Source organism: Falco peregrinus, chromosome 3 (genome assembly GCF_023634155.1).
Source record: "Falco peregrinus isolate bFalPer1 chromosome 3, bFalPer1.pri, whole genome shotgun sequence".
Classification (NCBI taxonomy): Eukaryota; Metazoa; Chordata; class Aves; order Falconiformes; family Falconidae; genus Falco; species Falco peregrinus.
In genome coordinates, this window is record NC_073723.1 from 24,975,993 (window position 1) to 25,120,171 (window position 144,179).

Sequence of the window (144,179 nt, forward strand, 5' to 3'; positions counted from 1 at the left end):
TTTCTTAGTGTCTATGAAGAAAATAATTTTAGCCTACTACTTTATATACATATATAGCCGAATTGTAATGGCCAGTTTGCAAACCACAAGGACTATAGTTCTAAAACACTTCCATTTAAATACTCTGCAGCGGTGCTTGTCTGCTAGTCAAAAGAACTGCTTCCTTTTTGACACTATTTCTTATAACTAGGAATGAAAATATTTTGTGATCTCAGAAATTGATGCTTCATTGAAAATGTTTGCAAATTTTCTTTCTCTGAATCAAAACTGTTGTGTTTTTAAAAATAATTTTTATGAAATCACATCTATCATGCTGGGATACACTTGAAAACTGATTGTGGTAAGCCAGAAAATTAATATGACAATCTAAGTCTTAAGTTACTTTACCCTTAAATCTTTCATAAATATATTTTTACAATCTGCCATATAAGTAAATAATTGGGAAAACAAGTAAGGAAAATTCAGATACAGTCCATGGGACCTGAAAGGGTCTCAATATCAGCCATTTCATTTGATTATTTAATGATTCGTGGATTATTTGAAACAGCCCATTTATTCTCAATTATCCAATCATATAAGAAAAAATAATAATGGGGGGAAATATGGAATGTTTGAAGTGTTCAGTACAGAACATGTACTGTAAATATAGCAAGGAAGTCTTTGCTTAAGTGAATCATATTGATAAATCAATGACCATTGCCAGGAAGTGGTCACCTTTTATATAAAAAACAGACAAACAAACAACAAAAAAAACACCTATGAGAGCTAATGAAAGTTTCCAGCCTCATCATAAAAGCTGAACATCAGAAGATCTATACAGAGACTTAAATTTTATGAACCTGGGCTTTTTCAAAGATAAGTTATTTTCTACAAAGAACTGACATCTGTAATAAGAAATAAACTACGTAGGTTCTTTTGTCATGATTTAAAGCCGCAGATATTTCTGCAGACAGAAGAATAAAAGCTAAAATAACATTATCTCAGTGTTATTCTTGGAACTTAAAACAAAAGGAAAAATGCCAAACTGAAATGACGCTATCTGTAAATACAAAAAGTGTCATAATTCTGCAAGAAAATGCACAGAAAATCTGCCCTTTAACTCAAGAAAAATGTCATGATATTTGCAGGTTGGAGAAAATAACCTCTTTGACAAGAGCTATTTGACACATTGCTAAAACATGCAGTTTTAATGTTACTTCCAGTGCCATTTCGGTCTCAAGCCATTATTAAACTATGGACTGTGCAAGCTATAGCACTGACTTTTGGGGAACAATGATTCAGTGATGATAATGATGGCAGAAACAGCACAATCACACTTACCTTCAGACCAGCAGTTGCCTGGTGCTAGCCTTTAAAGGGTTCATGTGTCTTCCAAAATCTTCAGTGGGGATCTTTTATCCTTATGTGACATGAAATAAATCTTTAGGAAAAATTCCTTTGGCCTGAAAGAAGAAGTTTTCATGAGAAAATTGTAAGTGTTTGGGGAAGAGTTATACCTCTACTGTGATAAAAATACTACAACTCCTCTTGCAGTTAATGGATAGAATACACATACGGATAGCTCTTCTGTACCTATGTCCAATTGTTCACCTCTTTTTCAATCCACAGTTATTTATGTGCCAGCAGAAACCATTCTGTCATACTTACAAATGCTACTCTTATATGATGCAACATTCATTAGATTTGACTTAAGTCTGAAAAGGGGTTGTTTTCAAGAACTACAAAATACTTGAGCTACTCATATATGTGAGAAGTACAGAAGTATTAGAATTTAAGAAAACCTAATAATAATAATAAAAAGATAATGTCCTGCCCTTAGGACAGAGTTGTACTTGTACCACTCCTGAAAGTCATTTAGCAATTTGCTTTCAAAGAACGCCACAGCTGGGGGCTCCACAACCTCTCTCTGCATTCATTCTACTGCTTCACTGTCCTCACCATCAGAAATATTTCTCCCATCCCTACAATGTTTGTCCATTTCACCCTATTGTAGTCACCAAGAATATGCAGATTATTCCCTGTTTGCAGAAACTTTGTACGTACTTGAAGACCATATTATCTCCTCTCTTTCATATATCTACATATATATACACATGCACAATTCATTCTATTTTTCCTCATAGGCCTCATTTTCGCTACGTTTGAACTTTCTTGTTATGTCCGTTACACTTTTTCTAACTGGTTCATGTCTTTCTTGAGCTGGTGTGCCCAGAATTGCAGACTTCTCTTGCTGGAATCTCACAGCTCCCAAGCATCACTGAAACATTATTCACGGGATTTGTTGGCATTACTGCTGTTTATACAATGTGTATGGCAATGGCGACAGAAGATTGACCCTGTTTCATTTTGTGCTACATTTCAACACTTTCCTGCAGACCTATACATATGGTATATTATCTCCCTGTATTGGTGTAACTAATCATTCTAAATATGCTACCCTGCAATTATCTTTATTGACTAGCATCTTTCTCATCTCTGGAGCATTTATTCAGGATTATTTAAAATCTTGGGGTTTTTTTTCGGTTTTTTTTTTCTTTTTTCTGTATCTGTAGGCCTTCCAAGTGTTTTTTAATTGGCAGTAAATACCAGTAAATTTTAATTGGCATGCTTATGCTGTGTCCTGTGCTATAAATCAAATATTGAACAGGGCTAGATCCAAGACAGACCCTTACAGAACTCTGTTCAACATATCCTTTCCTTCTGGAGCTGTGAAGATATACTTTTATAGACCCATAGCTGAGAAGAAGATTTAAAAAAGAGAGTACATACTAATCATCTGAGTAATCTGCCTCAGAGACATGTGACATATTGAAAGAGTGAGGGAAATTTGAATTAGGGCACACTTTGCTCCCAAAGGACAGTGCAAATTACAAGATGTAGCAAGGCTACATTATACCTACCTACAGGCTACACCAAAATGCCAGATACAGTTAATACAGTGTGTCATAAACATACCGAATGTTATTCTCCTTAAAACAAACAATTCATAAATCATTCCTCTGTCATTGCACATTCTTACTGCCTACAAGCTCCAAAAGCAAAACTCTGTACTTGTCAATTCTGTTTTTTGGTTAGCATTCAGGAAGCAAGAACTTCAGTGCATGAGCCTGGACGAAGTTGGATTAAATCATGGTACCATACCCACAGGAACAGTAGAGACATGGGCTGACCACTTGAAAAGGAAAGACTGCGACTCAGATGTAGTGGCCTAGAACAAGGTGCCAGACAGACATCCTTTCCAGACAAAGTATTGCTTGAGTGTGCAGCAGGTGCAAAATTATTTCAGATCAAAATGACAGTGTTCTGCTGGCAGCTCTGCTGTGGTAATATGCTAATAATAATACAAAAATATAAAGAGAAGAAGGAGTAACTCTGGGGTAGAAAAGAAAAATATATTCATCTGGCAGGCAGCGATGGCAAAGATGGAGAAGGAAGAAGAGGTGGTTGGTTATAAACAGAAGCATACTAGGTGCAAAAAGTGCGGCCAAGGATCAGATATGTCTATGCAGGTTAGAAAAGCGAGAGCAACAGAGTTGAGTATCATAAATATCTTAGCCGTATCAATGTTTAATAATTTAGAAATGATGGATATTGCAAAAAATTAGTCATATTATTGCAATTTTTCTATAAAAACCACATTGACATTAGTATTACTAACTGAATTTAATAGAAGCAGAAACATTTTATTTTTCAGAATTAGGTGTGGTCTTCACTGCAACCATCTCTTTCAAACAAGAAACTCCTCTTCAGGAGTTCTAGAAATAGAGGAGACTGCACCGTAGTAACACCTCCCAGATACATCAGAAATAATCACAAAGTGTTTTGCTGTCTGAGTATTACTCTCTCCTTATTAACTCATGTGTCTCGACTGGAGCAAAGCAATATATGCAGCAATTTCCATGGGACTGAAGGAGGAATCACACACTATTAATTTCATCTTCTAAAGATTATCAGTAGATCAAATACACCTAAATATACTGCTACTGACTATAAATTCAAAGATTCAGGTTGAAAACAGCTCCTAACTGAGAATTTAGCAGTCACCAATAAAGTTAGTCTAATAAAAAATCAGCATGCTACCTTTGATGATCATAGGGGTTTAAAAACTTAGACCTCATTTGAAGACTTGGTATGAGCCTCAGACAGGTCTGATACAGCCTCACCAAAAACAGTGCTACAATTCTGCTTAAACAGTACCAACATTTTATGAAGTCTGCTTTGCTCCTCTGGAGGTGATATTGTAGCTTCATATATTCTGTTAAGAATACTCAACATTAAGAACTTAGTGGATTTAGGACACATTAAGTTCATTTAAAAAATAGCAGGTTGGAAGCAACTTCATGAGGTCTTCCGCTGTTCTCCCCATCAACTGCTCAAAAAGGGCAAACTCAGGGTTGACATATATCCTAATACTGTATGCCTGCTATACTAACTTGATTGAAAATGAGTAGCAGACTATTGTCCCTGAGAATCTATGGTATTCCTAAGACTAAGTTCTATACTAGGATTAGTTTAAATACAAAATTTCCCCAAGTGAGATAAAGAGTAATCTTAACTACATTTCCTTACCCTCCAAAAATAAAATTAAAAAATAATATATGTATTTCTGTGAATAATTAATCAAATTGGTTTTAATGTTATCCAGAGTCATTCTCTTTCTCCCCCTTTTTATTTTATAAACTTATTCCTGGACAATCTGAACACAGATAGCTTGTGACCTGCCTATGTACCACTTCTGTCATTGCTTTTCTCAAGGTTAATTTTTCATCTGCACTACTCATTTCAGTAAAGAAAAAGAGGATAGGAGGGAAGAAATAAATAATTATATGCATAAGCTATACAGAGCTCATTTAAATAGGAAAAAAAAAAACCAAAACAACCAAAAAAGCTCCAAATGAGAAAAGATAGAATGTAGGCATTTCATCAAAAAGAGGAATTAAGCTGGCTAGAACTAGTAGAAAGGCTGAAAAAGTCAGATCCTGATATGCAGCTGTGTGCAACTTCCTTAAAGAAATATCTTATTTTATTACTTTTTCATTAACTGACCCTCATAAACGAACGAAGTTGTTATTTTCACAGAATCATAGAATCAGTCAGGTTGGAAAAGACCTTTAAGATCATTAACTCAGGACTGCCAAGTCCATCATTAAACCATGTCCCTAAACACCTCCAGGGATAGTGATTCCACCACCTCCCTGGGCAGCCTGTTCCAATACTTCAACACCCTTTCAGCGAATACTTTCTTTCCTAATATCCAATCTAAACATCCCCTGACATAACTTGAGACCACTTCATCTTGTCCTGTTGCTTGTTATCTGGGATAGTTATCATGTGGCGTTCAGAATGATCTGCTCCTTCACCTTCCCCAGACCTGAGGTCAGGCTGACAGGCCTGTAGTTCCCCAGACTCTCCTTCCTGCCCTTCCTGTAGATGGTTGTCACATTGGCTAACCTCCAGTCAACTGCGACCTATGCAGTTTGCCAGGACTGTTGATGAATGATGGAGAGCAGCTTGGCGAGCTCCTCCACCAGGTCTCTCCGTACTCTAAGGAAAGAGAGAAAAAATGTCAAAATAATAACATTCTCACATTTTCATATGAAAACCCTGTGCTTGGTTTCCATGAATCCAAGGGAGTTCACTTCAAAGACCTAATAATGAATTTACCATGCTTCTGCATTAACACAAGGTACTCAAAACTATAGGAAAGTAAGCAGGGATAAAATTAATACCGGAGAAGCCTCAGAAAAAAAGGTTGATACATTCCAAATCTTCCAAAACACTAAAATAAGTCCCATTGTCGCTTGCCAGCTAAATGCCAAAAGTACTCAACCATTTGTAATTGAACTATCAGCATCACTGAAATGATCATCTTTTAAAAAGGTAAGCAGTATTCCAAGAAAAGTTTCTGCAAGATTTTATACTCAGAAAGGATATTTTTAAAGAATGTCTCATCTACGCCAAGTTGTCCATATCTGACAGCTATGTAGACCCTCTTGGGCAGGCTTACTTCATCCCTCTTATCTCTTTCCTGCCTGCAGGCTCCTTCAAAAGAAGAAAGCAGAGGGGCCCATTGAACTCATACTGGCTTGTTTAACAGCAAGAAAAACACAATGAATCTATTCCAACAAGAAATGTATCTCTTGAGATTGTTGTCTTGAAGTGTGCATAATCTGTGGGAATTGTGTGGGAAATGGTCAAGCCCTACAACTCCTTTTCAACAACTTTCTAAAAGCTTTTTATACTTTTAGATCTAAATGTTTTTCTATACCACACTGTGTTTCTGCTGTGTGATGTACTCAACCTGCTTCTAAAGTAGCTTTTTGGCAGGGTAAATGTCCATAAACTGCTGACAGCAGACAGTTGCCTGAGAGCAGCACATAGTACTGACACCCTGAGAAACACTTGCTTTTAAAAATTTCTGCTTTTCTAAAATGCATGTACATATTTGAATTGCTTTGAAACCTACTGAGTGCAGGGGAAACTGGTTACTGTGTTATCCAAATTTAGGTTTAGCCACAATTACACTTTGTAGAAAGATAAAACTCTATAAAGAACAGAAAAACTCAGCATTTCAAGTCTTTTGTCTTCTTATCTAAAATCTGCAATTTATATTGCCCGCCAAATAATAATCAGTAACTTTGCTTTTGGAAGCTATCGTTGGCTATGTTGGCTACTACTACTTTTGGGAAACCACTGCTTGAGATGTTGTTAAAGGAAGAATTTAAATCTAGAGTATGAAGTGCCAGTCACGTACCAAAAAGAATCAACAAAACTTTGATTTAGTGCAGCAGCCTAACAGGCACTGTAAGCCTACACTGTAGATCCAACATTTTTAAAAATACCTGGCCTGTTATAGGGCCTGGGATATAGGGCTCATTTCAATTGCCCACATGTAGCATCTAGTGCCATTTGAGTTAGCTGGGATATCTTGCCTGTCTCCAACTTTCTCTCCATAGGGGTGCTGATGTCTTAAGTTGTGTGTCATTTTATTCAGTCCTTTGAAAATGTCACAGATAATCCAAGGTGTCTCCTATAACTTAGGGAGACTATGTTTCTGGAACCTCTAGGTCAATACACTCAACACTATTCAGTTGATCAACCAGCAGGGTCCTGTTTTCAGGTGAACCCAGCTCCAGGGTCCACCATCCTTCAACAGTAACTCTAGGCTCTATTTTAACTTTCCAGTGACTACAGTAAAAGCTTAGACATCTAGCCCATGTGTATACTCAGTCTTCTCACAGTAGCTCTATGTGTAAGAAACGACCTTCAAGAGTTGTGCAGCAGCAAATACTCTCTCAGAGGACTTTCAGTCTCTGACAGTATCTGCATACTTTTGTCTACAAGAAGATGTGTTTTCGATGCATTCCAAAATTCCAAGCTCCTAAACTAACTATAAAGATAAAAACAACCATAAACTTCTTATCAGTACCTCATTTTGTCCTGACTTTAAAGTATTCTCTGTTTTCATTCAGCTGGTAAACTTCAGAGTCAAGTGAAACATCAAGAAAGTTTTCACCGCTCTCAGCAGTGATTCTTGACATTTTATTTTATTTTTCAAAGAACACCGTCTCATAAAAACCCACTACATCATATATGTCTTTTTTTTCCTTTTTCTTGTTTTAAATCTGAATTCAGCACATGGCAATACAAGACATCGCTAATTAGATTAATTCTGAGTAAGGAAGATGTCTATTACTGCTTTAATTGATTTTTATTTTTTTTTAAGTAGTCCAAACAGCTGAAATTATAAAAATGTCATGAACACCTTGTATATAGCAATTTTTCAGAGAACTGTAAGATTCAGTGGAACATGACAAGTATACAAGCATGGAATTTTAACTTCAGGATGTTTTGACTCTAAGACTATTATTCAAATGTATTATATAAAAATGGTATGGAATTCGGTTTATATATAATAAAAATTGTAGAAGTCCCCAGTCACAGCTATTCTTGCATACAAAGTCACAATTTTGAAGTTAAAATCTGTGTACTTCTTGATAATACACATTATTCTTAAAAAATCAAAATCAAAACCAAAACCCCACAAAACTTGCAAAACCAGCCCCCTTTAAATTAGTAGTTGCTACTGCTTTTTAACCCTGTGTCTGAATTAAAATAGCAAATATTCCTGACTTTGATACAGTTGTAGGGGTTTTTTCCACATTGACAATTTGTCAGATACATCAGCATGAACTTCTCCCACCAGAAGCACTTAGGCCTCTTAGTCTCTAGCAATGCATTCTTACTGATTTAATGAATGTTTGTTGTGACTTCGGTATTAATTGATAGATATTAAAAGAATAAAAAGTGTGTTGATTTATTTCTGCGTTTATCATGATAATGTTATGAGTATTCATTTTATTTCAAATAAATAGTGACTTGAAGAAATTTAAAAGCTTTGGTGTTAACTCTCTTTAAAAAAAAATCCCAGTAATAAATAAAAAGCTAAAATTATTAAAGGTTTCAACTTTGAACTAACCTACTGTGGTGGTTCATCACACACAGACACACAAACACACAGACAGACAGACACACACCCTCCTTAGTCAACCTGGTTTCACATTGTAACATTTGGGCATTGTTACACCCAAAAGCTCATTATGACCAAAAAGAGAACACACCTTAATATATTGAGTCAAGAGTTTAACATTTGACTGATAAGTTCTTCACAGGCTAAACAAAATGCAAAGAACAGTTATTATTTTTCCAGTGACGATGACGCATCAATTAGCGAATTATTTTTTTAAAACATAAATTAACAGTTAGTAACAATAGTAGTTAAATTATTAATCATAAACCTACTCCTATCCACCCCTTTTATTATAGTGACTTTTCCAGTGCCCCTCTGGGCCCAAGGCTGAAGTTGTCGTTGCTGAAGAAAGGGCTGCAATGAATTACTAACATTCAGAGTTCTTTGCTGGAATGAGTATGATATCAAAGAGATGGGGAAGCTTCTTCCTTCATCAGTCTTGGGACTACTTGGAATTGTTTTCTTACAGTTTTATAAAGCCTATTCAGCCACTCTTTCATATAGACCCATGTGTTATTTACACAATGACTGCTTAGCTTTGTTTTACCTTTACCATACACAGTTGAACAACGTTGCAGAACAGGCACTGACCTGTGCCAAAGTGCCATTGAAGAATCAAAGCTAAGCTGACCTTTTTTTGAACACTAGGAATTTTTACAGTTATGGCTGTTCCACTTATAATTTCCAGTTACAACATTTATGTGCAAGATTTTTCAAATTCAGCAGTTTTGGATGAAAGAAAAGAGAGAGAAGGAATGGAGAAACTTTATTTAGTAGTCGACTTTGGTAGCCCTTTAGAGAAGCATCCTACATAACAGCAGTCTGAACCTGAGTCTGCATTTCCTTAGTCAATGCCATGAGACCCGACAAATTTAAGAACATCACCTCTCCATTCTCCTCTATAAAATATTAGGACAATCTTTTTATTTATTTCTTTCAAATTTGGTTCAAATTTGATTAATGACAGAACTAATTGCAGCTCATGAATAGTACACCACCACAGGAACAAAATATGTTATTTTAAATTAAATATTACAAATGTTTCCTCATTTAATTTCAAAATCAATGTATCAGACCAACAGATGGGACTCCCAACACAGGTAAGGGTACTTCTAAAGTGGGTGGGTTTTTACAGTGATTCTGCAAATGCACATTACCTAGGTGACTGTAACATGCTAGGAGTGATGAAGCTTAGGAAATTTATCACAGCACATATAATCGTTCCACATTATATTCCTGTACTGCTTCCTTCCTAAAACTAAGTTTCTATTGCCATAATGAAACATTTCTATTAAAGTTTTACAATTAAATTACTATCACTAATCACCCTGATATAAAAGCAGAAGTAAAACCAGTTTTAAATATTAATATCACTGTCTTTTCTTTTTAAAGTATTAAAATAACATTAGCATATAACTCATTTTCAGAATGAATACTTTATTTCTTTGATAATATTTCCTTTATATTGTCCTCTTCTCTAGGAAAATTAGGTATTTCCTAAACTGCAAGGGCAGTCTTCTGAATTTAATTACCAAAAAAAAATGAGCGTAGTAGTAAATTCAGACAAGAAATTAAAGGAAATATCAGTTCCTACAGAAGGTAATAACATAACTTTAAAGTTAGTGTCTTTTAACAATGGTCCAACATTACTTTGAAAACTTATGTTTATTTTAGTGATGATTTAGCACTCAGTAACTTTGCTAAGCTATAAGTGTGTAATCTGATGATATAACTAAATAATTAATATTTTCTTCCTTACTCAGATGTAAGATGGAACAACATTTCTGCAGCACAAAATGCTCAGGTGGCTTAAAAAGTAAACCTGTTTTTATCTTGATTACAGAGAAAGGCAAAACATCCACAGTATTTTCCAAATTGAGCACATTCCTTTTTATGTGACACCATTTAATATACGCTTGGTCTGCCACAGTGAACATTAACAGTACTTGGAAGGAAGGAATTCAAATAGCTGTTATTACAACACATAAAATGCACAGAAAATAGAGAATATTAAAGTGCTGTTTCACCTGGTATGAAACCCCAATGAAAGCATTCACCTATCTGGTTTCTTAAGTATTCTACCTTATTAAAATCACAATAAAACTTTAAAGAATCTGGATTCTTCTGTATCTTTCCTTAGGTATTGCTACTCAATTTTGGACTATCTTTTGAAATATTCACAACATTTGAAAACCATAAGGAAAAAGCAGGACAGCTTTTAGACACCATTTCTGAGGGCATAATCTTTGTGTCTAGTGCATTATAAGACCATATTAAGATATTTTTGAAATCAAATATGATTACATTCAAAGTATAGTAGAAGACATATAAGCATGTGTCATTTGAAAATTTATTTAATGACCTCATAATAATGAAAAAAATATTGTTAAATACCTGACATATGAAAATGCTTACTGTTCCTACATTAAGCATATCATTTTAATCTTTTTCAAAAGTTGAAAAAAAAACAGCGAGCTGAAAATTGCTCTTAATCTTATATGAAACTTCTTAGCCTGTACTCTGTAAAAGTAGAGGGAAGACTAAGAAATAAAGTGACTAAGGAAGGCACTAATACCCCCAAAAGATATTTGATCAGTACTTATTCAGACACTTAGAAAAAACACTGCTTGCAAGCTAACTTAAATAATAAATATACCATTACTGGTTCTTCTACCACTTCTTGTGGGGTGTGTGTATATATATATATATATACACACACATATAAAAGAGGATTATAAGAAATATGGAGACAGACTTTTTGCAAGGGCCTGTAGTGACAGAATAAGGGACAACTGTTTTACAATGAAAAAGGGTAGATTTGCATTGGAAAAAAGGAAGCCATTTTTAACCATGTAGGTGATGAGACACTGGAATAGGTTTCCCACAGAAGCTGTGCATCCCCCAGCCCTAGAAGTGTTCAAGGTCAGTTTGGGTGGGTCTTAGAGCAACCTGATCTTTTGAAAGATGCCTGTGGCCACCACAGCAGGGGTGTTGGACTAGATGATCTTTAAAGGTCCCTTCCAACCCAAACCATTCTGTGATTCTATGGTTCTATGAGTCTATGATTCTATAGTCCCCCTCTGTAATTTTCAGTTCTCTTTCAGAAATTGTCATCATACTTGTTTAGACCAGTATTTCCAAAGTAATCCAAGGATTTTCTACATGTTGAAACAGATTTTTTTAAAATCCATATTATTATAATTACATTTCACTGTTTTTCCAATAACAAGTAACAACTGTATGATTAAGCCCTTCAACAATCCTTGAGGGAAAAAAAGAAAAATAGAAAATCTATTTTTATTTTTATTTTTTTAATAATAGTAATAGAAAGAAACATGGGAGACTGTACAATTTATTTGATTTGGTTTAGATTTTATAGAGATTACTGGATGACGTTAATTTAGGAAGATAGCAGTATGCTTTCTACATTCAATAAATATCATTTCCTTATGTATAACAATGAAGAATTACAGCATCTTAACATTCTGTTTGATTTTTCTCTGCATCTTTAGAAATGTTATATATACTAGCACTATTTTTTCCCCTTTAGTCTTTACCACTGTTACCTGTTCATTTTTCTCTGAAGTTCTTGTTTCTATTACTATTAAAAGAGAACCATGAAACAAGTATTTTCAAAGGAAATTCCAAATCATAATAAAAGGGGTTTATCAATAAATATCAATAGTTACATAAGTAGAATCATCACAGAATCATAGAATGGTTTGGGTTGGCAGGCACCATGAAGATCATATAGTTCCAAACACCCTGTCATGGTCCACTAGACCAGGTTGCTCAAAGCCCCATCCAACCTGGCCTTCAACACTTCCAGGGATGGCGAATCCACAACTTCTCTAGGAAACTTCTTCCAGTGTTTCACCACCTTCATAGTAAAGATTTTTGTCTTTATCTAATCTAATCTAATCCTATCTAATCTAAACCTATCCCGTTTCAATTTAAAGACACTCCCCCTTGTCCTATCACTACATGCCCTTGTAAAAAGTCCCTCTGCATCTTTCTTGTAGGACACCTTTAGGTACTGGAAAGCTGCTATAAGGTCTTCCCAGAGCCTTCTCTTCTTCAGGCTGAACACCCCAATTCTCTCAGCCTGTCTTTATAGGAGAGGTGCTCCAGCCCTCTGATCATCTTCATGGTCCTTCTATGGACTCGCTCCAATAGGTCCATCTCCCTCTGATACTGGGGGCTCCGGAGCTGAATGCAGTAGATGTTCTTATAGCTTTTAAGCTCATTTCTATGAAGATGAAAGACTTAGCTCCCAGTCTTCAGTCTCCTATTTGGTGAGAGGAAACACAGAAACCTGGTGTATGTAATTAATGTAAATTAATATATAGTAATAATCATAGCATGTGTATTTACTACTACATTTCTTTGCCACTCAAATCCATAGATAAGATATTTAAGTTCATTTTCCCTGTAACACACTTTCTTCACCTCCAGCCATAGTGCAGAAATGTAAATACACCTCTTGAACAGTTCAGCACAAGTCACCAAATGATACTTAGAGTAGGAGAGAAAACACAAACCTTAAAGTCTGTTGTTACTTCTTTAAGTGTCTTTGATGAGTTACTAAGACAAATCAGGTGCTACTCCAGAGCACTATGCAGCTGAACACAGGCAATCATAATCCTGACCTGGGGTTCTGTAGTTGTGGAGAACAGATACTGTTGAGCTTCTCTATTATATAGAAAAAAACCCATATTTACACTGGACCATATACATTCAGCTTAAGTTAAACATGAATTTTTGAGAGGATGGACTTTAGAAACTGTTGGGTTGGTACAGATTCAAAGCTGCATTTCAAATTTCAAATGTTCTGTATGTAAACGAAATACAGCAGGGAATCACATAGTTTAAAAAAAAAAAGGGGGAAAAGAAAAATAAAAAGAAACAAAGTAAAGAAAGAGGGCATTATAGGAATTCCAATATGACCAAAAGTAGCTAAATACATTCAGAAAACTCATCTCAGCCTTTATAGCTTCAGTGCAAGAACAAAAGATCACTGTAATGACTGGCTCATGTCTTACAGTACTAGGCAGATCAGGGACTAAGTTTCCTAGTTGACGCTGTCCTGAAAGTGACTGAATGCAGTACAACCAGATATTAAAAACTACATCTAACAAACTCTTCTCCTGCCATAACTGCTTCTTCTCCAAGGATCTGTTCTGCCTCAACACCGTTTAGTGATCAATTCCCTTGCACCTTAAGCCTTAATCTAGAATTTATATTCCTGCTCCAACCACCAGAATTAATATAGTTAATTTGGGAGCACACCCCTGCTACTGGACACCCCTGTAAAATACAAAAAAAGACCTAAAAAACTTTGTGGATCTGTTACTAGTCTTAAAAAAACCACCCAAAACAACGAAAAAAAATGTAAAAAAACACAGAACAAAAAAAATCCAAAACCCTCTTCAAATCAAATGTGCTTAAAATTAGCTTTTAATTAAATTTAATTAAAAACCTTAAAATTAGCTTAATTTGATGGATATGTGAATCTTGGAAAGCTATGGAGATTACCAATTCCTATATACCACAGATAAAGATGAGCAATATGACTAAATAATAACACGTGGCATGGTAATACCATGCATAAACTGGATTATCTCTATTCCTAGTTACAGGACTTTTAATGAAGAATAATTTAACTGAAATCAATGTAAACCAAATCCATTTTGACACTAATTTGCAATAAGAATTGGTAATATTTTATGATTATTATCCAATACCTATTTTTTGTAAAGAAATGTAACTCTAACGTTCCTAGCTCATTTTATTGGTAAATGTTTTTTTTTCAAAACAGAAAGGTTACATAAACACTATACATAATACTCTTTGTCTTTTTTTTTTTTTTTTTTCTTGTGACTTGCTACCCACAAATGAAGAGGAAAGATTTAATATTTTATATACACAGTGCACTTTCCACTCCGGTAGGGCAGGAAACATAATTATGAAGACATATTTAAATATTTAATTTAGCTGAAAGTAAAAATCAGAATATAATTAAGTAACCTGGAAAAAATCATGCCCCAACACCCACTTTATTGGCTCAGAGATACACTGCCTTGCCACGCAGAAACTGCATAGCCCTCTGTGTCCATCCCTTTTCTTGTGCCAGATCCGCCCAACTAATTCAGTGGAGCTAATCCAGAACATAAAGGGATAAACCCTCAGAGAATGCAATGTGTAAAAATGTTGGATATACCCCTCAGCAACTAAACTAGTGGCTTCTCACTGACTGTGGAGCTCTTTCTGCTAAACTTAAGATACACTCTCACAAGTACTGTGCCTTGTCCTTTCCCTTCTGCTGATAGGAGGCAACACATTTTCTGAGTTTAGGATAGTTCAGAAGGTGCACTCCAACAACTGATAAGCATCCTTCATCAGTCTATGAAATTATTTGGTGTTATAAATTACTCCCATGCTTTCTTTACCCAGAAGCTTTGATCAGAAGTTTGCTGAAACAGCCTGAATTTAATGCAAGTGATCTTTGAGGAGGCAGTGCTCTTTGTTTTCATAAAATCATGACACATCAGTAGAGTGGAAGAAAAGACAAAGAATTTCACATAAAAAACCTTAACACTGTGAAATAAGTGAGTATTTCAGGAGGTAAAGAGGTATGGGTAGGAGGGATGAAAAATGAGTTAACAGTAAGTGTGACTCAGATGCACAGCGATCTGTATTTGGCCCCAAATACAAGGCGTTTTAGTTTCCCTTAGATAAGAAGATGACAAATCTGTTTTTTTTAATATGTCCTTCTATTGCACATGGTCATATGTGATGCTGCTGGCTTACACCATACTCTGCACACAATTCAAAGTTGCAAGCATACCATTGTATTTTGAGCTTGATAACATATTTCAATACTTGCAGATAGACATCTCAGAAGACTAGACAAGATGCTAAACTCTACCCAAAAAGGGCACTGGCCACTGATATCTTTGTCATGAAATCTTTTCAATTCAGTACAGTATAGTTCCAAATATCCCCAGCAAATAACTTCTGAATAAGATGCTTCTAAAAAAAATCACAGAATCACTGTGGTAAGGGAAAATTTATAGTCCCCAAAAGACTGGTAATCTTCTTTGGTTTCATATCTTATCAAATTTGCCTGGGAGTTCTGGGATGTTAAGCAAAAAAAACCAAAAACAAACAAACAAACAAACAAACAAACAAAAAACCAGTTACACTCTTAAGCAAAGGAACATATGACATTAAAAAAATAGAATGTTCTTGCTAAGAACATTGTCTTGCTGGTAAAAAAAAAAAAATAATGTATAATCTTACCTCACTCTTGATCAAGAAATATAGCTTCTGTCCAAAATAAACAAGTAGTAGATAAAATGTTCTCTCCAACTACCTTACCACTTCAGGATGAAAAGGGGAAAAGAAGTCTTTATTAGGTCTTATATCACTTTAAGTTGTAATTTAAGCACAAATTATTTGCTTTATTTTTTGAAAAGGAGGGATAATACCAACTGATCAGAACATCAACAGAAATGTATCCTTAGCACATACTCTACCTAATCACTTTTAATATATTTTTTTTTTATCTAGAATTTAAACAGCAAGTTAAAGAATACTAAATATGATTGCTTAGGACTTGCAGAGCTTTACAGACACCCCAGCTCCCACTTTCTGGTACGATCTACCAAGGACACACATGCCTTGAGACACTAAGCATGGCAGCCTGGCTGAGATTCTTCCTAAATAATTACTGAAACATCTGGGATTATACTGAATCACTGGCTATATATAAAACTCTAGAGAGCATTAAAATATGGGCATTATTTAATAAAATTATAGTTGAATACAAAGCCCTCATCCCACCCAGAATTACAGGTTTTGTAACTACAAGCTACAAGTACTATAAAGGAAGTTCTGGAACTGGAATATTATTTTTCTAATAGACAAAGCACTACTATGCTATCCAACTGACATCACTTTCCTCATAATGAAAATCAAGAGCTTCTATACATTTTAACTTATTTTGGGGAAAGAAACGAATGACGTTTTAATTGTGTTCATGTTACGTATCACAGTTACATGACTGGGAACCTCTGTGAGATCTATAGTTGATAACATATAACATCATAGTGCAGATAATTTTCTGGTTTGATTAGCCAAGAAAAGCCTCAGGAGCAACATTTATTACTGTAAAGTGTATGCTATGCAAAGTCTCTAGGGTGAGTTAATATCTTCTTTTCAGACAATAAGTAGAACAAGAAAAATATCCTAATTTAAATGCGTACAGCATTTCAGACTGAAAAATAAACAGTGACATTCAAGACTTTCAAGGCACTGTTATAGTTGGATAGCATCTCAGTAACATCACATACAACAAATGGAGAAGGGCAGAATTACATGTAAGGAAATTCAGGAAAACAAATAATAGGAAAGAAAGCATTTAAATTATTATAGTACTTTCTGACATGTTTTCTTTTAGAAAGTAAAAAAAAAAGGGGGTGAGGGAACATGTCAGTTTCTTCTTCTCTGCTGCTTCACCTATGGTTAATGTGAATAGTGTGGATCTTAAAGACATTATTATTCAGCTGTGCTGGAGGTTTATTGATGGGTTATGTGGCATTGTGTGTGTGTCCCTGCTCCCTTGTAATAACAAGTTTCAAAATAAGGTCTTAATAATCTTTCATGTTTTTCAAATTTTAGTGCCTTAGGATAACACCACAGAGGCATTAGATTTAAACCATTTTAATGCACAGTGTATGTTTTGCAACTGACCATTTCTTTTTCTGAGGTTAAGAATTTCCAGGAAAAGCATGTTTTAAACAAGTTTTGTCTTGCAGATTGAAAGCTGCCTTAGCATTGTGCTAAAGAAAAATTACTATATGATGACACTAAGATTTTTTTTCTAAGTCATACTCTACCTTGCAGCAGGATGTATGTTCTGAAGTGATAGTCCTGAAAGCATTCACTTTCCTCAGAGGAAAAGACATGTTTATAAGAAATCTTTCTATAGGTAATATTTCTTTTTATTTTTTAAACAAAGAACAAAGGCTAGAACTTAATTCTGGAAGCTAAACCACAAGAAAATTATGAGGAATCTTCTATCATGAATGCAGTTCTAACCTCAGTATCTGAAAGTCCATAATGCACAATAGCTATAAGACAAGCACAGCTTTTTAGCAAGAAAATAACTATACATATTTATTTTGAAGTTGGGCACATCCTTAATTTTCATACTGAAATAAATGGACATTTGTATAATATAATATAATATAATATAATACAATACAATACAATATAATACAATACAATACAATACAATACAATACAATATAATATAATATAATATAATATAATATAATATAATATAATATAATATAATATAATATAATATAATATAATATAATATAATATAATATGATATAATGTAATAAATATAATATAATAAATATAATATAATAAATATAATATAATATAATAAATATAATAAATATAATATAATATAATATAATATAATATAATAATATAATATAATATAATATAATATAATATAATTTAATGTAATACAACGTAATATAATATAGTATAATATAACATAATATAGTATAATATAATTAATAGAATGTAATTAATAGAATAGAATAGAACAGAATAGAATATGATATGATATAATATAATATAATAATATAATATAATATAATATAATATAATATAATATAATATAATATAATATAATATAATATAATATAATATAATATAATATAATATAATATAATAAATATAATATAATATAATATAATATAATATAATATAATATAATATAATATAATATAATATAATATAATATAATATAATATAATATAATATAATATAATATAATATAAATGATATTTATAGTATATTAGTTATTTTCCAAAGTGGTTTTACATGAAGAAAGTGATATAAGTTTTTTTTTATTTATATATATATGTGTGTGTGTGTAGATAGATATATATATATACACACACACACACATCTCTCTAAGTGATAGTGATAAAATTACTTTTACCCTAGATCTGAAGGGTAAGTATTGTAAAGATTTTTGTATCTACAATGAGAATTAGATTAAGGAAGTACCTGTTTTGGTATGGTACAACTGTTTAATGTTAGGTTAGGAACCCTATTCAACAGACAATTATATTAGCAGTATGATAAGCAGCATCACCGAAAGTAGCTCTGTTTGGAAAACTGTATCACATCCATGCATTTCTATGAAAAGTGCCCTGGAGTGCATGCTATATCATCATAATGGTGAGAGTGCAGCCCTAGAGGTACAAATACATCACTGTGATGGTATTAGTTTTGCTTCAGAGGCAATTCTACCAAGTGTTCTTGCCCTTTATCTCATATACAGCTCATGGTTTCTCCTGTCTAGTTCAAATAATAGCAAAATTTAAATTCACTTGAGGAGTTTCTCCTTTATGGATATGGACGTGTAGTTATAACACTGATTAATCACCGGTATTGTAAACAATATTTATCAGAAGCACACATTAAAAACCTATGTGAGATATGTTCAACTTCACAGCTAAGCATTAATTATTATAATAGATTTTGAGACCTCGGTAGGTCATTTGGGGAAAAGTTATTAAATCCTTCCAAGCTTATCTAGGAGTTATCAAAAGAATGACATTAATTATTAACAAGATTTATTAAAGATTACTGTGAAGAAGTGTAGGTAATGATTAATATTGCTGCTTAGATGGCAACACTGAAGTACTCAGCTGAAATTTGATGCAAAAAAAAGCACTACAGTATGAGGTTAGCAAGTTTCCCATACGTGCTGGGCTGCAACATTCTTGTAGAGCAATGCAATAGAGTGTCAAGGGTCAACAGACAGAGACTACTCTTGTTCCTGAATCAAATGTTGTATGTCTTACGAACTAAGGAAATGATGCATCCACATCTAGCTAAACTCCCAAGGACTGGAGAACTCATAAGAATCAAAAAGAGAAACTTCTGAAGGTGAATTATACCCCAGAGTACTTTCAAGACTGTAGGAAATTTATTAGGAGATGTCTACTGAAATTGCCTATCTGACGAGGAAGTATAGCAAGGCCTTGTAGTCATGAAGTCATAATAGACAGCTCAAGTGTAAGAAATATCCCAGAAGCCAAGAGAAAGGGCACTACCAGACACATTTATGCATACCACAGCTTAAAGCACGAGTTCCAAACACATCCATCAGGTGTTTCCAGAACAGTGACAGCAGAAGGCTGCAACACATTTTATAATGATAGTGCAGTGGTTGTAGGAATGACACAGATGGCCAGACAGGATGAGCTGTTTATAGTTATATAGACCTCCTCTTGTACCAGTGGCATCCACACAAAGAAAACCATCTGCATTTCCACTAATGAACATTCCTGAAATATATTCCTTCTTTATAGTTACAAGTAATGCTTCAACATATAGCCCATTTCTGTCACCTATGTCTATTCTAAACAGTAAGTGGAGCAGATGAGGCCAATTAAAGATGTGGCTCACAAGTTATCAGTGTTCTGACATTTCAACCCATGTCATTCCTTTTACTTGTCTAAGATTGTTAAAGAAACATTGGAAACCTGGGGAGTTCTGAAGGAGGTAAGCAAAGGTCCTCTCTTCTCATCCACAGAGGAGTTTCGGATTCAAGAGCAATTATCCTGTTTCACTATAGATTTCAGTTTTAATAAGAAAAATTTGAACTCTGTCCTATCTATTTCTACTGAAAGCTTCCTACTAAATAAATAAATAGGAGAGAATACCTTACCTAGTTTCAACAGAAGGGTCTCACAGAAAAACTTCAATTAAAAATAAAATATAAGAGACTAATTTTCCAAATTTGAAAATTAAAAATATGTGGTTAATTTTTGTATTTTCTTTTCCAAAATTGGAAACTGGGTATCTGAACACAACACAAGTTTGAAAATCCTTAGTAACTTAATAATCATGCTTTGCATTGTATGTCTGACCAAAGGAGATAAAAAGAGTAAGTTTCAATCAAGCAGAGTTATTTTCAGAGTCTTTATATTGTCCTGACTCTTATTCTGCTCAAATACATCAGAATTTCATTATGTTTATTGGAAAGAGAATGTGAGAGTGAGCATGCTAGAAAGCATAGCTTTTTAAGATAATGAAATGTAACTAAGTATCTAAAGGTAAAAAATGGAAAATTATTTTTCTATTAATCTTTTCTGCAATAAACCTTTCTCTGAATAGAAAGTGTATACTATAATGCAGAATAGGGTCAGGAGTCAATGATTACTACATCTTTTACACATTTCTAGACGCTCATGAAAAGTGTAAAAGCAGATACCTTCTTATCCTAACATGGTAAATAAGAGGTCATTATTCTATTGAAGTAAGTGAAGCTATTAAAAAATAAACCCAATGTAACTGTCTTATTTAGTAGTGATTCTGAACTTACTAAAAAATTAAATAACATAAAACAGCCACTTATTGAGGAAAGAATCAAGCCAAAGGATTAGGTTGTATTTGTCTGCTAGCTTTTCATTTATCTTCTTCATACATCATACCATTCACAGACATTAACAACTTCATGAGTGTTTTTGCACCTCTTCAACAGAAGTTGCTGATAATTAATCCAAACTGTTTTAAGAGGGGTGATGGGAAATGAAAGACAGACACATATATTTACAACAGAAAGAGGGTGAAATGGCAAATGGACTGTCTGTCTAAGTATATGTATACCCACACTTGAGACAAGAAGTGTCATTGGTAAACTAGGTATGTCTGAACACATTAGCAGAATTCTACTGCCTAAATTACTGAAATTCTCTGTAATCAATGTCTTTTTTCTTTGTTAAAAATAAAATAAAATAAATCAAACACTGTGATATGCAGTCCTAGAATGTTTTTGCAACAAGGACTGATAAAAATCACACACTTGTGAGTACACAACCCTATACCACCATGAAATAATGAACTCGTACCAAATTTCTACCTCTTCAAGAATTTTAAAGGATCCCCTTCATTGTATGCCTTTCAGAAATATTTTTGAAAGGTCAGGTAATTAGCTGAGGTCAATGATGACATTAGAGGATTTCTTGTGATAGGAAGTGGCAAGCAAAACCTTCATTTTTCCATTCCATTTCTTATAATAAAGTTGAAAGCTTATAGGACATGACAAAGTTTGTGGGACACAGTGGACAAAGTATCAGTAAAAGCAGAGAGGGAACACTTCAGTTCTTGATTCACCAAATAAAACACTCAAAAATAGGAAATGCACATCATAAAACCAGATGTCCTGGCCTGTTTCTGCCCCACTGTGAAACTCTTTTTGTTTGGGCTTCCTCTTCTATGAACTAAAGCTCACAAATATAGCTCTTTCTATATTATATATTGAGGTAAAATATATGTGAATATTCTTATATCTTGGATTTTACTTTTTAGTAAATTTAGGCCAGAATTTTCAGGACTAAATTGTAATTCTTCCTGATTAGAAAGAAGCTGGTATCTGTTTTACCAAGTCTTCAACTATGAACGTGACTGAGAGAGATTCACATTAGGTTATAATAGGTAACAAACTTGGGAAAGCAGCCATTTTAATGTTCTTATGTAGTCAATGAATAGACAGGCTCCTCCAAGGAATGAGCCAGAGTAGAAGCCTTCTAGAGCATGATTTTCTGGATAGAAGTTCTCTTTTTCCACTAAACTTATGAGTTGCTTAGATTGTAACTTAGGTACCAAAGTTAAATGTTTAAAACTGTGAGTGAATTCTGAAGTTCTCTTCACAGTTTGCCAAGTAAATAAATTATTTGTTTACAAATTTGTTTAGTATAAAATCAATTGCAAAGTCAAATAGCAATTTTGCAAAGTTTGGATTTGGTGAACTGTTCAGAGGTTACGAAGTATTCCCCTTCAAAAAGACAACATACTCTTAATCCCTTCTGTTCATTGAAATATTACTGAAACTTCAAAAATTACAAGAAAATGTTAAATTCAGAAAGGCTTAGAAAATTTGCTTCAGAAATAGTAAAAAAATTTAAACAATCTTAAAGGTGTCCTAAGGTACATTCCATAGCCAATCCTGAAATTTGCAATCATAAGAAAACCTAGAAAATAGAAGCAAATCTTTGACCAAATTATTTGTCCTGTGATGGGAAGAAAATAAACCTAAAGTCCATGTACATAAACAGTTCATTCTGGTACTCAAGACAACCAACTGATGTATCAGGAGACTGGCTTGGCTAGGAAGGGAAGTCCTGGTGGTATAGAGGGCCTGAAAGTAGTAACAGGCTACATAGGAGCAATTTAGAAGCATTGTCCAAACATATAAAGATGGTGTCAGGAAAGCCAAAACTCAGGTAGAGTTAAGACTTCCAAAGGACATCAAGGCAACAGTGAAACCTTCTACCACTGCATTAGTTGAGTGTGGTTGAGTTCTACAATTACTTTTGAGCACACATCCAGATTGACTGCTTCCAAGGATGATCAGAGAGCAGGCTGATGTGCTTTCAAGACCATTCTGTCATTTTTGGAAAGTTATGGAGATCAAGGTAAATTCCTAATGATTAGGAAAAAAAAGTAGATATTGTACCCATCTTCAGAATAGGCCAAAAGAATATTCCAAGAAGCTACAGACTGGCCAGCCCCACTTCAGTCCCTGGGAAAGTTATTGAGCAAGTTCTCAGGGCAGCCATTTCTGCATGCATGAATAAGAATGAGATTTGGAACAGCGAGTGGGGACTTACCATGCATAAATCAGGTCTGGCCAACCTGGCTGGTTTATATGACAAAATATCTGGATTTATGTAAAATAGGGCAGCAGTAGACATAATTTTCCTTATCTTTATCAAGGCTTTGGACAATGTCTCCTGCAGTATTCTTGTACTCAATCCGGGACATTATAGTTTGGGATGGGTAAAAATCTGATCAGGTCAGCCTCTACATGGAGGCTGGTAACAAGTAAAAGAGTGCAGGGGTCTATCCTGGATCATGTCCCATTCAACTTTGCCAATTAATGTTCTCAAGTTTTCAGATTCCACGAACCTGGGAGGACCAGTCCATGTGCTTGAAGGCAGCCCTGCCTTTCAGAGGGACCTTGACAGGCTGAAGGAATGGGCCAACAGGAACCTTCTGAAACTTAACAAGAGCAAATAAAAATCCTGCATCTGGGAAGGAAGAGCTCCTGACAGCCGTACAGACTGGGGACTGACTGGATGAGGAACAGCTCTGCACAAAAGATCTTGGGGTCCCTAGCAGACAGCAAGATGAACGTAAGCCAGCAGTGTGCCCTGGCAGCAAACAGGGCCAACAGCATCCTAGGCTATATTAACAGGACACAGACAGCAGACTGACAGATGAATTATGCTGTGTCTACTAAGCACTTGTTAGACCTCATCTAGAATACTTTATCCAGTTTTGGGCCCCACAAAGCCCAGAAAACATTGCTCAGCTGAAGCAAGTTCAGCAGATAGCCACCAATACTGCTGGGGACTGAAGCACTTACCCTGTGAACAGAAGCAGAAGAAAGAAGGTTTGTTTAGCTTGGAGCAGAGCAACTTGAGCCACCTAATATGACTTTCCAGTATCTATGAGGGGGTTACTGAGAAGGTGCCTAGGTTCTTCACAGTGGCGCCTGGTGGGGGAAGAAAGACAACAGGTAAAACTTGAAACAAGAAAGGTTTAGGCTAAGTTTAAGGAAAACTTTTTTCAGTATAAGGGACAGTTAAGCATTGGAACAGGTTACCCAGAGAAATTGTGCAGTCTCCTGCTTTGGAGTTTTTCAAGATGCTGGATAAAGCCTTGAGCAATCAGATCTGATCTTACAGCTGACCTGCCTTGACTAGAGGGCTGGGCACAAAACCTCCTGGGGTCCGTTCCAGCCTGAACTATCCTATGATCCTGTGATTCTAAACTGTCATGAAGTATCCAGAAACAGTAGAAAAGCAGGCAGAGAATATTTTTGTAGCACATTTCTATGTAAGCCTTGTAAAACTTTAGCATTCTAAGCAAATACAATCAGAGAAGAACAAAAGGAGACAGTATTTTTAATCACTATTCCTAAAGTCACAGTGTATCTTGTGAAGTATGGTAGAAGATTAATTACTTTGCTTCATATTTATGAAAATAAGTTTAGAATCTGCAAGAAAATATTATTCCCCTTTGGAAAGAAAATTAAAACCACATTGTTAAAACACACATGAATGCCCAGCAGTCAACACACATGCTTCTTTATAAAAAGGAGTGTTTGATGAAGAAGATTATATGTTAAGTTTACTTAGCCTAATGAACAGTACATGTTCCAACTGAGCATTATATTGCTTTCCCTAAACTTCAAATTCCAGCATACTCAGAAGATAATTCAGTATTCACTTTGCTTAGCCCAGACTAATCTCAAACAAACACTGCAGATTTCCAGCTGACATTCTGCACTTGACAAATGGTGAAGGAAAAAATTAAGCAAGAAGAGGAAAAGGGAAAAAAAAAAACAAACATTGTATGACTACCTCAGTTGGAAAGAAAAAGACCCTCTCTGACTCACCTTCTCTAACTTAACCAAGTGTTTTTAAGAAATCTAAGAATCCATGAAAGAGTTTGGCTGTGTTTTTCTTTCTATGGTTATTTTTAACTTCCAGATACTGAAAAGTAACTATTTTCTACTGTATTCTGTGGGGTGTGGGGTTTTTTCAATTAAATTATATCTCAGTAAGCTTTCTCTAACCTAGGTATAACTGCTTTAGTTGATAAATGCAGAGTTTAAAAATAGGAATGGCTATAATCCAGGAGTAGATTTACTGTTACCTGACTCAGAAATATTAATGAAAGCAATATTATCAGTGTGGGATGTTTGTCCTAGGGAAAGTAATTCATAGGAAGTGGGAGAGACTTCAGGAAGTGGGAGTTCTTTGATTTGATTTTAACTATTACATCAACACTATGGTACTATTTTTTATCATTAATCTTGCCAGTAACTCCACACTATTAGAAAAAAACCACTTCTGCTACCACAAAACTGTTTTAACATGCACACAATACTGCACGTTTTTCATTACATTAATGCAATTTCAACACATAAGCCATGAAATGTGTAGGATTTCAATACAGGAGTGCTAATGTCAATATATGTCTCTTCCTCCCACAATTACTTTTTAGCAATATTTTGTCTTTTCTTAGCCAAAAATACAAGTTTCAAATTTCAGTTCAACTCAATACAAATAGTGTTATTTTATAAACCCACAAGAAAACCCTTTAACTCTCAAAGGAATTTCACTTGATCCCCTGTATAAATCTCGTTTTCTAGAAATTTGGTTCAATTATACCTATGCAACATAGGAAAATTACTATAATTCCGCTGATTCCAATTAGAACATAGTTGGTACATCCACATAGTGGATGTATCATAGGTTCTTTTTAGGTTTAAGCTATACATTTTGAAAACATAAATGCTATGAATCATTTCTACAAAATCTAGTTGTAAAATAAAACCGATGCTTTAGGCTGAATAGAAAAGATATGCAATTTGTTTGAACACATAAATAAATCAATGCAAGAGAAAAAAGAAAAGGAAAAACTGTAAAGCCTAGGCATTGAAAGCATAGCACAAGTAAGACAATTCACGGGAAAGCCTGTTTCAAGGCTCAGAAATGCAAGTGCATTTAAGTTTTGCATTTGGTGTGTAATATAATTCTTTGCAATATCATTTTTTACTGGTGCTTCACCAAAAAAAAAATAATCTTTGAATATTGAGGTTGAAATGTTCTACCTTTTACTAACAAATTTCCCTTGATATAAGAGACTGCGACTATTTTTTTAGACTCAACAGGCAACATAAGGGCTTAAAAATATTCCCAGAGTTCTGATTTCCCATAAAAGGCCTATAAAAAAAGACGGTTTCATGTAAGAAAAATAAGACACAGCCAGGCATTTTTATATTTCCACACACGTGCGCATGACCCATTCAGCACATAGTACAAGATGTGGCATGCTATGACAGGACAGAAAAAAAAAGTTATCTCATTGTTCTTTTAGTTTTAATTGACTGTTATGTTGATTGTTCATGATGATTCATAAAATCTCTGATTTACTTTCCTACTATAGTTCTTCAAAGAAGCGTAAAACACCTGTTTTATTTTGTAGGATATTTTTTGTTCTTGTTTCTTTTTTAGTATCCCATGAAAACTGTGAGTTTAGGATTATTAAGAAAAAGAAAATTATTCTTCAAATGGATGAAAGAATTTGGTTCCTTTAAAAATGCAATATAATTGTATGAATCATAGAAGGAGGAAATATATGTTTCCATAATAGATGTCTTCAGCTAATCAAAACAAACTTTAGATGCTTGTACATCTTTTCCACAACATAGAGTCAGAAACATTCTGTTGCACAGTAAGTGTACATAGCTCCACTGCTTCTTTACTGCTATACAATAAAGTGAAAATACCTTTCATCTATCAAAAAAATCCTATTCAGCATCAAAGACTGGAATAAATTGTGTCCTTTGTTCTTCTAAAACTATCTGAATAAACACACAATTTCATTTTGTTTTCCCCAAGCAAACTTCACCAGAAAATTTCTTTAATTAATTTCAGTCCTGGGAGTTTCAGGGATGCCAAATGGTTTAGAATCCTTTGAAACCTATTGAAAAATGTTTACCAGAAACTCTGAGTTTCTTATCTCTGGTTCAGGAGAGCAGTTAAATGACCCTAAAATAAATGTAATTTAACAACAGATGTCTTAACAGCATGACTTTTGTGATATTGCTCATACATCTTTTATGCTAATAGAGAGCTCATATCAAAGGTCTTTCAGAGTTCCAGACTGTATGGCCTTCACATCACAATGAAAGCAAGGCCATAAGAAGCACGTATCATTAAGAAGGATTCCACTAAAGAGAGTGGTAAATCTTCTGAAATTTCTAGTTAAGTCCTTCTGACCCTCACAGCAGAATCACAACTCTATTTTCATATTGAAATTTTTTCATGAATTTTAATCAAAAGAAAGGTTTCCTATTGGTCTGATATTAAGTTAATACAAGGCTAACTGATATTTTGACAATCTCATTAATTGCTTTATTTCTGCAATACAACAATCTAACTACAATACACCAGAGACGCAAACATTTTTCTCTTACCTTCAAAATCTTAAATTATAATGTTAACATCACAGAAGAATGCACTAGCATGAATAGACCCAAACTCTTTCATCTATATCTTAAAGGACTTATGAACAGATGAAAAGACAAAGGAGAAAAAAGTTGGTGACTTTTAAAGCTTCTCAATTTTAGGTTTAGCTCAACATCTTCAGATACACAACCTGAAGTAAAACAACCTCACAGATGGTGTAACTGTGTTCCTCCAGTGCAAGTTCTTAATGCACAACTGATTTCACAGTGTTATTGACTGTCCACACACCTGTGTAGACATGTGGTAATATATATATTTCAAAACATATTTTAGAACTAGTACTTGACTTTAAAGAAAAAATGAACTTTTTTCAGTGAATCGTTATTCATCAAGAAAAAGCAATTTTGGATAAACCAAATATGATTTTAATTGATAACTAATTTTTACTGAAATGAAAATGGTAAAATTTCAAAAAATAGCCAAGCAATTTTTCTGACATGTTCAGAACTCTTTGCTATTGCTGATAATGAAGAGTTAGATTTACAGAATCTAGAAAGAAATAGGAAAGAAAAAGATTACTTTGTTTTTTGCCCTAAATAGAAATATCTCTTTCTGGAGGTATGATCACTTATCTAAACCTGTGCAATGCAAAGCACAGTCAATGTAAAACATTGGGGGATAGTTTCTGACATTTCTCATAACCACTTGGTGCAAGGGTTCCCTCAAAGAACAGGTACTCCACATTCTCGCCCTTCCAGCAAACAAGAGGGCGCAAAAAAGGTTGCACTCATCTGGCAATAGTGACCCAAACTCACAGCTATTGAATTAATGAGTTTCCATCCCACCTCTTTTGCAAATTCAGAGGTTCTCTCCTAGACCTTATTTTTTTTTTTAAAGAGGTATTTCAATAAAAATTGAAGAATTTACTATGAAAAATAACAAAATAACTCGAAGTAATTAAACTGTTTGAGCTTCCCTGATCTTTTATGAGTAATAAAATACAATTATAATTGCTATTATTTACATATAATATTTTGCCTTTATTAATCTCTGCTTATAATGCAGTATCTTAAGGGTTTCTTTTCTATTACTGTGCAACTACAAGCTATTCTAGTGACAAATGAGCCTGTAACAATTTTTTGGTCAGATGTTAAACACAATTTACAGCATTTGCAATGAAAATATTTTGATATCCCTGAATTGAAACATTTCATTTTATGCAGTGGAAGCGAGGTACTCAGATTTGACCTAACATGAAAAACTGTCAGGAAACTGTCACCCTGAGCCAGTACCGCAACAGGTCAGTATACAGGATATCTATAATTTTAGGCTCTTCCTAAGCCAGGACCCCCCCCCCCCCCCGCCTTGCTGCTGTTGATCCCCCTTAAAGCACTGGAGTCATGGATTCATTGGGGTATAGTCTGTCCATAAACCATCCTTCAGACAAAAGTGATAAAATGAAGCACTTCAGCCATAACTCTTATCCTTAATTGCTAAATTAATGATAATTTATGGATAGAAAGAGTGGAGTTTGATTGTTTTCCTATTTAATACTTCTTTAATAACTGCACCAAAAAAATGTGATTTGTTCTGCAGTTCTGAAATTTTTTCTTAGAGAAGATTAGAATTAGAAAATGTAAATTTGGAAATTGAAATAATAAATGAGGGAAAAAAAGCAATATGGAAAAAAAGAAAGAAAGAAAGAAAGAAAAATAATCTAGGGGAAAAAAATATCTCCTTCCTTACCGGTTCCATCTGGGTGGAAGCAGCAGACATCACAGAGGAATGTGTCCCTCTTGGACACACTGGCTTTTACTCTAAGGCGAGCACCTACCATCCTAGCAGAGACCTGGAGCACTTCCCTGGGCCACGGGCCCACAAGCAGAGCCCAGGACCCTCCCCATGGGTGCCCCTGCACAAAACACTACACCACTGCCAGCTGCCATGCCCTGTGTGACACACCCTGCCACTCTCCTGGGCCCAGCACTCCCAGGGGCCACCTCAGCCCCCCCGGTAATGCCCAAGCCATGCATGAGCTGCTGGCTCCTGGCAGGCATGGCATGACACAACATCTTCTAATGCCTAGCACTGTTCCAAAACATTTTGTTGGTTAATACTGGTTCTTGGCACACAGTTCCACATGTTCCTGATTAATTCAGTCTGAGGTTGCTGTCACGGTCCACTCAGTGGACTTGTGATGGTCCAAGTGGATGGACTTGATGGAAGTGCAAAAATCAAGGCAACCACGCCAAGGGGTTATGCTTCAATTAAACAGCACAAATTTATTGTTTGCCCGTAAAGCTGTGTGCGATAGGTAGAAAGACAGAAAGTGAATAAAAGGTAAAGTAAAAAGAAAAGGAAAGAGGATTATAGCTACCACCACGGGTTCAAGGCATCTCTGTGTTCCCATGTCCAGGCAGCGTCCCGCCAGTCCTTCCAATCGTCATGATCCTTGGTGGGGAAGATCTCCAAAGTTCAGTTGCCAAGAAGGCATCTTTTTATGCCAAGCAACACTCCTTGCTCCTCCTCTGATCCATGGATTGTTGCCAGTCTCCACCTTCTCGAGCCAGGTTATCATGCATGTCCAAAGATGGGTGCCCGAGGCGTGGTTTGCCTCAGAGGTGGGTAGCTTCAGACCAGGAGGTATGTTTTTGTATTATAATGATATTATAATGAAGAAAGTTCACCTGAAGTTTATGTTTTCTGGTTTTATGGATTTGGTTTGTGATCCATCTTCTGGACAGCTGTTATGCAGCCTTATTGTAGTTGTTCCTTTCAATCCCAGGTTGCAGGGAGCGGCACAGTACTCCTCATACCGTGCAGTTCTCTTTCCCAGGGTCTTTGTGTCTTGGTGTCCATGAGGACCACATTCCATCTCCAGGTCTCTGTTGGCAATGTTGAGACAATATTGTTCTCTTTAGATCGACTCTTACAGGTTGTTCCCCTCTTTTTTTTTTTTTACATAATTAATTTGTGGGCAAAGCAAAAGTTTGCTCTTGCACGATATACTCTCCCAGCTACAATATACAAAGGCAGCTGGCTTTATGTTTTTTGGACAATCATTCATTAAATATCAGATAAAATATTTTAACTGTTCTAATTGCAAGTTATTTTTCCTTTCCAGTGTCTCAGGTATTATTTCTCAGTCATTAACAGAAGCATTTATATATTTTCATATCTTGTGTCATAATCTTTAATTTTGTTCAGTGCTAGAGCAGTCCTGACAAAATTTCAGAAATGTTGATAGCAAATCAGACATTTTAATACAAATGCTGGGAAAACTTAAATAAATGAATTCAGTTTCCAAGCAGGGATTAGCTAGAATTGAAGTCCTTAAATGAATTACTTCAATATCAAAAGCTCCTCTTTAGCTGCTCTGTATAATACAGGATGTATCTAAGTAGATGGATGCCTTCCTGTTTGAAGTTATTGCTCCCTGGAGTTTTAACTCTGTACTGACTCAGAAGTACTCCAGCCTAAGCAGCCTGGTGATTATCTCCTTTCTAAACTTCACTGGATCCAGAGAAACACAGACATTTCTGAGAACATGCTGAAAATACATATACACTCACACACAAATGTAGAAAAGTAAGTCTCTCATAAAATATAGTTATGACTGGTGTCTATTCTGAAATGCCTGGAGGGAGAGCAGCTGCCATTCATCTTTCTGAAGTGGTAGCCTAGTGATTATAAGACTTTCCTATTAAATACCACAGTGATTTCCAAACCCTCGTACACCTATATTTCTGAAACACAGAGATATTTTCTACACAACTGGAAATGAGGAAACAGATTAAGAGGAAACCACTCTACAAGGATAATGACCTCATGAAGCCTCAGTGACATGGAGAGAGAGATGAGAAAGACAACCCCCTTCCCCTGCACTATATTTCTGTCATCCATATACTTTTCAACATAACTAGAGAATTAAACCTACAAACTGTGAACAATGAGTGTCTGAAATTCTAAATAAAAAGTCAATCAGTTCTACCAACCTACACTTGCCCTGTAAAGTCTGACTTCTTTTCTACAAAACTCAGACACAAAAGCAGACTGCAACCCCAGCATCACCTAAAGCGTTCGAGATTGGGGCTTGCATCTTGTTGGCAATGTATGTGGATTTTAACTCTTATGCCAAATGAAGCTCCTCTCCTTTCAGAGGATTCATACCAGTAGGCTATTATATAAAAAGTAACATACCGTCTCTTTTAAAAGAAAATATTCCTGCTTTGAAATACACGTCTCAGAAGCTTCTGGGGTCTCAACGTCAAAGATATAGAGCCCTCCAGCACATGATCATGCTCTCGAGAGAGAGGTGGCATTTCAACATAGTATGGTAGACAGCAATTGTTGCTTGCGGGGTGTTTAGAACACAGCAGAAAAGTAATGTATTCTCACCCCCAAAATGTGTTACTGAAAAAAAGCAAACAGTAGTTTGCAATTAACAGAAAAGGAATTTACTAAAGGAAAGGAAACCATGACAGGTTTTTACTTCTGGCACTTAAACTGCATCAGGAATCATTATATTTACATATAAAGTAATGGCATAGTAATCTTTAATGTACTTAGTGTAGAAGATCACAAGAGTGCACTGTGAGGCTGTAGGCACGTGATTCAGACCACTGACCATGTGCTGGCTGAGGTGACACTCACCCAACAAGATGCAGAAAGCAGTTGGATATGACAGGTAACAGTAGAGGACAGTGCTGCGAGGGACGTCTGGATCTTACAGATATGCAGGGGAGTTATGTGGGAAAGGGCTGAGACCCACAGACCCCTGAGGGAGCACCGGGGTCCCTCAGGGAGTGTAAACACCCAAGGCCAGCAGCAGCAGGGTAACTGCCAGTAATGCCATGCACCGCCAAGGTCACCCAGGTAGCACTGTTAGAAAAATGAAATTTGGGTACGGATGTAGCAAAGCTAGAATCAAAGGGCAAAGAGTAAATGGGAGCAGGGTGTTTGCTCATGAGACAGAAAAGTGTGGCAACAAAAGTTAAGGAAGCAGAAAGGGTATAATGAGGCAGGCAAATGATGTAGTCATTTGCTGCCTGTTGGGGATAACTGATGCACTTGATCACTGCAGCCCAAGCAGGGCAATAAATAAAACCAGTTGTCCTGGTCACACCACACAAGTCAAGACCATCCTTCATTCAAGGGTGTGGCTGGGGAGATGTCCAAGACAAGTAAAAAGGTGATGGACCAAATATGCAGGTATCATCATGCCTGCAGTTGCCCCAGGCCCAATAACATCATCTTCCTGACCCCTTCCAAACATATGTTTAGAAATTGCACAAAAGCAGCTGGCAAGCTGCATCCTGGTCCTATCACCAGGAGGATACTCAAACCCTTCCAGCTCATACACTATCAGCCTAACAGCAGCACTCTGCAGCTAGGTTGATCAGTGTCAATTGAATTAATCTTGTGCAGGCATGCAAGCAAAGAGGCATGAATTAAATCTGTGTTAGGATTTAATTTAACCATCATGAGAAGTTAGGGAGTTGTTGACTTAGTCTTTCACAACTATGACTAATATCAATTTCATAAACACCACTGGAACAATATCCAAACTTTTGTAAAATAAAAGGTAAAGTATTTCAGATAGAAGTGAAGCCAAACACTGTAAATATTATGATCAAATAGAAATCTAACAGTCATTGAATTGTCTACTGTAATTTGAACACCTTTCATAGATAACAAATGAAAACATCAGTTTCCACAGCTACCGTACATGTTCAAATTGCTCTTTACCCTACTGTGGAAAGGTACCTTACAAGATTTACACTCTTTGTCCAACAGAAGCTTTAGGTCTATAATTGCAGAAAACTTTATAATCCATTGATATCAGAAAACACTTACTAAAACTTAACTGTAAACCCATTAGATGGTGTGATCATGGATGGTCCCACAAGTGCAGCTTCACACTGGGGAAAATAAGCAAAACAAAACCTCAATGCACACGGACACCCTGAAACAATTTTCTGGGACTATAATCTTACAATGTCTTCATCATAAAAGCTGCATTTTTCAGGTTCCTTTTTGTTTCTTTGCTTTAATTTTAGAAATCTTAATCACTATTCCCCTTCTGAAAAGTTTTCTTAATGGTTAAATATTAAGAGGCTTACCGTACTGTATAACTGTTTTAGCAATGGTGTTTAGCACCTTTTCATGAATCAGATTTCAGTTTCAATTCTATTCATATGTTTAAATACTTTTTGGAATTTATATACTTGAGTCTGTCAGCTCAATAGGTAAACCTTATGTTGAAGTTAGTGAAATCAGAGATCCAAACCCCACAGAGAGGGCTAGACTCCACTCACATTATGTAGATGATTTTTGCTAGTAAACTTTCAGAACCAAAGTTATTCTGACAAGATTTTATGAACACTGATAACACATACCAGTTTTCTATTTCAATGTCTTAGCCCAAATTTGGTTTTCATGTGTATCATCACATTAATTTTATTACCCATTAGAGAATGTAGAGAGAGTAAATTAAGGTCTTTGCTATAGTATTTGCAGAAAGTCTGCTTGCTTGAAGCAATTTAAACATAATTTAAGCAGATTTAACTGCCTCAATATTTTGTACTACATAGGGTGTCTTTCCTCAGATGATTATAAAATATGTATTTTTTGTTATGAGCTTACATTGGATATTGCATTTTCCTTGCTAAATATGGTACGAAGTAGAAAAAAAGAAGCCAGCAGTTGTAATTCAACAATGTAAAGTTTCAAAAATTTTAATAGAATATTCTATTGCAGAGAAACACTTAATTGCATGTATAAAAATATATACATTTGTAAAATACCAATGCTGCTGCTGGCATAATGAAATAGCACAAAATGTGTAAAGTCTTGAAAGAGGTATTTGCAAGCACATTTACATTTTCCCTGAACCTTCTCTCACATTCATGAAGGATTAAAAATACATATATATAACATGAAAAGGATCACATGTATCTATTCATCTATTGTTTCAAAACAGGAGCTAGTTAAGAACAGATCCTGATTGTGCATCTGGTTGTGGTATGTGTTACGTCTTTTAACCGTATAACAAGCACAGTATGCAGTGTATGTACAATAAAAAGTAAACTCTTTCCAGAAATTAATACCTAAAATCTGGTGTCAACATGTGAAATTTATTTCTGTAGTATATGTGATGTTCTGTGTAACCAATGAAATGAAACACAACAACACAGCCCAGGATCTCAGAACAGGCTTGAATTCAGCACTTGCCTTGCCCAGAAAGCCATAGTGGTAGCTGTCAGTCTTCCTTCACTGGGTTTAAATCTGTTATATGGATTATTGAGAAGTACCTAGTAAAAATTTGGTTTTACATAATGAACGTGGAAAGACACCTGGGGTATGGGGCTCATTATGGGACGCTGTCGTATGCCGACCTGAGACCAGAGTGTAGTTCTGTTTGTATTCTCGGGAACAGAATTAAGACTCAAAATGGAGTCAAGAGCCACGGAACTTTATTTGCCTAACAATAAAACTGTGAGTGCAAAGGGAGTGAAAGTGAGAGATAAAGTGAGAGAAAGGAAGGAAAGAAAAATGGAAAAAAAAGGAAAGAGTTCAGAGCAATAGCTACCACCCCTGAGCTGCGGTACCCCAACAGTCCGATTCATTTCCAAGTCGGGTGGGGGAATGTTCCATCCGATGTTAGTTGGTTCCGTTTTTTATAGAGTTGTTACAAGCTGTTCTGTTTAACCACACCTTCCACCCAACAATGGTGTATGTACCCAACATTCCTCAGGGGTCTCCAGGCACCTTGACGCCCCTGATCCCAAGTCTGGGCGCATACACAGGGGTTTGATTAAGTTTTGCAAGATCAGCCTCCCCCGTTGCTCCATGGCGTCAGTCAGTTTCCTCCTTAAATCTCTGCAGTGGCAGTGATATTATCTTCCTGCCTTAACAATGTATAGATCATTCACTGTGGTGATGGCATGAGTTTCCTGCCATAGCCATGCTGAGACAATACATCTGCTGTGGCGATGGTGGGTGGCACCAGTGCAGTCTCTTACAGATGCTGAGAAGAGCATTCTGGGATTATGCAACACTTGTTATGGGATGCTTAAAGGAGAAACCAAATGTGGAGAAAGGGAAGGGTTAAGGTCCTTTAAGGAGGAACAAGCACGGTAAAATAGAGGGAAAGGAGGATAAAAAGGGCCAGTTGCACAGAAACAGGTCAGCAGGCTTATATGGCCATGCTACAATCTGTCTCACCTTCTTATTAAACTCTATTTCTAACAGGCTGAGGGCTCTCTGTTCTCCACACGTGTATGTTAGGGGTTCGAGTGCAGCCACTGGAGTCAGACCATGGGTCAGAGCCTGTGTGTTCATGGTGCAGCAACTGGAGAGACTAGAGTGTGTGCGTAGTGTGTGTGTGCACATGAAGGTACTTCACTAGTGAGTGGCAGGCCAGACTAGACAGAGACTGGAATAAGAAGTTTGAAAGCCAGGTGTCACAGAGGCCATAAGTTTCTGCAGAGACGAGAGGATGTGAGAGTTGGCTTCTGGAGGGATCACAGTGCAAACAGATTACCAGAGAAGCCATAAATCTGATAGTCAGATCTTGGTGGGTCCATAGATCTACACCAGCTACTGGAAAGACCCACTTGTATGTTTGTGCATGAGACAACTGGGGAGACCTGGCAGATCCAGGGGCCAGACGCTGGGCAAAAGTCTAAGGCCAGCTACTGAAGGAAACCATATTATTTATACTTTTTTTTTTTTCCTGTTATTGATTTTTATCTTGATCAGCCAGATAGAACAGGATCAAGCCATTTTTGCTGTATTTTGTCTGTGTTGCTTCGTATGGCCACCTGTGTGCATGTGTATATGTGCATTGTGTGTGCGCCTGTGTGTCTACTTGGAACACATGCTCATCCTTCCTACCCACTGGACATGGAGACACAGAGCTTCAGCAGCCTCACCTCTGATGGATTACCAGATTTGGCAATTCCTAACAATCCCTACTTACATAAGTAACCATGCTTTTCCCCACCATGTAGTCAAAGTTGAAATTTTCAGGACTTAATATTTATTTGGATAGAAAACAGAAGCATTTTGAAGAGCTAGAAATAGACACTACGGATTATTTAAGGGACAAAAAAACTGTTATTTGGACAGCTTGGGAGAAAGCCTCTGTTATAGATACAAAAGGGAGTGTGATGTAAAATGAAAAAAAATAATGCAGTGAGAGCTTGGCAGAAGCTGAACTGCAGTAGAAAGAGAGGGGTTAGTACTGATCAGTGAAATTTAAATACTGAAGTAGGATGGCCTTAATTACAAAGAGAAGCTGGCAAGCTAAGGGTAAGAAGTGAACAGAGAAGAGCTGGAAAATGGCTGTGATATGGCAGTAAGACAAGAAAGAAGCAAGGCTTGACAACAAAGTGAGATATAACCAGAAATGTCATGTTTTTATATTTCAGTGGAGCTCAACTAATTATCTAGGGAAGAATAAAATTAGGAGAGTATTAGCTTGCACATTGGAATTTCTAATTAATGAAGTAAAAGCATCATCTAAAGCAGTAGAGTTTCACAGAGGTGATTTTCTTTCCTGACTTTTAAATTAATAAATGGAAAGAAACTATTAATGATTGCTCCAGAAAAAAGCAAACAAACAACAAAAAAAAATCCTTCCAAAAATATCTGTTGAAATGGTGATTTGTTTTAGTATCAAAGGTTCATTCCTTTCAACACCCAGTAAACTAATGTGTCAGAATGCCTGAAGAATATTTTTTGCTCAAGCTCTTGTTTGATGTACTGTGGATTATCTGGCTTAACATCTTATCTTTCACTTGTAACAAGACTAATTTAGTATTAAAAGATCAATTACAAATATACTTAAAGTATACTTAAAGTATTGGTTATATGACATGGTTAGTAATAAAAATATAACATCGTGAGTGTTGAAGGACTTAGCTATATGATTTCCATCTGAATTTTCCTAAACCATAGTTAAAAATTTACCAGTTAGAATGACTACACAATTGATCAAAAGGCTGGACTATGAAACAATTTAAGAGAAGAACATGACTTTTTTTTTCAATAAAATAATGAGGCCTAAGTAAAGCTTGTATTACATTTACGATTTACAGAGCATAAATGACAATTACATTCTCTGGAAATATGGAAAGATCCAGGGGCTTCTGGGACTTCCAAAGTTGTGCAATTAATTTTTGTGAAAAAAGGAGAAAGCTTTTGTTGAGGCTGTAACTGGCAGAGTTGTGCTAGCAGATACTTTGGCTCAAAATTCATTGTACTAGGTTTTGCATAGTCTGCTCTATTTATACAACATTGCTTGTGCCTCTTAATCACACATCCAAAAAGAGACAGCAATTTCCAGTGATTGATGATGACTGAAAATATCTCACAGCATCCCAAAGGAAAGAAGCAGCAGCAAGAAACAGCCTGTAATATATTATCCTTATGCTGGAAAACTTGGGGCCAGTTTTTGCCCCTCTGACAGGTACTGCATCCAACCTTATACTGGGGCCCTGGGTATGAAACAAGATAAACAAGAGCTTTGTCCGTGTAATGACAATAACTACACACTAATCGCCTTCCTTGCAACCCATGTATAAGTCAGTGCTGGATTTCTCTTCAAGAAAAACAGATTAGTATAAGTAAATATATAACTTGGACAAATTTTACAATAAAACTGGAACAGTAATGTACATATTAAGCTGTATCTTAAGTTCTTATTTTAAAAGGTTAGGAAGTCTATCAGATTGCACACAAAAAATATGTAGAGTAATTTATGCTTTCAAATTATATAGAATTGATTGCTAAAAGAAGTGAAATTTGTGGCTGACTTGTAAATTTAGAAACATTTAGTCTTTCCTAAAGTGCAAAATGAAGCTGTTTACCAAGTAAATAACAATAACAACAATATCAACAGAACCCCATAAAGCACTAGTCATAATTCTGCAGTGCCTCAGACTACTAAATGCAGAGAGAATGTCTATTTTTGGTCCTTAAAAGTGAGGAAGATCAGTTGAAATTATATACATTTTAGAAAGACCGATTAACTTTGAGGTCATACATCTTTTAAAATTTTAAAAAAGTTCCATTTTTTTCTACTTGTAGCACTCAGCAGAATTCCAAAATGGCTCCTCTCATATTATCCTTTTAGTATGGCATCTTCAGTGCAGTAGTAATAACTCACATACATAAACAAAATTTTTGTGCACATACTGAGAAACTGAAACAGTACTTGACAGAGGGCTACATTTAATAAAAATTCTGTCCTTCCTAATAGCAAAGATTACTGCAAAAGTTATCAAATTTAAAGGCAATTACTGTAGAAGTGAAAGTTCATATACAATGTGTGTTTTACTGTGACGGCAGACTAAAATGTCTATAAAGAGAATGAAAATAAGGAAATAATAGCACATTTCACTGTAAATGTCAAGTAGTGTTATTCTGAAAAATGTCATAGTGATAATTAGATGAAAATGGCTCCAACTGGTATGTACTATGTGGTCACTTTCAGCATATCAATCATGGGAAGTTAATATTATCACTAGCTGCTGCAAAAGTCTATCTTATAGAGTAACAACTCTTCTAAAGGAAATGTATGTAGTTATAAAATAGCCAAATATTAAAATCTGATTTATAGGACCTGGACTAAAATGCATTTTCTTTTATATTAACTTTAAAATGAAAAAAATATGTTTGTACTTGGGAACTCAAGGCTAGAAGGCTGCTAGGTCAGTGACTTGAGCTCCCTATTACTGAAGGCAGACATACTATTATAAGCCTTTTAGTACTTTTCTTAATTTTCACCTTAGAATGTGGTGGAATTTTTGTCCTTCACTCCTCTGAATATAAATTTGTTCCAATACTTGACTGTTCTGATGGTTAGAAATTACTAATTAGCAACCTAAAATTATTCGTGCTCACATAATACTTTTTCTTCTTTTGACAGCTTTATCCTTTAGCTTTAATAGGTCACCTCTTGTCTGATGTTTCATTGTCTAAACAAACAGTACTGATATTCCCTCTCCTCTTTCTTCTACCTAAGCAAGCCAAGGTGTTTTGTTTGTTTGTTTGTTTCAATAGAAGAAGTTCTACATTTTTATTTTCATTTTAGCTGTCCTTCCCTATATCTGCCAGTAGATTTTATCTGTGCAATATCCCAAGAAGGTTTCAATTCAGTCTTGTGCAATAACATTCTCATCTCTCCTGGAAATGCCTCATGCGTTAAAATCTTAAATCTCATTTACCTTTCCCTGACTGCAGTCACACACTGGAGGGGCTCATAGGTATCCTATGGTAAGTAACGCACCCAGGTTATAATGAGCTGTCTTTAGCTCATCAGCTGAAAGCTTGTCATTAAAGAGGTTAACTTTGTTTTTCCCAATTTGCAAGGTTAACCAAGATTTTCTGTATAGCAGCCTGACTTCTTCGTATTGACTGTACTTTCCCTTGACATCTAATCCAGCAGTCTTTGGGGTTAACACACAGTTACTTTTAAACTTATGTCATTAATATTAAGGAGATAACAAAAAGCAGGCAAGCAAAAATCCTTTAAACATGACTTTTTAAAGTCAGACACAACTTCCTAAAAAGTATGAGCACACGCAGAAACTCCATATTTACTTGGTTTTTCATCCTGTGCCACAAGATAATTGTTGCTTCTGTAAAACAAAAAATGCCTAAAAATGATTCTAAAACAAAGAAGTTGTTAAACAGGGATAAGTACAAGTAAAAGCTGTTTTTCTAAAATCTGGCTGAGTTATCAAAGATTACCGTAGAAATATTTTTATTTAAGAAAATAAAAGAGAAGGAAAGAGGGAGGGGAAGACAGTGTGAAGACCAACAAAACAAGCAAGAATATACATTTTTAATGTTAGATGTGCTGATGAAACTGCATAAAACTGAAATATAAAAGTAGAAAAGCAGAGATTTACCTATCCATTGTGAAACCCAAAATTATTGAGATATTATGTTGGAAATATATACAGTTAATCTGAGACCAGAATTTGAGCCTTGGAGGAGTAATTCTGTATTTCACAGTGAGAGGAATATATAGGTAATTTTAACTCTCTAAATAGAAGTGATCCCAAGAACACCTTTATCAGTAGTTCTTGCAGCTGAAAGAAATGTTAGTGCAGGCAGGCTTTAAATCTGGGGTTGGGAGTAGGCTGAGCATTGTAAGAGTTAGTCACAGCACCAGCTTAGCCATAATGCAGTTTGGAAGACAATTTTTTGCGCCAAAACCCCTCTGCAGTGCAGGAGAAAAGTAGCACCTTGCAGTAAGATCTACAAGACAGCAAGATGGTTAAAGGCAGTTGATAAAAGACACCGAGGATAATGACTGGTTTTTGAGGTGAAAAGAGCTTTTCAAGACTAAATACTATACTTCTACCCACAGTCAAACTCTTGAAAGTAAGCTTTTACAACTGTTTCTTTTTTCTAAGCACCTGAGAAAACCTAATTTCTTTCCTTTGAAATACAGCATGATAGATAACAGAACTATGGATTTTGTTCTCGTTTCTGGATAAATACTGGGTAGCCTGTTAAAAAAGGTTGAGGCAGGCTTATGAAAGGATGTTTTTGCAGTAGCTGAGAATGCTCAGTGGAGGAGGTTTGCTGTCTACAGCATCTACGAAGACTAAGAAATAGTTCATGCTAAAGTCTTAGACACAGAAAGGAGGGGGGAAAGCTTTTTCAGGAATCTGGAAGGGATTGTATAGAATTTGGGGGGGGGGGGGGGGGGGGCTGGGGGGAGGGAGTTATTCTGGTTATTTTTTACCAGAGGGAAGAGCTGAACATGTAGGGATGCAGAAAGTAGTGTTCTCTAGTTCTGCTTCCAGATTCTTTTCTCCATTTAAATATTTTTTCCAGTTTAAAGTGAAACATTGCTTTTTGGAGATATTTTTGGAATCCTTTCACTTCAAGAAAAGGGATAAAAATTCCACCAGGTGACTGTGATCCTCATGGAGTCTTGCAACAGTAGTATGAAAATGATGTGCTGATCCTTGAGTAGCTTCACCTTGATGGTCTAGGTGACTTGATCTTTTATTTAACACTTTGCACCCTTCTTCTTGCAACCCCAGCTGTAGGGTGCCCTGCAACTCTTGAAAGTTTTATTACCCTGTGCTGTGAAGATTCAAGACCTAGCTCTGATATGGCCAAGCTGTGCAATGTTAGGTCAGGCTTCTGAGAAAATTGCTAAAATGTGAGAAAGATAAATGTACAGTCAGCATTAGGAATTTTGAAACTAGGGTCATTAGTAGATGAAGTGCAAGCCCCTGAAGGAAGAAAGCAAGCAAGCTAGTCAGGATAATTCTATTACACATATATAAGAATAATATAAAGTTCAAGTTAAGGCCACATTGCAGAAGATGCATGACACTGCATGTTGTGAGAAACTGAACTTTGAATTAAAGTGTGCTCTGAGATGCCTATCAGCTTAAGCTCCACAAGGAGGAATTATGAATCCCAGTGAAGCTGAAGTGTTAAGTAACTACTGGACTGTTAAAAGCTGGGGTTTTTCTTATGTTGTGCTAAAACACAATTTCAGGTACCTAAGAATATTTTAAGTTTAAAATAAATGAATTAGAGTTGAGACATCTGTATGCCTGAATGACCATGTAAAAAGGAGTATTTTGGATTAGAATTGTCCATGTCATAGGTCATATTCTTAGGAGTAATATTAATTCCAGAGCAAGATGGGCTGACAGAAATATTAAACAGGTACGTTTGTACCCGCTGGTACAGCTCAAATGCAGGTGAAAGTACTCAATGTAGATTAAGCTATTGAACTAAGTTGTTACACCAAACAATAAAAAGGAATTTGGCAACACTGATAGTACAGTGTTTATTCTGTTTGCAGTATTGAGCATTTAGGGTAAGGTTTCATGGAAGTTTAAACCAATATGAATCTTGGCTTATACAATTTCACTTGCCCATATCCAATTTGTGCTAGCACACATGTGAATGTGCAGTTATCCAGTTCAGGGAGATGAATTGACTAAAAAATAATTACTGTGTGTATGGAGAGGGATGAGAAGAGGCAGAATGCACATTGCTGGAGCTTTAAGCCTAGGTTGAACCAGAACCTGAGCTCCCTGGTGCAACTGAAACCACTCTGAGCATAAGATTGGAATAGACGATTTTGAGAGGTCCCTTCCAACCTAAATTATTCTATGACTATGATTCGAGTTCAGAGAGCCTTCCGACAGCCAGTGAACAAATAACAGAGATAATTTTCAAACAGGAATGAGGCTTCCTCTTTACAAAAGTAAACTTTTGTAAAGTAGATTTACTTTCCTTTCTGTATGTTAAGCAAAAAATCTGCAAAAAAGTTATTTCCATTTTTCAATCTGTTGCATTCAAAAACTGTATATGCAAAAGAGAAAATGTTATATATATGGAGACAAAAAGTTCTTGTTAGTCTAATTAAAACAGGTTTCATCATTAGTTGTACTGTTTCTGAAGGGAGATCTAGGGTGAACCGAACTGCGTAAGCTGTGGGCAGGTAGGCATCAAAATCTGGGAGAAAAGAAGTTTGTCAGTGAAAATTATTTCATCATTAGATACACCAAGTAAACTATTCAGTAGGCTGAGCTACTCCATAAATGCTTTTAATTGACATGAACATCTAGATCCTGATCCAGTTATATCTATGCTGTATCATTCATTCCCTTGAGATCGCAAATTGAAAAAAAGTTTCAGTATGATTTTTTTCTATGAAACAGAGCTTTTTCCTGTTTGAGTTTTTTATCATATGGAGACAATGATGAAATAAACCAGTGTATAATTTCATCTCTAAATAGTTCCTGTAATTTCTGTTTCTGCACTATTTGGGAATTTAATTCTCATATCAGTTCTTCAGGTGTATGCTTTTGTTTTGTTTTGTTTTAATACAGGATATGGGAGCATAACAAGATTCACATGACAATCTCATGCATCACAAAATTGGGAAAAATTGTCTTTAGTCAGTTTCTTTCTGTCTCTATTTCTTTTCTATAGCTGTTATACCTATCCTAGTCACTCTGGCTTTTGTATTTGTTTTTATTATAATTCTTAGTAGGTCTCTCTTGCCTTTGTTTCTGCGGGTCTTTGCCAACTAGGTGCAAAGTTATATTTTCTATGGGCTAGATTAAAAGGATATAGTTCTTCTAAACGATCTGAACAGAAAATACACAGATCCAAAAAAAGGGCTGATTTGCCCATTAAAAACCATTTCATATTATGGATAAAAATTTTCCAATCATTTGAACACTGGCCATACTTTGATGTAAAGTGACACAGCAACAGACCATAAATCTCCTAACAAAGGAGAGTAGCAACATTACTACCATTTCTTGTGGTTCCAACTGGCAGATTTGATGGGAGCAGAGCATTCTTTTATGTCTAATTCATGATCATTTAAAGACACAACCTTGCAAAAGCAGCCTTTAATTCATAAATGGCCAATTATGCTGACTTGCCTTGTAGATGCAACAAGTATTGGAAAAAATAACTACAAGAAGTGTTTGCCAAAATGCTGCCAGCTTTCTTACACTTCATCAGTCTTGCAATAACATTGCACTTCTTTTTGGTTGTTTGATCTTTGTAGTCTCAGACCTGGTTGCTACTTTGCATACCACTCAGGTTATTGCTTTCTGAATGCCCTCACTATGAGGCAAGCAAACACTTGGATTTGATATTGGTGCTGCTTCTTTTCTATAGTCTCAGAATAATTTTCCTGTCATTTACCATCTACAAACCTTCTATACTATCAGAATACCATAGCATCTTCTTTAGTCCACTATGTTATGTGGCCCATCATGTTCTGCAAAGGCAATCCTCATAAAAAGCTTTATGTGAAGTTGAAATTATATTATCTTTCTTTCAATGTTTCATAAAATCATATTGGATGCAGGGTCAGGTCACCTTAGAGGTAAAATTTCATCCCCTGGTTTTCAGATATGTTTCACTGCATTTCTATGTAGCATCTAAAAAACACATTTTGGTATTGGAGAAAAAATACATTTACAAAGATTTTTGAAACTAAATCAAAATATGATGCAGCTCACATGAGATTTCTTAGATGGTATTGCTTTGCATAGGTTTTGATGTGACTGTACTACAGTCTTCTTTGTTTGCACAAGTTTTGTGACAGAAAACTTAGTAAATCATTCTCAGTCTAGGGATAATTCAGTCAGAAATTGTCTTACATATGAGATTACTCCTGTTTTATAGTCAAGCTCTAAAATCTCTGGATGCATATACTCAAATGGTGACTGGCATGTTGGTGCCAAAGTCTAAGCACTGATGCTTTACAGAGTAATGCTTCAGCTTCACATCATGAACATTGCCAAGTAATGTTCTTATGTAGCAGTTGTCTCAATGCATCAGTCAAAAATATTTCAAAAACACATGCTGTGCACAGAATTTAATCTTATCCTGAACGTTCTGTAATGCTTCTTGTTCTGTAGAGGTTACGTTGGTAACAGAGACTTTTCTATCATGTGGCTTGAATCCATGAAATCAGTATATCTCCTACATAGTTTTCTTTCATCATGAATCAGATTGTATCTGGACTAATTTTGATATTTTCTGTTTCAGTAATGTCATTACTTTCTTTAGTGACTGATCATATTCTTTCTGAACTGATGTGGTTCTTTCAGGTCTTCAAATGTTATAGTATGCATTGAATTGCACAGATGCCACAGCTGTGCTGTAATTCTTCCTTTTCTGACCTTATGCAAAAATGCAGACAGATTATGACACTTTTAATTTGCCTTACAGTGTCTTGAAAATTAATGTTCAAATGGCTTCTCATCCAGTCTGGCTTCTCAATATTTTTCTTTCTTATCTAGAATAACGTAGCAATGAATTGCTGCTCTCCTAATCTACTAAACTCTTTTTGAAACAGAGAAATATAAATTTCATTTCTATCTCTGTTAATCCACAAAGAGGACAAATTCACTTTAGGTGAAACCTTTCTCTTGTATCTGGGTAAAACTCTGAATTTATCACTGAAGACTACATATGCATTCAGCATATTGTCATTCTTGTGTGGAGCTTTGCCTTAAAACTTCCCTGAATTGGTTCTAGGTACGGTCTAACCAGCTGTCTGTGTAGAGTTGGAAGCTTGATGATCACTGTACTAGTTCAGTCCTCTGCTTCTCTGCTTACTGCAGACTCCGCTGCTCATCTGCTTACCACTTCTTAATTGTACTAATGACAAGAACTGGGTAGTAATTGTTGTCTCTCATGTATATTCAGTGAGTTTGTTCTTTGAAAATGACATCTGCTAGACATGCAGTCTAGCACCACACTCCTTTATTTGGATGGGAACAGGTATCAAGGTCAACATTTGATTTTTGCTCAGTACTAACTCTGGCAGTGTATATACCCATATGTAATGCTAAGGTTCTACCAGACTGTGGGTTACAGCTTATGCTACTTCCTCTTACTGCCTGCGTGTGTATTGAGTTGATAATGTTCAAGTTTTAACAAGAAGTTGGTAACACTGTTCTTATGAAATTTCTCTCTGGAGATGGAAAAATGCCAAACTAATTTCTTCATGTGTGATGCTTTATTCCAAAGGATGGCAGATCGAGGACTGGCATGTTTCTACAAATATATGTGTAATTTGTCTGAATGAGTTCTTGATTTAACTATTTTATCCTGACTCTCAAGTGAGCTGATGGGTCCTCCAAATTCAATTTTGTTTACTTTCTTGTATAAGAGCTTATGTTACCATATTGGTATATGATTTGGACATTACGACTTTTTCTTTGTCCTAATATGATTTATGAGCCTTTGTAGAGCACCAACTGTCAGTAAACTCGGTTTTACTCCTGAATATATTACTCCATTTCCAAACACCAAGTATATATATTTTTGTTGTTGTTGTTCTCTTCTCCTTTTCAGACTTCATGTATGAATATGCCCTTTAAAATGCCTACCTGTATTCCTGGACTGATGGGCTACAATCAACTCTCATTTACCACTGGCACAGTAGTCAATAGACCTCATTGACTACTGTCATATTTTATATGGAAATGCAAAGTTTAGTCTTTAGGTTCAAGAATTTACTCTTTGCTACTTCTCATTGTCTTGTAGTCCTACACCACTTGAGAAGTGTAGTCAACCCTGAGATCACAGAAATTTTTTTGCTTTGTAAATATTCCTAATAGCCTGTACAATCAGAAAGCACCTCAGTGGCTTGTTGTATGCTTATCAATAGGTCTGTAATGAGATAGGGATGACCTGCATACATACAGAGCTGCTCTATCCAAACACCTGTTTCCCCACTTTCAGATTCCAATATTAGACTCTCCAGTCTTTAGGTTTCACTGCAGCTTCAATATCTACTGGCCAACTACAGCTGGCTATACTTTTGGACAGTGCCCACTCAAAATCCCTGCATTTCCCATACAGAGTTAAAAGCTGCCAATGCCAAGAAGATTGCCAAGTGGAAGTATGTGTTGACTTGTAGGTTCTTATGGTGACTATAAAATCTAGTTTAGTACATCCTCTAGCTATCTGAAATCTTAGACACAACCAGTTCAGTAAAAAAAAAATTACAGTGGGCTTCAGTGACCTTTCTCCACACCTGCTGACATCAAAAAGCAAGAAATGAAATGGAGCGCCACAACACCCTCCGTAAGATGTCTCTAGACATTCTAATCTCCCATTCTCTTGAAGGGCAAGTACATTTAAATTAGTTTGCAGATGTCATTTTTTTAAAATTTATTTTATTCTATGTTTTTTAATAGTGATTTCCTATTTAACAATGTTATTTCTACTTTTCCTCCTCTAATTTTGCTTATTTTGACCTGGGTGATCAATTCTACATGTACTGTTTGCTTAGACCATGTTTACTATGTTTTTCTTGTTAATAGCAGTATCCGCTGTGTGTCAGGGACTTGGGCTAAGACTGAGATCTTATGAAAAGTGCTTTTGTGACTTATGTATGACTAATTGCATTGACAATTCAACCTAATTCACTGGGAGTCGCTCATCACACAGAACAGTGCAATTAGAGAGCTGTTGAACACTTGCCTCCCAGTACTGCTCAAAGCTCAAGGCAGGAAAACAGGGATCAGCACTAATGGCACATTCCTCTTAACGTATGTCAATTTTTTTGTCAAATATACATGTTCCTCTGAAACACAGAATACTGTTAGATCAGGAGCTTTTAACAGAAAGGTGCTTCAGTGGAAGACTTTCAGCCATTTCTACTTCACACCTTTTTGATGGTTAATGAGAAGGTGCTTAAGCCATCATCTTTTTTGCACAGATGGCAGCACTACAGGCTGCTCTGGGACTTGTGAAGGGAGTAGACAGCTGATTAGTTATTTTCCTTGCTCCTAGCAGCTGAAAAAGTTTCCAACAGTGAGGGCAAAGATCTGACAGCTTCTTTGACCTCGCCCAGTCCTCTGTTCCTCTCTCATGCTCCCTACTGCTTCACATGATCCTTCTTTAACCTTGTAAACTAATCAGGGCTGGAGAGTTCAGAATCTTTTCCCTTGTTGTAACAGCTGTTCCAAGAGGTCTTGGGTGTCTGTGCAACCTCAGTCACCTCCTGAGCAGAACTGTTATGTCTGGATGTACAACTTTAAAGACAAAAAAACCCGCCTAACTAATGTCTGATCCTTAGTTTGTATCATCTGATGTTGTCATGCTGTTATTTGAAGCACTTCTTGAGTCCAGTATTTATACAGGTCAAGGCCAAAAAATACCAAATTATTTCCAAGCCCTAGCTTTGGTAGCTAAAATACAAAGTCAGACTGTCTTGCTTCAGCCGTGTTGGATTTTTATTCTTTCTTTTTTTCTTTTTCTTTTTCTTTTTCTTTTTCTTTTTCTTTTTTTTTTTTTTTACAGTTTGTTTTAGAGGGGCTATAGGTCAGTGGCTGGAACAGAGCATTTTTTTCCATTACTGACCTGCATTCTTTGATGATGATCTCTTATTTTCTCTATAGAGTTGAGGAGGGGCAATGGATTACATACCATTTTGTAACCTAAACCTCTGTTTCTGGAAAGAGTAGCATGTGTTAAAGATACTGGTGTTCAGTGAACAGTTATGTTTTAGGTGTCCCCAAGATGTATTTCATTTTCCTTTTGAGTGTGAGTCCAGGAAAATGTAATATCTTTCCTAAATTCCTGGTGTAAGAGATGGGGTAAGTCAAGTGGGAAATATCACTGCTACTTACAAGAAAACACTGGAAGAGACTTTTTTGAACAACAGCATTTGTATTTCAGGGAAAGCGTATGATTTTCAACTGAAAAAAAAAAAAAAAGGCCAAGCATTTCTACATCTGTAGACATTGGAGCAGGATTATAAATCTGAACTTGTGATGGAAGGCTGTCTTTGTAATGGCAGTTCTCAGGTGAACTGAGAGATCTGTGGAGCTTTATGAAAAGGGGTAAACATCTTCTCTCAGGTGCAGATTTTGTTTTGTTTTGTTTTGTTTCAGCTCATGCCAGAACTGGACCAAAGATGTTATATCATACACAGGGGCATACAGAGCAGTACCTTGCACCCATGCAGTGAAGGCAGGAATTATAAAACTGTTTTTCAATATCACACTAGTATCCATGTCAATGACATTTAGACAGAGAATACACACGTGCCATGGGTTTATTAAAAACTTTCCTGGAAGGTGATAGTCTTCTTGAAATTACTATTTCAGGGCAGACAAGTTACCAGAAAGTGAGTGAAATGTGTTCTGTCTCTAGTACAGAGCACTAAAATATAGAGGAAAAAACGAAAAAACAAGCATGAAAAGCTACCAAAGCCTACCAGCCCTCTCATTTCTCTCCAAACTGTGAACTTAGGTTAACGTATTATTCAAACACCTGAAAAGCTTCAGTTACTCTATTTCTTTATAAAAAGTGGTCCAAGTTTACAAATAATCTCTTCTGTTTTGGTTTGCCTTTCACACCATTTCAGTACTATGTTCTATATATTAACAACACACTGATGCTTTTTTCTCTTTGAACTTGTTAAATCGCTCTTGATGTTGATTCTCCTGGCATTTATTTTGCAGCTTTTGGTTCACCATGAGGAAGGATATGTGATAGGAAAATGCTGCTGATATTAACTGCAGTAGTAGCTGGTTATTCTTACTAAAGTTTCCATGACAGTCTATTATGATCTTTTTAATTGGCAAGGAGATTCACAATGAGTGTTATCATGAACAGGAATAAAAATGCATCAAATAACACAAATTATCATCCCTGATGGAAGTTTGGAAAAGCACAGGCATGAATGGCAAGGAACATAACATATTTTTCCCTGTTCAAACTGAGTTCCCAAACTTCACTTTACTTTGTACTGACAGAATTAAAGCCTTACATAGCCTAGAAGTTTACACCAAGGTCAGCTGCTGCACAGACATGGCCTTAGATTTAGTAACAGATAAACAAGAAATAGCTCTAATTTTCTAAACTAAAGATGCATTGATCTATATCTCACTTGTACAAAGCCCTGCATGGTCCCTGGTTTTTACATGTTTTTCTGAGTTCTGGGATCATACCACAGAGGAGAGAAGCAGAAAATTAATTGCGCACTGAATCTGAATTATTTTCTCTGGCTAATGAATTTGTCCAGAGGAACATGCCTATAGGTTTTCTGCTGCTTTTCTCTGTACAAGACTTTATTTTATCCTATAACTCCCAATGTAAATGCTCTCCAATATTAATTTCCTCTATTTATTCTAAAAAATTAGGCCACATTTTCCCATTAAAAAAAACCACTTTATGAATTAATCTGTCAGAGATAGGTTTATTGATGCTGCTTCTATTTCTTGCTTAACGATCTATTTTGTGCCAAACTCCACTTCTTCCTGGGATTACTACTCTCCTGACACTGGATGTCATAAGAAGCAGACATAGCTAAGAGTCTGTCACATGAAGAGAGGATGAACAAGTTTCTCTATTTTTTCCAGATGTGGTTTAGAGAAAAAAACCCAACAAACAAACAGAAGAACCTCACCAAACTGTATTTAGAATTTGGAGTCTGAAAGGAGGAGAAGGAAAGATACTTTAAGAGAAGAAGCTGGGAAGTGTCAGCCTGAGCCCTATATGGAGGGAGTACTTCAGTATGCAGAATTTATCTCCTTGGTTGCTTTATTGGTGAAATGGATGGATAACAAACACAGTCCGGGATACTGTGGGTGCTAGATGTAAGAGACAGTCAAGGCACATTGTGATATGCCTTGCACTTGGCTCCCCCTATAGATACCACAGAGGGTCATACAGTAATTTAAAGTGGATGAACAGTGAAGCAATAAAGCAACAGTGCAGCAGAGGTTATAATTTGTCAAACAAGATATTAACCTAAAATTTCTCTTTCTACAAAGCTAAGTTATATTTCTTTCACATTTTAATCTTTTTATGTGGAAGTAGCTGTTGTACCCATTTATTTGCCACTAAATAAAGCACCGTGTCACATTAGTCTAACCCTGTGTTTTAAAAGGTCAGCTGTATTTATTTGTATCGATATGTGATTTTTTCACATGTTCACTGAAATCTATCTAAAAAAACCCAAACACCTATTCTCTTCTCATTCAGGATTGTTGTCATTTGTATATCATGTTAATTTGCTTATTTTCTTGTTTTTAGTGTACACAGGCTCCACTCAAATTTTCATTTTTATTTTATAAGCATCTTTCCAGTTTCTACATAGTTTATTGTCCATACAAGAAGCTTTCCTAGAGAAAATATGGAGCCAGTTCTGCAAGCAGTTTTAATTCTAGATAATAAAATCAGGAAAGCCACTAGAATATTATATAAATTAACAGGAATCCACTTCTTGTATACTGTCTACTCATATGGTCCTCTTATCAGAAATAATATAATAAAATTAGAAAAATAGGACAATCAGGATAATCAAAGATATAGATTATTCTCAGAACCACCTAAGCAGCATTGCAAAGTAACATAAGGAGAGAGAAAGTGTTGCTGATATGTATAAAACTGTGTGACATGGAGACACAAAAAAATTAGTGAGCCATCAAAGGTGACAAGTTCAAATAAAGTAAAATTAAATAGGTTTTTTGTGTACTGGGAATTATGCCACAGAAGTCTGTGAATCTTCAAAGTTTATCAACACTTTAAAAGCAATGAGAAAAATTCATGAAAGAAAAATCCATCAAGGGCGATTTATCCCGAAGCTACTGTCTCTGGATGAAGAAGGATGTTGATCTGGGGAGTTTCAAGTTTCTTTCTTTTAATGTTGTGAGAATTTATGGAAAGTGGAAAATTCCCAGCACATCTGAAAAAAAAGGCATATGGTTAGGATCTACTAAAACCATTACATAGTTTTATTTCTTTCTCTCTTGCATTCTGTAGAATGCTAACAAACCATATTCACCAAAACCATTTTCTTTAAGCTATCACCTGAAATGTCGGGTATCATCTGATTTCCCAAAGACTGAGAGGTGGTGTGTGCTTCTCAACTGGATGAGCAAAAAGCTGTTGGTAAGGGATGAACTTCACAGCATCGGCCAGCCCTTCCAAAATTGTGCCAACCAGTGTGCTACAGCTGGTAGATTAACCCTGTGTCTTAGTTCCCCACAGGAGAAACAGTAACTCTTGTTTCACAAAACAGTGGAAGGAAATTGCATCTGTGCCATTTACTGGGCACATTTATCACTGGTTTCTTTTTACAGGAAGGAAAGCACAAGGCAGAGAATTTTGCAAGTGAGAAGAGAAAAAACATACTGATTTGAGGGCTTTCAGTATAAAGGTTGGTTAAAGGACTGTTATCATAGGATGAGAAATATGTTGCCACATGATACTAGTTCTAACTTCTTAATGTTTTGTTACTTTGCTGAACTGTATAGCCCTAATAGAAATAATTTCTAATTGTTGAAAAATTAAAATCTCTTTCAGAATAGCCAAGCAGATTCAACACAGAATTTAAATGCTTTCACTGCGGTGTAGAACAGCCTTTCCTTACTTTTTCTTTTTAAATGTCTCTCTAGATTTTTTTAGTTTCCTTTCAATTAAAATTATTTGAGGAGTCAAAACTTCATCACAAACATTTCAGTAAACTACATGGCCTTTTATGTCATCAGTTATTCTTTCCGTCAGTAACTTACGAGACCCATTTTGTTTTAAATTATGTTCATAGAAAATGAGTTTTAAGCTGATAGTACATTTATTTTTTTCATTAAACAAGGTTAGTTGATTAAATTATGTTTTAGTAGTGAAATTATATATAAGTAAGGTCATCCTGTCAACCAATAGATTATATGACTTAGATAACCACTGACTACATGAATAGGAGGTTTTGGCAGTAAGCAACGGAACACATTTTTCCTGCAATGAGTTTGCAGACATGTAATTATTACAACAAACATATTCATAGAAAAGCTCTAAGGAAAGTTTGACTAGGAAAAATTGGGGAATGGCATAATCTGTTATAAAGCAATTAATGAATTGTAGGTGAGAATATTATCTTTGAATAACTCCGCTTCTTGGTTGAATCTCAGTCTCTTACTTTGTTATACTGGTCTTCTTTTTGCAAATAATTGTTACATATTCATATATAAAAAATGACAATGAAAAAATATTTTAAAAGCAGAAATTATTGTTATACTTGCTATGTAGCATTTTTTGTGTCACCCTGAATAATTAGATGCTTTTGACAACATACAGTGTTGATACAAATATATAAAAAAAAGAATATAAAGGCTTTTAAAAATGAAGACTGCAAGTCAATAATTCTTCATAGTGGATCACATAACAGCGATTTTCTAGAAAATCAAAGTTCTGTATTTTGTCCTTGTTTCTAAAATTACTTAGCCCCTTTGAAATCAAGAGTCAAATATTACCCATGAAGCTATATGGTCTAGTAAAATCTTATGTAAAACTTATATGCAGGAAAAAGAACTGTTCATGTGGTAACAATGAATACTAATCTGCAGTGAAGATCATACAGGGCATGGGGTCAGTCCCTAAAATTATTGATTTGTCAAAGTGACATAAAGAAACTTATACTCCTTTTCTTAAGTTAGGTAGTGTTGGATTTTTCCTTATTCTTTGAAAATGTCATGGGAAACAATATGCTTTGAAAAAGTATAGTAATATTAATGTAAAAATTCAAGGCTCAGATAACATTAAGAAAATAAATTGAGTGAATGTTATATGGAAAATACAATATAATTATCCTAGAGAAAAACCATAATTTGTAAATATACATCTATAAATAAATAAATAAATATTATATTGAAATCAAAGATGTATTATCATTGTAAATGGTAAAGATACCATTTAAAGAACAGGAATGATAAAAGAATTGAACGTTTCATATAATGAGCAAAATGGCAATAGCTGAAAAATCTTGCGGCTGGGCCAATGTCCTGTACCTCAAATGCTAGGTGTATGAATTTGTACCATTATCATATGTAAAATCTTCTTTTGCAAATATACTTTTAACAGATCCCTTCTATAGAAATCCCATGGTAAATTCCAACACATGACAGCTGCTGCTGGGTATTTGTGCTTAAAATAGAAGTTCATGATTGGGATGGTTAAGCTATTCGTTCAGTTGTTTGGCAGAAGGGATGTTGGGTGGAAGAGCTGAGCAACTGCCTCACTGAGACTGGATTACCTGAGGAATAGTTTTCTTTGTCATGAAGGAAGCTAACAACACCACCTGCATTTCTGTTGCGTAATATTTTCATTATGGTCAAGGCTTTGCCCTTATGCTTGAATCAGACCTGTACTATTTGAAAAGAAGTGTCGTTTAGATTTTTTCCCCTTGTTATATAAATTACAGTCTATGCTCTGGCAAATTATAATCTTCTAAGACTTAACATTTCTTTATCACCACTTATATTTCCTGTGGAAAGTATAGCAGACATTGGAGGGATCCTAGCACACTGAGGCCCAGCTCACATCACTGTCAGATTATTGTTAACTGGTTGCACCAGGAGTTACCAGTGCTAAGTAGTATGGTGGGAATAAGGAGAATAAGTATGGAATTGACTTCAATTCTGAATCCTCAGGTAGCACTACTGAAGTTTTCACTAACTACACATGCTCTCCAAGTGGAGTTTTGCTCTCTTTTGGGAGGCTATTTGAGTTGGAGGTCACAGTCTTCCACCACCACAATTACCTTTGTCCTACTTTCACCTTATCAGCTTGGCCAGAAGTTTCTCATGTGGAGGCTTATTTCTGCATGATTTAGATAAGGTGCTTTTTCTGCATCTGCTCCTTGTCTCCTAAAGTTGACTAGCTTGATTAGAAGTTTTTTTTGTTCATCAATTTTAACAACTTTAGAGGGTAGGTCAGCTCCACCTAAAATTTGTGCATAGAAATATTTGATATATAGTTAACCACTAAATCAAAATTTGGTAATTCAGGAACATAGAAAACAAGTACCCCCCTTTTGGACTTATTTCAGTCTGAGACCAGTTCATTTTCTTTACATTTAGGTGGAGCTTGAGTGACCCTAGTCATACATTTTTTTGTTACTGATTGGTATCATGTGCCCAGTGAGGTGTGGTAGTACCTTGGAGGCAGGTAACTTTGGGTTGTGTGTTAGTATTACAAAGAGATCATTTCATCCGAGGAAAGCAATTTTGCCACAATTGTTGGCTCAGCAGCAGACATCTCATCAGCTGTGTGGTACCATCAAGTTCCCAGTCCTGCAGGGAGTACAATAGAGCCTGGCCACGGTGTCTCCATTCCATGACATGCTCCATTACTTCTATCAGCATGTGCTGAGATGGCAGGGTGTGCTGCTTAAAGGACCCATAGTAAAGTAGATCTCATGCATGTCAACCATTCTGAAACCAATAACTGCATTTTACCCTAAATCTTTCTGTAATACTATACTTCCATTAGGTCCCACTTTTCTCTAATTCCCCTCCAAAGTAATTTTCCCACAGATACAAAACTGGGAGGACTGGCTGACACACCAGAGGCTGCGCTGCCATTCAGCAAGACCTGAACAGGCTGGAGGGCTGGGCAGAAAGGAACCTAATGAAGTTCAGCAAAGGCAAGTGCAGGGTCCTGCACCTGGGGAGGAACAAACCCACACACCAGCACAGGCTGGGGCCTGCTCTGCTGGAAGGCAGCTCTGGGGAGAAGGACCTGGGAGTCCTGGTGCACAGCAGGTTGCCCATGAGCCAGCAGAGTGTCCTTGGGGCCAAGAAGGCCAAGGGGATCCTGGGGTGCATTAGGAGGAATGTGGCCAACAGGTCAAGGGAGGTGATCCTTCCTCTCTGTTCTGCCCTAGTGAGGACACACCTGGAGTGCTGTGTCCAGTTCTGGGCTTCCCAGTTCAAGAGAGACAGAGAACTACTGGGAAGGGTCCAGCAGGGAGGGCTACAAAGATGATTTGGGGACTGGAGCATCTCCCTTATGAGGAAAGGCTGAAAGAGCTGGGCCTGCTTAGCCTGGGGGAGAGAAGACTTAGAAGGGACTGAGAGGAGATATCATCAATGTCTACAAATTTCTTTAAGGGTGAGTGTCAGAGGATGGGGCCAGACTCTTTTCAATGGTGCCCAGTGACAGGACAAGGGGCAACGGGCACAAACTGCGACACGGGAAGTTCCATGAGAGTATGAGGAAGAACTTCTTTACTGGGAGGGTGACAGGGTGCCCAGAGAGGCTGTGGAGTCTCCTTCTCTGGAGACATTCAAAACCTGCCTGAGTGCAATCCTGTGCAACCTGCTCAAGGTGAACCTGTTTTAGTAGAGTTAAACTAGATGATCTCCAGAGGTCCCTTCCAACTCTGACCATTCTGTGATTCTGTGAAAAAACAATAGCTAGAGAGAAACTAAAGAGGCTGATTTCTGAACCAATTGACTTCTTATATGTACCACCTTTGGACGTGACATCCTAATTAGTACGCCTCCTCCAACATCTTTTTCTCAAGAACAGAAAAGAAGTCAAAACTTATGCTTGGAGCAGAACTAAAACATATCTGTTTGGCCTACTTTCTTGCTTCTGATATGAGATGTGTGTTACGATATGTTGCATTTATACATACTTTTAGTTTTTATTCAGTCACCATTATTGTGTTCATCCAGAAGAAATAAATGAGCTAATATTATTTTTGCAACTTACACCCCGTTACTGAAGAATGAAAGAGGGTGAAATGTTGGGTTGGTGAGGCATAGCATATACTCACACAGGACTGATATTTGACCCTAAAACATGTTTTTTCTTTAAACATTGGATTTAGGCAACAACCTTATGAAAGAGTATGAGAAAAAAAAATACATATCTGGATAATTCTTTAGGAAAACAGCTAAAATAACTATTCATAAGTTCATATTAGCCTTTCCCAGTAACATTTTAAATTTGTATCATATTATGCTTAAGTATGAAATCTGCTAGCATTAGGTCTTTAAAACTTCAAAAAGGATCTAGTTGTAAGATTTTCTTTCTTTTTTCATTTCATTCTCCTTCTCTAACTTGTTTTTCTCATTGGTACCAACAAAGGTGTACCTGAAACTGTGCCTGTGTAGGTCCTTAATCCCAAAGCATCTGCAAAGCACTGATGAGTCAGAAGACCTCAGGAAATATTTCTGTAGAAGTTTACTGAGGATAATATTTCCAGGATACCTATCTGATGAGAGGAGTTCAAGAGATCTTGAAGGTTGATGTTTTGTTAGTTCATATAAGTTTAAGAACTATTGGACCACGAGGGCCCCTTGTGGTAACAATGACTTTTGGGAAGCCCTGGTGTGAAATAGTATGTACATAAATGAAGTAGAAGTTAGAGTGATCCTAAGGTGCTCAAAAAAACAGACACAGAAATCAGTGTAACTTCTTGATGTAGAGAAAATGGCTAAGTAAATTAATGAAATGAAGCAATCAAGGCTTAATTTCATTTTTTCAAGTTAATTAGGCTTAAGCATACTTCTTACTAGAAAAGCACAGATAAAAAGATTTTCCTCAGTTAGTGTAGACAAATTCTAACGCTTTTGCATGGGCTATGAATACACCTCTTTTTTTTTTTTTTTTTTTTTTTTTTTGAAGGACACATAGCACGTTCTGACAAAACTGTTTTAAGTCTTGGCATAGACATGTTTGAATGATTTCAGACAACTAGAGTTGCTGAAATGTGTTCCAAATTAGTTGGAGAAGGATTATACCTCAGATTTCTTTTCCTTAGTATCTAAGTACATTATTTGCAGTTATTTCTTATTTGTACATGAATATAAAAGCCATTTTTACTTGTTGCTACAAGAAGCTACATAATTCCTTCAACCTTCCTAATATTGTCCATAAAAGCCAACTGAATAGCGTGATCAAAGCATTTCTAATTATAGGCTAATTTGAATGCCATTGAAGGGAAAAGGGATGTCCAAATACTGAATGACAAAACAGAGCAAGAAAGGTAGACAACTGACCTTGATTACAACCTAGAGTTGTCACTAAACATTACACAAATCCTTAGGAACTGTCGTTTCCTAAATTATTTGTGACACTTACAATAAATATTGAATTAGGTCTCCTGTGGTGTACTTAAAGCAAAATGAAAGTGTCTTTAAAGTAACAGGATAAAATGGTCCTTATTATGGCCCTAATAAACTCTCATGTAGCTTTAATATGGTACGTTACCTCTATATAGAATTCTCATAGGCTCATATATTTGTGCAGACTTCTATCCACTTGACTGGAGTTTTGTTTACTCTTTGGGACTGTTTAATATGCCAGTTTGTAAACTTTGTACCTTTATGAGTTTCTCTAGAATCTTAGCTATCCTCAGGTGTTTATAGTTTCTCTTATGCTGTTAGTTTAACCATATTTTCTTTGTTCAATACCTGCTAGAAAATCAGTCAAAATCATTAATGTGCTTTTTATGTAACTCCAGAAATAATTCCATAGTTAACATGTTGTTGTCATGTTGGCCTGAATTACTAGAATACATATGATTTATCTGATGTTGTTACATCTGGGAGAAGAAATTGACAATGGAAATTTGGTATCACAGTTCTGTTTCTTTCTAAGAATAAAAAAATATGGTAGGACATATAAGCAGATTCTAAGAATATTGGGAACAAGAGATTATTTTTTTCCTCCCTGGTCATAGCTCTAAATTTCTTCCTTCTACAGTCCTGACTTGAAAGTTTCTTCTTTATGTTTTCCCAGAATCCCTTTTATGTTGGAGACTGCCCATGCAGTTAAACACTACACTCTAATAAAGTACAACTAAAAATTAAGAAAAGGTTTGAACTTTCAGTTTACCAGTAGAAATCTTCTAACTGTACAGTAGAAGTAAAATAAAACAAAACAGCTCACCCTTAAGGTAGAGGTTGGTATGGAAGGGAATATATCACAGGATTTCAGCATAATAAAAATCTGAGCTTTTGTTTCTAAAACTAGAACATTCTAAACCATTCAACACAGAGATTACTTCATCTAAGGTTTAAAAGTAACATTATTACAAGAGCAGTCCAATACTTCTAGCACAATTATCTTCCTAAATTAATTGCTTTACTTCGCATATTAAAAAGTAGATGCCTCTGAAGATATCATTTATCCAAAGTGGTTGCCCAAGTATCTTCTTTCCTTCCCAGGATGTCTCAAAAGTGCATGCTAAATATAATGCTTTGTTCACAGAACCTCAGCGTATTTTAGAATTGCATGTTATACTCCTTCACAGCTCATTTAAAATCTCATGACTGTTGCTTTTGTATATGTCTAGATATAGTCTTTTAGAATGCCCTATAGACTCATTCAGGGTTTAACTGGTATGTGTACATAAATGTCTTAATGCTAAGGTGTGCCTAGAACTCAAGTCTTCAATTTTCAAGACAACTGCTCTAATCACAAGGCTGGTATGCAAAGAGTAAGCACAACAGGCAGTACTGTTAGGGTGGCTGGCTGCACTGAGCTGTTCTGCGACCAGGCTGCCAACCTTGCCTTAGATACCTGTAGCTTTAGGAACTATCAAATCTCTTACAAATTACTTCATAAGTGTAGACACTATCAGTGTTAGGCTATGTTGGAAAGTAGCAGCTCCAGATAACTAGTTGTGACTTGTGTGTTTTTAGGAAATATTTAAATATAAAAGGAACATATCCCACATAAATGCATAATATTGCACAATGGCGACCTTAGCCAAGTGGCCTTTTAGTTTTGCCAAGTGATGTTTTCAATCCCTATACAATAGTTTTGGCATGGGCGACAGATTTGCATAGGGTCAATTTTTCTGCAGGATCAGCATTTACTAGAACAGTTTCCCATAATTTATACAATATTGGCAATTTCGGTCATCCCACACAATAAATGTGCCACTTATTTACAGTGTTACTCAGCATTTCACCACTTCTTAATCAGACACAGAAGGGTAATTACTATAAATCTCATTTTAGTTTCCTCTCTCCTCTACTGAGTGAAATCTTCATCTTTTAAGGAGATCTTTCAAGGAAAATCTGGTTTGGACGCCCAATAATATCTGCCTCTATAGGTCCACTATCAGTTTGACCAGGAGAAACAAGACAAGTTCTCTTCTACGTCTTCACTATGTTCTGTTCATCTGACTAATAATAGGCTTATAAATGCATGCACAAGGACTGTGTAAGTCTTGTTAAAAAATCTCTTTTTGGAGAAAATATTTCATAGAATTTTCATGGATGGACAATTCTGATAAATTATTAAAAATCCAATTTCTAATCTGTTCTTCATTGTGATTACTCAGTTCCATTGCGGTTTGTGACCTTATATTCTTTTAAAGTTCTTTTAATCTTTGGTACAGATCATCTCTGTTGGAAGGCTGCAGATTGGGCAAAGTTTCCCCCGTCTCTTACTTGTTTTGTGGAAAAACCTTTCGTTTAAGTCAGCCTTTAAATTTCTTTGACATCTTTTACCATGAGAGAATAGGATTTTCACAAAATATCTCTGTAAAATGAACACTTTGTAGCTGCTGATCCAGCAAAGATACAACTAATCATATGCAGCTTTTGGTCCTTTCCAGAAAAATTCTAGCTGTTGTCATAGGCTTTGTTCCAGTAACATCTGTAAAGTAATCAGATTTTGTGTTGTTGGGGTTTTTTGGTTTTTTTTTTTTGGGGGGGGGGGGAGGCTATGAAATTTCTGGTGCCCTTCCAAACCTGCTCCCATTATCATTCAATGACAATACATAACTCAGAGTTTCTCTGTTGCAGCCTGTGTCTAAAACATGGACTTCCTTTTACTACCAAAATTTTGAGTGCAAAATTCTTGGTATTGTTTATTCTCATTCAAAACAAAACAAAACAAAAACAACCCCTCCAAAAACCCAAAACAACCAACAAACAAACCAAACACAAAACATAAAACAACAAACAATCAAAACCAGACAGACCAAATGTTTTCAGAATCCTGTTTTCTTGGTCACAAATATCAGACAGTGGAGACTTACTTTACAGTAACTTTACAGCTCTTTAAATCATCATCCTGAACCTAGAGCATTATTTAGTCTTCTCCCATATGCTACTGTTTTCTGCTATTTTTAAGTTTCCTTAAGGTTGCCACTCATCTCCACTTTCCTTCATTAAGTGCCTTCTTTTTAAAACAAAGGATGACACAGCCTGCCTGTTCACCCTTGCCTCCAAAGATGGGGAGAGATCTCTGTCACTATGAGACTGTAATTTCTTTCTGAATTCAGCAGATGTCAATTTTCAAGACTGTGACAGTAGACCAAACTGTAAAGTTCCCTTTAAATATGATTACCCATCTCCATCTCACTCTTTCTGCACATTGCACAGGTGGTATGTGTAAATGTAAAGAACAAAATATGGTCGTTGACATGTTTGCCAGGAACATGGCATGAGTTGGGTTGTTTTTACTGACTGCTGTACGTTGGAAAGCAGTTGGGCAGCAGATACAGCAGGTGTGGTATTGGCCAGTGGCAAATTTTGGACTCCAGCTGAATCACTAAAGCAATTCAGAAATACTGAACAGATATTTTCCATGTAATCAAACAGGCCGAAATATTCAGGTATTGCATTATTCAGTGCTGACTTGAACTCTTTGAGCATAAATGAAATATTTATTTCTCTACTGTCATTCTGCACCTGCCTGGTCTCAAAGATATGTTTTAAATTGTTTGACAGGAATGATTGTTTGATAGGATGGACTGTATTATTTTGAATTTTAACTCTGAAGAGATGGAAACACACTGGGCTAGAAATAGCTAGCAGGTTCTTCAGCAAATGAGTAGCGGTACAAACCTCTCCTACATCTTCACATAGAATCAGAACATGTTCCCATTGTGTCAGTTGTAAAAATTATTAGTGATCCAAAGAAGGAAAAAGGAGTCCTCTCTTGAGTAATTGAAATAAGTAAACATTAGAATGTCAGATCAGTTGCCACTTACATAATTTTTTTATTTTTATAAGCTAGGCTAGACCTTATTCAAACAAAGAGACTTTGACCTCCATTCATCATTGAACAGACACAAATTTACTACTGGATTTCAGACACTGGTAGAAAGGCAAAGACTCTTCTGGAGGATGGACTTGCTGCTTTCAGCAGCTGAGGTCCAGAGCTGCTCCCAGCCTTATCAACCATCTGTACCCTCTGGGGTGCGGGAAGCAGATGCTTCTCATCGTCTGAAGCCCCACACCATGAACCTTTCCCCTCACCTCATCAGAAGAGGCAGAGGAGCACTTGCAGCACCATGTCCCATGGGACCTTCTTTTTCTTTTGCATTTAAGATCACTATAAATTGCTGAAGAATGACGAATAAACTAAAAATACTAAATACTGTAAATGCTGTGGAGCTTCCACTGTGTACTGCTGAAGAATGTTGGGGAATGTGTGTATAAGAAGTCAATATATGTGTGAAGGCCTCAAAGAAGTAGAGAAAATTGGTTGTAAAATACAGATTTTGTCTTTAAATGACAAGGCTGTAAATAGGAAAATGGTTTTAATCTTTTTTTTGCTTAAGAAAATCAGTTGTACAAAATCACTGTTAAAGCCATGGTTTCACCATGGAAATACGTTTCTTTTTTGGAGCTGTTATGATATACAACACACACACACACATACCTGTTGTGTTGGGTTTTTTTAGTAAATGGTTCAAATAGGATAATTGAGAACTATGGATCATTACAAATGCCTTCTTACAGGTAATGTTTAAAGGCTATAGCCTTTAAACAAAAATAATCATTCTGTAGCTATGTATAGGGGGGTTATATATGCTTTTTAAATGATTTTTATGTTCTTTTTATCTGTCTTAAAATATCCAAGTGTCAGAACAGTGCGAGACAATAGTAGTACTCTTGAATCTCATCTGTTTTGTTCCGCTCTCCCCACTTCCAATTAGGAAAGGGGAAAAATTGATTTTTTTCTATTTAATATATACTCTCAGTACAGTCACACCATTCAAAAATAGAATGGTTTTATCTGTAATATTTCAACCTAGAAAAGGATGAGAAGTAATGTTCAAGATATGATTAAAACACCAAAGCAGAAGAGAATGAAAGATATGAGTATCAACATTTCTCAAATTTGAGATTTTTATTATATATATTCTTTGCTTCCTCAGGCTGGGATTAAAAATACATCTTCAGCTAAGACACAGGTACAGTAAAATGTTAGCACCACTGAAATGAAGGAAATTTGGGAGGGTATGACCTCCCCTTTGCCCTTGCATAGTGGCTTAATTAGAAACCTGACAACTAGATTCCTTTTAACTGAAAGAACTCAGCTTGATGTTTGAAAATCCAAGCAGTGGTCCAGTTTTTTTGCTTCTCAACCAAAAAAATAATACAAAAATTTGGACATGGCTCAGGTTTTCATAATGATTCATGAAAATAAGGAAAAATATCCTATGTGCTTGTACAGTTACAGTAATTCCTCATTGATGGCAACAAGGGAGGTAGGGGTTAAAAACAGAAACGTAAAACATCTATGCCTTTCCATTTTCTTAGTAAACAGACTGAAGAAAGGTACACGAGATGAAGATACAGCAGAAAACGTTTTCTCAGATTTTTTTAAACCTTGCATTTGTTTTTCTTTCTGTGTAAATTATTGGTAATATTTGAGTAATAATCAAGAGAAAGAGCTAGATAAGTCTTTTGACTTACATCACCAGTATGAAGGACTGCTCTTGAAGTTCACTGTTCTTGGAAATGCAGAATGAAGACTCACGCCCCTTTTTCTAATAATTTGCATAGAACTCTTTTCACTTTAAAAGCATATTTTCCTGTGACCATTTCCTTTTCCACTTGAGGATATTGTCTTTGAAAACAGTGAACATGTCTTTTCTAACAAAAAAAATTCAGATGGATTGTCCCTGATCTTGTTGCACACTATTTGAGATGTAATAGAGATATTAGCTTCCTATGGGAAACCTGCCTATAGTGTTTTCCAGTTTCACATTGTCCATTTTGTTTTTTCCTAGCTAATATAGTCATTCTGCACAATGTATTTCTAAGATCTGGTATACAAGTTTTGGTTTTCTTTGTTCATTTGCATTCAGATAATGTAACAGATTGTTCACATATGTAGCAGTTACTCAACTCTTACATATCTACAGGGACTTAGCATTTTGAGCACTGGCTGAACAAAGAAACTGCTTGGTACATAGACAAAACAGTCTTTATTAATTTTCCTGTCATTTAAATCTTTCTTTAAAATACCCTTTTATTTCATATATGTTTATTTTAATATATTTATATTCAAAGAACAGCTATTGACTCTGAAAGGTCTTGCATAGAGGAAGTGTAGAGGAATTATAGAAGAATGAAGGCAGGTTAACATTGATAATATACAGCTGTGGGCTTTCTTCAGGGGCGGTGGGTTGGCTGACGTGGATAAGTTGCAGCTGTGGCTGGTTCCTGCTAAGTAGTTAAATAGGGGTATGGAAGAGAAGCCCTAAAGGAAGAGAGACCTGGAGGAAGTGGGGGAGTGTGAGTGTGCCTTAGATATAGGAGAGGCCCTGGGAGAAGAAGGGGGCCCATATGAGGAGTGCCTGGTTGGAAGGGGAGCCTGGAGAAGGAAGAATCTGGATGCAGCAGAGGCAAGAAGCAGGGTGGACTGGACTGAAGAAGATGAAAAAACAGTGCAGACAGTAGATGAACTTTTACAACCTTGTGGGGAGTTGGTGGTTGTGCTGAGGCAAGGCATGGGAACTACTTATTGAAGTTGACCTGGTATGTGATGGTAAAAAAGCCTTGCTGCAGCTGGCTAGTGTTAATAGTGCTGCAGCAGTCTTGTACTGTTCTTTTTTTTGTTGTTTTTTCTGCTTTTTATTAGCAGCGTTTAAAAAGCATTAAACACACTGTGCACAGAGAGCCTCTCTTTGTGTTGGAACTGTTGCCTCTGCTATGAGATGAATAGCACTCAGGCTGCCCTTACTAACCTCCCCAAAGCCTCCAGCTCTTCATTTGGTTCTCATGTCCTATTTCCCTTTGTTAGAAATCTTCTATTCTGTCCTAGAAATCAGTTCTTCTACTAGGATCTCATTTAGTAACTTACCCCCTTCCCCACCCCAGCTGGTTTTTCTGTCACTGTCAGCTAGATGTAGCATGGGAAACACTGTCCCTCAGACATCTAAAGTGTTTTCCTAGAGCTTCTTCATTAAAGAATAGTAGCATAGCTAGCCACAGAAGAAAATGGCCAAAATGGCAAAGATAAAAATGTGATGGAGAGGAATTTGTGTAACAGTTAAAGCAATAAACCTATTGATACGTCTCATAAGGAGCAGGGAGTGAGAGATCTGTCACCACTGGCCTAAAAAGAGCAAATTGGGCTATGCAGTTAGGATGTAGAAGAACTTAATCTGTAATTGCACAGTATGTTAGTAAATAATCAATTTCTTACAGCTTAACCTAGAAGAAAGAAAAATCACCTGTATCTAAGCTAAGAAAGCTTTCAGCTTTGATTTTAGTTTACGGTCAATATAGGCAGCTTATTTTGAGGTTTTTGGCACTAAGAGCTTTGATAGTTCTTTGCTATTTGAACTATAAAAGTTTTTCTGTGTTTCCAAAAGTATTCCTAAACTATTTTTCCAACAGAATCAATGTTTCTCATCTAGCCCCATATTCTGTCAGTGGTAAAATAAAGATACACAAAAACTTGGTGGAAGAAAATCCTAATGTCTTCTTTTGCTCAAACAGCCAATTGAAAAGGCAGAAGCAGAAAAAAACCCTTTTTGTAATCAGCAGAAGGTCAACCTTCTAGTTGATGTTAATACTTCTTTTTACAGCTGTCTTTGTCTTCCAACTTTTCCCCTACATTTGATGGCTGTGGTGTGACAGCAGTGATTCTTTTGGTTCAAATAGCTTTGTCATACCCTTTGACCATACCCAACAGAGGTCTAGGTATGCAAAATAAGAACCTATTCTTTACAGAAGGAGGTGATCATGTGGAAAAATGTATATACAATCTTAAACTTAAGTCCCAGTATGCCACTGGGCCATTGTGGACCAAAAAACTATTTTTTTGGTTGAAAACTGTGTGAAATTGCCCATGCAACAATAATCTCGGAGAGTAGATTTCAAACGGTGTTTATGTAGCACACATAAAGATTTCTATTTCTTCTCCCTAAACTCACTGAGGTGTTATTATTTTAGTTCACAGAGGAAAATAGATGACAATATCTAATACCCTTTGAAAGTAATTCCCCACTGCTAATGGCTGTCTGTCTCCCACTCTCCTCACAGTTCCCATTTCTCTCTTCTAGATACTCTTCTTCTTTTCCTCTCCTGCCCTGATTACATGTCCTTATATATGTATTTAATATTCCTTGTAGATTTCTGAATTTTTTTCTGAGTACATTTTATCTCTTTTTCACAGACCACTCTATCTGTTTCTTTAAGTTTGGTGTACTCATAACTCCATGAAATTACTTATTTTGCATATTAAGCATATGAAATCTGACTCTGAGTTACGGCACCATAGGCTATATTTTACTAATTTCAGCTGAGACAGAATTTTAATCATGTTAATACCTCTTTCTATATAGAGAAGGGATAGTATATTTATATATGCATTTGAACAAAACAAGGTATTCCGACCATTCTGTGCTTCAGCTAGAACACAATGCTTAGCTTCCTTTCCAAATTGTTTGAACTTTAGGGTTATGCTTTCAATGGAAACATGTGACAGTCTATTTGAGCATCAAATATTTTCCTTGTAGAAGTTAGCTCAGCAAAATGTACATTGGCCATGGATAAATTGCAAATTCAGTCTGCTGAAGCACATATTTTAATGGGAAGGTTGTTTATTTTTCCCCAGGTAACAGCTTTGGAATAACAATGCCTTTAGAGCAAAGGAGAAAGTTTTAAGTAATTGTGTAGTCTGCATACAGGCTACTATCTGTAGTTACAAAAAAACAAACCCCATAATTTTCAGTCGTGGTCTTACCTCAGATGTGTGATAATCAACATGATCTACCATGACTTTCTGTCAAATACTAAGAGAAAAGTAATCTAAACATTTGAGTCATAATGCATTATTCTTACATCTTCAGAAGTATCTGAAATAATGGGGTGATAATATTCCACTGTAATTCATCAAATATTGAATGCAGTATAAGCTCCAATGCAAAGTTCCTGTCTTTCATAAAGTTGGAGAGGCACATTCTCCCCAGCAAAAACAAGACTTTGTTCCATCCAAGTTTTCTGTCTCCTGTAAATTACACCTACAGCTCTGTTAATAAAAGGGGCAAGGCAGCCTACAACAGTGTGACACACTGGATATAGCACTGCACTCCTAGATAAATCTCACTGAAGTCAAGAAGTAATTCCTTAATCCCTAGAAGTCCATATTGCCACCTAATGACAGGTAACCCCCTAGAAAATGCAGTCACTTCAAACCTTTTTTTTATCAGGGAGTGTTGTATCTCCAACAGGAGGTGCAAATGGCAAAGCATTACACAAGACAGTGGGTACTGTTCCAGTTACTCCTTAGGAAACACCAAAGGTAACAGTAGACTGATTTATTTAAGTTAATGTTTTACACAAATAGAAAATTTTATTTTATATAAATTACTGTTAGGGTGCAAGAAAATTCCCTGAGTATTTTGGCTAACTTGTCCAGCATCCTCAGCAGCTGCCAGTTATCTTGTCTGCTAAAAAGTCAAGATTTAAAAGTAGAATATTTGTAAGTTCTACTTCTCTCGGGGGGGGGGGGAATAAAATTGTGGTTGTATAGGTTTCTATGTTTATATGCATATATATAAACCAGGTATTGTGTAATCAGTTTTAATGAGAGTTGTATTTGCAATGCTGTCCTCAAAAATGTTTCCACAAACTTAAATTCAAAAAATTTGGGAAACTGTAACATTCTAAAATGTTGCTATTTAAATTGTTTTTGAAAAGCCTTACTTTAAGTTCCTTATCAATACTGTCAAATCAATTCATAATCTGTACAGCTCCATAGGCATGTTACTGTATTTGTAGAGAAATGCATGATTTGGAGATAGTGTCTGTTCAATAACTAATAATGAGAAGCGGGAATGAGAAAACTGTGAACTCTTACTAAAATTATTTTCTAAGGTAAAATAATTATTTCCAATATATATTCAGGGTATCCAAGAAACCAGAAGAAATACCTACCAAGAAATCTCAGGAGTTTTAATCAGTGTTCAACACTGTGAAGCTATATATAGGAGTAAAAATCAACAGTTCTATACAGGTATACCCTACTAAGTTAAACTTCTTTTTTTTTTTTTTGGAGGATGAATGTGATTTTAAAAATTAAATGTGTGGTTTGGTATAAATTGAATTTATTGAAAGGTGAAGAGTAGTTCTAGGACCTCTCTGATATTAATATATCCTGCTGGGTCTGTCCAGGGGAACCCTAAATAGAGCAGAAATCATCTGTTAATTGTATAAGGGAGACTGATTCCAGCTGCATTAGCCCAAGATGACCCAAATGAAAGAAACTATAAATTTCTTACCCAAATACCTCAGAGCCAGGCCTCTCTTTTAAATCTAAAATGTCTGTTTTCACTTTAGTCTATAATTCCATTAGAGCAGGAAAATAAATCTGAAAGTGGTCTTAAGATGCCTACTGATTCCACAAATAGTTAAGAGATTTGGTGTCTTTTTTTTTAATCGGTATGTGTGAATAGGGGCTGCCACTGCTTAAAGCACTGATAGTACTGAAGATTGGAATGAAATGCAGGGAAAGGTTGTTAATTATACAATCTGGTAAAAGCTGCTGAAGCAGAGTTATAAGCAGACCTCTAAAAGGAGAAATAATATATTTGACATGGAATACCTTGATAAAGTCTGATTTACATTTGAAAGCCAGCTGAGTACTGCCAAAAGGATTATTTTTTACAAAAGAGAATAAATAAGAATAACATTAGAAGTATTAGAATTTTAAGCCATGCAGAAAGTCATATCAGAGGAGGTATTATTTTTAACATATTATTTTACTTTCTCTCTAAACCACCTGCAGCCACTGACTTGATATTGTTGTACAGCTATGTTTACTTTTTAACTCAAATTACCTTGTACTACCAGTCTGTCTATGAGTAGGAAAACAATCTTATTTTTGCTGTGAGGTGAAGAGGTTATTTTCTGAAGCTTCTTGTATTTTTATTAAGCAGTGACTTACCCTCATAGGTTGATGATATATATTTCCCTTCCCCACAAGACAGCAAGGGGTTCTCTTGGTGTGTACTTTGTGGGTTCAGCCATCCTCACCTCACTTGGTTCATCCCTTCCAGCCAGTAGCTCAGTCAACCAATTCCTTTTGCTAAGATCTTTGACAACTCCATGAGGTTTTGTTCATTTCTTCTAATATGTGCACACACCACTGGGTGAAGCTATTCACAGCTTTATTGTGCTGTCACACTGCTGCTTTTTTTCTTAGGAAAGCTGTTCCATAACGAATGGATTTAATTAATTGTCACAGCATGGATATATTGTTCAGAATCCTTAAAAGAGAGAAAGGAATCTGTGTGGTTGATTACATAGTCCTGGTAAATTAAGTATACTGACATTTATAATAGTTAGGATTTAATTATAAAAGCAATGAGTAGCAAATTCCAGCTATTTGTAGGACAACTAACTGGACCTTTCTCAATAGTGAGAATAGTTGTGGGAGTGATAATCATGCATGACTCTTATTTCTTCTATTTATTGTCAGGTTATGTGATGTGGTGTGTTGGGCTATTACACTCAAAAGGTCAATAGGTAGTTGGGGTGCAGCAGAGAGGGGGAAGATAAGGCTCAAAGGAGCACTGCAAGAGCAGAGATTGAGAGGACTGACAAAAGCAGGTAGAAGACAGGCAGCCACGATACAAAATGAACAGAAGGAAAAAAGATATCTTTTTTTAGGTACTGTATTAACGTTTGGTGCAACCCAGAAACTCACCGAGAGTTGCTGGCTTGAAAGTAAACTCAAGGAAAGAATCCACCCTGAAAGACTGCACACCTCTGACTTCTGTTCTACTTTACCAGACATTCTGAGTTTTCTCCATCTAAATTAATCCATTTTGGAGATAAAGTTCCAATGAAACACAGCTTTTAAAATTGAAAAAAACTAGCATTCTGGCATGTCCTCTTTTGAGGTAAATGTGCAGGCTGTTGTATACTAGATCTCTAACCAAGTCCAGGTCTTGTCTCAACACATCACTAGCATGATCAGTACATATCCAAGAAAAGTGTGTATGCAGACAAGAAGTGATTAATAGATTTTGACAACTTGCATGCTGAAAATCAGAACTCATAATCTTGAAGCTGGTGAATACCCCTTCTGGTGGTTGTTTAGCCAGAAACGCACCAATAGCCTCCTGCTTGACTGAGTGACAACCCCAGTCCAAGCTGAGGTCCTGACAGGAAAAAAACCAGGATTTTTCCATCTAGTGGCTGAAAAGGTTCATGCTGTTATTTTTGCTTTGGATGTCCTATTCCAAATGCTTTTTCTGCTGTTTCTCAGGAGATATCCCTAGTCTATTGAACTAGAAGATTATTCTGCAGCAAGTGTATCTAAATTATTTTAGCCTACATTTTCTCTATATTCATTCAGATAATTTAGATTTTTATTTCAGTAGGTGCAAAAATACCAGCATAATCACAAGCACACTAGGAAGATCAACAGTCTAGTTTCTAAAGCTTTTAATTCCTACAGAAGTGTAGGTCTACTTTCATTGAAATGCCTTGAAACTAAAAAGATTATTTGGAGTTGAATTAAATGTTGCAATTAAATGTTTTAACTTGCTAAATGTCAAAATAATTCCTTTTTATCAGTCATTCATCAACGAAAAAGGTAAAAAGCCACATATCAACAGGGTCCTAGGTGATATTTTGATGCTAAAGGGATTATACCTTGTATGAGTGCCTACCTCAGTTTGGTTTTTTTTTTCTTTCATTATGACAGAAATGTGTCAGCAAGTGATGCATTGCCTTTTTAGGAAAACTTTTCATGATGATCCTTGTACACTCTAACTTCAACTACTCACTTTATACAACACTCTCATCTTGTTTATTTTTGCCTTTAACTATGCTCATGTTAGTATGTTACAAATATGTTGTTATTTATATTTTTTCTTTTATCTGTTTAGTTCATAAATCAGTTGCCTTCCAGAAACTCCCTTCACATGAGTATTTCTGCAAGATCCCAATTCAGAAATGATTCTATTCTGTTTCATAATAGGAAGAGTTATAGAGATAAATTATTGCTTTCTTATCCTTCTCTCTCCCTCCAATAACCTGCTTTAGATTCATTGCATTAGCTTATATTCTAATATTCCTGATTTTACTGACCTTTTGCCCTACTGCATGAACCCAATATAGTATTACTGAAAGGGAGGAAGGGAAAACAGTATCTTTGTCCAATCTAATTTTTCAAACATATTTCCATATTCCCTTTTTCCCAGTATGTTGATTATTTTTTTCAAGATTAAATTTAATTCTGGTTTTGCTGTACTTCTAATTTTTCTGAACTTCTTTGCATCTACTATCCAGCAATCAGCATATTTCTTATATTAAGGAAACTTTGATGTATGCTTGTCATCATTGTGGCTATTATGTGCATACATTACACATACTAAATGTCCTAATCAGGAATGAAATGCTGAGTACAGCCCTTCTTGCTTCATTTACCCCATCTTAAAATATCACAGAAGAGCACTACACCAGATCATTAAAACTGATAAACACAAGCAATGATAGAATCCTTACATTGTAGAGAAATCTCCTTTTGATCCAGTGTTATATTTATCATGACTTGGAAATAACAGGAAATTTTGATGAAAAGCTGCAGAAAATCACAAGCCATGATAGTTTGATTAATGAATGGTAAGTCAGTTGAGAAATTATTCTGAACTGATCATTAAAATAAATTTATGTTAATGTACACTTTAAGACAGCGAAAGTTTTGTTTCACCAAATTTGAAAGGTATTGTAAACTGCACTGTGAATGTTCACATATGGAATAGGACTTGGGAATGATGGCAATTAACATACTGAAAGGGAGTTCCTTGTTTACCTTCTCTAGTTATGAAATTTAGTTATCTAGTTCCTTGAATCGGAAAAGGAAAACTGACAGGAGCAGGTGTCTTCCTTTTAGATATAATATAATTAATAACACTGATAGTGACATGATGTCTAGACTCATCATTCATATTTCAAAAAGGACGTTGGCAAACTAGAAAAGTTTCAGAGAATGACACAAATATAAACAGAGGCTTGGAAACATGTCTAACTCTGAGAATATAAAGCAGATCAATAGAACATAGCCACTAATAGAAAGAGTAGAAGTTGTTCACATACATATATTGATGGAGAAAAGACTTTTGGTTTTAGCTGATACCTTACTCTTGTGGAGGATGGTATAGTATTATCAAGAAGATGGAAGCTGTATCTGCAATTTATATCCTGTATATATGTCAAAAGGTTGGAAGCTCTCTAATAACCCATTTATTTATGAAAGTCATAGAAATTTTAAGAAGTGATCTAACAGAAATGGGAAAGCATGAGGCATATGAGAACATATGAGAACCAATGAAAAGAAGAAAAGCTGGCTTACCCCTTAACTGACACCAATTCACGCAAGACAAGCAACTCTTTAAATGTCAAAGATTATCATAGAATGCTCTAGTGGGAAAAATCATTCCTAGGAGAACAGAGTCTAAATGCCTTTGCAGAAGGTAACAGTGAGACTGTATAGATCCAAATGCACTTGAAAGAAAAATTCAAAGTACTTAGAGCACAGAAAAAATAATTTAGTGTGATGATCAGATAGATATTGGAGTAACAAAAGAACCTAACTTTCTTAACATGCAACTGGGAGAAGACAACATTTTCTGCAGATATATCAGAGTAAATACAGCTTAATAAATTAAGGAATGTTTCACACTTTCTGAAATACTCATTGCTGTAAAATAGTAGGTAGTTTTTATGATAATGTGAAGGGCAATTTCTACACAAATTCCTTTCAGACTGAAGTTGAAGCAAGTGGACACTAATTCAATATTTGGATGAATTTTAATCCAAAACATAAACATTGTTAGTAGTTCCTAAAAATAAAAGAAAACAAAAAAAAGACACCAAAAATCTTCAAGCAATGGATGGCTTGCTCCCTTCTGTCATGCACAGAAGGGAACCACCAAATGAATATAGCCTCATTGCAAACTACAATCTCATGGCTCCTTGCTCACCTCTTACTTTATAAACTGTTTCTTAAGTCTTAATTTTACATTATTTCTATCAATGTGCTTCTGTAACTATTAAACAAGGATTAGAGTTCAAAAAAAAAGCAGAAAATTTGATTTATTTCTTCTGCAGATATTAACTTGTACTTCTCTTATCTTCAAAATAAGGAGAAAATATCCTCACTTTTTTTGATAAAAAGCTGCATATTTATGGCCACAACATTTGATGCATGTCCACCAAGAAAAAGAAACAGAGAGAAAGGAACATGAATCTCAGTGAATTAGTATCAGTTAAATAGAACCACATGGGAGGGTAATTTAAGAGTTGAAGGGAATATTGCCTTTATATTGTGTAATCCTCTTACTCTGTTGTTTCTTTGAATGTCTAAGAGATGTTTGACTGACAGATGTTAAGTCACATTTTAAAGGAAGTGTTTAATGATGATTAAGAAAGACGAGGGGTTTTTTTAGTATGTGATTTTGCTGAAAGTTGCTTATTAAGAATTTTTGAAGGAAATTTAGTAGAAAAAAGGGATGACTTCTTAAATATGCAGCCTTTATATAGTATGACTGGGACAGTAAATGAAAGTCTGTCTGTGGCAGTTCTTTGAGATCAGATATCAGGGTACTGTTCAGAAAACAGGTATACAGAAGTTTGCTGTATCTGGGCTCTTGTTCATGTTAGTAATAAAAACCTGTGTCCCTGTTTTCTCACTCTATATCAAGTAATGCTGCTGTTGCTACTTTTATGTGATTTAATTATGTACAAGTTTCCTTGGCCTTCACTTCCCAGTACATACCTGTGCTCTTTTTTTGGATGCTTTTTCTAATATGAAAAGACTACAAAATATGACTTTACCGTCAGATCAGATGGATTGAAATCCACTCTTTCCCTGGCTATGTTCTCAGGGTAGGATTAAACAGGACAATAACCCATAATATGTGGTGTAATTAAATCAATTTCAGTGAAACAAGATCTAAATGCCCATTCCTGAAGTAGTCCTGGGTAATCTGAATTTACAAGAGCAGTTAAATTTACAGGACTACATTCAACTTCATAAGCTGTGTTACCTAGGTATGAACTGAGAGTTGTAAGAATTAATTTTTAACAGCTATAGATTTCTACTATTGACATAGGCAAAGGATATTCAGAGGTCAGCTGCTTCTAGAATCCTATGTTTTACAAAGTGATGAATTAATACAAACAAATGCAAAGAGGATGGAAATATTTCTGGCTTTATAGATTAGGTAAATAAGGTAATAGCTGTTAGGAGCACCGGCTTCTTTGATCTTTCTCAGTTAGTGCTGCCTGTATTCTCACTAAACAGTCAGTGGGAAACAAAGTCAGAAAAACAGCTCATCTTCTGTGAGGATGAATATTTGTGCACAACTTTTTCTTAAAATGAGAATGAATACTCAATAACTTTTTTTTTAACCAGGCCCAGGTCATGTTGATCAACATAAGTACATAGTCAGTCTCAAGGAAACAGTTAGAAACACTGCTACTGTCCTTTCTGAATGTATTAATGAAAAAGGCAAACTAAAGGACTAGAGTCAATAATGTTTGACTTAACCTTCCCAAATAGTCTCAGTCATTCCATATCTAAAGCTAACAATATAATATGTTCTTAATTCTGTAAAAGTTCTGAACAGTTCTTTAAGAAATCAGACAAAATACAAACTTGTTTACTCAGAAAACCACATGCAGTACATCTATTAACTTCAAAAAGAGCTTTAATTCACTTTTAATTAAAAATATTTTGTGCAGATTTTCTTACTATGATATAATAATCATGTCATATGAAGTAGGAGTGGCATTGTTAACAATCTATATTTCTGTGTTTTAAAGATACAATTGGAAGAAACTCTTGTGAAGGGTGGGGAAATGGTATGGAATGGTAACAATATTGTCTCTTCTGTTTCTTCTATCAATTTTCTTTCTTCTACATGGTTCTGCAATTTATTACTCAGGATGTAAGGGAAAGTACTCAGAAGCTCTAAATGCCGTAGTTACAGTTGCTGTTAAAACTCTAAGCATTTTCCACATAAATGGTGAAAGGGATTTTTGATAAATGATTTTCTAGTTCTGGAAAAACACACCAAGGAGAAAGGAATTTTGGTGAAGAAAAATAAAGTCAAAATGGAACAAGAAATATATTTCAAGATTAATTTTGGCTAAATTCAACTTTGAGTGATCTGAAAATCAATAAGGAACCACACAGTTGGAAAATTGTAAGATTATTAAGGATTAAGACAAAATACTATAGCATGACAGGGCAAAATTAGGAAGGATGAGGCACAGAATAAACCACTGTGAAACAAAGCAACAAACACCCCCCCCCCCCCCCCCCAACTCATACATAAATTAGTTGAAAACAACCAAGGAATAAGTTTGCGAGGTACGCAGTGAAAATGGAAGCATGATGATAGATGATGGCAGGAAAGGCAAGTTTTGGAAGCTTTTCTTGTTCAGTTTATACTAACGTAAGTAGTATCAGAAGTTTAGTACAGCAAAAGGCATGTATAAACGTGAAAGCTAAAGTGAAGATAAGAATGCTTGTATATGTTAAAAGCTCGCAGATGAAGTGAACCTATAAATATTCATATAGGCTACATAAAGAACTGTGCTTTCTTGAGTATTTAAACAAAACAAAAATCATAATTTATGAAGGGAGCAATCCCAGAAAATTAGGAAGTGATAAATGTATATGCTGTCTGTAAAAAAAAAAAAAGGGGGGGGGGGATGGGAGATGAGGGGTGGAGAAGATGATCATGGAATTGTAGCTAATTGAGCCTAGCTACAGCAGACAAAAATTAATCATCTATTTTTAAAAAATAACATGCATCTGTCAAGAGCAAAGCAAATCAAAACAGTTTACTGTCTTTTTAGGACAGGACAAAAGTTCTTGTAGGTGAGAGAAGAGTACTGAGCGTCACATCTTCATACAGAATCGGAGATCAGGATGCCTTTAACATTTTCATAGGGAAATCAAGCAAACATTGGCTAGATGAGACCATAATAGAAGGGTATATAGGTGGTTAAACAATTTTGAACAGATAGTCCTCAAACTGAAAGCTATATTGAGCAAGACTGTCAAGGAGTCTGTTCCCGGTTTCCTACTACTCAGTTTTGTAATCACTGGACGGGAACAATGTTAACACATTCATAAAGGATATGAAAATTTGAGGAAAAGCAGTGAGCCTTAGAGTACATCAAATGAGTTGGAAACAGTCCATTGGAGGGTAACAGGGCTGTTCAAAGAAAGGAGAAAATGCTGAAATAATTTGGATTGTTTAAAACAGAAGAGAAAACTGAGAGGATGACATGATAATGATTGTTAGGTATGTTAAAGGCTGTCACTAGGAGGAGAATAGACTGCTGTGTCCACAAGGAACAGGATAAAAAATAATGGTCACAGACCCATCCAAGCATATATGCTTCAAATGATTCTATTGATCCCTGTAGTCACAGACATGCACTGCCAGAATTGAGAGCTCTCTTTCCCTCACTAATTGAGGGATATGATATGGCATGGCAGCTATAAATTGGGTCTGTAACCATTAGTCAAACCGATGTACTGGAAGTATGGAAAGAATTGCACTGAAATGAGATATTGTCTCATCAGTCAGATCTTTTTATTTCTCTTATTTTATTCTTTTGGGGTTCTCTACCTGATACAGGTACAGCAATAGCTGTACAGCAAAGAAATAATTCATAAGAAGTTTGTGGGTTAGGGTGCCATAATATTTAGATCTATTTTGAAAGCAATTTATATACGCACTTCCATGTATTTCAGAGTAGCTGACTATTTCCAGTATTCTTTAATATGTAGGTTTAGTCATCATAATGTGAAAGTGAATGTCAAGAAAACCTTGTTCTTTCTGCAAGATTTCATTAATGCAAAAACAATCAATCAGTACCACTCACTTAATTCCTCATGTAACACTTATTTATGATGTAGCATTTGTGATGTTGCCTGTCAGTTCTCATTACCTTTTGATCAGTAGCTTCTCAGGAATGGCGCTGCTAGAAGCGGTTGACTTCGACAATAGAAGTACATTTAACAGGGCATTCTTATGTGTAAGTTAGCCATTTCACAGTACCCACAACAGATTGTTACCTTTTAGAGACAATTAAAACTAGACAGCCTCTAGGGTTCTGTGGCTTAAACTAGATTTGAGCAAAGATAACAAGCTTTTTAGTATCATGTAAACCTCAAAGGCTTTCAAATGTTAAAATGAGAGAAAAAGTAGATTTGTAGTTTAAAAATTACGTATACCCTTTCTTTTAGGCTTTCTCTAAACCCCAACAGCCTCAACATTTAAAAACTAATTTATTTCTTTTTTAATACATTTTATCTGCTATATTCTTAGATCTAACAAACTCTCAACACTGTTGATCCAGGAGAGATGTTTTATTAAGCAGAAAATTCATGTCTCTATTTTCATAAATGTATTCATTTTCTAAAACAAAATATTGCTGATCCTTGGAAAGTCCATCTCACGTCATGCTTCTCTTTACATAAATATCTTAACTTCTTGAGAGTTCTGATACATGAGTAAAAAAGATGTCTGGTTTTCCAAAATAATATTTTTCAGAAAAGACGTTGCAGACCTCTTAACGTTAAAGCTACACGATAAGAGTTGTGTCTAGGTAGAACCTTTAAGTGGTCATTGAGTTAACAAGGTAATTCCTCTATAAATGCTACCACACAGTGTGGTAAGAGCCTTTTTGGGGGTAACAATTGCTGTAGAGACACACCACACTCTGCTGGTGTGTCAGGCATAGCTGAGAGCACATAACCCATATGATAGCTTAGATGTGGGAACTCCAGCCTCCTTACTTGCTCTAGTAAATCTACTGTGGGTCTACATCAATGTTTTTAGCCAGTTTTATTAATAACGATTTATATCATCATCCCCTGTATTTGCATATTTATATATGAGCGTCTAGTAACTGTTACATTTTGGTAGTCTTTTGCAAAATGTGATCCAGTGGTAGAAGTTAACAGATAAGTGGTTCTTACAAGATTTGTGAAAAAAGTTGCAGGAGATGAGCGATTTCAGAAAAGACCCAGCTTTCACCTTACAGAGAGAGAGATTAATGATGTAGTTATTAGAATAACTTAAAATATTAGAATATATACAGGGAATGACTTGTTTAATTTTCCAGAGATATTTTCTAGATAGTTTACTTTTTGCTAAATTTAAATACATCTGAATTTTTATCTTTGCCTACAAGTAATTTTGTTGGTTTTTTTCTTGATTCCAGATATATTTCAGGTGGAAAATAAATGCTGAGAAACGTTACCCTTGTTCAAAATATTTTTAACTCAAGAAGAACTTTTCTGAAATTTTCTCTCACCTTATGGGGCTCAGACACTGCAGAATAGAGGGCACTCTGCAGTTATCTGTTAGACATTATTATAATAGCATACAGTTTAAGATGAGTGTCTGTCAAATGTAAGAAATCTACCCTAAAAACATTAAAACCCTAAAAGGCAAAATGAAATAATCAATTTATCAAAATTAAAGTAAACACAATTAAAGCACTGAATGCAGGGGGTTTTGTGATCCCTCATATGTTGATAAACATATGAGTGAGTTGCAATTACCTTTATTTTATTCACCAAGTACCTTTCATCCTGCATACATTTTTTTGGTTATATTCCAGTCAAAAGGCAGATTTATTGAGTGAATGAGCAAGGATTCTTAATGGATGGCTTCATTCTATTCAAGGATTAAATGATCTTTAGTACCTGGTGCAGAAACACAAAGAATAATAAGAAAAATAAAGATAGATCAACTTTTTCACGTCTTTTCCATAACGTATACAATGAGCTAGAGCTCTTGCATAGCAGTACAAATTGCAATGACTTCTACACACCATACTTTAAAACTCTTCTTGCCATGCCTGAGGTGTTTTAAGACTAAAAAGTGACACTTTTCTCATCAAAGAGATTTTCTATCCTTCTAACAAAGTTAGGATGTAGCTTAATATCTGTAGGAAGAAGGCATATGAGAAACAAGACACATTTGAAATGGGGAAAAAAAATAGAAACCCAATGAAAAGCAAACCATTGTGGCTAGAATTGTTAAATCCTTACTTAAGAAAAGCTTTAAATGCTTTGAATATACCCAGGATAAAATGTGAAATTTTGTGCTGCTTAACCCTATTTTGCTTATCTTGCCAGACATACTCAAGTGAAATATAATATACTTCTTGGGCTGGCTTTCTAATAATCTGGGTCACCCAAAACAGAAGCACTTAGAATAACAATATGTTTTGTGAAATGTTTTTGAATGTAATAACTGAAGTGAGTACTTTTGTGACCATGCCCTTATGGTTTTAACACTTGCTCAGGGTTGTGGTTTTTTTTTTCTTTTTCCCCCTTAGGAAACCATTTAGTTTAAATTCAAGTCTTACTGTAAGGAACAAAACCACTGCCCATACATAAATCACTTTATTAAGGCATCATTTGGTAATACCTGCTTGCTGTGTTAATTTTTGATAAATCACAAATCCTTTTTTTGGATTTCTTATGAACTGAACTCTATTTGATTAATACTGCAGAGATTATTCCCCCTGCCCCGAGGAAAATATGAATGCAGATTTGCCTTTTAAGATATTCCCAAAGGTTTGCTAGCATTGCTACATTAAATATTTAAATTATTTTTAAAATAATTCAGCTGTAAAAAGTTCTTTTATTTCACCTTAACATTAAGATATAAATTCAATGCATTCAGGTGTTTCTGTTTCTCAGTACAATAAAGAAAAGTTTTCTTCGGTATACTTCTTGCTTTCATTTTCAAAGTAATTAATTTCAGGTTTCTTATGTGGCTATATAACCTATAAGACATAAAATCTATTAGCTTTACTTAGAAAATTGAAGCTATATTTTAAAAAGAATGTTTAACCATGCTATAAATTTTGGTAGGACCAGATTTTAAATATATATAGACATTAGTTATATATTATCAGTAATGATCAGTAAGATTCATAATTACTCAATAAAAATAAGTCCCTGGAAAATGGACAAAATGAAATGTTGTTTAATTAAGAAAGTAATTGTTGCAAATCCTTATACTATTTTTTGATTTTTTTAAGAGAAGGAAATATGATAGCTTTGCTATCACACGGAAAAATTATTTAAGGAATTTAACATGCATAGGAACTTAGGTGGATACAAAACTTAGTGGTTGTGTTAAAATAGGAATGGTGATTTAGAGATACTCCCAGGGAACCTTCACATTTGAATCTGAATTCTTATTAACTTGGTGGTTAACCTAACTTGACAAAACCTTAGGCAATCTCAGAACAAGAGTATAGTTCCTTAAAAAATATCCAGTCATGCCTTGACACCTCTTAGTTTATAGCTTAAATGATTTTCAGGTTCTCCAGAAGTTTAGCATTGTTCATGAAGTTTCATGACAGATGAAACTGAAATGTTGTTCTGTTCCCCTCTTCATATAAACTCAATTAGTTGGTTTAAAGCTATGATTTTTCTATCCTTTTATTTTTCTGAAAAAACCCTCTTTACATTATCTTTCTTCTTTTTTTCTTAAAGATTATTCTCTTTGCTTTCTTGAGCCTTTTAATATTCTCATATGGCCGCAAGGATGCAATAAAATTCTTCTTGATTTTGTGGGATGATAATATATAAGCTCATGTATTAGTTTCTTTTTTTTCAATTGAAAACATGACATTTATGTCAACAGTCTGATCAAAGGTAACAGTAAGCTTTTAAATCTGTTACCTGTATCAATTCCTTAGAGTGCCTAAAACAACAAAATGTCTTTTTTCAGACCAATTTTCTATTTTATTTTTTAAGAAGCAACAACTTATAAAAAATACAGTAAATCCTGCTTACTCTAGGCTTTAAACCATACCACATTTTATGACTACTGAGTAGAATATATTTGAGAACTGGCAAGTATGTAATAACTCTGTGACAGTTCAAAAGTCTGGGATTTTTCTAGAAACACTGGTAAGGGGCATAGGTCAAGGGAGGGATTCACTCTGCTTAATTTCAGTCTCTTCATTATGATGCTTAGAAGATGAGTCTGCCAGGCAGTTCTCAGCAGAAAGACAGTTTAGTTTGGGAAGAATGCTTTATGTTTAATAATACACAAAAACTCTCCTATGGTTAAGTAGATTGGCAAGCCTCTGTTTCAGGGCTGAATTCCTGTATGAACTTGTGCAATATGCATAAGACTGAACAAAGTTTACCTGTGATTTATGTATTGAAAGTTCCAGGCAGCAATCACATCTGCCAAATTATCAGAGCTGCTCGATGCCACACAAGATGAAGTGAGGACACTTCCAGAGGCATATCAGCCATTTAAGTGACCATGCCTAGTCTTCATATGGAGAGCTTAGGAAGTCAATGTTCCTCTTGGGATTTGATACCAAACTTCAGCTGAAATTGTTGCAGCTTGCCTTCTTTTGCCAATCTATTGGTTAAAGCATTCAGGAAGCTAATCATCTGAAGAGGATTCAGCTCTACATTACTCATGTCCTAGGAAGGTTCCCTACATTTTAATGAATCCCAAGTAGCTTTTATCCTCACTGTTCTTGTTAAAACTGAACCACATTGAAGTCTTTAGCCAAAGGGAGAATAAGAAAGAGTAAATCCAACATTAATCAAGAATCAGACTTTTCAGATGCATCACAAATGTTGAGACTAAGTTTGAGATGTATAAATTTATCCTTCTACCTGTGTCTACATGTGAGCTAGGTGTCTAAACTCCATTATGGCCTAGAAAGCACCCAAGCTGACCCATTGCTAAGAGGTCTGCTTTAGAATCAGACAAATTGTCTTCAAGGCTCCATTGCTTGTACTGACTACTACTTTGCAGACTGCAATGGGATTTTATATTCCAAGTGACCTGTAGGCATTATAACACTGTAGCCCTGTAATAAAGTACATCTGTTGCTCGTAACAACTCATCGGTTTTGCACCAAGTTTGCTATGCCTCAGGACTGAGGCTTGCCCTCTGAGCTTTTCTTGACACTCCAACAGGTTTGACTTATCTACTTTATCTGTGACAACAATATTTCTCATTCACTGTGTCTAAGTCTGCTTTGTTCTCCTTTTGTTTATGGTAGAATCACAGCAGCAAGCACTTATTCTATGTAGAATGATAGATTTTCAGCATCCACTCAGACGATGATGCAGTGTATTTCCCTACATAGGCCTGGTATGTTAGCAGAGACACCAAGAAGCGGAGACATGGGATGTGATGTAGAGCAGTACAGGCATGGGTTAATAAGAGGTGGGGCACAGCCTCAGCACTGGAAACCTCCTGGCTATAAACAACTCACCCATGGTCATTTAAAGAAATGCAAACCTGGAGTTAGAGAAACTTTATTTTAGTGGTAGCAGGACAAAGAAATAGAATCATAGCATCATAGAACCACTTAGGCTGGAAAAGACCTTAATCTGACACTGCCAAGTCCACCACTAAACCATGTCCCTAAGCACGGCATCTATGTGTTTTTTAAATTCCTCCAGGGATGGTGATTCACCACCTGCCTGGACAGCCAGTTTCAATGCTTGAACACCCTTTCAGTGAGTAAATTTTTCCTAATATCCAGTCTAACTAAACCTCCCCTGGTGCAACCTGTCGCCGTTTCCTCTTGTCCTGTCACTTGGTATCTAGGAGAAGAGACCTGCCCCTACCTGCCTACAGCCTCCTGTCAGGAGTTGTAGAGAGAAATGAGGTCCCTGCTCTCCAGACTAAACAATCCCAGTTTCCTCAGCCGCTCCTCATAAGGTAGTACCTAATGTGCTTTCTTGCATATAACGGTCAATTAATTGACTACAAACATGAAAAAGCAGAAAACTCTGTTCAAATGTAAGTCTTAGATGTACTATTGCACTATATCTAGCGAACTACATTCCAGACAATCTGTCTTGGATTTTCCCAGACAATACATCTAATACTTTGTAATAGAAAAAAAAGAGACAGAAAGGCATCTTTTTATGAAGACTTTATTAACTTTCAAACATAGACAAATACAATACCATGAGCACCAATAAAAAAGTAGTAATCTTAAACTCATTCAGTGCTGCAGTGGAATAGTACTGTATAGAAAATACTATCTATCTCTACCACTGCCTCCTATTCTGAGAATCTTGCTATCACAAAACAATATGAGCTTTGCAGCAAATAACTACTGTGATGTTTCAGCACAAAAATGTGGTGTATGATATGTGATCACCACTGAAAAAATAGTGTCTTTAAATGTTTTGGGGAATAAACTGATTAACTAAAACAGAGTGTTATAGTATATTCCTATAAAAATGTCACTGAGAAATGCTTGTACATTTTAAATAGATAAATTCCTGAGCTGTGTACAGCTTTTTGGTTGTACAATCTGATGCAGCACTATTGTTGTATTCTTACTTAGTTGACCTTGGTGAGTAGACAATTACTTTCAAACCATTTAGAACTGCTTGGAGAGAGAAAAATCATGTCCATTTGTGACAAGCAATCATTTGGACAGAAACACTAACTGAAAGAGTCAAATAGTGTCTGCCAACAGACTGGCAAATGTCAAGACTAATTAAAATACAATGACAAAGACCTGGACATAATCTGTGGGCCAAATCCTGGGGTTGAAGCCATTTCCCTTGGAGGATAGAATTGCACACTCAAAGGTGACATTCCCTCAATCCTGGCACGGTTCCTACGCACAAATGTTTCCTTTATGTAGGGTTACAGCAGCCTAAATCTACGTTTCTGCTTTCTTGGTATAGCAAAGATGTGAGAAATCCTTAACTCCTGCAAAAGGGACAACTCTGTGCATAGTCTATAGGAAAATGGAAAGGTGATATTTAGGCCACTCTTATGCATGTATGTGTGCTCAGATCTTTCTGATCTGCTTTTGATGCCGATCAGTAAGACACAGCTCTTTTAACAGTGCAATTTCCAGCCATTGCAGGTGGTAGCCAGTTATATTGTTGCATCATCTGAATTTCATCCCTGTTGGCTAGGATATCTCAAGTATTAGAATGAATGCTTAGACAGTTAAACTCTGAGATACTAACCTATTTCTGAGACCCTGGAATATTATTCTCAGCAGAAAATGCTGGATAGTAATTTCAAATGCAAGTGTATGTTTTGATCATTGCAAAAGGAGCAAATTAATCAATAATGTCAAAGGAAAGAAATAATGTAGCGCAGAATATTAGCTAAAAGCTCCAGTCACCCCGAAGAGAATAGAGAGATGTTACAGCAGTGTGTGTGCTTATTTCTTTTATCTTGGTCTAGAAAAGTTACTTCATTAGAGAATGTTTTTGATGGTATAGAAGAAGAAAGTATTGCTTGAAGCCTGTAAGAGTTTGAAGAACAGCATACTTTGATAAGAAGATTAGAATGATCATGCCAGATCAGTGGTCTATCTGTCCCAAAGCCTATCTTCAACAGGACAACAGGACAACAGTCTTTGAGAAAGGAAAAGAATAAGGCAAGTGTGTGCTGATTGCTCACTCCCATGAAATATCTTTCCAGCCCCCAGTGATGTGTGGCCCAGAGAGTTTCAGACCAACAGGAGCTGTCTTCTGTATTTAACCTTCCAATTATTATACCATATTATACTTTCCAAATATGTCAGCTATGCCTGCATGCAACCCTTGATGAAATGCAGATCCTTCAAGTTATCGAAAGAATGTGTATGTAGTTTTGGCCCTTCCTAAATATACTTAATTTTGCAGTAACAGCATAATCTTTTAATTTTCATAAAACGCCCCCCAGAGCGTTCATCATACCTGCTTTGTGTGTTTGTCCTGTGATTGTTTCCTGCCCTCGTGCACCTACAGCTATGTAGGTGTAGTTCAATCTTTTTGGTACATTCCTTATGGCTCAAATGACTTATGAGTGTCTTTAATTTTGATGACATTTGTATGAAACACATTAAATCCTTGAAGCACTCCCTGATTGTACCACAGATATTGGTACTTTAGTCAGTTTTAAACTTTTATCCCAACTGCTTTCATGAGATTTGTAACTCTCTGGAGACACTCCCTGAGTATTCATGGTTTGAAAGCTATACTGACTTTCACCACATGCTGAACTTCCAGTTCATAAACTCTGTGCACTATGATAACTAGCAAAAAAACGGGGAGACTGAGGAGGAATTTATGGCTTTCAAGTCTGAGTTGCACAGTTCTGTCAGAACATTTTATTTTCTGTCTTCTGTTGTTTCAGGGTTTTAACTCACCGGTCTCCTCTTTAAAACTTGCAAAAGCATGAAGTAGAAAAGGCTGAAATTCCAGGATGGGAAAACATAGTGCCTCCATTATAATATTAAACTGCCTAATGTGTTCAGTTTTGGATTAGGTACTCTGGAAAGAAGTGGTGATTTTGTATGGGGCACTCCATGATTTGTTATGGCAGAGACCAATTTGTCATTTATGGTTTATCTGTTCATTCGTCTTGTATTTCTTTTTTTCCCTTCCAGCTGGAAATATAAAACAGCCAGGGAGGAAAAGCATTAAAGATTTGTTTACAAAGATCAATTACACTACCATGCATTCACTTTGCTTATTAAATTGAAAACTTACAGTTTTATCAGTTTGACATATGCATAAAAATGAGGTATTCAAAAAAAGAAAAAACAAAAAATACATACTCATAGAAACATCACACCTTTTCCTGATTATTACACAATGGTAGACAAAAAAAACCAACAAAACAAAACAAAACACAAAAAAACCCCAAACATTTTCCTAGTGACAGAATATGTGGCAGATTAATGATTGTTATTTGAATCTACATTTTAGTTCACTTTGCTCCAGGACATAAGTTAATAGGATATTGATGTCATTTGAACTCAGAGCTACGTGTTCTGTAAACAAAGATTGTAGAAATTGTAATAGGTCATTTTGCCACCTGATCTCTGTATCCTCAAAATGTGGGTATGCTTCCTGAGAACTGTTATGGAAAACAGAAGTACCTAAAAAAGATACATGCATTGCTACATGGTTTTGCCTTTTCCCAAAGATTAATTTTAACTTTCTTGTTTATAGGAACTATGACTTGGGCTCTGTAAGGACCTAAGCAAAGCAATGTGTTTGGTTACAGCCATTTTTTGGCAGATTTTGAGCTTTTTTAAGTTAATTTTTCAAGTGGACCACTTAATTTTAAAACATAGTGCTGTTCAGCCAACCAGAGGCTTAAGATGGATGCTAGTTAGTTGGCCCGGCTCTTTCTGGCAAAGGATAAGAATAAAAAAAATCCAAACAAACAAACCCAATATGTATGTTCTTATATAATACAAAACTGTATTTTGTTCATAAAAGCCAGATTCTGGAGGTTGGATCACAGTAAGTTCATTTGCAGAATATATTATCCTCCCTCTGGCAGTTAATGCATAGGATAAAAATAGTACTACATGTTTACATCTTTTTATGTTGTTAACTCTTGGTGTTTGTTCTAAGCAGTTAGAAACAACTAAAATTAACACCTTTTTCAATGGCATGATTTACAGTATGAAGTGGTATGCTATATGAAAAAGATTTGTCCTAATTTCAGCTGGGGTAGAGTTAATTTTCTTCAAAATAGCTGGCACAGTGCTGTGTTTTGGATGTGGTGTGAGAATAATGTTGATACTATACCGATGCTTTAAGTTACTGCTAAGTAATGTTTGTACTAAGTCAAGGACTTTTCCATTTCTTAGACCCTGACAGTGAAAAGGCTGGAGGAGCACAAGAAATTAGGAGGGGACACAGCCAGGACAGCTGATCCCAACTGACCAAAGGGATATTCCATACCATATGATGCCATGCTGAGTATATAAGCTGGGGGAAGAAGGAAGGGGGGGGGTGGGAAATCCAGCATTATGGTGCTTGTTTTCCCCAGTAACCTTTAAGTGTGATGGAGCCCTGCTTTCCTGGAGATGACTGAACACCTGCCTGCCCATGGGAAGTGGTGAATGAATTCCTTCCTTTGCTTTGTTTATGTTTGTGCACGGCTTTTGCTTTACCTATTAAACTGTCTTTATCCCAACCCATAAGTTTTCTTATTTTTACCCTTCCGATTCTCTCACCCATCCTGACCCGGGGGAGTAAGTGGCTGTGTGATACTTAGTTGCCAGATGGGGTTAAACCACAACAAGATCACAAAGATTTAATTTTCAAAGATCACTCGTTTCTTTTAACCATCAGCCTCATTTTTTAAACCAAATATGATATCTAGTGAAACTACAAATTTTTTTTAAGACACAGAAAATACATTATCCAATTGGCAAGAGCCAGTTTTAACTGTGGTGTGCATGAGATACCATATTAAGAAAATATCCCTACTGAATTCTTAGGATAGAGAAAAAAAAACACCCACCTTTTAGCCCTGTGTATGCTTCCTTTACTCTTCTATATGTGGCTTTATTTTTATGTTTGTCATTATCCCTTTTCAAATGTATTTAAGAAAAAAAAACCTTTTCTGTCGGTAAGTCCCTCTATCATTTCAAGTGCTTGCAATAATAAATTGTAGTTGTACACCTTAGTTTCCTGAGCTCATAAACTGCACTGAAGAATTTATCTTATTGTTACATCACTTAATAAAGAAATGTATTTTACTCACTTCGCAAGTGATCCAGTGAGTGTCATCTTTTACAGAACATTTTTTCACATGTTTAAGATCCACTGGCTTTTCCAAAACTCAAGTGTATGCTTGCAAGTTTTGTTGACTGCATGGGTCATGGAGTCATGCACTTTTTATCACCCAGAAAGTACAAAAATAAAACTTAAAATTACGTTTTGTATATATGTCTTGTCTTTTCATGAAAGCTGCTACAGGCCACCACTGCAATAATGCTGCTTATTTGTGCTGTATCTGTGCAAAAGAAAACCAGAAGAAAGGGGGAAAAAAAGAATGGGCAAAAGAATTGTTTGTGACTGGCATTTTGCAGCATAGCTTACCATCTCCCTGCTGCACCACATTAGGAAGCATCTCAACAAACAAAAAATACAAAGAAGGCTTATGAAAATATGCCTCTCTTTCAAGATAATGTGTTTTAAGGTTTTTGAAAAGTAAAATGCAACTAGAGCTTGTAATTAAAATTGTAATGGCTCAGTGTTTAGGGATGGAGAATGGAAAAGAAATTAGTTATGGTGGTGGCAGAATGCAAAGGTTCAGATTCAGTCATTTAGAAAGCAGTGTGGAAACAACGGATCAAATAATGACATAAAGGGATACAGCTGCTGACTCACTGAGTGTAGAAAAAACACAAAGTCATTTAAATTTGGGTTTGTGGGGATTTAAAAAGTACTGATGGGATGACAGAGGCTGAAACAGAAGCTTAGACCTGCTTAGAGATCAGACTAGCAATTTGCACATTCCTGGTGCCTTCAACATTTCTTGAGGATTTTTCTGTTTTGTCTCAAACCTTGGGAAAAAAAGCAGTGAATTTTAACTCCTTGCTCTAATGAGTCATATGTAATGGAAACAGCATTTGATTCTACTAGGGATTCATAAAAGATCTAAACTCAACACATTAGTTTAAAATTGCTGCAGAAAGGTGCTTAGCTGCCTGAGAAAAGTACAGAAACATTTCTAGTCAAAGGCAGCAAGACCAAATGTTCTAGCAAATTATCAGTTTGTAGTTTCTCGGTATATCTGTGGTAATACCTGCAAAAACTAAGGAACAGGATAGAAGTCTTTTTCAGTTTCATGTTCCTAAGTACACTGAAATGTTTACTCATTTATCTATGCTAGGTATAGGTTGGTGTTTTCAGTCTTTTGGAAGAGCTGAATTCATTAGACACTGGTCAGGAAAATTTATCCATCTTCCCTGCCTGTACTGCCCCAAGGCATGAGAAGGCATGAAGTAGCACAAAGGCTGCTGAAATAATTTGTTTTCCTTGCCTGTAAAAATCTTGGTAGTTATCAACTGCACGCACTGCTGTCGCCCTCCCCAGCACTGTTCTCTGCCTTTTGAAATTAGTTATTTCAAACAGTCTACTGAAATACAAACCACCCTCTCCCCCACATGAAGTGTGTCCAGTATTTAAATAAATTGAAAATGTCTGATTTTTGAAAGATTGTTTCTTTCAGATTTTTGGTAATGCTTGCATTTTATTAATGACATTATTTTTATAACATGCAAAAAAACTATTTTAATGAAAGATAACTACATTATTTCTCTGGTTTACAGTACTCTATATATCAGAGTTGCTGTTCATTTCTTTTTAAAATAAACCAGCAACATGTAAGGGTGTTTTCCAGGATTTATTGCTTTGTTATCTTTTTGTTGTTGCATGTTGAAAAAATAGCATTGACAGTGCTTTAGCAGTTTTATGCAAAAATTGCTGTCTTATAACTGACATATTGTTTTCCAGTATCTGAGACACCAGCCAGCTGATTCACCATTGCAGATGGTGAACACCTTTTTGCTAACATTGCTTCCCATATTATAATAGAAGAACAAAAGAAGAGCAAGCCCCATCTCTGTAAGTTTTGATTACACTTCCAAAATGTGCAGATCCTTCAAAGATTCCAGAGTTGCAGAAGGAAAAGAAATTGATTTCAATAATTCCTCCATTTGGAGAAAAAAAAAAAAAACAAAAAAAAAAAAACCTGTTTGCAGTACTGTTAAAGTTCATGTTTTAATCAGGTTGCACAAAAATAGCACCAGTGTTATGCTTGTCTAGATTTATCTTTTCATTCCTTTAAAGAGGAATACAAATTGGCGGCTTTTTTTTTTTTTTTATTGAAAATCTGAAACAAAATTGGATGTGGTACTTTAATTTAAGGCACAGACATCCTTAACAATTCTTTCTGTAATCTTGTTAGTTTAGAGACAAATTAATCTCAGACTGTTTGTGTTTTAAAATTAACTTGACACTTGCACAGATCAGAAACCTAATCTCATTCAGTGCTTTTTCTATCTTCTTACATGTTCAGTATAAATCCCATGAAATCCTGACGCTAGTGAAATTCTTCACTTACTTAAACATGATGTGATCTAAATCAAGCTTATTTTGATTTATTTTAATAATTGGTTCTGAGCAGAGGCATCTGTTGAAATCTCCAGTGAAATTCCCTGTTTCTAATTTGTGTAAAGGTTAGATTTAACTCTTAAGTCAAGAAGTTTGCAACTTGCTAGTTTTGCTTTACATTTCTTTTATTTGGAGGTTGGTATTCTGCCCTGACACAGATCAGTGCAAAAGGTTAGTGATACCCATGGGGCAGACTTTGCATAGAACTCATGGGACGATTTCAGAGTAAATCCATTGAGTTCCTATATTTGGCAGACTTTGTTAAGTCCAGGGGGTTTCTTCTTAGGAAACTTTATTTCCAAGTGTGGTGGGTTGACCTTGGCTGCCTACCAGACCCCTATCCAGCCACTCTTTCACTTGCCTTTGTCAACAGAACAGAGGGAGTAAATAAGATGAAAAAAACCTCTACAGTTGAGATAAAGACAGCTTACTAAGTAAAGTAAAAGCTGTGTGCAGAAGCAAAGCAAAAAGAGGAATTTGTTCACTATGTCCCATTGGCAGGCAGATGTACAGACACTTCCTGGGAAGCAGGTGCTCAGCACATTTTGGTTGCTTTGGATGACAAATGGCGTAATCCCAAATGCTCCCCTTCTCCTCCTTTCCTTCAGGTTTTATTGCTGAGCCTGATGTCATATGATATGGAATACCCCTTTGGTCAGTTTAAGTCAGCTGTCCCAGCTGTGTCACCTTCCAGGCTCTTCCATGCACTCAGCCTACTGGCCTTTGGGGCAGGGGTTGAAAAGAAAGCCTCTACCCTGTATGATCCCTGTCCAGCAACAACCAGAACACTAGTGTGTTCTCAGCTCTATTTAGCCACAGATGCAAAGCAGAAGACTGTGTGGGCTGCTGCAACGAAAGCTAACTCCATTCCACCCAGACCTGGTACATCAAGGAACACTGATACCTGTTATTTCTGTGCTGCATTCAGATACCTGCCCTTTGTGAAACGTCCTCTATCCTTTCTAGTTCCAATGAATCGTAAACTGAGGCTGTGGATCTGAAAAAGCTTCATGGGATAAATATGCACAGTAAAATATTAAGCTCAATTTAATTAGATACATTAATGATCAGGCTTCTGGTAAAAAGCAATAGGGATTGTTTTGCTCATTTTTGTCACACAAACAAAATGCCAAAGACCTTGGAGACAATTCAGAGGATAACTTATTAGGGAGAAAATGGAAAACATTAAAGGGGTATTGGGAGGGGATAAGAATTAAGAAGAAAAGAAGTTATTGCAGGCTTCCTGGCAGTCTTATTAAATATTGTTTTGTGCATTATAAATTTAATTAATGTAATCCTGTTTGAAGCACGGTGTTTTACATGGAAGGAAAATATCCTGACGACTGATCTTAAAAGAGAGAGGAGGGAAAGAATTAAGCTAAACTATATTACAGAAGGTTAAGTAATGTATGTTCACTGGCTTTTCAGTGAGCTAAATAATAAGATTAATATTTAATTAATGCACATTAAGGAACAACTAGTTTCTTGGCATTTCATCACTGTGTCTATATTCAATGAAATTGATCATTCATTTATTTTCTTTTATTGAAAAGATGGGATAAAATCAAGCCTCCGTTACCATGATCTGAAAATGCTTAATTCTCCAGAAGACCCTGCACTTGTTGGAGCCTTCTTTCAATTGAAATAGTATTCAAGGCCATGGGACATATCTACCAAATGATTTTTTGCTTCTCACCTTGAATGCAATGTGTGCCAACAGACTTATATTTCACTCTCTGTTCCAAAGGTAGAGCAACAATTGCTCAGATTGTTAATTTTATGAAAGAAGAGGGAATGTGTGGGTTTCATGCATATATATTTACTTGCTTTAAAGTTTTGTTGTGAGGTAGTTATTTTTTTATTCTATAAATGTGTGCACTTAACACATCTTTCTCCACATATTTTGTTTCTCCTAACAAATATTTTAGTGGACACAGTGAAAGAAAAAGCCTAAAAGTCTTCAAAAAAGAAAACATTCAAAATTTGTGCTCCTAGGAACAAGAGATTTGATTTAAAGATCTGAGTTTTTAAATGAAACTACTGAAAATTTCTGCCATCTGTTAAATTCATTATTTTTGTATTAATCATCTTTTTAAAAACTGTTCTCTAAAATTACAACAGATTGTTCTGTAGTAAAAGCTTAGATTTGTATCTAATTTTTCAGAACAAGAACCCGAGAATTAAAGCAAGAAAATACTCTTAGCCTTAGAACTCATAATAAAATTATGAGAGAATTTTTATGAAATAATGCCTTTTGACATTTGCTGTAGAAAAAAATCTGCAGTTGCTTAGAATGGCTTTGAACAAAGGACATCCAATTTCACCCAGACGCTGTCAAGTTCTCTTTGAAAAATACCATAATCAATCATCCATAATGTTCCAGTTAATCTTAGAATCAGAGGAGACAGAAATGGAACCACCTTAATCAGATGCTTAATACTGAGTAGTTCATGTAATATATTTGCTAGTATCATAGTTAGAGTAAATGCAGTTTTCAAGTGCAGTACGATGAATAATAGAAGAAATCAGGAATTTGAGGGAAGTTGTATAAATATACAAAACCCCAAAATAACTGATGAAAGTTGTTCTTTGTTTTCTGTGATATTTTGGCATTGTCCTCAGAACAACATGCGAGAAGAATGGCTCCATTGAATTAGTCATATAATATGAGCATCAGTTTAGAGTTATGAAAATCACAAATCATTTCAGAATCATACTAGGAATATAAAATGTTATCTGTGACCTATGAAACCAGGTTTTCCCTTCCTGGAAAAAATAAACTAAAAAGATTCTTAATGATAAAAATTATAGTATCTCTTTCCCTTCCAAATATTTAAAAAAAAATATTCCCAGCGCTAGGCACCTGTATTATTTGTGTCTTCAGTATTTTTGACTTGTTCTCAATCTGCATATGCTTAATTTCACACTACAATTTTTCATTTAATAATTTGTGAAGCTGGGGATAATGCAACACTAATTGGGAATAAACTATCTTTTATGAAGGGAAGGGGAGGGGAGGGAAGGGAAGGGAAGGGAGGGGAAGGGGGAATTGTGGGGACAATCTAAACCTACACTTTTAAAAGCAAAAACCTTTATTCTTTTTCAGCTTGTGAATGTGACATTCACACTGGTGGTAAAGATTTATGGCTTCCAGGTCATAGAGTATACTGATGGTTGAAAAGCTGCAATTCCTAAAACAGCATTTCTGAAGGGAAGAAGTTAGAAATTGTCTCCATTCACAAGTATTGAAAGACAATTTTCTTTTCAGATACCTTAAAAGAAATATATTTCTCTAGACCTTCCACATTTCATGCACATAGAATCCTTTCACCATTTTTCATCTTACAATATTTTTAATTCACTTCTGCATTTAGATTGTATGTGTGAACACATTCACAGAGTATCATCTGAATATTGGCATACTGTTAGCAAAGCTCCATATTCAGTCCACACGTTCAGCAGTTGCTCAGTGTTACAAAGCTAGCAGGAAAGGCACATATTTTACTGGAGATGGAATCTGGGATCATATTAATTAATTCATCACTATAAATCACTAAAAGAGAGCATATCTTGTTACCTTCAGTCACTTAGGTACTAATCAGTGGCTCATTAGCTTTAAAAATATCAACTTGGTTGAGCTATCACTGCTCTGCACAGCAGACAGATGACTTACATTAAACAGAATGCTACATGGCACATAGAAAAATTACTTTTACCCGTTATCCAAGTTACATGCACAAAATCTTACAGGAAAATCTGTGGTAAAGACACTCACACAGACAATGACCAAAAAAGCACTGTAACTGACCTCAGTTTATGTGCTTTATTTTGCTGCTAAGTGCTACTTAACCCCAGTCCTACATGCCTTGTACATGCAATACTCTGATTTGTCCTAAACAAGGAAGTTCACATCACCTTAGAAGGAAAGAATTAGGCTCTTTCTATTTTTTATGTTATCAGGAGAAATTATTCACCCATTCCAAAAGGTTATTTTTATGCTGTGAGGTATAGACCAACAGAATTAACCACAAATCCAATAGTAATACTTCCTTATAATGCAACAATATGAAAACTCTATGATATGTCAAAGAATATTTTTGAAGTGTGAATAATAATACCTTCAATACTAAATGAGTCTCCTGAAATTCATATGGTCACATTAGTGTAAATGTTAGCTGGTTCAAGTTGGTTTTTGTGCTCCAAAAGGACTGCAATTTTACAATGAAACAATGTTTTTTCACAGTCATTTCTGCAGAAGTTTCCATGTGCCTAAATACATTAATTCAGAAAAGCACAAGCAGAATTAAGTAGGGGCTCAGCAATCAGAAAAGGTACTTTGAAGCATCAGTATACTCAGCCAAATGCAACAGATGTAGTCTTCTGAAAGACACAAGTATGCCAAGATTGTAAGTGTAGGTGTAAGAGCAAAGAGCCTTCACTAGTTTCTCAACACCGAGCATCAACTTGATTTTAACAGAGCAAACACATAAAAGAAGTATACAGTTCTAAATTCAGGGGGATTTACAGAATGGAAGAGGTAGTTAAATGTCTAACTGTTTACACAATTTGCAGTGTTGTCAAGTCACAGACTGAGGATCTTTGCTGGGCCTCTATTTCGTATTTCCTCACATGGTACTTGGAATGGAATGCAGCCTGGACATGGCACTTGCAACAGTGGAGAAGGCGAGCAATCAGCAGAAAGAAAATCTCTGGCAGCAACATGATACTTTGGTATGTGTGTGTGTGACCTGGTGAACCCGCAGGCTCATCCATCAGAAAGCTCCATGTACAGTCCCATCCACCAACACCTATCTGCATGTCCTTCAAGGCTAGAATTTCTCATGTTGTTTCTGTTAACTTAAAGGTCTGTATCTTATCATCAGTATAATTTATACTGCTATCATTAAGCAGCTATAGATATATGTTTAGTATTCAAATAACATTATCTAAGCCATTAAAATTTGAAAACATGCAATGATTTAAGTACATACCATTGCAGTGAGGGTCTGGGTGTCTTACCAGTGCTGGTGGTGTTAGAGAAACAGTGCAATTTTTTAAGGTAATTATGGCATATTTTCTGAGACCTTAAACTACTTTTGAAATTGAATTTAAAGCCACCGTCATCACAATAGGTATATCTGCTAACCTCTCTTAGAATGTATGCCAGAAGACTATCACTTCTCATTTTTAATTATTAGATTCCTTTTAATTACTAAAATAGCAAATCAGGTTATGTCATAATTGAGAAAATGTGGTGGTATCAGGAACAGCTTCTAAAAAAAAGTTAGAATAGTCATGGAAATTAATGCTTAGGTTAATCACCTTCTCTTTGGTTGTATTTAGAAATTTCTAAATGTGTTTGTTTCTTTGATTAGCTCAATTTAGTGGTGTGTTCCTTTGATCCCAAATGTTCAGGCCTGAACTGTGAAACCTGAACATAAAATATGTCTGAGTTAACCTTCTCCAAGGCCAGAGTGCAGGCTGAGTGGAGTGCCACAGACCTTCAGTTCAATGCCTCACACAAAGGTTAACCTTTCCCTTTTGTAGTTCCTTGTTTATCTGTTTCATTATCAGGCTACCAGGACTGACTGGTCATTTTTCTCCTAGGCTGTAATGTGCATCTACCTGGAGTCATCTGGAGATACTCACACAACATTCAGGCTCTTACTTCAGGAGACTTGTCATCATGGCTTGTAATCACGGCTTTGGATGTCACACAACATTCGGTGCTGCTGCTGCTACTGTTGTTAAAGACTGCCTGTTTTGTAGTTCAGAAAGTGTCTTTCATCTCTGTTTAATACTCTACTTTTTATGCAATGTGAACCCAGCCCTTGCAGAAAATGTGAGGTGAAAGTAAGAATCATGCACAGGATCCCGCAGAGCTGGGAGTGTGTGAGTCACAGGGTGGTGGCACCTACCTCCTTAAGCACTTATGGCACCTTTCTTTGGGTGGCTAGAGTGTCTTACAGTCTCATATTTTGTTGTCCTTTATACTTTGAAATGCTGCTCTTGACTTCTGTGTCCTTGCTATATCTGCCAATCACAGAAGAGATGAACCAAGCAGAAGGAGAAATACAGACTAATCCTATCCTGACAGTTCTGGAATGTATTTCTATCTGAATTTATTTTAAAGATGCTGTATCTTAGCCTGAGTTAAGAAAAATATGAATACTATTGTTAGGGCATGTGAAGCTCACCTCTCACACACACACACAGAGGAGCACAGAGGGTGGCAGGGGAGCCCCAGTGCCCCAGGCAGAGACACAAGCCCCTGCCCCAGCCCCCTGGGGCTGTCCTGGAGGGCATCAGCCCCACAGGTCCTGTGGGATGAGGCTTGTTAGCATGTGCAGGGGAAGTGCATCCTGGGATTGTGCAAAACTCATTATGGGATGCTTAAGGGAGAAACCAAAGGTGGTGAAAGGGATGGGTTAAAATAAAATGGGGTAGAGAAAGAGTGAGACAACAAAGGGGTAAGAGGATAAAAGGTGTCCATTGCCTGTAAACAGCTTGCTGGTCAGCATGCTCGTCTGGCCATGCCCTGTGCCTGGTCAGCACGGTCTGTCCTGTCCTCTTATTAAACTCCATTTCTAACTCTTTTCCTCCGTGAAGTACTCTTTGCTCTGTGTGCATGTGTGTGTTCGGGGTCTGAGTGCAACAAACTGGAGTCTGCATGTGATGGGTGGTGAATATCAAGCAGGACTAGCCAGTAAGTAGGGTAAGGGCTTTGCATCCAGATATCAAAGCTGGATCCTGGAGAGACCAGAGGGTCTGTGAACTGGCTACTGGAGGGACCAGGAGGTCTCAACCAGCTCCCAGAGAGACTGTGGGGTCTGGGGTTGATTGAGAGATTGTTTGTGCATGTGTGTGTGTGCATGAGGCAGGGGGTGGCTAGGGCATCCCTGCTGTAGAAGTGCTTCTGTCTGAGTCCAGCCGCTCATAGGATCTACATGTGTTTCTGTGCCTGTGCTGTTGTGTGCAAAGGGGTCTGTGCCAGGGTGGGGCTGCAGCCTCAGGGGCTTCTATGTATCTATGGAACTGGGGAGAATGGGATCCAGGGACTCATACTGGGCAGATTGAGTGAGTGCAGATGCTGGAGGGATCTTGTACATATGTACACACATTTTGCCAATAATGGGTTTCCATCTTGCTCAGCCAAAGAGGGGAACAGGGTAAGGCAATTGGTACTGTATGCATTCGTGTGAGAGCTGTGGGGTTTGTTTATGTTGGCCGGTCCTACAAGATGTGTGTATATGTATATATGTACTGTGTGCTTACTGGGAACACATGTTCAGCATTGCTACTGGGCCAACCTGGTGATGAGGAGCAGAAGCCTCACCTCTGTCAGGCCGTGAGATTTGGCAGCTACTAACAAACATTAAACAAATCTGATATATGCTATGAAAAATGATGAAATTGCCAGTGGGAAAATTTCAGGCTCTGCTCTTTCTTGTACCAATGTCTTAGGTGTGTGCAACAAAGTTGACATCCTCCACCTCAGAGACTGAGCCTATCACCTTTGTGAAATCTCTGGGTCCTAATCAGTGGATATGGCTCTTGTGGTTGCCTGCCACAGCATAGGGTGCACCTCTAGCAAGCCCAGTGACAGAGTCTGGATGTGTATGCAAACAGGCAATAGTAGCAAAGGCTCACAGGAACCCAGACCCTGACCTCTTCACCACTGTCAAAATGTACTAACTCATAAAAGAGAGTGTCATCCTCTGTACTTACCGCCACCAGTGAGGTAAGGCTGCTGCAGTGCCAGGTGCTATCGCTGCCCTTGCTTGTGTAAGTTGTTTTGTTTTGCAGAGCAACTATCCGAAATTATAATGATGCAGGAGGTACATGTCTGTCAGTAGTGTTATGCGAACTCGTGCTCAGGTTTGTGTGTCTAGCCAGGAAGTTAGAAGGATGGTCTCCTAATGAGATGCTCATATATCTGCTGCTTTTTCTGTCTGCTCACATGTATTATACTACAGAATCATGCTCAGTGTTGTAGCTTTTTTATTCTTTCATACAAGACAAGATTTTTTTTCCTACCTACATAAACACCCTCAGTCTACAGGAATCTGGCAGGTTGAAAGAAGGGGATTCAGGGATTTCTATATTCAGATAAATGAAGATTGCTGTAAAATATGCCGTTCATTGGTCTTAGGAGACCAAAAGTGCAGTGATGCATTATTCTGGCATGAGTTTGTGCTGTATGGTGCAAAAAATTTTGAGAGATGCAAGTTCTGACTGCAGCCACATCCCTTCCTCCAAGCTACTTTTGGCAAAGTGAATAAAAAAAGACCAATGTGAACATTACCTCAAATACCTGTCATTTATTACAAGAATGATACTCCCTGGACCAGTTATACCCTCCAAATGTTTACACAATTCTCATGGACATTTTGTGCAAGTTATCCTCATCATATTAGAATTTCTGTAATACTGGAGCATGTTTGTAAGTTATAAGAGACATTAAAAATAAGAATAAACCTTAATTTATAAAATATGAGTAAATCAAAGACAACCACTGAAAGCAAAGCCAAAATAAAAAAAAAATGCACTACTGAGTAGACTTTTAAGTATATGCAATGCATTGCATTAGTTAAGCTTTTTGAGTCAAAAAATGTTTCAGCATGGTAGATAAAAACAGAAAACGAATGCTGTGGCAGAAAGAGAAAAGAGCCATCTGCTTACTTATTGCTGTGAAATGGGCACTTAGACAGTTAAATGGAGGATAAGGGTTTAACATTTTTACTAGAACTTCAGCACTTCGGAATGGATTGTTGTCCTCTGTCCCAGTGGGATTTAGTGATACTTTTTAGTACTTTTTTTAGATGGACTGAAAATAATGCTTAAGCATCTGTTTATATAGGGATCTCTATTATTCTCTAGATATTGAACTTCTATTTACAGGAAAAATACAGAGGGGAAATCAAAGTATTTCATAGTAGACAAAAGATTTGCGCCCCAGTTCCAGCTTTACTAAAACGCATGGGCCTGAAAGATATGAGTCATAGCAAACCAGCTCTGAAAGCAGAAAATAAACAAACTAAATATTATTTTCCCGAAATTTAGGTTTGAATACCCAATTAACTAATTATTCCTTCAGATATGAAATACCATGATGCCTTATGCAGTCCCTGTAACAGAAATAAATGTCATTCTAAGACAAAACTGCTGTTTCTTCAATCACAAATATTTATAGTTAAACATCTCTCAAAAATTACTTATAAGAGCTAAGATTTTTAAGATTCGTAATCATTATTCTATGCCACTACTTCCAGGCTATGGACTCCACTTAATATTGGCATAATTCAGATCAGGATTAGATGTGTAAAATTATGCTACATCACCTAACTCTAGACTTCTGCAACAGCAGAGATCTGCGTGTGAGGGAGTTGCCCAAACTCCCTTTACAGGCAGAGGAGAGTAAGAGCACTTCTAGAGGGTGATTCATCTGGCCTGTTTTAGGTGTCAGCCTTGGAAGGAGATGAATCACACTTTGGAAATGCCTATTTCTTTCCTCTGACTATAAAGGGAGTTTGGATAATTAGCTCATATGTGGATGTCTCCACTGTAAATGCACAAAGTTTGGAGCGATGACTCCCACCTCCAGTCTGGTAATGAGTAGCATCTTCCTTCCTGAACTGTCCCATTGAAATCAACAGTAAATAGCAAAACAAAAATACTAACGTGCAGATCCTTTATTTCTGCAGAATTTACAGGATCTATATAAACTTTGATTAAATGTGCCAAAGCTCCAGGAAGCAGGGGAAAAAACCCCTATGTACAGTTTCAGGGAAACTGCAGGGAAATCATGGTAAGCAAGCAAACAGTTCTATTGCAAGTGGAATTAATGAAGCTTAGTTTCCTATGGATTCGTGTTTCATGGTTGATTTATTTTGTAAGTGAATTTTAATAAGTCTGCTGTTGAAACTGACTTATTATTAGACGTCAGAGATTCTTCACAGGCAAGAATTGTTATGACTACCTCAAACAGAGGAAAAGCTCCAGTGAGAAGGCATGCATTATTGATGCTGGAGCATTCACGTAAGAAAAAACTCTTGCCTGAAAAGTTGATTCTCCGGTGCCTAGCAAGACATACATGCTTTCCCCTGTGCTCTGGCTTTGTTCAGGTATGATGGGATCTCTCTTCCTTGCTTAGACACCTACTAACCTGAAATCCATGGGGATTTTGAGACCTCTCATGCTCTGTCAAATTTGTCTAAAATTTGCCAGCAGGTATTCGTCAGAAGTTATTGGGGTAAATTAAGAGTCGGACTCAGGGGTTTGCACAGATTCACCTGTACCTTTGCATAGGAAATCAAGGGAAAATATCAGGAAGCAATTTGTTTAGGCCATTCTTAAGATCCTAGTTGCTGAGGACTTCAGGCTTACATCTTGTTTGAAAGAGAGCCCCTCCAGTCATTTTGTGTTCCCTAATAGCATGCTGAGGCCATTAGTTCAGCACTAACAAAGCAAAGTGCCACCTGCTGCTGCTCTTTAGATGTCTCATATCAAAGTTGAGAAATGACCTGACCCAAGATATTTATCCAGGAAAGTATTTAACCACTGGATTTCTCAAAGGTTTGAGGAAAAATATATTTCTGTCAGTACCATTCTGTTCTTAAACTAAACCAGTTCCAGCCCAGCCTCCATTGCTTCTGTTCATGAACATTCAGGTATGTATTTGGGATTTGGAGTGTTTTAATGTTTACCACCTATTTTCACATCATCTTGTTTCTTTAACTGCTTAAGTACAGAAATTGATCCATTTTTGTCATGGTTTATTCAATGTATCTGGGAAAACAGGCTGAATGTATTTTTCTCTTCACAGCTCTTTGTTCTCCTGTTTCTTAATCAGGGAAAAGGCATGTGGTAGCTCTGATAGTCTAATTATTGGAATAAATTCAGGATGAAGCTGTTACTCCATGCCGCAACTCTCAGCCTTTGTCAGACCCTATGACAGCCTACGTGACAGACTCCAAGCCACAGGAAATTTCAGACATCTATCTATCTAGGTGTTTTTACCACATGCTTCACTAAGGCAGCAGAGCACTTTGACTGAAGTAGCAGTGCAAACAACAGCTTAGAGATTCATGCATTAAGCAGGCTGCTTTCTCATGATGCACGGAGAGGAAAAACTTTTTGAACAAGGAAGAAGTCAGAGTCCTACAAAAGCAGAAAATCTACTAGCAAAGTAAACAATTGCTCCTGGAGCTATACCACTATAAAATGTTACAGATACTGTATTTGCAGGTACTGTGTGAAAGTGGTGTGCAGGAGTGCTACATAATGACCTTCCAGGCTTTAGGTTTATTCTTTGATAGCTTTTAAAATAAGAGGAGAATCAAAAATATTAGGAAGAAAAGTCACTTTACACATATAGCTGTGGCTAGTTGGATATGTGTCTCTGGTGACATGTTAAAGGACTAAAATCAATTTCAAACAAACTCAGTGCTTCACAGTGTAAAATATATTAGTTGTAAGGATCCATACTTATTCCATATCAATCAAAACATAAAAATAAAAAACATTAAAACTGAAATGCAAGTGCATGAAAGCTGAAGAGAGCATTACCTTTTGTAAGTGCAGCCTACAAGCAACCATTTCCCTTGTCTTTTCCTTCATGGGAATAATATTATTTCTACATCAGCATAAAAATCGGCAAAGGATGATTAATCTTTTTCCTAGATTTGTTACGCAGTATTATGTTTGGTTTGGAATTTGTTTTGAGTTTGAAGCTACCTTCAGAGTTCATTAGCTGCAGCCTTTGACACCAGACCTCTGTGCTTTTGGTTTCCACTGAAACCCTTATAATAGAATTTACTGAAATGCAATTACTAGATTCTTAGTTTTGTGGACCAAGACTGGCACCTTCTGGTGAATGAATTTAAATTCACTATGGAAATATAATACTCTAATAACTGTACCCTAACAGACTCTGCTTTTAACAAATTGCTATTTAGAGATATTCTAGCATCCTAGATTTGTTTTCCTCACTGCCTGTAAACTTCTAAAGTCATAGTATTTCACAATACATGTAGAGGAGTAGCTTTACACCTACATACATGAAGATTTATCTGAAAGTTAATATTTTATTAATTATTGGTCCTCAAATTAAACAAATTATTACGTCTAAAATTTGACTCTGAGACTAGCAAGCTGGCTGATGTGCTAGATTGGTAAAAGATAATGCAAGTTATTTGAGTTTATGGAACAACAGAAATAGGATTTGAGCTTGAAAAATACAGTTAGAGAAAACATGCAGTATTTGTTTCAGGTATTTCTACCATCATGTTCTATGAAAGCACAGATATGTTTACCAAAGCTGGATTGTTCTTCTTCATTTTTATAAGCAGGGGATTAAAAAGCAGAAAATATTTTATATACATTTAGATTTATTTGTTTAAATTGGTGATTTGATTAGCAAATGCTTCTGTCACAGGTTCTCAGCTACTCACAGATCCCAAGATAAACCTCAGTATTTTGCTGTCCACATCAAAATAACCTATTACATCTCCATGACAGTAAACAGAAATTCTTCTGTAGAGTTATTTTGATGGATTTTTTAATATATAAGTTATAAATGTCACAAGGAAGGAAAGAATAAACTTTTCTTGTTTTCAGGTCAGACAGTCTAGCTTTTCATGTTCAGTAGCCATTGAAACTGGGAGTAAGACACAGATCTAGTCTCCTTGAAAAGCTGTATTTGCTGTCTAGCAGAAGCAGCTTTCTAACATATCAGGCAGAGATTGATTTGTGCCCTCTAGTATAACCCTGCTGCACCGTACTATAGGCAGAAGATGGCTTGCATTAAAAATGCAAAGTGTCTGGGGAGTGTTTGAAGGATCCTGAAGTATACTTGATTCCTCCTCTAATGTTCTTTTGTGGGATTGATATTCCTGCATGACCTAGCATGCTGCAAAAGATGTATAGGTTTTTTCTGTTCATTAATTTCCTAATCAAAATTAAGGTTTGGGGTTTTTTTGTTTGTTTGTTTGTGTTTTGGGGTTTTTTTGTTTTTTAAATCATAGACTTAATTTAGTACTAGTAAGTTTATAAAAGTCTAAATAATATGTCTGTGTAAGTTAGCAGTCACCAGACCTGGCTCACTGAGTTCCTTCTGATATTCCTAAACTGGTAGAAGTTTATGTTCTGTCCTTCTCTCAAGTGCCAGCAACAGCCACTCACCTTAAAGGTGATTTGGATTAACCCAGATCTGAAAATTAGGTCACTCTCCAAAACCATTTTATTTTGATCCTACTTCAGAGCCAATTACACCATTGTTTTTAAGCCTTCAGGTAGTTACTTAGGCAATGGAAAATGTTATCAAGTCCACCAGATTCTTTCACATAAATCAGGGAACATTCATGTCTTTGCAATTGTCTTTGGTGACTACAACCCGATTAATCAGTCTAAATAGTTCCACGTCCATTTTTTTATCTCTTGTGTCACCCAGTCCCATCAGATTTCTGCTGAGTTACAATCCATGCTCACTCAGATGCTCACTTCTAGCATCTCTTGTTCCTGTTGTGCCTGCTTTCCACATCTCTTCCCAACCAGGTCAGAACAGAGAGATAAACCGTACACCAATTTGTAGTTTTTCAGTTTCTTGCAGACAGTACCTGGCTGGATGCCATTCACATCAAGAATAAGGCAACTTGCTGTCCTTGAAATAATAGCGTAAAAGCTGCCAACCAATTGTGCTTGATGGGACATTATCACTGGATAAATTGTTTTCCTACAGCAGCACAATTCACTTTTAGGATTTACTGCAATAACTATAATGGGAAGGTTGTGATAGTAAAAAGGAAGAAGAGTCTCGGAGTTCTAATTTGAAATATTCCTATTTTATTAACATAAAAATTCTTGATAGAGATTGTACCTCGGGTTAGGGAATGTATTTTGACATCAAGAGTTCTAGCAAAATCAAACATGTCTCTAGAGGTGATTAGCCAGGAGGTACAGTTGTGTCACCTTCTTTTACGCCATTGTCTATATTTTTAGTTATTACTGTTATGAAAACTTACAAGCCATAATATTTATACTGTAGAATAGTACACAAAAATTATCATAATGTACCATCTTGACAGTAGTCAGTATTTGTGTTTCTTTTCTGATGATTATAGAACCATCATTCCAAAGAAAGTATCATTTTATTCTGACAATATGACTTTGTACATCTTTTTATGTCTTATTGAGAAAGCCTCTAGGACTTAAAAATAAATGTCTCCAGAAAGATTTCATGTTGTTTAGAAGGTGAAAGGAGTGATAAGCTTTGTTTGTTACTAGACATTGCTTAAGAACCTCTTGCCATAATTGCCTGCAGCAAGAAAAACAGGTTTGCCTCTATTTATTCAAGCAACAGTCAAAAACAGTCACAGACAAGTTGCTAAGTATTTTTCATAACCAATTAACATCTGCCTTCCTACTTAACAAAGGTTTTAACATTCATAACAGGGAAAGCAGGATGTTTTCAAGAGGAATATCTGTTTTGAGAGTTTCAGCTGGTTAACATACATGCCATACCATTCTGGCTGCTGTGTAGTTTCACAGTTTTTTAAAATCCTAAAGGAAATAGAAGGTGCTCCAGGTGATTCCTTCTTAATTATGCAGCCACAGAGGACATGTCATTGGCACTGTGTCTATGCAACCATTCCAGATATCTAGAATGAGATGAAGAGAGAAAAAAAAAAAAAAGAAAAAAAAAGACCTTTTCAAGTAAAGGAGTAGTTGAGGATTGAAATGGTGAGAGAAGGGGGAGCAGGAGGATGGAGGATGTTGCTGTTGTGAATTGTGGTGTTGCATAAGCATTGGCAGCCTTGAAGACTACAGTTCTCTGTCCATAAAGCAAACATAGCACAGGTAGCACTAGCATATGTTTTGTACATGCTTCCTTAGAGACTACACATACTGCAGAGAGTAGGTGAACTGTCATTAAGTGAGGCAACATGTGCTAGTGAGCGGGGTATGGGACTGTAAGACCTGACATGATCCTCACTTGATATAAATTATTGCAACTTCATTACACTTCTTCTGTCTCTGTGGGACTATGCTGTTTACAGTGGTTGAAAACTGATCCAAGAGACCTAATTTTGTTCCTGGACATACTTTTGAACAGCTGCATATGAATTTAGATAGTTCAGCTTTCTATCTAAAATGAAGATATGATATTGCTTTACAGAATATGAAAAGATATCAAAGGAACTATGAAACAAAGAGATTAGCACGGCTAGTTAAACAAAATGCATTCCAGTCCTAACTGTGGATATCTGCCATTTTTTTTTTATCAAGGAAAACGTAGAGCTGCAAAGTGAACTTGTGCTCTTCTCACATGACTCTAATGGAAGCTCGTTTACAGCATCCCACTGGCCATGCCCTGATTCTTCCTTCTCCATTTCTACCACTTTCTTTTCCTATCCAGGCCAGAAGTTTATTATAGAGTTTTGCGAACTATTTTGTGAGTGGTAAGTAGAGAGTCTGGAGCAGATGTTTTGTGCATTTTCCTGAACAAAATATCTTTTTTACAGTTGTTTGTGGTTGTGGGAAGTGGACTGAATCTGATGGCTCAGCTACTCCTCCAAAACCTTGTTTTTATTTTGCAAAGTACATCTTTATGACTCATAATCAGATGCCTTGCACATGACAGCTCCATGACTGTTGTGGAAAGTGATGAAGAAAATTTCATTTAAATAGTCACAGTAAAGATTTTTGTAAACCCTGAGTTAATTTTCTCACAGATAGATATGCTCTCTAAAAACTATGTAAGGAATATCTGCCGCAGTGGAAAGATGAGGGTACTGCACGTGCAGGAACAGAGAATTTTGATGTTGTTTTTCCATGTTTATGCTGCCCTAATTTAGAGTTGGTTTTATGACAAGAAAAATGCAGAAGGTAATAGATAGCCGTCAAAACCTTAACAAAACCACTTCCGTGTAAACAATAGATTCTGTGAATAGATTCTTTTTGCAGAGATAATTTTGCAGACTGATGCAGAACAGTCACTTATTTATGCCAGTGTAATTTAGAATATAAACATGAATTATACAACTCTTAAGTCATTCAATCTATTTCTTTGCTGCCAGACTGTTCTCAATTGTACATACACTAGCATTTTGACCACTTTCATTTAAATTTTCCTGGCTTTGCAGCTTCTATTGTTTCTTATGTGATATCATTCCCAAGGAAAATAAATCTCTCTGTCAAGAACTCTTCTTTGAGTATTCAGTACAAATTTTTCCTTTCATAATTTCATCCCTCTGCTTCTTTTTACACCTCTTTTTATTATGCTATAAAATTTGACTGTACTTCTGGTTGACTGCATCCTTCAATAACAGTCTGCTAGCATGTTCCCTGCTAGCTGCTCTTTGCCATGCTATAGCACTTAGCCTTTCTCATAAACTAGTGTCTTACTGCTACTCTTGCCCATTCTTGAACCGCCTTGTGTCCATCTGTATTTTATGTTAATTAGGTGCCTTGAGATACGCCTAGTAATGCAGATATTGCACTGTGTGTATATATTACAATGCATACCAAAGTCCCAAAGAAAGGAAATTTTAACATGTTCTGATAATATTTCTCCACCTATAAAGATCACCATCCCTTGGACCTATCCTAACATGATGGTCTCAGTTGCTTCAGGAATTTTCCTGATGCTACAGTTCCTAATTGTCTCCCCTCTGTATCTTGGATTATACTTTCTCCCTAAGTGACTAATTTGAGTCTCTCTGCTTCTAATGTTTACTGACCCTTTGCATTTTCTGTTGCTATTAATGCTTACATTGCCAAGCACTATGAAAAAATCTCTATACTGTTTTTTATCTTTGTTTGTTGTTTTTGTATCATTAATGAGATAGCTTCTACCACTCCCTCAGTGGTCCCTGCCTTCCCTATTTGGGAAAGTTCTGTACTGTGACTTCGCAGTATTTATCTCTTAAAAACCTACCTATAGGTAATTGAATTTTAATTAATAATTATTTTTCTAAGATAGCAAACTCTACTAAATACAATATTTTGATTATTAATTGCATCCATTACTTCTTTGTATACACATTTTTTAATTCAGTAATTTAAAAAGCAAAATACAATTTGTTTCCAGATATTTTCTTTAAAATTTATATTGTTTATTCAGTTCAGTCACATTGCTTTCCAGGACCTAGAAAATGTGTGACTTCTGTTGGGAGAGGGGCAATGCTCTTGCCAGGATGCCAACAGGCATCCACATGTGCTATACCCAGATTCTCTTGGTACAAGTAATTAACTTGGTGGTCTCAGAGATCTGAGGTGAAATAAGTCTTTATCGTTACTTAGTCATTCACCTTTAGGAACAAAGAACTAGACGCAGTTCTGAGTCAAGTAAATATAACCAGAATATTTACTGATAATATGCTATGGAATATTGTTTTTCTATAATTGATATACAATGGAATAATAAAATCATAATTTATTTTTTTTAATGCATTGCAAAAGGAATTGCTTCAAGAAGAAACTGAATTCCTGTCAGTTAGATCATCTGCTCGCTAACAGTCTGAATTTATGGATAGAGTTGGGTATTTTTATACAATATAGATTTTCAGGCTTCTTTTGATGTAAAGAGGTTGTGAAATGAATGTTCACAGCCTCTGAAATCTGGAACAAATGAGCCAGAGAAAATACTCGGAACATTTTGAATCACAAAGTACCAACATGTGACCTCATAGGTAATATTGTCTGTACGAGGCCACCTGCTAATTGTCAGCAGTAGAATCTGTCCCTCATTCAGTGCCTACGGAACTCAATGGGCATGTCCTCTGCTGGGTGAGTCATCCTGATTTCAGGGAAGTCAGTGGAGCCATGGCAGTCAATACCAGATATATATCACTCCAATGAAAATGCTCCACTTCCTACTGCAATGGACTTTGGATCAATACCAGAGTTAATAAGTGAGCACATTACACTTGGATCCAAAATTAGAAAGAAATCTTATCATTAAACCCATGTATTTGATTATAAGCGCATTAGAATTGTCAATAATGGCAACAGATCTAATGAGCACACATCTTACTTCACTTTAATGGAGATGTAGGTTACTTACTGTCATTTGTAAGCTGTTGCTCTTTGATCTCCAGGCCAAAAATACAGGGGGGTAGGGGGTGGAGGGGTGATAAACTGATTTAAATGTTGAAATGTTAAGAAATGCTACTCATTCCAGCAATTTCAGCTACGTGAACTGCAGCATCAAATGAAGGTGAAATTCCAGATGAACTCCTTCAACTTGCTTAAGAAAGTGTGGCCCAAGAACAAATGAAAATCTAGCATCTGTTTTGCCAGTATAATCAATCTGCTGCTTCACCGTGGTGGTGCTCCATTTCTCAGTCCTTTAGTAGGAAGTAGAAATGCAGCCTACAGCTATCTGCAACTTGAGTCAGTCACTTCAATTTAACTTTAAAAAAGTCTGGCTGGCAGACAGGGAGCTGGTCTCCACTATGGTGATTTTATAACAAAACACAAGTGTCAGGTGAAATTATATCTGGCAGCTAGACTGCTACCATCTTATTCATCCAGTCAGCCAAATAGAAACATTACCTACAGTCCCTTCATTAGAGATTATTCATCTGCAATACACAGTAGTTTTTCATGTTTCATATAGTTTACATTATTCTGCCACACAACGTGATATTTCTGTGCTTTTAATTTCAAAAATCCTATTAAGAAATATTTGTTCCACGTTCTTTTTATTTCTTTTTTCAAGGGAATCTATCAAGATTACCATAGCTGTTATTCCAAACTACAAAAATGCCACCTGACAGAACTGAAACCCTTGATCGCTTCCCCCATCTCCTTTAAAACCTTTGCCTGCGTGGTCATGCTGTGCCTCAGAAGCTCAGTCATAGACAGACCCACAGCAGCTTCAAAAAATGTAGATGGTTACTTGCTTTGCAGAACACTGAAGGATCCCACCAGAGACAACAGGATGTACAAAATTAATGAAAGCAAATGCATTTAGTAGACAATATGTACATTCTCAACCCACTAGTGGGTTTCATCTCAACAAATTTAGAAATCTGATATTGTACATTTGAAATCTAAGATGGTGGTCTATAGTCCCTTTATAGTCAATAAAGAGAAATGGGCTTTTCACTAAAGAGAAGTCGGCACGTCTGTCTCTAGTCATCTCATCCCAAGAGATTTCTGTAAATGCCAGATAATTGCCCACAAGAGGTGTTTTCTTATGGTTGGAGTAGAGGGATGTTGTTTGGTGTCTTTAGGGAGCAGAAGTCTGCAGTGTCAGTTTAAGAGTAATCTGTTATTCAGGAATAAGTTTGAGAAGAAATTGAGGAGGGGTTTATAAAGTGTTAGGGGAGGAAAAGCTAAAACACAGGAAACCTTGGTAGCAGGAACATCTAATTACAACTGGAGTAGAAATATAAAGAAAATATAAAGAAATATAAAGAAAAAAAAATCTCTAAAGTACAGAATTGCATTAGTACTGCTGCTCAGGAAACAACAAACATCCAAACGGTCTCAACATAGATTCCTCCTACACTTTTAATATTCAGAAGAATGACAGGCCCTTTACAGACTTCAGAAAATCAAATTCTTTCAGTAGTACAATATAATACACCAACCTTTCAATACTTGGCACTGACTTTCACAAAACCGAGCTGCCTGAAGCCCCGTAGCAGCGCTGAATCAATGGCAAAGAGCCTTGAGTGAACAAAACAGACACTCTCGGCTTTCTCCACCACCTTTTCAGTTCTCATCGTCCTCACATCATGCACATTGGGTCACTCGCTGATGGGTCACCTCTGCTGGGTTAAGTGCTGACTCACTTTATCCCTCTCCTGGATGTATACACTCTCAAAAGAATGTGTCAGAGGAAATGACAGACTGATCCCCTGGTCAGCAACTGAAAAGACAACCACAGCTTTCCCAACAGAAACTTTTCAAAGCAGCAATAAAGAAGAAACAGCAAAAGAAGCTGGCATAGCCTGTCTCCATATACACTAGCAAGCATAGCTCAAATTAAAAGTTAAAACTAAAAGCGGTATATGTCTGGGGAACAGGAACTTGAGCACATCTCCCATTCCCCTGCACTGCTCAGGGGGAAGCGGTTCAGAAGTCAGGAGTGAAGTTGTGCCTAGGAAGAAGGGAGGGGAGGGTGGAAGTTGTTTTAAGATTTGTTCTTATTTTTCATTATCCTACTCTGATTTTATTGACAGCAGATAAAATTAATTTCCCCAAGCTGAGTCTGTTTTGCCCATGATGGTAATTGCTGAGTGATCTCCCTGTCCTTATCTCGACTCATGAGCCTGTTGTCTTTACTTCCCATGACCAGTCGAGAAGAGGGAGTGATAGAGCAGATGGGGAGGCATCTGCCATCCAGCCAAAGCCAACCCACCACACTTACCATTTACCCCAAAGTGCTATTCATAACATACCTTATGGAAGCCCTCTCAGAACAAAAACTATAATCTGCCTCCATATATAGCAGGTGTTCTGGGCAGGTCTCATGCACTGCTAGTTGAAGCATGCCTGAGAGCATTCTACAATGGTCAGCTTTTAGATTAAGATGTGGGCAGAATAGTACAAAGTAACTGCTCTGCAAATCACAAATGCCCATCCACTTGCCGGAAGAATACTTGAATGGCAAGTAGTTGAACTATTTGAATTACTAATTGCTCAGAACAGGCTACAACAGCAGGAAAAATTTCTTCGTTTCACTTGATCCCCTACCAGCATCAGGAAGTTCCCCTTTCTCCTGCCATTTATCTTAAATCCTCTTCAGAAGTTGGATACAAGGCTTTATCATCTCATCTAAGCTCTGACATTTTCTAGGAGCTGCTGAGTCAATCAGTCTCTCCAAACTGCCCTCCATGTCTTCCCCAAGGAATTGACCTAATATAAATATCCCCAGAAAAATGCATGTACCAGGAAGCTAATTCTGGGTCCCTCTGAGTGTATGATTGCACTATACATTACCAAAGACTGGCACAGTCAGGATCCTGGCCAACACCTCAGAAAAAAATGTAATGACACAATCTGCATAAGACAACCATACCTGCCCTCAACATCAGGATAAGAAATAAGACTTTGATTCTAAGGTGCACCTAGCACATCCTGGTCATTTTAACTCATCTTGTAGCAAGTGAATGGTCCTGCAGCAGCTGTTCGTAGTCCAGTCTTCTCCTGAGCATTAGGAGATGATGCAACCATACATGGATGCAAAGGCAAGGAAGGACCAGTGGCAGTGCGGGACCTTAACAACTGCATACATGCATAGCGTTCTTCCCTACTCAGATATATATATATATATATATCCTTTCCTGTTTGGGTCATAAAGTGTGCAACAGGAGAATGAGTTAGGGTAAGGTATGTACTAGGGAGCTTGTGTTGTGGAGATGCCAAGGGATGTGGGATAGGTTTTCTGCCATGGTGTGTACCTACTCTTTTTCAATATGGACATAGCATAAATACCCTGATAAATTATGAGTTTAAGCATGAGCTTGTGGTTCCACTTGGTCTGACAGCTGCAGAACAATTTTCAGGATAATTACCAAACACAAGTATCACAGAAGTAGTCTCAGAGTAGCATGGGACCATTCCATGTCTCTTGTTTGACTCACTTCTACCTCCCAGTCTTTCAAGAAATATCTGTCATGAACTTGTCAGATTAGCTTTATTTCTGCCCATCTTATCTCCTATATTTCATTACCCGTCTCTTCTTTCCTCTTTTTCTCCATCTAAAATATTTTCCTCTTTTTTCCCCCTTTCACAATCCCCTCAGCCAAATGCCTTGAGGAACCAATATGACATTAGTAGAATATCACTCAGTTTATGGCTTCAAAACTTTCTCCACCTTTGTTTTTGTTTCATTGTTTAGATCATAAAACCATAGAACAATTTAAGCAGGAAAAGGCCTTTCAGATAGATATTGAGTCCAACCATAAACCTAACAATACCAAGTCTACCAAGATGATACTGTCTTGGGACAGGGACTCCCCTGATTTTATCTGTGTTTACCTTGCTGAAGGCTTACTGTCTATTTGCCCTTCATAGTAAAAATATATGAACAATAAGGTTTAGGTCTAATGAAAACAGAAAAGCCTGCCAGACAATAAAAAATATAGGTTCAGTTCTCTAATCTGCCACAGACTTCTTAGTGTGACCAAGCTACAAAAGCTGGGAAAGTACCCATTTCTTAAACTCTGTCTGGCCACACACTGAGAAGACTGTTTTTCTTAAGACTGACAGCAGAAATCTGAAGGGGATCAGTGTCCCAAAGTATGGCAGCTATTTGAATAACTTAAGAGAGTCAGGCTCTGAAAATGAGGAAAACAGCATTTAAATTTACCCAATATTTAATAAATCAGTAGTGGAAGAAATGGATGCACTGAGTTGCGGGGCTTTAGGAGAGCAGGCAGGCTGGTTAGTGCAGAAAAAGGGGAAACGTGTTGGCTGAATTAACATCAGCAGAGGTTTACCAACACAGGAAATTGCTGTGATCAAGACAGAAGTTAACAAAGACCGCTTAAAGGACACATCTGATGGATTCATTAAGTCATTTGATTTCAAAAATGGTCTGCTTTGTTTCTGGCTCTTCACCAGTAACAAGAAGTGGCAAGGAATCAACAGTTTTGCTATGGCTGCAAACTGTATTCACGATTTGTAGAGAGTTGTCTTCAGCTGAAGGAAGCAGGAAAATGACAAGTTCTCCCATCATCATTTATGTTTAATCCAAGATTTTCATGCAGCTACTGGTTGTATGCCAGAGGGATTTTTTTAACCTGAGAAAGCTAGAAGGATCAAAACCCTGCCTAGATAGTTCACTATAAATATGGATATTCTACAGAATTTCATTCTCACAATGGTACAGTGATTTAAAAAAAAAAAACAACCAAAAACAAACAATATGAACACAGTCCATTCGAAATCTAGAGCAAAATTATCATGCAAAGCTAGATTGTTCTGCCTGTACAAAATTTTATACCTGCTCTAAGAGAGACTAAATAAATTTAGCTTTATTTAAAATCTAACTATCTACCTAGCTATCTTGCTATAAAGTGTGAATAATACATATTGTTCTACAACCTATAGGAAACTTACTGCAGTATTTTCTTTACATTGACTCTGTATAAGGCTTACAAATAATCAAATTATGTGCTGTCATAAAGTGTTCCAATGCAAGATGATCTAGCTATGAATCAATCTTAAGGTGATATAATGACAAACTAGCTAGAGAAACATACTTTCTAACAGTTCAAAAACAAGTCAGTTCCCTCTTAGAAATTTTGTTTTTAATACCCTCTAGAAAATATGTAACTTTCTATAGTATGTAACTTTTCCAAAGATAAACAGCTGCAGATGAAAGCTAGTCAGTTTTATAGAAAATTATGAGTCTAGAAAATCAAAGCATGTCTAACAAATTATTTATCCAGCATTTCTGATAAGAAAGTGTGGTGGTTAAACCCCAGCCAGCAACCAAGTCCCGTGCAGGTGCTCACTCACTCCCCTCACAGTGGGATGGGGGAGACAATCAGAAGGCTAAAAGCAAGAAAACTTGAGGGTTGGGATAAGGACAGTTTAATGGGTGAAGCAAAAGCCACGACACAAGCAAAGCAAAGCAAGGAATTCATTCACCACTCCCCATGGGCAGGCAGGTGTTCGGCCATCTCCAGGAAAGCAGGGCTCTGTCACGTGTGATGGTTACTCTGGAAGAAAAATGCTATCACTCTGAATGTCCCCCCCTTCCTTCTTCTTCCCCCAGTTTATATACTCAGCATCATGTTCAATGGTATGGAATATCCCTATGGCTAGTTGGGGTCAGCTGTCCTGGCTGTGTCCCCTCCCAGCTTCCCGTGCCCCTCCAGCCCTCTCGCTGGCAGGGCCTGGGAAACTGAAAAGTCCTTGACTTAGAATAAACATCACCCAGCAACAACTGAAACTATCAATGTGCTATTAGCATTGTTCTTGATCCAAATCCAAAACACAGCACTGCACCAGCTACTGTGAAGAACAAACTGTTTTATTTTACTGTATTATTTCATCTTGCTGTTCTGGGATATTATAGGTAATTATATAAGAAAAATCTAAGGCATCATGCAATATTTCAGCAAACTAATATTATAAATTTCAGTTGAAATGTTTTGGAATGTTTTGTCCTGCTTAGTATGGAATTCTCTGGAAGTTTTGCAGTTCCACTAGAAATAAGCAATTCTTTACTTCTGTGTAGATTGCCTAAACACTTACACATCTATCCGCTTTGTTGCTATTTCAAAATATGTCCTTGTTTACATGATGAGTTAAGAGCCTTACTCTGGACAGATATTAATCAAATGCCATCCTTTGATGTAAGTTGCAAGAAACTGGTTTCACAATGAAATCAAGCAATCAGAACATCCCACATGATCATGTACGCTGTTGCAAGTTTTGCTATGAAACAGGTCAGTCACATAACTCATTATTGTTTGACAGAGACATTTTCTTGCTACTGTAGTGAAACATTTTGAGCGGCACATTTAACAGAGAGTGCTGATAAACAGTCTCAGGGTCAAGTACAACTCTTGATTTTTCTTTTCTCTATTTTTTTCTATTTTTCTTTTCCCAGCTCTACCTCTATCAACAATGCATTTACAACTAGTTCCAAAGCCCAAAGTCAATCAAAGAGGCTATACTGACTTGAGTGCTTTTGTGGAATTGTTCTTAGAGGAGTGCTATAAATACACATCTTGTAGGATTATCGTGTGACAAATATGAACTAGCAACATAGGGGGGTTTACATTACATATTAAAATGTATTTTATTGGAATATTAAAATACTTTCCATTGAAGAGATAATATACTAATGCCGGTAATTGTACAGCAAGGATGAAATCTATTAATATAGCTTAATGATCAGCCAGGTTTATCATAGTACCATAGAATAGTTTGGGTTGGAAGGGATCTTTAAGAGTCATCTAGTCCAACCCTCCTGCAATAATCAGGGACATCTTCAACTAGATCAGGTTGATCAGAGCCCTGCCCAACCTGACCTTGAATGTTTCCAGGGACGAAGCATCTGCCACTTCTCTGGGCAACCTCTTCCAGTGTTTCAACATCCTCATCACAAAAAAAATGTTCCTTATATCTAGACAAAATCTACCCTCTTTTAGTCTAAAAGCATTACCCCTTGTCCTATTGCAACAAGCCCTGCTAAAGCTGATCCCACCTTTCTTATAAGTCCCTTTTAAGTATTGACAGGCTGCAATAAGGTCCCCCTGGAGCCTTCTTTCCTCCAAGCTGAACAAACCCAACTATTTCAGCCTGTCTTCATAGGAGGGGTGCCTGACCATCTTTGTTGGCCTCCTCTGGACCCACGCCAACAGGTCCATGTCTTTCCTGTGCTGAGCACTCCAGAGCTGGACACAGTGCTCCAGGTGGGATCACATGAGAGCAGAGCACAGGGACAGAATCACCTCCCTCAACCTGCTGGTCATTCTTCTTTTGATGCAGCCCAGAATATGGTTGGCTTACTGGGCTGCAAGCACATGTTGAGCCATGTTGAGCTTTTTGTCCACCAGTACCCCCAAGCCCTTCTTGGCAGGGCTGCTCTCAACCACTTCACCACCCCAGCCTGTACTGATACTAGGGGATATCACTTCATAGTGAAAATAACACAGCAGCACTGTGGGTATGAGGACATGAGTGAATCCAGACTACCCCTCAGATTTAGCCCAGGAGACATTTTTACAAAAGATGCGCTTGAAAGCTTTCTAATTTAACATGAGAGCAATGCCAGAATTGGTTTTGTTTCAGGGATGTGTCTAAGGCATGGTTGGTAGTGTTGAAAGGTATATGTGGAGTCAAGGTGCAGCACTATTGTAATCACTGATGAATGCAAGATGCCTGGGGCAAATAAAGGCTTTGATTCGTGTTCTTTAGGGATACACCAAGGCAAAGGTGTTACAATGTGCCTGGAGGTGGACCCAAAGGAGGTGGGAAAAGGAGGATGCTGGATATGTAGGTTTGCAATGGAATATATAACCAGTACTATCCACATGTAAAAATGAACTAGTAAGCTACTTTTTTGATGGCACTTAACAGTGAAATGTCTTTCTACATTAAATCAAACATGGTAAGTCTTGATTTATCAGTATCCTAATTAGGTACAATGATACAGTAATTGAAATGCTACATGTGCCTACTTACAAAAGAAGAAAAAAAATTAAGCTTGCTAATGTCATTAAAATCAGCACATATGAGTATATGATTAAAGCACGTGAGAGGAAGGCACCAATCAAAAATGAAAACCTGAGAGATATATATTAGTGATGTACATTTTCTGTTTTCTTCAGACATTTGAAGAAATCTGACAAAATCTTATTATTTGAGTGTTGCACAATCTCCGAGAAACAGCTGTTCTATGAATGAGGAATACATCATAATCAGACTTTTCCAGTGGATTTGGAAAGATAAATTAATAAGAAAATATACAGTCAAAAAAATGCTTACACAGATGTAGGCTTTTCTTCATATTTATTTAGCAGCAAATGTTCATTTATGTGTGATTTCATGTTTGTTCTTCAGTAGGCTTGACCTATGACAAGCATGACCAAAAGGTATAGGGGTTCTCTTTCATGTCTGTGAGTTACAGTCATCTTGGTGCAAAATTATTGACCTGAAATGCAGCTTCCCCTACGTGTACAAAAATAAAAGTGTTCTGCTATTATTTTTTTTCTACCAGTACTGTCACACAATTCCCAAAGTGGTACTGGCATCAGACACCTCCTTCTCTCCAATTCTTTACAGTTCAAGATTTTTCTCAGCTATAAAATGTCATTATTTGAAAGGAAGTCCAAGTAAGAATATTTTCACACTCATACATATATTTTTCTCACCAGAATTTTTGATTCCTTCCTCAGCCAAAAGCATCTTTAGTCTCCCCTCTAAGGAAAGAAAGACAAAGTAAACCAAAAAATCTGTAAGGAAAATTTAAAATTACATTTGAGTTAAGGAATTTTAAATCTAATCTTGGTGGATGAAGATTTGGACAGGAGCTTTCAATGTATGTTTACAGCCCAGAAAGCCATCCGAAACCTGGATTGCATCAAAAGTAGAATGGCTAGCAGTTTGAGGGAGATGGCTCTGTGCCTCTACTCCATTCATGTGAGACCTCACCTGGAGTGCTGTATTCAGCTCTGGAGCCCTCAGCACAGGGAAGACATTGAACTGTTGGAGTGGGTCCAAAGAAGAAGCATGAAGGTCATCAGAGGGATGGAACAGTTCTCCTATGAGAACAGGCAGAGAGGGCTGGGATTGTTCAGCATGGAGAAAAGAAAGGTCTGGGAAGACCTTATTGCTCATAAAGGGGGCTTATAAGAAAGTTGAAGAAAGATTTTTTATGTAAAGGGTGCTTATAAGAAAGATAAAGATTTAGTACTAGAGCCTGTAATGACAGGACAAAGAGTAATGTTTTTTAACTGAAAGAAGGTAGATTGTGCTGGATATAAGGAAGAATTTTTTTGCAATGAAGTTGATGAGACATTGGAACAGGTTGCCTAAAGAAGTTGTGGATGCCCTGTCATTGGAGGTGTTCAATATCATAGGTTGAATGAGGCTTTGAGCAACCTGAGCTAGTGAAAGATGTCTCTGTCCATGGCAGAGGTCTTGAATGAGATGATCTTAAAAGGTTCTTTCTAACCCAAACCATCCTATGATTCTATAATATTTGAACTCACTTGGTCCAGCTGGAGATTGTTTGTTTTGGGTTGTTGTGGGTTTTTTTTTCCATTTCATATAGTAAGTTACATTTTTATTAAGACAGCAGAAAAAATCTGAGGCTTTCCACAACTCCATAGCAAATAAACATTTCAGCAAGAACTTAATCATTATGAGAAGGATTTTTTCTGTTCAGAGTTACAGGAAAATAACAATGTCAAATAAAGTTTAATAATGCCCACAAATACAAAAAGGTTTTGGTCAACCTACAGAAGCAAACATAAAAGAAAAAAAAAAAAAGGAAAACATCCAAAGGCTATGTGAAAATAATCCTTTCTCAGTAGTTGTTTTTTTTAATAAAAATAGTTTAGAATTTGTTCTTAAAGTTCTTATCCTCAGAGATTTACCAGTGCTAAAACCACTTTCAATATCTCTTGCTTTTATTTCAGAATTCTTACAGAAGGTTGATAAAAGCCTTTGCAGTTCTGATTTAAAAGAAAAACTGTTGTAGAAAATATGTAAGCTGTATTGATTAATAAAATGTATAAATAAGCTGACCATAGATATAATGACTGAATAGGAGATGTAACATTTTAACAGTAATAACGATTAACCCTTAGAACAAACTGCTAAGAGATTGACAAATACTTGCAGTCTGGATATGTTAATTATCCATTAGATGTGTGTTTAAACATATATGCTCCAGCTCCCAGGCTCAGTGGTGTTACCGTGTATGGCAGGGAAGAAGACTCTCCAAAGTATAAGCACTGGCAGGATTCTCTGGTCTGTCTTGCCAAACTTTACCTCTTTGCTTTCAGTGATTTCTGTTTCAGAACAGTGTATTCTGTGTGGAAAGAGGTCTTCAAATATGTTAGATATTTCCAAAGCATGCTGCTTCTTAGTATGGTAAATAAAAGGAGTATAGTGAAAAAAAACCTAAACCAAAACAATAAAGAAACTAAAAAAAAACAAAATCTGACCAAAGGGATATTCCATACCATTTAATGTCATGCTCAGCATATAAAGCTGGGGAAGAAGGAGGAAGAGAGGAATGTTCTGAGCTGTGACGTTTGTCTTTCCAAGTAATTGTCACATGTGGTGGACCCCTGCTTTCCTGGTGGTGGATGAACACCTGCCTGCCGGAGGGAAGTAGTAAATTAAATATTTCTTTTGCTTTTCTTGCACACTCAGCTTTGGCTTTACCTAGCAAAATGTCTTTACCTCAACCCATGGGTTTCCTCACTTTCACCCTTCTGATTGCCTCCCCATCCCACTGGGGGTGAGTGAGTGAGCGGCTGCGTGGGGCTGAGCTGCCCACTAGGGTTAAACTGCAACAAGAGGGAAGGAGATAAAATATAGGATTTGGTCCTCACTCACAAAACTGCTTGCACATTTTATTTTGGAAAATAAATGGACCAGGAAAAAAGAAAAAAAAAATCAGAATAATGAAGAGAACCTGTGACCTGCTTCCTTTATTAAGATGAACGTCCTGATCATCGGGTAACAAAACAAGGCTCCTGCTTTCCTGCTTTTCCTCTGGCATTAGTTGGTATGGCAGTTCCTCTTCTCTACTCCACTCCTACTCTGTTATGCCTTTGCAATATTGTATGGTCTGAGTAGGACATTCCAGGTTTAAATTGCCTGAGACTTAAGCAGAGAAATTAAACAAGACCTCCAGATTCCTAGAGGAATACTATAACTGTTTTATATAAATACAATTTAGATAAAACAGTGTTTTATCTAAAAAGAGATAAGCAGAAACAGCAGCTAGTGGACAGACACATCTTAAACATCCCTTTGCCTCAGCTGGCAATCTTACTATAGCTTAGGTGGTTAGTTGGCACCCAGCTTTTCAGGCTGAAAAACTTCCTTTATGCATGCAGGCATCAAGGGAAATTTCAGACTGAGAGTATTTAGTGAACATGAGGTAACTTTTCTTATCACTCTCCTCAACTCAGATGCATATCACTTCAAAGGCCCATTTTAAGGAACACAGCAGACACTCTGAATCTCATCAAGTGTCTTATAAGGAGATACTGCATTATATTTTGTGAAAAGAAGTTCCAATTAACCTTCATTCACTTCATTTACAGTATAATTATCATTCAGTGATTTGGTATTTGTTTTCATCTTCTGCTTTTGGGAAAAAAATTAAACTGTTTAAATTAAGGGAGAGAGGAATGCAAATTCACAAATTCATAATGATGTAATGCCATAGCTAACCAAAGACATGATTAATTTATTAATTTAGCCACTATTCCTAAGCACTGAGACCTCCCTGAAAGTTCTGAATGCCAGAATACTACAATATCATGGATGACTAATTTCACCTACAAACACTCAGATTATAATTGAAGTAGGTGGCTTGGCATACAATTTCTTCTAACTCACACAGAACCATTTTCTTTAGAACAAGCTGAAAGAAATTCCTGACTGTGAATATTAAGAGAAAGAATCTCTAGTGCTAAATTATGATCTGCACTGAGTATGCTTTATGGCTTGGGTAGAAAAAAAAAAAAACCAACCCTAAAATTGACCTCACTGGCTACTATGTGAATTTGCTACGTGAAAGAATTCAGCACGTCTAAAGATCCTGTGCAGAGCAGCTGTGTTAATTACTCTGCTTTCCACTGTCCTCTAGATGCTAGAAGAACTCCTGTAGGCCCCTGACAGGCATAAATTACAATAGCCTTTAGAGCACTCTGTATTATATCAGGTACTAACAAGCTCAAATTGTATTGGAAAGCAGCATTATTCCCATTTTCATCAGCTCCATTAACATTACAATTGTGAGCTGTGGACCCAGAGGAGTTCAAGTGATTTGCCCCAAATAAACACATACTGAGTTAAAAATCTTACTGAAAATTCTGTGCGAGAGGGCAGCAAATAAATTCAGAAAATGAAGTACTGTAAGAAATGTACTCACTACAGCATGTTTAAACTTAAAAGAAAGAAAACAATGCATAAGCATAAATTCTTAGATTATTTTGTTTTACTCTACCAGATTTTGAGAGATAAATCTAGTCTGAATTTCTTACTAAACAGCACCTGGGAGTAGCAATCTCAGCATGAAGAAAAGTTGAGCACCAGGGAAACTAAGCTCTCTCAGGAAGAGTGCTCTTACCATCTAATTGCAGATCTGCAGCTGCATTAATACAGACATCGCAAGTTAATAACCATAGTTATTTCACCTGTCTTTGAACTGACTTGATTAAACTCAGGTTTTGTTGGGTTTTCTTTTTTTCTGTGGCAGAATGCCGGAATCAGGTTGGTTTTGTAGCTTGTGGCTAAAACCAGAATCAAGCAGTGCAGAAGAAACTGCATGGATTTTGTACTAATTCTCTTCTATGAACAATTCCTTTGATTCTTCTTGTTCTGGATGCTTCTTTTTTTGGCATCTGTACACTCAAAGAATTCAACTTTTAAAGTGTAAAATTTCTAAGGCTAAAACAACTCCTGCAAGGCATGCTAGCATGTCAAGAGATATTCATAAGCATTACAACACATACACTTGCAATATGGTAAATCACAGGGGCACTCCCTACTTTTACTGTGCAGCAAACAGCACTATCAATGCAACATCCATCACTGAGGCTCACAGATGCTGCAACAGTGCACACATGTGAAGAGCAAACTGTTGGATTACGGTGAACAGGAGATAGCTTCCTTATTAATGTAGGACACAAGAATGGAAAGTAGTTCAGACTAAATGAACTTTTCAACACTTCATGTTACCTTTTTTTTTAATCTCAGACTATTCACAGTAGATTAATGTCCATACATATATCCCTATCTATTTGGTTGCACTTGAAGTTATTTAATTTGTAAATACCAGCCTGGGACTTACTCTTCCACAGTGGTGTCATAACACCACTTCACTATTCTTCCTTTTAGCTGGCCAGTTCTGGGTAGAAGACAGAAACTTTAGTCAAAATCAAACTCCCTTAATGTGAGAGGTTAGTCTTCTCTTCTAAAACTGAACACTTCTAATTCTGGCACTCCAAATTAGACAATGTGTAATATAAAGATATTTGAAGGGCATGATCAAGGAAACAAAGATGGATAGTACTTGCTCATAATAGCTGTAAAGAGTCAGTTTCAGACTGAAAATAATAATTAAAGTAAATGTAGAATACAGTATTTTTAATCATGACTGTCTCTGTTACAAACATCATATTTTCCCACTGAAAATAAATTTATTTATAATAAAAAATTGTCAGGATGGCTAAGGTATTAGATTTTTTATTCCCTTTAACAAGAAGGCACTGAGAAGAGTGCCTATGGCAGCATGAATAGGGAATGTTTATTCCTTATAAAGCGTATACACTTCTAAACCCCTTTCCTACTCAACTGCATGCCCTTAGTCTGAGTGATCCGTGTTAATGTTAGCACATAAAGAACAGTAACATCACAGGCAGGAATCAGGCTTCACATTTTGTAAATATATTGGTTTCATATGACAGTGCTGCTTCAATACCTGAAGCTTCAACTCTTACATTGAGCAATCTTGTAGCAAATGCCTACAAAGAATATAGTTATTTCTCATGTTCTGTGTTGGACCATCATTCACAATTATAGGCTACCAATTGCAGTGAGATGCCCTTGTGAAGTTGTACCAATACATTATCGCCTACTACTACTTTTTACTCAGCAGCTTCATGTCTTCATAAGAAAGAAATTTCCAAGTGATGCTGCCACTGGTCTCTGTTCTTGTGTTTCAGTCCATTTCTAGTTGGTTTACTGGTCAAATTGCCCAGTCCTAGCACAATACTGGAGTTAATCTAGGAGGATGCTTATGAGTCTAAGTGAATTATTTAAAAAAATCAACCCAAAGAACTCGCTACCAGTCATGGGCATCATAGACACTTACCAGCAATAAGTATCTGTCATACTTACCAAAGATGCTTACCAAATTTTTCAGTTGAACTCAGTCTAATAAAGCCTTCCTTAAGCATCTATGTAATTGCTTGCAGAAACAGATTATTTTCACCTAAATGACACCTGTGAAGACATCTTTTTTCTGTGCTGTAGCATGGATATTTACACAGGAAACCAGTGTAATGTTGCTATTCTGCAAAGTATCACTATACACATCATTAGCTTTATTTTACAATTTTAAGATTTAATCTTAAAAGAAAAATATATTCTTATTACATAAAACACAGTAGCAAATATTCAATTATCCTCTTTCTGAAAAATATTATACAATATTTTTCCACATGGTATTCTTATTATCTCAAAATGACACTAAAACCAATATTGCAAGAATCCTATTAATTCAATGGCACTTTGCTACTTAATAGAAACATGAAAAGTAAATACTTCACCTGATAATGTTTACTAAAGAGGGGAAAGAAAATATTTTAACAAAGCCCAATAGGACATGTCTATATTCTCTTAAACCATATCAGGGGAAATTTCCAGACACTGGAGTTTGATCTGTACTCTTAAATTGCTGGAATGATCCCTGACAGTTTGACCCAACTGAACTAACAGTCTTGGAAATCAAGTTATCAGGCAGGGTTTGGGAGTCAGCATGAACTAGGAACTGTTGTCAGTGGACATGTTGTAGGAATTAGTATTAGGGAATATAATACCACGCATGCAGCTGCTCCACAGCGCTTGGCCTCAGTGCCAGAGAACAGCTCCAGATACACTGAGGCTACAACTTCAGTAGAAATTAAACACAGATGGAATTTTTTCTAACCATATGGGACATAATATTCAAATAATTCTCTCAGTGAAATTCTGCATGGTGTTTGTGTATGGACCTCATGGGCCAACTCTCACCTTTTATTTGCTCTGTCTACAAATTTCTGCTACAGTTCTACTTCTGCAGACTTTAAATGAGAATATGAAGCCAGTGGGCAAGGCACAGGCTACCTTTTTGTAGCTTGCAGGAGGGTCACTAGAATGTCTCTCTCAGAGATCAGGTCAATAAAACTTTAAGACATTAAATAGGTAGGAGAGAGGAATGAGGATGCAATTTCCCCTCTTCCAAAGACATGTAAGTCAAAGACTCTGTAAAATCGTATTCTTTCCATTCTTTATTGTGTATAACAGGAAACACTGTAGAAGTAATTCAAGAAGAGTTAACTGAAAAACTTCTTACTTACATATATATATATATATTTATTGATTAAAATGGGTAAAATATGGGTAATAAATAATACATATTATTTTTTTAACCAAATATTATTTTTAAAACTTGGGGTTTTTCCCTTTTATTACAACCTTCAGCTTTTTTATTTAGTTATTTTTAAAGAGACAAAAAAACCCAAAAGCCACCCCAACAACACACACAACAACAACATTCCATTGTTTAAAACCCTTAAAAATAATTGGCACTTTTCTACCAATTCAATACTCAGGTCCTATTACTAAAGCAGAATTAGTACAACTAGAAAATAAGTCTCCATGTCAATAGAGACTCCAACAGGTAAATACTTTTACCGTATCACAGACAGAAATGTCCTACTTAAAAGACTGGGGAAACTAGGGCTTGGGTTTTTTCTCCTTTCACCAGTTCTGAACATCCATTAACTCTTAGGAAACAATCAGATCCTTGCTTTAGCTGTATCCTCTTGTTTTCACTACATTTTTTAAATGGTAAAGCATTTTTTTCAAGCAATTACTTGTACAGATAAGAGACTGACTCAGACCTCTGGGAAGTCCCCTGTAGATAACACCTCTGAAGCTGAATTTTAAAATGGAGAAAAGAAACTGAAATCACTCTCAGCATACTTGAGACTGAACAGGGTTGAGAGGTATGGGAGGTGAATACGTAAAGGAATGATCCTAGATGGTAAAGAAACATTTTATCTAAATCAACTTCATTAAGTGATTGTCTGTGGTATTTTCTGGTTTTACAATTTACTCTTTATGTGCTATTTACTGAAAAATTCTGTACAGGGCATACATTCTATTTTGCAGTAATTGCTCATACCTCAACAAAAAGAATCCAGGTTTAAGGTTGCTGGCATTTCAGGGTGGAATGTGTACAGAAGATTACCTTCCTCAACACTTTGGTGTCACCAGGAGGATGAAATTTCCATAAAACATTTATTACACCTAAGCTCCTGTGGTGTGGGTTTCTGATTTCAGTAAGATATGAACTGTTCATATCAATTTATGACTTGGTCCGCAAAGATGCATTAGTGCCTAAGTTGCTCCAACACCAATGTGAGTGGGACGTTACATGGTTTAGTGAGGATGGGGCTCAGTTTTCTGAGGACTAAGATGAAAAGATTTACCATTCCATGTAAAATTTTAGGAATACAAGTAATTACAATCCATGGGAGCCAAGACTCATGCACTATCTTGTCTTAAACAGCAGCTAGAACAAGATAGTTCAGGAGCATGACAGGGTAACGGCAGGCGTGCCCAAGCTGAGCAGTATTTGGCATGGCACACAGAAATGACGGAGTCTGTGTGGTACTCCAAAAATAAGTGGTAAGCTTCAGATGTTTGATCAGGGGCATTGTCCCAGGGCCCCCCAAAAGTGCAGAATGGGCAAAATGCGTCTGTAGCTGGATTGAAATCCATCACCAGTGGTGCTTTACCACTATGCGTTCTGGCTGGTGTGAGGGAAGAGGCAGGTGACATATGGGTCAGGAGTGGGGAGTGACATTTTATGTTTTACATGGTCTGGCTATCACACCCCTTCTCTGGCCTGGTAGCACACATTTCAATCCAAGACACTGTGGAGCATAAACTTTTCAGATGTGCGGGAAACAATCCTAACTGGTGGGCTGCCATCAGCACCAAAGAGCCTTCCTGCATGCAAGGCAACAGTCAGCAGCTGACCAAACATGCCTTGAAGTAAGTGCAACTCTTTCCACTGATTTCATTGAGTTTGGGATCAATATCAGTCAATAGAAGTGTTGAGTGAGTCAAATCTGTGTATTGCTTGTGTGCCTGAAGTGCACGTTAGCGTTTGCACTGCAGTGAATGTGGATGATGACTGGAAGGGAGGCCACAGCGTAGGTCAGATGAAGTTTTTGTTCAGAGCTTTGTAGCTGAAATTTCCTTATAGTTCTACACATTGAATCGTATAAAACTATGCACCTGGCTCCATAATTTTGCAAATACTATACTCTCATACAAAAAGTAAAATAAAGAACAAGTACTATGAAAATAAAAAATAGATTTTGGTCTTACTTTTAAAAATTATTTTTATTTATATTATTTTGTTTTTAATTAATTTTGGTTTTATTATTGAGTAGCAAGATGGCTTTGTAATGAAGAATACTTGCAAATTGAAAAGTCCCATACATTCTTCTTTTGTGCCACTTATCTACAGGTTATTGCTTCACTAATCAAATGATTTCATTTAAAAATATCCATTTTCTCCATTACACACTGTTTTTGATGGTAGGTCACTGACCTACCTCTGTGCTATTGAATTTCAGCATAATGCTTCATTTACCTTAGACAACCCACGCACACACTCAGAATGCTAGCTCATACCTACTTTGTAGCACTACCCTTTGTTCACCAAGCTTTTATCCAGGAAGCAAACTGATCCTACAAACTTTAATTTATCATTTTCTTATGGTTCCTACTGAGATGGAGTCCTTTCAGCAGATAATAATAGTTGAAGGTAACGATCTGGGGAGATGGAACTTCCTAGGGAGAATCAAAATGCATGAGTGGAAAAAGAAGATGTGTCAATATTTTGTTATTTAGAAGCTTTCTTTCTCACATATTTTGTACAATCCCTCCAAAGTCACAGTTAAAGCTGTAATGGACTTAAGACCACCATATATTCATTTTAATTAGCATTTTTATAGAGACAACATTACAGCTTAGTCTTTTTAAAGTCTAAACTTTCTGTCCTTATTAACCCTCTTTGTGATAGAAGTGAGGGGTAGGATTCTGGCCTTGGTGAAGCAATTGAGTCAGAAAACCCAAATTTCACACCCCCAGATTTGCACTGAGAGTGATGCCACTAACATGGAGTTTGAGAGGAGATTATTATAAAGTAGGCATGACTACAAATGAAAAAAAATATAACACACTATAAAGTGTTCACAAATACAAATTTGTACATATATCCTGGAATTATGTTGGTATATTATATGTAACAAATGTCCGAATTATGCTTAAAAACTTTCAATAAAATGTCACTGTAATAAATAATATTGTAAGAATGAGTAACTCACAGTAGTGGAAAGTTGCATACTATTCACAGCTATAAAAAAGTGGATTTAAGAAACTCATTAAACAGCAATTTTCAGAATCCTTTATCTGGGTTTAAATATGCATCCCAAACTATTCTTTGGCAAATATCCAGAGTGGAGTAGATGGATGACCATCTAAAAATAATTAGTGCCTCTTTCTCAGTTTGAATGTAATTGATTGAGTTTTCTGATTCTCCCTCTCCAATCTCCTCAGATGTACAAAGTGATAGAACATATTAACACTAGAGTAAATGCTCTGCAAAGGCAGATAAATTTTATTTCTCCATCTTATTTATGTGAATCATACATCTTTCATTTAGCATTTTTTGGTCATGGTACAGCAATCCTCATACAGTTTTATTTCCTTCCTTTACTCATCACACATTATTTGCCACATAAGGCACGTATTTTTTCTCCAATTTACAGAGCAGGTTGGGTTTTGTGGGTGGTTTTTTTTTTGCATAAAAATACCAGTGAAATCTCTTGGTTTGCAAACCATAAGACCACACCTTTCTAACTGCACATTTTTATAGACTTCTTTATTGTGTCCATGACACCCAGCTTGGTAATGGAAGGACTGCAGCGTTGACTACTGTGAGAAGAAGCCAGGGGTTCCCCATCCCAGACACAGCCAGTTCCAGCTGGATCTGCAATGGACCCACCACAGGACACATCTGTGCCTATCAGCAAAGCTAGTGTAGTGATGTCTCTGGGAAAATATATTTAAGAAATGGAGGAAAACACCATGGTGGGAGGAGGAGAGAACAATAGGATTGAGAAGCAACAGAGGGAACACCAAGGTCAGAGAAGAAAGAGTGTTCCATGGTGGAGCGGGCACCCCTTGAAGAGACTTCAGCCTGTGTATGAGCTGACTGTACCAGATACTTCCCAACAGGGACTGTGGCCCATGGAGGACCTGTGCCAGAGCGTAAGAGAGGAGTGAGAAGGAAGGATCATCAGAGAGACTGCTGACCCCCATCTTCTGCACCACTATTGTCTCTCTGAAGGGACTGAGAGTAACCTGCAATGATAACAAGGAGGGAGAAGAGGTGTCTGGAGTGAAATTGAGGTAAGGAAAGGGGGAAGAAAAGGTGGTTTTCCTTAAGTTTGTCTTTTTCGGTTCTTCTTTGGTTTGGGGTTATTTTTTCTTTCCCAATACCCAAATCAGTAATTAAATATTTGTGTTAATTATAAATTAATTAAGTTAAATCACTGAAGTCAAGTCTGGTTTACCCACAACAGTATAGTTAATAAGTAATTTTCCTGTCTTTTATCTCAACCCATGAGTTTTCTTACCTTTATTCTTTATATTCTCTCCCCCATCCTGTTGGGGCACAGGAATGAGCAAGGCACTGTGTGGGTGCTTGTCTGCCAGCTGGGGCTAACCCACTATAGCTTCCAGAATGCAAACATTTTACTTTTTCCTCACCTCCTCCTATATGTGCACATGAATTTATCAGTCTCTGAGCTCTTCCTCTTCACTTCTTTTTTCTCTTTCAATACATAAAGTGTACATCAGATCTTAAGACTACTGTTTGCAGTTGTCTAATAACAGAACAGTATGTTTCCCCACTAGCTCAAGCCCCACCTGCCACTGCTCTGAATGCTAGTTCGTTGTCCTAAAGGAAGGTATGAAGACAAAACATATTAGAGCTCTTTCTGTCCATCAGCAAGGAGAAGCTCTTCCAATGTTGATCTACCAGACTCAGAGGACGTATTCATGCTTCAAAATATAGCTGTCAGGAAAGACACAATGCATCAGGCATTGATCCCATTAACGAGAGTAGGAACTCGTCAGTAAACATTAAACAACTGTTCCTTGCACTTTACATCTGCAGGGAAAGTATAAGATGGAGGGTGAGAGAGCAAGACTAAAAAATAGTAAATATAGCTTTGTTTCCCTACCAAACTAAATGTACATAGTACATACATAATAAATAAACAACTGCAGAATAACTTAATTTCAGAAGTATTTGTTGTTCTTCCAGACAGATATTTTTGTTGTTTTAGTAGAAAAAAGAGAAGACTCTCATCTTGCCTTTTTTTCTCCTTACATACTGGTTGCAAATTTTGATGTTATGAAATGAACTATGAATAAATCTACAGAATGTTAGAAATTACTTTCTAATATTAAGGCATAAGAAAAAAGCTTTTGATTAATTAGCAGCTTTATATTTTAATGTGAATTGTATCTTTAACAAAATCAGCTAGGATATCCAAGGGAAAACATATTTACATTTCTACTACTATTTGTCTTTTTGATATTAGTATTGACTTTGTGCACTGGTCTATAATTGATTAAAATACATATTTATTCTTCTGGGATCTGAAAACCCTAGAACACAATTATCCACTTCAGCTGGGTAACCTGCAACCCCCTGTGAATAGAATGAACTTTTAAAAAGGATATAAATCTTATATTTATTTTAAGTTTGGAATAAATTTTCAATTTGCATTAGAACATATCATTATTGAGGTTGTGATTTTAAATTGATATAAATCTAGACAGTTTAATGAAATTGGTCAATTTATTAGGTCTTGTTCACTGGTTTAACAGGAAATTTATACACACTCTGGAAATTTGCTTTTTCAGTATTTGGTAGTTTTACTACAATATTTTTATTAATCTGAATAGCATTTTAGATCCTTCTCTCACCCTCTTTTTATAACTTCCTCAAGGAAGACTCTTGCTGTGTTAAAATCAGTTAAATGAAAACGTTTTTTCTCCAGTAGAAACTAGATCTAGTTTAGACTGTATTTAGCCGTAGATGTTCACCAAATGTCAGTGTCTGAGTACTTGGCCTAGCTTTAATACACTGAAATGATTTTATTGAAATGCCTAAAGAAAATTCCTTAATCATCTTCTCTTCCACGTTCCATACCACAAACACATTTTTCAAGACCCATTCTTGAGAAACAGGCTTTCTATGGCTCTAGTAGGATTGAAAGCAGTTCTTTTGAATCCAGCTGGAGTCCTTCTACTAAAATCAGGTCTGTTATTTACTGTTGTTTCTCTACAACTATGTTAACAATAAAGAGTTTATGGAATTTCAGGAAAGATGCAGTGTAGAAAATACTGAGGGAATGTACAGAGAAAAACAATCTTAAAGATCTAGGCAGGAAAAGAAATGACAGTCTATAGCCATGTAGCATTTGTGTTTCTTTCAAAAGAGATGGAGAATCATATAATGATTTTTAGTTCTGTATAGGAATTACCACTTTTGGGACAGAGGAAGATGCATTTTATCTCATATCTTGCTTATAGGAGTGACACAGCAGACCCTGAGAGACCATCGTAGTGAACAGTTCCATTGGAGATTTACCTTTTGCTAAGTAAACCATCCGAGTTTCTTGCAGCCATATTAAAGGGCTCCAAATGTGAAGTGGGCAAACTCCACTGTATTGGTCATAAATGGCAAGGTTTAAGTCAAAGGGGCTGTAGTGTTGACCTGTGTGGGGAAGACCATGAATTGTGGGGTGCCGGCCACAGCCACTTCCAGCTCACAGGTGACCCACAAACAGAGACACCCCTGAGGGACTGCAGCCATGGGTGACCCATGCTGGGGCAGGGATGCTAAGACGCTAAGATGCATGTATCAGTGGAGGAAGAGAAGAAAGAGTCAGTGGCAGAAAGAAGCCAATATGCCTGTGACTGTAGCCCTGAGGAACTGGAATGAAGTAACTGAATACAAGGGAAGCTGAGATTGAGATAGGTGTCTGGCTGAAACTGAGCACTCGGATTGGAAAGAAAAGATGTTTACTAAATGTTTAACTTTTTACACTTTCTTTTTCTCAACATATGAATTAGTAATCAGAATTTTTGTTGATTGGCAATAAAATAAAGTGAAAATTCTTGTTAGTCAAGACTGTTTCCATATTACACTCTGTCTATGCAAGCACATTTCTATTTAGCTCACCAAAAAGTCTGAGAAGTATATTGGAGAGTATAGCCAGTTTGTGCATTCCCCAGACCCTTTCCACTTGCATAGAAAAATACCAGGTTTAGAAGTCTTATGGAAAGTCCATTCTGCACTGATAACCATTACATTAATAGTTGACAGAAGAGATTAAAGAAATCAGGAAGACCACTTGGGTAAGTGTATGTCTTGAAGATAGTGTTACACTTTTGCTGATACTATACAAACTACTTACAGAGAAAGAAATGTTGGGTTTGAGTTAAAAGATATTAATATGTAAGGTTCTTTTTAGTAATAATCTATTTATTTACAGGAGAGGTGGTTATACAAGCTTATAAGTATGTAAACATCAATAACTCAGCAAAAGTATCAAGATCTCGTAAATATGCAGCACTAGCATGCCATGAGAGGCATTTGGACAACAAACTGACTGCAAGAAATAGCCTGTTTAATAACAGCCTGTAAGCTCTGAGGCTCTGTGCTCTAAGACGCATGAAAATACATGTGCACCTTAGATATGTTTTTCATGACATGAATCTCTCCATCAGCCTGAAAAAATGTCCTCAGTGCAGGAATCCACAGGAATAGCCACGGTGGTTCTTGCTCATTCTGAAGGGTAATACTTGAATCACTCTATTCTGAAATTATATAGAGTCATCAGAAATTCTAGTCTCAAATACAGCCTTTAGGAAGGAGTTAATTTCATGTAGCACAGATTGGACAGCTGTATGTTTCCTGTAACAAGCTGTATCATTTAGCTGCTATCTGTCTCTTAGTCACAGAAATCACTGCCTGGTCACTTTGCAAGTAGCCCTTTCCAGATGCCATCCTGGAAAAAAAAAGCTCACGTACCTACTGATTATATGCACTCATCTCCAGTGTGGTCTGTACTAAGGTGTAATGGGTTTAGCCTTTAGGCTTGGTCATGTAATTTCACTTAATACCACAGCCAATGCTATACAATTCTTTAAATCTGTCAAGCTTTGCTGATTTATACTACCTGACTCCTGGCCAGAGCAGCACATTGTAACATGGCATCAGTCACATACCTACTTAGGGTATTCTGCTCTGCAGGCACAGTGGTGACACACAGGCATAAACCAGGAAAGCTTTAAATTAGCCAGCAGGAGAGTACAGATAACACAAGGCCCTAGGGATTTTTACCTGTTTCTTCCTTAGCCTTTGAAAGTACCTGTTAAGTAGGTAGTCAGAAGAATGTAACACAGTAAATTTATCCAACCCAAGCTGCATGATACACAGCAACATCCTTTCCTTTCTAGGTATTATTATGACCCCATTCTTGCATGTAGATAGCAATATTGACCACGGCCACCTATTTCAGCAATTCCCTTCTTAAAGTGATAATTAAAAATAGTAGATCTGGGTATTTTTACCCCTAAGAAAAGCCTTTCTGAATATTATTGACATGAAATGGCAAAAAAAATCTTCCAAAGTCATCTACTTAAACCACTTTGTTTAGGTCATGGCATTCTCTTTCATGCTGTACATTTTTTTTAATAATGCCAATATGAAAATAAAATATTATTCAAATGTATGCCTGACTGTTTTGAGGTGGGGAAGATGTAAGTTTAAAATCTCTCACCAGTCCCAGTGCCAGTGGCTCTATTGAGAGGTTACACAGGACTCAACACCTGCCGCAGCAGGGCAGAATTCTCATTATGAATCACTTGCTAATGTTCATGCAGGGAGGATAACATTCCCTTCTGCTTTCATTTGTTATTTATCTTGTTCATTTAGATTACAAACCCATAAGGGTAAGACTGTCTGTCTGTTCATATATTATAGCGGAGTGGGATTCTTCTTGGGGCAAGAGGCCTTGCAGAGGAATCTGGATAGACAGAAGCGTTGGGCAACTGTCAGTGGCATGAAATTTAGCAAGAACAAGTATTGGCAAACAAGAACACCTACAAGTAGCCTTAGATTCGATGGCAAACAGGAGAGGAGAACATCTTTGTCAATAACCAGGTTGGCTGAAACTTCTCTGTAATAATAATGATTATTGCAATTTCTAATTTTGGATCATGCTATCACATATGGCAATTCACCTTCTGTAAGGGTTGACTTTCTTAAATCATTTACAGTTATCTTCAGTTTTTCTTAAACTTTTGTCCATGTTTTTATCTCTCTGATCTATCAAAAACTTTATTTTGTTTCTTTTGGTATGTCTATATTCTTAAAGTATCTGAATGATTCCTCAACAACAGTGCATAAACAGCTTTACACAATTACTACCATTACTTTAGAAATTTTGCCAGCCCCAAAGACCTCAGCCTCAACAGGTAGTTAGATCAAAGTGGCTCAGAAAATTTTCACATTTGTATATATGTTATAATCATTATTTTTCTGACAGGAGAAACCTAGCAACTATTACTTGTAGTTTCCCTTTTCTGTTCTGACATGAAAATACAGAAACCGCTACAGAACTTTGAAAGAGTTCAGCTGTGCCTCTGTTCAGCTGCTCCACAGAATTCAAACCCATGGAGTTAAACTAGCTCAGACAACTATCTGGTTACAGCAAAACAAGATGCTATGATAATTTTTAATATAAAACATTCATAGCTTTTTCCTGTTCTGATTTTGTGTTTATGTAAGATGCTACTTAAAATCATTATGGAAGTTCTGGTAATTAATCTGTACACAATGTAAAATAGGATGAAATATCTAAGTGTCTCTGCAATCATCCAATCTTTTAATAGAAAGTTGTGAAAAAATTAAGTGGGATGGAAGGGTTGGCTTTTGGGTTGAGTGTGGTTTGGCAGGGTTTTGTTGAAGGGGTTAGAGGGATTTTACTGGTGGTTTAATTTCAGAGCAATTCATTATTTGAAGGTGTGCTCTCAGACCCTCTCCGAGTGCCTTTGCCAGTGTCATTTTATCTGTTCTGATCTTTCTCTGCTTTGTATTCCTCCCTAATAATTTCAGATGATCTACTCAAAAAGACATGTGAGGAACATGAGGAATACTGGTGATTTCTGTGGGGCAGAAGAATCATTCCCACCTGTCTGTCATTAAGCTTTGATCCTGCAAATCAAATGTGTGGGCTGCACATGATATCTGCCGAATCATAACTCATTACAAGATCAGAATGGAAATACAGACTGAAAAGACTGCCTGAGGTCTGGCAGTCAGTAAAAAACCTTAAGTATTTTCCACAGAAGGCAGCTGAAATACATTCTGCTTGATAAAATCAGAGAGCTGTCCATTCATTTAGACATTTAATAGGACAGAAAATGAGGCACATGTAATTTTTTATTACAGGGCTAGAAGCAAAACACTGATAATTACCTACTCCAGAAAATTAATTACATTTTAAGGAGAAGTAATTGCATTATTTTGGGACCTTCTGTGGCTATCTTTACATTAAAATATAAACCATCATGTACTATAAATGTCAAATTCCATAAGACATCAGTTTAGTAAATGCAGAATTTTTTTGTATTTTTTTGATTTGTATTTTTTGAAGTTAATTAAATCAATGTAAAAATGCCCATGGAAAAGAGCCTGAGGTCTGATGTCCTTCTCTGAAAAGATGCAAAAATATTTTCTGTTCCCTTGCTGGATGCATTTCCAAAATCTATTTATTTGTTATAACATATGAAGCAGAATGCACATCTTTCAAACTCCATGAGAAAGGAGCAAATCAGTCATTCTTATTCACATCTTGCATTGCACAGCACCTAGAAATCAAGTCACATTCCAAACTGTCTTGGTGTTACTGCTATATGAAGACAGAAGAAAAAGATAACCTGTGATTCAAGAGTAACCTGACAATAAAAAGTAAGAAGGCAGATTGGAAGATCCCAGACATTTGAAGGCAAGTAAATAAATAAGAGATGATAGCACTCAACAGAAACAGAGATTTCAACATACCAGCCATAACTTGTCACATCAAAGAATAAACATCCAAGTGTTTTGGGCTTCTTGCACACAAACTTGTCATTAAAACAGATGTCAAAGTGTAGTTATGGTGCTAATCTGCATGCTAAAGTGTTTGTTGTCATTAACAGGTCAAGATTCTGTCATCCTTATTTTTATAGTAAACATACTTACAAAGCAGTCCCATTGAGTTCATTTTCATGTCTAACAAAAGTAAAACAGAAAAGCCCACCTTAGAGGGAAAGAATAGTTTGTTTGCAGTGACAGCGCCTGAACAGTCAAATCTGGTTCAGTGTTAATGGGCCTGGAAATTTGCAGAATAAGGAGCAACTTGTTTGAAAGATCCTATGAAAGAGCACATGATACTGAGTAAGAAAGAAGTCCATCTCGTGCAGTGAGGATCAGTCCTATACAATGCTTTTGTTCTACTCAGAGATGTGAAATACTGAACTGCTAATCAGGGCATGATGATACTGAAAAAGAGTGCAGGAGAAGAAAATGATAACAGACTGTATTTTAGTAAATCTTACTTGGGAGAAGAGTAAAGAGGTGGAAGTTACATTTACAAGACAGGAAAAAAAAAAAAAAGTCAAAGAAAAAGGAAAAGGAAAAATAAAATATGTCTGCTGGAAATAGGAGATACTCCAAAGAAGAGATACATAACAGCTCCATATTAGATGAAAATCAATAATAAAGATTATGTTAAGCTATGTAATACAGATGACACTTCAGAATTGTCAAGATCAATTGGCAAGCTAATTAGGAAATGGATTAACAAAACAATTAATTATGTTCTTGTTAAATTAGAAGCCAATAAATAATTCAATCATTTCTTAGGACAAAAAAAAACCAAAACCAAAATATCAAGTAAGCAAGGAGAAATATAAAGTTTGGAATTCACCAGCCAGAGTCCTCAGGGTTCCCCACATCATGGTGCTTAAGACCAAGGGATAAACACTTGAACTATATCTTCACCACCAAGTGTCTTAGTCTCCCTGAAGTTTGCCCCTTCTGGGTTTTGGGTTTAGGGCACCAAACTTTACTATTTATAGAGTTTTGAACCAGAAGAGTTTTTTGAGTGGGGCCATAATTGTCAATGGTAGATAGGGTGGTTGGTTATGTCTTCTATCTAAATGATATTAATGAGACATGATCAGCCACTCCTTAATGAATTATATCAATGAGTGACTGTGGGAAAAAAAAATTACTGAAAGATCCTCTTTATCCAGGTAGCTAAGTATTACAAGTGGAAAGAACAACATCAAGGTAGAGATGGAGCAGCATGCAATACAGCTAAAAGATCGACTACATCCTGGTTTGTCTTAGCAAGAGAGCAACTGGCTGTTTGAGGCAAGGGATTGTTCCCCTCCCGCCAGCACTGTGGCACCACATCTGGAGGGCCATGCCCGGCTTGGGGCATCTCACTACAAGACTTTAACATGCTGGGTAAGTTCGGTGATGGTGACCAGGATGATAAGATTACAGAAGCATGTGAAATAAAATAAGACGCTGAAAGACTTGAGCCCGTTCAGCCTAGAGAAGAGGAGAGGCAGAGAAGGCCATATTGCTATCTGCAGGTACCTCATGAGAGACTGTGGAAAAGATGGAGTCACACTCTTCTCAGCAGTACACAAGAAGATGAGAAGCAACAGATACATCTTCCAGTATGGGAAACTCCATCAGATTTTAGGAAAAAAGTTGTCAGTATGAGGGTAGTCTGAAATCAGAACAGGCCAACCTTGGAGATAATCAAAAAACAACTGGACAAGGCCATGAACAAGATCCAAAAAGTTTGGAACTGCCTTGAGTGGAGATTTAGTCAGGATGACTTCCAGAGACCACTTCCAATCTAAATTATGTTCAGTCTATGTTTCTGTGCAAGTGAAAGCTGGCTTTGCAGCTTTCAACCTACAGTATTAAGAAACTAGCCAGAATCATGTTTGAAACACTAATGCCAATCTTTTGCAAATACATGGAAGATAGAATTGAGACAAGAAAAATTGTAGCATTTTTCCTTTAAAATTCATGTCATGGGATAGGAGGACAACCTGAGAAATCCAAGAAAATATTCCCCCAAGTGGGTAAGTATTGGAAAACATTTAAATTCAGTGAGTCTGTAAATAGCTTGAAGAAAAATGTGCTACATAAAACAGACAATCTGGAGCTGTCAAAACCATATCCTGTAAATAAGTCTGGTTTATTCCTTGGACCAAGATAGCTGTCATGGTAGAAAAAGGGAATTCCTGTAGTTATAATAAATTCAGAACTTTGATGATTGCTATGCAAAAGTCACATTAGAAAACTAAGAAATTTTGTTTAGATGTAGTAGGTGTACATCTGAAAACTACAGTCAAAGAATGTTTTTTGATTATTCATCGCCAAACTGTGAGTTCACTGAACATGGCAACCCACAGAGGTCTGTCTTTGTCCCATTAGTAGTTTCATTAATGAATTACATCATGAAAGAGTAAAAGGGTGGTAAAATCTGCAGGGGATGTGTGCAAGTAACATGGAGAATACAATCAAAATTCAAAATTATCTTAATAAGCTGAAGAGATGTTTTGGACCCAGTTAGACAATATTCAGTAAAGACAAATGTAAGAACTACACTGATGCGTCATTCACAAATACAGATGAAGCATTCATGAAAACAGACAATAAAAGTGAAATATACAGCTAGGCAGTTGTGTAGTATGTTAAGGGGATTATATGGGATCACAACCTAACTGTAGAGTATGATACACTTTCAAGAAAGGTATCTTTCACTTTTAAGCGACTTGTTCTAGTTTTTTTAGCATTGGTGAAGCCTTGGCTGAATTAACAAAGTTTGTTGAACTAATGTTAGGAATTATAACATCAACCTGGAAAGTATCCACAGGAAATAAGAAAGAATGCTAAAAGATAAATTATGGCCTGCCTGCAAAGGAAGATTAAAACTGCCTGTTCCTTTAGTCTTAGCAAAGAGACAGTTAAGTGTGGATATGATAAGCAGTATACCATGAAAAATGCTGGTAGAAAGAGGATGATGGTAATTTTTTCTCTACTGACAATGCTGAAAAAACCAAGCAGTTGTTAAGCTAATCTGCAGAAAACGTATGTTGGATATTAAGGAAAGATGTCATAATGCTGCACTGCTGAAACAGACACACAGAATCTGTAGGAATGTTATGGATTTTTCTTCCTTTGTGGTTTTCAAAAATAAACTGGATCTCTTGGCATTTAACTGAAAACTTGATCTTACCTCCACATTGAGGACAAACTAGACCAGCCGTGGTGCACTTAAAGCCTCAGACCTGGACAGGGCTTGAGACTTCAGTCCATTCAGTCTACATCTGCAGAGCAGCACACGTTAGTGACAGAAGGTATCCTTGTGCAGAGCCTACCATGTGACCGCAGTTGTTTTGTTTAGTTGTCAGCAAAGAAAAAGGTTCTTCATCCCCCAGTTTACTTTACTGTTCTATTTTTCTCTATTTCTAAATTCTGCAAAGTATAACTAGAGCTATAAATACATGGTCTTTAATTTTATTTTTTTTCTTTTTTTATATTCCAGTGAGTTCAAAGTCCAGTTTGGTGGGTAAAACTGTAGGAAGCAAGGAAATAATTTAGGAGTGAATTATACAGATTACATGGTAAAGAAATTAATCAAGAATTTTTTTTAATAGAGGAAAATTAGACCAGTAGGTAAAGCAACTCAAAATTAGCCCAGCAATTAATCTGATCAGTAGACAAACCATTGAAGAACTGATTAATTAAGCTGGCAAAAAAAATTAATTAAGTTATGAAATGAGTCAGATAGGAATTATTAATTAAGTAATTAAGTAGTCGGTCCTGTGACTTGTGTAGGAGAGAGTGAGGGTGATCTGCTGTGAACAGGATATATGGTTACCAGGATAGAAAGTTAAGATAGCAAGTTATGAAAGGAAAACACATTTATTGCTAGTAACACTAGCCATTGCAGCCACAGAGATGGAAATGTAGAGAGAATTGATTTTTTATTATACTGTCAAATAAAAAAAAATATTAAATCACAAAACATCTAATATCCAGGGAAGTCAAAAAGTTTTTCTATTATTAAAGTTTCTGTTATTACACCACATAAAAATATTTAGTTCAAATTCATAAAAATTAGGCATTTTTAAAAGTGTTGTTTTCCTCACTAAAAAGGAAATTTACAGAGGAAAGCCAAAACGAATTAATGGCTATGCAGTGGTCAGAGCTCTCTTGTGGTACCAGGTCTTCTCTATTGCTCAGGATTTGGGGGTTTTTTTCACTGTGGTTTTTTGTGGTTTTTTTTCAAAGACAAGATTTAGGAACTAAAGGCTCCAGATTCCAAAAGAGCACTCTGCCCTCAGAGTTCAGAATATTTGTGCAGCATCTCTGTCAGTCACACCTTCTGGAGCTGTTCTAGCTTCTGCAAATTATACAAATTTTTCTTGTGGCCAGAGGGATTATGTAAAAACATTTCTGCAGCCTGATGCTTGGGGTACTCTCTAATAATGTAGAATATCTGGTCTCAGTTCCTCATCAAACGCATTCTCCTTTTTGAGTTAGAGGAGGTAGTTTTCCAATTTCGAAGAAGTTCTTCCTCTTTTGGGATATCATTTACAATGGATAACTATCCAGATATTCTGCAGATTTCTGCAGAGAACCATCCAGACAAGGAGCAGGTACTTAGCTCTGCCTGCAGCTTCTAGCACTTCTCTTGCGTGCATAGACTTGTCTTCTCTGAACTGTGTAAAGAAATCACATACAGCTGTGATATCTTTCATTTGTTCGGATGTCTGTGCCCACTAGAGCCTGGTCATCTAGTATGGGTTGCAGAGCAGCCTCGGAAAATGGTAGAGCTGCAAGTCAGGAGGCATGGAAGCTGATTAACACAGCAAGAAAATTAAGACAACCTAGAAACAATACAACTGTTGAAGTGCCACAGAAGTCCACATCCAGCATGGGACTAGGTGATAAAATTGGATAGCTTTGTTCAGGTGTGAAAGCTGACTTTTGGCCTTTACAGATACTCATATTCAGTGGACAAGGACTCAAACTGTAAGGAGACAAAACATGTTGATGAATGACTTCTGTGATGATTTGGAAATCCTCTAGGACGTATTGCAAAGTCTTACCATTAAAATATTTTGGTTCTTTGACTTCTCTACTATGTCATGCTATTTATTTTGATTTAATGTTGATAAGAAGTGCAGAACTAATAAGAAAACATCACTGGTTTAATACGGGTGCATTTAAAATGTTAGCCTTAGACAGCAAAAGGTTTAATCAAAGACAACTTGTTTGGTATTGGATGAATTATTTTTTCATTCAGTGTGTATATCCCTTTCCCAATAAGCATCTGTCAACCACTTGTTCCTTGGACTGAAACAGGTCTGGGACTTATCTCAACCTTTAGTTTTCCCTTAGCAGCTCCTCAGGGACTGAGCTGATGCCTTCCCCATGGCTGGACTGGGTTTAGGGGGTTCATGCTGGACGTTCGCAAGTCAGTCAGTAGTAACTTTGTTCATGGACTCCATTTTGCCAGCTTAAAATGCATTTAATACTTCAGTGAGCAAGCACATTTTGTCTTAATCTGAATTTCTGCTTCCACTCTTAAACCTGAAAATTTTTGCTTTTGTATTTCTAAAAAGAAAGTTATTCTTTCAGCTTCTACTTTCTGTGTTTCAGCGCTGTCTTGAGGTTGACAAAATATTTACGATGCTTTACAATAGTTACCTGTGAATGGTTTGGCAGCTACTTTTTTAAATCCTACTTCAGAAGCTCTGTTGCTACTGAGTTATTTTTTTCATTTTTACCTTCATTTTTCTCAGCATGTTTTACATAATTGTTCCAATTTTTCTCTGATTATGGAATTTGATTATACAGACACAACACATACATAACAGCTGTAGAAATTCATTCATATTTTTATATGATTACTTGCAATACAACTAAATTGGTATCCAGATCACCTTTTATGAATTATTCATGTCAACACCTGATGTGCTTTATTTAGGAACACGCACGTAAACAAAAGCAAAGGAAAACAGTGGAATGGGATAAGAAGATACTGCTCCATTTCTTTCAGCTTCTGATTACTTTTTCAGGTCCTTTTACACAACTGCTTACCAATTCCTAACCATTGCATATCAGTTTTTGTCCCTTGATAAGTACGTGACACAGCAGACCATGCAGGGGTCATACAAAGCACAGTGCCTCAGTGCCTCAGATCACCTTAGATCCAAAGTTGCCTTATACTTGACTCAATAGTTTGCTTTAATTTGAGGATTATTTTCTTCTCCTGGAAGAACAGTATAAATAAACTGGAAAAATTCACCTTTATTTTACATATATGTATAAAATCAGTATCTCTCTATCTAGTCAGGATTACAAAACACAGATCTGTTAAAGATAGACACAAGAAAAATACCATGTTATTGATAACATTCTGTAAATCAAAGGTGTTCAATATTAACAACCTTGAGATTTGTAAATTCAGCTTGAAGGTAAATCTAACAGACTTTTGTATTATTAGGTCAACATTATTAATTTTATTTCTGAAATAAGAACTCCACATTTATGGTTTTACAAGATCATACAATTGATGAAAAACTTCACAAATTTAGATCTTCAATAGTTTACCTGACTCGTTCATTGCTTTGTTTTTTTCATGTTATGTAACAAGTAATATTATGAATTTTAGAAATATGTAGATTCCAATGTTATTAACTTTTCGTCTGTGTTCAATTACTCCACTTTTCCAACCGTGCACTATATTGAACAATCATTTAGATTGAAAAATTAATAAAAGTGTGCTAGCAGTAAAAATTGCTTTCCTATCTCCAACCTTTTTTCGTGCCTGTACATTTAAAATCTGATCCTCTAAACACTTGCACAGGGTTGTAGTATCATCAAATTGAGTACAGGCATACTTAGTTACAGGGTTCCTACAGACTCCAAAAGCCATTGAAAATCATTGAAATTGTCCTATTCATTTCAGTGACCATTAGATTATGCCCACAATAATTATTATAGTATTTATCTTCTGTAGAATTAAGCCATAAAGCATCAACAACCAGAGTTTTTGCTCAGAGCTTAATATATATTTAATATATATTTAATATATGCCATGTTTATAATTTATAAGCAGAATTATACATGTTAAAATTGCTATTACAGACATGCCACAAGGATATTTTTTGTATATTTAAATATTAATGTTGATATACATTTGATACCCACAAAAAATTTTCTGCTTTATGTTGTTAACATATTTGTTAAGTTTCTGCTTCAGCAAATCCTTTCAAATTTTATTAGAATGAGGAAAACCTACCAGTTCTTATGTGGATATCAAGTTATATTCCTTCACCTGTCCTACCTTTCACAAAAAAACAAGCAACAATAAAAGTTTCTGTTTGTGTTCCCTGGCAAGCACAACTTAGCCTCACCAGTGACAAATCAGATGGGAGTTTGGTAAGATGTGACTCTAAGGCGGTATCACACCACTGCTCTGCGTTTCATGGACAACCACATGCAAGTTGGTAAGCATCGCTATCCCAGACTTAAAAAAGCACGCTTCCAGATGGCTGAACACTTCTGGTTTGTCAGGTAAAGCAAAAGTACCAGGTACACACAAAGTAACACAAGATCAGCCACTGCTGAATAGAAAACGTGCACGTCAAATCCATGTAGAATGTCAGAAAGGTAGTTTGTCTGTCAGCTTGCACGAAGCCTGAATTTGGAATATCACAAATCCTTGTATTAAAAGAGATCTTTTTGAAACCTCCCAACAGTTTGCTACCTTTCCCATAATATTACCTGATAGCTAATAAGTAGGTTTTGAAAGTAAAAAAAAACCTCTGAAGTTAATATTTTCAAGCATTTTTTTTACAAAGAACTATTAAGATGTTTCTCATCTCTTTTGGCAGGTAAATAATAACACTATAAAGGTATTGAGAAGTAGGGATTGTATGCCTGTCACAAATAATAGTAATTCAACTTACCCCTATAATTAATATTTGATGTGAGCAATTTCAGACTACTGATTAGCTCTATTAATAATTAATACAACGTTATTGTGGATGATTAAGGCCATTTCTTTTAATGGGATTCTCAAATCACTTCTTAACACCTCACTATAAATTCTTTATGATATCTATCCACGCAAGCGTTCCAGCAAGCCTGCTATGGAAAGCTTTGTAATTACAATACAACCAACCCTGCAATATCAACAACAGAAGTTGTATTCCAACTACTGTATAAGAAACAGTTGCAGAAGAATGCTTTAGGCAGCTGAGTATTGTTTTTCTTTCTTTTTTTTTTTTTTTTTTAAGCTGCAGCATTAATATTATTTCATGAACTTTCCTTTCTGCCTGCTTTACTGGATTTCTACTTAAATGTAGTAAAATCTTGGCTAAAATTAGTAACCAGTAAAGGAAAAAATGCTTAACTCAATAAGCAATGTATTTAAAACTGTGAAAATGACAGCAAAGATCAAACCATGAAGAAAAAACCTGTCATATACTCCATGGAAAAGATATCAGGAAAGTAAATTTCACCTGAAAACTTTGCTTTTATCTCAGCTCAGATTGGGAAATGGGCTATTTTTCTTGCAATTATTATAGCTGTCATTGCAGATCATTTCTGTCAGTAGGTGATGATGTAGTTTTATGTTAGTTTTAAATAATTTCGTAGTATTTATTTGGTCAGGGAAGTCAGAAGGTAAAGTTCTGCCTGGGCATGATGGAGTTTATAATTACAGCATTCTATTAAAAAATCTGTTTTCAGTATATAGGTGTTGCAGTCTCATTCATTAAAATTTATTTGGTTGTTGTGGTGGGCTGACACTGGCTGGTAGCTAAGACCCCACCAAGCCACTTGTTCACTCCCCCCAGGGGGATGGGGGAGAGAATGGACAGGCAAAAGCAAGAAAGCTTGTGGGCTGAGATAAAGCACAATAAAAGCAAAAACAAGGAATTCATTGACTATTTCCCATTGCCAGGCCAGGTGCTTGCCTATCTCCAGGAAAGCAGGGCCTCAGCACCCATAATGGTTGCTTGGGAAATCAGAGACCATAACTCCTGAGTGTCCCTGCTTCTTTCTCCTTTCCCTGAAATTTTATTGCTGAGCACAGCATCATATCGTACAGGATATCCCTTTGGTCTGTGGGAATCAGCTGTTCCAGCTGTGTCCCCTCCCAGCCTTTTGCCCACCCCTGGCTCACTTGCTGTGGGGGCAGGGTAGGAAAAAAGGAAACCTTGACACTATGCAAGTACGGCTCAGCAATAGCCACAACTCTCCCGTAATTAATGCCGTTTATTCAGAAATACAAATCACTGCATCACACAGGCTGCTATGAAGAATATTAACTCTTTCCCAGCCAGACCCAGTA